Source organism: Zosterops lateralis (genome assembly GCF_965231275.1).
Source record: "Zosterops lateralis genome assembly, chromosome: 5".
NCBI lineage: Eukaryota > Metazoa > Chordata > Aves > Passeriformes > Zosteropidae > Zosterops > Zosterops lateralis.
Window position 1 is genome coordinate 18,023,883 of NC_139766.1, and position 144,179 is coordinate 18,168,061.

General features: G+C 40.0%; 1 protein-coding gene across 2 annotated transcripts; it reads right to left on the reverse strand.

Annotated features, from left to right (window-relative positions):
• Positions 1 to 28,578: 28,578 nt before the first annotated feature.
• Positions 28,579 to 99,768, reverse strand: PPARGC1A (PPARG coactivator 1 alpha). Of its 2 annotated transcripts, XM_083861640.1 has the most exons (14): positions 99,661 to 99,768; positions 98,842 to 98,982; positions 93,563 to 93,742; positions 62,494 to 62,688; positions 61,406 to 61,528; positions 60,335 to 60,539; positions 56,219 to 56,264; positions 56,037 to 56,110; positions 47,335 to 48,247; positions 46,662 to 46,766; positions 46,138 to 46,258; positions 35,221 to 35,342; positions 34,718 to 34,869; positions 28,579 to 31,877 (listed from the first exon to the last, which is right to left on the reverse strand). In XM_083861640.1, the coding sequence occupies exons 2-14, from the start codon at positions 98,887 to 98,889 to the stop codon at positions 31,774 to 31,776; spliced, it is 2,388 nt and encodes a 795-aa protein (XP_083717766.1). In that variant the 5' UTR covers positions 98,890 to 98,982; positions 99,661 to 99,768; the 3' UTR covers positions 28,579 to 31,773. The 2 variants fall into 2 exon arrangements, with proteins under 2 accessions (XP_083717766.1, XP_083717765.1); XM_083861639.1 differs by lacking the exon at positions 99,661 to 99,768 and having other exon boundaries at positions 98,842 to 99,183.
• Between the last annotated feature and the right edge of the window lie 44,411 nt (positions 99,769 to 144,179).

The following is a 144,179-nucleotide window of genomic DNA, read 5'->3' on the forward strand; positions in this document are numbered from 1 at the left end:
GCTCTTCAGTGGAACTTTTTCTTTCTAGGAAAAGAACCCCAAACAATCAATGTCGTTGGCCTGGGCTCCAGTAAAAGAACAGTGACTTAGCTTGTGGAGTTTAGGCAGGGAAAGGGCAGAGAGAGTTAGCATAACTTCATGCCAGTTAAAAATAACTGTTGGGACTGAGAGTGACTGCTTGGTTGAGTGATGCCATTTACCACAGCTTTAAATTACTGTGGAATTGTTTAGGCATTAGTTATATGTCTGCCATGAATCCTATGATGGATCTCTTAAGTCAGGGTTAAGGAATGGCTTACCATAGCCTGGTTAATGGTTATACAAGCTGTTCTTCATGTCTGATTAGTTTTTATCTTTCCATTATTGTAATCATATGGTAATTAACTTAATTTCTTTACTGCCTTTTAAATTTATTTTTTTTTTACTTTATATATTTTGTGATTTTAGGACTAGCAGTTTTTTTCCTGGGAAAAGCTCTTCTATTACAGAGCATTTCACCATGTCAATCAATTGACTGCTTCTGTAGAGCTTATATTCTCAATTTTTCAACCCAAAAATAATGCATACCTAAACTTTTCCACTGGAATGAAGTACAATGACAGAACAGAGACGGTGCTTGATTGATTGGATTTACCAACCAGCAATGAACAATTAAAACAGTATAGCACTGAATGTTAACTTAAAAGAGAAGACCCTAACTCCTTGAAAGACAATAATATTTACTGAGACATTGAGCTTTAAAGAAGATTGTATGAAACAGCTATAAATAGTTGTCAACAGAAATGCTGATAAACACAAAATAAACAACTGCTTCGGTGTAAAAGGTAAGGCATTAAAGGTGCTAAAGACACTGTTTGGTATTTTTTGGCAATGTTTTGCACTGTCAAGCCCGTAAGAAACCACCAGGACCTTCTATCATGCTGATGCACTTTTAATCACTTTCTTAGGAAGTGGCAGAACATGACATCCCCACTGCGAAATATGAACACAGAAATCACAGACCAGCAGAAATCACAAACTACCACTGATCTGTGTTTTACTGCATGAACCCATGCACAAACTCCAGCTTTGTTGCTTGGAAAAAGAAGACACAAAACATGGAAAAATTATTGTGTCCAAGTTGTTGAATATGTATCTTCACAAACTGAGATGTATTTCAGAACTGATGCCTAAAAATGAGTTCCTATTACATAAACAAAGATATGATGTCAGAAATAGGAAAGTTTTCATGGTTTAAAGTTGTTTCCTTATTTTATGCAAACTGTAATTCTGGGAAACTGTCATCCAGAAAGTGAGGTTCATTTCAAGACATCCATGGCCAATAAAATAAGGTCATATAGCAACAGGTGCAGAAAAGGGTCACTGACATGATAAGGGGACTGGGATATGACTGGGGTGATTCATTCTCAACAGTGTACCAAAGTGAGGGCTTTATTTATTTGTTTGTGGTAATGCAACAACATGTAGTAAAAAATCACATAGCATTATGAATTAAAAAGGTAAATTAAACTTCCACCATATGTATACACCAAGGGTGCATCAATCCATCAAAAAAGTAGTAAAAAGATTTTAAGCCATCTTTTTCCATGAAAAGAAGTTTCACCTTCTGTGAGTAGGCAGCAGATTTACTATCATGGGAAAACAGAAAGAGCAAGTCTGTGAACATGAGCTAATACTCTTATTAATTTGGGGATTTTTAGTGCAAAATTCAGATTAAAAAATAAATTAATAAACACAAATTTCACCCAGTATGCATTTATCCACAGGTAAAATTTCATGGATAAGCCCCTTCCCTCTTCTGCCCACTGAAAAAAATTCCAACAGTGAATCTTTACTCTGAAAGGTCTAATGTGCTCCTTCAGCTCTAGGATTTGAGCAGCCATTTGAGCGTTTTGTAACAAGCTTCCTATAAGTGTTCCTAGCATATGATGCTAAGCTGTGTGAGTCCAGGAACAGCACCAGCTGTATCATCCAGCTTGCACAGCGTAGTGATAATCCGACAGCCCCAGTGCTCCCCTGGGAAGCAATACCAACAGGCCACTTCCACAAGCAGGCTATGAACTTGAACTATGATGTTGAGCAAGAAAATATTTCAAATAATTGTCACAGAAAATCACTGAACCTCAATTCTGCTGCAGCATGTAGGGTAAATTGCAGGAGCTATGCTTTTGCTATATTGAAAATTACACAGGGTACAGCTCATTGGAATAGTTTTAGACAGACTCACAGTGTAGCAGAAAGGGGAGATCCTCCCTAGACACACAATCCCTACACTTCTTCTGTCTTGAGGCTCCTGGCTGTGCGTGGCCACCATTTACTAACAGAGTTTGTCTGAACAGACTCAGCTCACTGGCTCAAGAAAAAGACTAAGTAATGGAGTTATCTGCCTTTTTAGTCAGTGAATGAATCCACCCACAAGAAAGGCCAAAACCCACCTGACCTAGTGGAAGGGAGAGATCAGGATGGATGCAGCTGTGTACAGAAGAGTGACAAGGTGATAGAGGAGAGAATGAGTGAGAGCTCTCATGTAGCCCTACATGGTTAGGTTCACATCTGTAGGCATCACTGTAAGCTAAAATCATAATAATTTACCTCAGACTACTAATACCAATATTGAAAGAAATGCCTGGTTATATGAAATTCTACCATGGTATTAGGTGAAATTCAAGAAATCTCTTGGTCATTGGTTGAACTTTCAAAACTATTTTAAGAGAGCCTGTGAGGTCTGTAAATGTCAAGAGCTCTGGACTTCAAAACTCAGCAGATCTGAAAGCTGGACATCTGCAATACAGTTTGTTGCCTTATACTACCAAGGGAGAAACAAGTTCTATTTTTAGTTCACCTTGTGCAAGAAGTGAAGCCATTACAAAGATGAAAGAATTGGTCTGTACTAAAAATAGTATGCAAATGAGGCAATGCTTCCTACAAGCTTATCTTTTCTTTTCACACTCGTAGCTATGGTCAGTAGCAAACACTTTTCCTGAAAATAGCCATGGTATAGACACAAGTATTGTTAGTGTTCTCTGCACTCATGAGGAGGAAAAAGGGAAAAAAATCCAAAACCACAAGGTAGTGTGCAACGGAAAATACAAATTACATACACATTTATTTACATGAAAGATAAAATATATCTGCAGCTCCAAATAGTCTCTTACTTTGTAGACCAAGGTCAAATAAACATTCTGAAGAAAAATCTTTCTTTCAGCCTCGAGAAAGGGTTCCTTGACTTCCAGCATATTGTGTCAAAACACAAGTTAAATACTTACATGGTCTCTTATGCCCTTTCTTGTCCCTTTCTACCTGAGGAGGAATAACCAGCAATATGGAATTTTCAACTCAGCAATTTTTTACTGACTGATTGTCCATCTTTTAAAAGTGATTGAGAGAAAAAAAAGTGTATTTTTAGAGAAAATTAGTGTCAGGATGGAGAGTAAATGTATGTAGCTTCATCTTGATTATACAAATTAGAATGGTCTTGTTACAAACATCTACTAATAAAACAGTGTTTGACATAGAAATATTGACACACGCTTGACTATAGTTCTGCTGGCAGTGCCATTACAATAAGACACAAGGATACAATGCAAAAATGGAAAAGAACATTCAGCATAGGCGATTTCTGTTGTGTTGGTTGGCTGCTGAATAGCTGCTTTAGAGATTGACAGAACAAGATGGGGTTTTTAAATGGGACAAAGACTTAATTCAATAGAGAAGCAATACAATACAAAACAAAAAATGGAATTCTGTTCATTTATATGCAAGCTAGTGAGTAGATGAAAAATTATTCTTTTTTTCCCTTAATTTACAGAGAAATTTTAGGTTTGCAATGTTTTTTCAAGTTGCTATCATATTCTACGTTTTCTTTGAGATTCAGAATTTTGCCCACTTAATTTAGAGACCAAACAAACTGCCCAAATGGTGAGCTGTTTCATGCCCAAGCTTTATCAGACCTCCTCCATTACTCTTTCTGAACTCAGCTGAGTCAAGAAATGAGTCATGGTTGTGTCATATGGCTCAGCTACTTCTGAGGACATCTCTGTTCCAGAAGGAAATGCAAACTGCCCTTGACATTCACAAGCCTAAGAGAATATTGAAATATGGAGAAACTCTTCATCCCGCCAGTGTTTCACTGAGAACATTTCCTGGGAAATCAGGATCTAGTTACACTGCAGAACTTCAGTTTTCTCCATAGTTTTCTGTTCCTCTTGGGACCCCTTTTTAGATTTGTGATCTGGCATGTTGAATTATTTCTTCCAAAAGTTCGGCCATTCCTGTTGTCTGTATTCTGACTTCGGTTATTTAGCAGATTCTGTGTACTAATGAAATAATTGAATTTTGTCTCTGATACCAAGAGCAAAGGAGTCAGGCCTTCAGTGAAGTGAACCACCCTAAATTCACTTGCTTGAGTTGTCACCAGTTCTGATACATGTAATGCTGAGTTAGATTAGAAGAAGATATTGAGATAAGTAAGGGGAAGAAATGTACAGAAAATTATGTATTTCTAGGACTAGGAAGCAGGCAATTTTCATTTTCAGTGAGAGCATCAGGAAAGAAATACGTGTTGTCACTGGAATAAAGTAGCGCAGAGCCCCTCACAAGGTTTCAGGCCTTTGTGAGACAGATCTGCATGATCAAATAGAGTACCTCAGTGATTTTCCAGGTATAAACCCATGCCCTTCACACTTGCATTCAAGCTTACATCATTATCAAAAGAGATAAGGCAGCAGCAAAGGAAACAGGATTAACCATGAAAGTCATTATGTTTTAAATTACTGAAGTAAATAAACTTCCCGCACTGTGACCCAGAATATTTAACTTTTCCTTAAAAACTGTTAACACAGAAAACTTATCAGTCATTTTAATACTTTCTCCCATCAGACCTAGAGTAAATACAAGCACAACAGCCTGGTGCCTACTGCTCTGATTCAGAGACTCATTCATATATATATATATATATATATATATATATATATATATATATATATGTATGTATCTATGTATGTATATAAATTTGCACAGTTGTCACTGTGTCATTGCATTCAGTCAGGAGGAGAAGAGCAGTAGTCCATTCCATGGAAAAAAGGAGGAACAGCATGCTGCTGTCAGTGACCAGAATGATCCTGGACGAATCTGCATCCTTGTACTTGTGCGTTTCTCACCAACACTCCTACCCACCACCAGTCCCTCATTGTGTGACAAGACACACAAGGACTCACATCCAAAATACAAAGAACACACGGGGCCCTTCTAACCCCCTCATGTCACATAGCCTGGTACATCCAAGTTGTTTTGTGTTATTAAATAGCCTCATGTCCTGAGGTTCTGGTTCAGAGCTATAAGAAGGCATGGCGAGTGTGTCCAGCCTTTTCCTTCATGACCAGCATGTACTTGCAGGTGCTCTCTGGTTTCTGATTTCAGATGAGTCAATCTTTTCCTGCATAAGCATTCCTGGAGCTCAAGACCATAACATTCATTCTCTCACAACCACTGCTATATTAGTACAATGCTGCTATATTTCCATTTTTATTTCTATCCCCTTTGGGCTTTCAGTTCCCTGCAAGCATATGAAAACATTAAGAATGATAAAGCTTAGTTCTTATATATCATTTTCCATGTTTAAGCATAGAAACTAATGATGCTGTAAGTCCCTACAACAGTGCTTTTTAGAGAGTAGTAAGGCAAGAACACCTTATTGGAGAACCAAGAAGGTGTGAAATGACATTTAGTTAAGAGACTGTAGCGTAGATTAAAGAGACATTAAAGTGCTGGTTTTCAGCTAAGAGCAGAATCTAAATTAAAATCCCAAGTTTGCAGGGGAGAAAACAGCACTAATTTGATATATATAAGTGTAACTATAAAACCAATCTACTAGGTACTTAGAGCAACACTGCAGTCTAGCCAGTAGTTGGAACATGGCAGAAGGCATAAAACACCTAGCACTTATATTGTGAACTCGGTTAAGAAATGAACTCAAATTTTTTTTATGAAGCTCATCCAATCACTTCATTGGATTCTACTGATCTGCTGTGTTGTACCTACAAGTTGGGTCTCTGAAACTGTAAGCTTTCCTTTTTGCCTGGATTGCCTCCAGCCATCATTTCTGGGTCTAATTCAATCTATTAAATAGAACATTACGGATTTTTTGCTTTGCTTTTAAATAAGAGACAGTCTTACAAAAGAGAACTCCTAAACTGATTAAAAACACCCCTTCCCATACCTTTGTTCTTGAGGGCCATTTCACTTTTAGTCAAATGACTTCAAGTTACTGGAAGCAAATAGACAGTACTCACCACATGATTTTTATGTATTTCACATTGACAGGAGATACACAGTTTTATGCAAAACATACGTCTCCATCTCCACCCTCTTCCTCAGAATCCCAAAAATCTTCCTGACCTTTGAATTCCAGGTTGCTCCTGCTGGAATGCATTACCCAGATCAAGTCCTTTAAATGCTGTGCTTTATCTCTTTCACTTTCTGCAATGTTTCTGTTATCTTGGAAGTCCTTAACTAAATATATTCCTATGTGACTCCCTGCTTCTTAAACGCCTTTTTTTTTTTCTTAGCCCTGCCTTCATATGTTCTCTTTTTTTGTTTCAAGTGTTTCTTAGTCCTTAAAATTCTAGATTGTCATCTGCAGACAACAAGAGAAAACCTGTTTTGTTGTGATGAACCCATTGCATTGTTTTGGTTGGAGAAGAGTAATTTTTAATAACAGTTTTAATGCTCATATTCAAACCCACTATCCTGTCTCTTTGAACCCAAGGAGCAAGTAGAAAGGGTATCTAAAACAATGGTATAAATATGTAGCAAGACCATGCAGAGACAAATTCCCAAATGAAAGTAACATTATTAATCAGTGTGGTCATTCTGAAACAGGAACTCCTCTGTAGTACTAGGTATTCAATTGTTTTCTTTCACTGGATTTTTGTTCATTGACAACAATGATGATTAATAACAGTCTGGCCAATGGTGTACTTACATTCCAGAAGATTAAGTGCTACAACATCTAGCAAAAGAGAACAAAACAAAAACACAGACATATGGGTTGTTAAAATGGTATTTTATTCAACACTTCTGATACTTTAATAAGAAATACATCTACTGATTGTAATGGATAGTCAGATGGTTGAAACAATTAATCTGGGTTCCCTGTATAAAAATGAAAGAGCCTGATGCACCAGAAATCATTAAGATTTAAAGTAAGTAGAACCTTCTCTGTTTCAGAATTCAAAGGACAAGGGTGTTTTTCAAGCTGCTAAAATAGCATGGTTGTTAATACTGCTAAAGACAGTCATCAGCCTTCTTGTTCCCTCTAAGCTAAAAGACACATTTCCCGCTTAGTTTCAGACAAAGTTTCATGAGTTTCTATTTTTCTGGGAACTTAAGATAACTCTTCTGGAACTCAATTTAATTTTGACATCCTATTCATCTTCCTGCTTATTTCCCATCACTGACCCTGATCTTATTAAAAAAAACTCAGAGAATGTCAGCAACTGCAGGGTGGGGTTTTTTGACAAGTTACTCTGGAATGTGTTTAATGCCTTAAAATTGTCATTGATTGAAACTAGCAATTCTAAATGAGCAATTGAAAACTAATTTCCCTCCATTATTTATTTTTGTTTCTCCCCAGGCATACCTTTGGCACTCCTGGGATGATTTCAAGATGGACAGCCCAATGTCCATTAGGGACACATCTTGCTTTATCCTAGAGCCTGATTTAACCTCTTTCAGGTTATAAGATCAGTGGATTCTTCTATGGCACAATGGACCAATTGGGCCAGCTGAAAAGACTGAGCACAGCTCCTGTTCCATGGAATAAAGGCACCACAAAGAAACACAGAGCTGATGATACTCTCTGCTTATGTGTGTGCCCTGGGTTTAATACATAATATAAAACCTACTGAGGAGTGTCAGAACAGGATAAGCTAAATGCAAATATCTAGACAGTGATGTTTCCCTGTGGTAAAGTCATTCACGTTCTAGTGACCTACAGCTTGGACTTTTCAAGACTACTCTTGAGTTAAAAATCCTGGATGATTTCATCCCATGAGTTTCTCAGGTGTTTTCTGAACATATGCAAAACTTGGCAGTAACCATATGAACATTCTTTGACAATGAGATCCACAATTTGACTGTTCACAGCATCCCAGAATTTTCTCTTTTTGTGTCTGAGACATCCTAGACAGTTAGATTTGATGTCCTTTATTTTGGTATTATATTACTCAGTGAATAATAATTTTTTACCTGTCTCCTTTTTCAATTTATTTTTTCTTCATATCTCTCACATCTGTCCTCATTAGGTCTCCAGGCTGAACTGTTATTGCCCATTTTAGTCATTTTTCATACAGAAGTTGGTTGTCTCATAATCTTTTCTTTTTCCATCCTTTTTAATGCTGTGATATACTTTTCAAAACTGAGGACAGAGAACTGTGTGTAATATTAAAGTTTAAACAATAGTTTAAACAATGATGTAAAGAAGTTTGCCGCTACTGTCTTCCTTTTAGTGCTTCCTGCCATCCATCTTATTTGTTCAACCCGTACAGAGAATTGAGTTAACATTATGAATATAATGTCTAGATATTTTTTTGAAACACATGTCAAATTGCACTTATAAACTTCAAATATGTCTGCAATTTTATTGCTGGGTGGAATTGACTCTGTAGAATCCCTCAGCAACAGTCTGTCGTTATTCTGGTCTTCCTTAAACTGAATAGATTAAAATCCTCAGCAAATTTAAGTTAATTACTAGAGCTTTTTATGCATATGCTATGAATCATAGGCAATTTTCCCTTTTTGCAACAGATTCACTTGTGAACTCCGCTTGTTTCTTATTTTTCTCTGTTTCTCAGTCTATGGAAGGACTATGAAATGCCTGTGAATGTAAGGATGGTCTTAGGAAAGTCAAAGCTCACATGGAAAGGATGAGTAGAAAGGATATCATAGGCAAGAGGAGTTCCTAATGCTGCATTCATAGTCAAAATAGTAAAAGGATAAATAAGAAAAATGTAAGGTTTCCATCTTTTAAATATCCACTTTTAATTTTCACTTTCTGTTGGGTTTTGTGAGGTTTTTGAATATAGGTACATCATAGGCTTCTCTGCTGGTTTACCGGTAGCAAAATTTTGAACCGGAGCTTCTGGTAGCACAGAGCTGCTTCTCTCCTCTGGGATGTCTTGCTTTCTCTCCACTAAACAATCATTCATTACATCAAAAAACTTAACCTTGACATCATATTGTGTCTGTGACATCTTAATTTACATCCTAATTTAGTACTGAAGTATCCTATCATAATAGCCTCTTGGATCTTGCTGTTTGTCACAATGAGGTATTGTAACTAACCTGAACAGGTGGCTGATGTCAACAGGCATTTTTCTGTATAAGTTCAGAATCCATACTATCTGTTGATATACTTAAATTAATCAGAAAATTTAACTCTCTGAACGCAGTGACATTCTGTATCACTACTTGCTCTCCAGGACATGCTTTATCTTTCCTGCAGACTTTGACAATACATAGTTAGAGCACAAGTCTTATGAGGAGCAGCTGAGGGATTTGGGTTTGTTTAGGCTGGAGAAAAGAAGGCTCAGTGGAGACCTTATCACTCTCTACAATAACCTGAAAGGAGGTTTTAGCCAGGTGGGGGTTGACCTCTGCTCCCAGGTAACAGCATGAGAAGAAATGGCCTCAGATTGCACCAGGGGAGGTTTAGGTTGGACATCAGGCAAAATTGTTTCATGGAAAGGGTCACCAATCATTGGAACAGGCTGCCCAGGGAAGAGGTTGAGTCACCATTGCTGGAGTTATTTAAAAGACATGTAGGTGTAGCACTTGGGGAAACATCTAGCAGTGGGTTTGGCAGTGTTGGGTTTACAACTGGACTCAGTGCTAAAGTCTATGATGCTAAAATTCTAATTATCATGCTTCCATAAAGTTTATGATATGCCAAATTTATACTTGAAGCCACAGACACTTCTTTTTTAGGCTTCTAGCATTTGTAAAGCAGTGACAGTACTTAGTTCTGTTGCCACTTTCCTGGCATCTATTTAAATAGGAAATTATTTGGTCAGCTGACCTTAGTATTAGCTGGTTTAATTTTTTGAGCTTCTGATATATTCTAGCTTTGAGATTACAGATCTCTATGATTTCAGCTGGAAGAATATATTCAGAAAACTGTGATTTTCTACAACTTTTACAATTTTTTTGTCTTTATTTTAAAAATTCCCCAGTCATCTTTCTAATTTTAAATGCCATTTGACTGTTTACATTTTGTTTTTAATGAAGACATTATTCCTTCCAAAATCTTAGTTATTCAGTGTATTTGTGCAGAATGATAATTTTTTTCACCAAAGGGGAGCCCATATGCTAGCATGGTTCCCAATTAGAAAATAAAGAGCAGCTAACTTAGAAACACAGCTGGAGAGGAGTAGCCATGTAGTATCTGCTTTCCCTCATTCAAAGAATGACATGCTGCCAAAAGCAGACTGAGGATAAAACATTCAAAATAATGGAGAGACAAATAAAAATAGCAAATAGGCAGTACTTACCTGTAAATTTCATGCTGATTCCTTGTGGCTTTTAGGTAGTCAAAATCCTCAAAAAGACTTCTCTCTTTCAATAGCTATTGAGTTACAGGGCAGGAGTGTCTCATCTGAAGTGCTGGTAGAAATGTGAGTTCTACTATGACAGCTTTATGGTTCTTTTGCCTTACAGAAACCCAACCAAAATTGAGTCTAAATCATTCCTGAACTTTAATAAAGATTTGCTTCCATTTTCTTTCTTACAATGTGCAAGAAATGCTTTTGTCTGGACTGCTTTTTCTATCCTGGATTTTCACTATACCTACCGTGGAACAGAATATTTTGGATCTGCATAAATTCCTACATTCTCTTCATAGTTTGTACAGACCTTTCTCATGGTATTAGGTAGCAAATGCAAAAGCATCAGAGAGAACATCTTATTAAGAGCTAAACTTTAATCCTTTGTAAATAGTTAAATGCAGAGCTGTGTGTATTATTTTGACAGATACATATACTATGCCACAAAGCCACCGTTACTTGAAAAATAGCAACATTAATCCACCCCTCTGAATTCTTCTCATATTATTTACAGCTTAATACAATACCCAAATGCATTTTGTGAAGTAGGTCCATGCTGTAGCTAAGGTTTATTATTACAGATATACCACACAGGCATAACCCAGCTATCTTTCAGGTAGGGAAGCTTCAGCAAAAAATATGTGTGCAGAGGTTCAAGGAAACAAGTATCTGAGGAGGTATTTTGACAGTGAAATGGCATTGATGCAGCTAGACTGTTAGGCAGACTCTTTAGTTAAAGGTAGACTGGATGGGTCACATCTTAATGTCAGTGCAAATAAACACTAAGAAATTAAAATAAAAGGGAGGAGAAAGAAGGATTAAGTAGTCTGGTTGCTTTTAATTTTTTTTTCCCATCAGAGATGCACTGATTTTCAGAAATACCTGAGGACTGGCTTACAGGCTGCTAATGGCACCTGCCAACAAGCAATGACAAGAATTGCTTGTAAGGACCACCAAGAGCTTACAGACCAGTAGTTAAACAGAAGTGCACATGTGCTGAATCAGGAATTAATCCCAGGTCTGGAGCTTCATCTTGAGCCAAGGCTTTCTATTCTTCATGTTTATACCTCCTTCAAAGCTTTTAAAGGAAGCTTTTCCCACTCTTTTGTTTCTTCTTTTTCCTCTTGCAATGAAAATATTGGTGCTTTCAGCATGGGCAGCAGATTCTGTGTTCCTAAAGTGACTCGTTTCATCAGAAGCTCCCTCAGTAATGCCGCAGGATGCCAAAAAGGAATCATTATCAAAGGCAAATAAAACATGTCACTAAACAAGAAAAGGAGAGGCTGTGAAAGGGCTGAAATTTCACATAATCTGAAATACATTAAAGCATGTGTGTACATAGGTGTTAAGAGGAAAAAAGGGGCCTCCTCAGCTATCCTGTACCAGTCATTCCAATGATCCAATTTTTGGACCTCTCCTTCAAACATTTATGTATTAACAGCTTAGTCCTTTGGCTGGTTTTTTGGGTTTTTGGATATTTTTCTGTGGGCAGACCCTAAATGTTGCAGCAAAAAAAGAGTTGCTTTATACAAACACAGCTGAGAGCAAGCTAGAGCAAAGCTGAAAGTACTGGGAAGTTCAAAGGAAGTAATAAAATGGAATATTTCTCCTTTTTTTAATATTCGCTGGGGGTCAAATAGAATGATATTCCACACACATAAGTTCATTGTTGAGTCAATGCCTTGATAAAACAAAACCACCTAATGCTTTTATCTCTTCACAAGCTTGGTATATACCATACTGTCACTTGAAATGTTGACATCAAGGACTTTAAAGGTAGATTGATAGTCAAGGCAGGGACTTCTCTAATAATTAGTGACCTCTCCTCCAAACACTCGCTTTCCCAATATGACCTAGAGTACTCATAAGAGCAGAACTCTGTTTTGTGCATGAAGATTTTATGAATCAAATCTAAACTAAATCCTAAATTCATTTGGAAGTAGCCACATAGCCAGTGCTATATGGCTAAGTCCAAGACTGAAATCCATGGATGGGAAATGGCATTGGTCAACAGCAAAATTCCTTAAAGGTCAGTTGAAATGTTATTATGTGATGCAGACTTGTAACAGAAGTTAGATGCTGTGATTTTGCAAGATTTTTCCAAATATGAATATTTATAACTAAAAGTTCCATTCTGAGCCCATAAGGTCTCCTAGGTCAGAAGCTGTGGCTTTCCCTTTGGCAGGAGGGAAGAGAAAGGAGAAAAAAAAATGCCTGAAATGCATTATAGGAACATTTCAAGATGTATTTATGAGTTATCATTAATAATTACTATTTTGAGTGTTGGGAGTAAACATTCCTTTAAATGCCACTAAGCCCACATTTGCAGGATGTAATTCTGGTCTGATTTACACTATTCAACTCTCATTTAACAGAACAAAGTTATTGTCATGTACACAAGAGCAAAAGTGCAGCTACCTCTTTATTCCCTAAAAAATCCTCCCTGCAGGGAGATACTTTGATAATAAAGCAAATTGGTATGTCCATTTGCGTATGTATCATAGGTGATCTGTTTATCAAGAAATGAAAGAACATTTCCTTCCAATTTCTGTTTTCCTTGTGATTGATATTAATTAGGTTTTCTGCAAAGCACGGCTTATCTTGAGCTGAACCCAAGACACATGAATATGTTTCTGTGTGGTGAGATTTTCTTTTCTTGAAATGAAGAATGGGATGAAGATGCTTATCTGAGATCAAATAGGCTTCAGGTAGAGTTTACATCAGCAGCACTTTGAAATTCATTGTTAGAGTATAGTTGGTATCAATAAGGAATGAGAATGGTACCCTGGATTGTGACTGCATTTATTAACTTATTTCCAGCAACTAAAAAGGGAAAGCTGTCACATACCTCCAGTCATAGTCTTTTTTCCCTGAGATGAAAGAGGCAAGTATAGTTCATAGTGAAAATTAATGGAATCCCTGAGAAAAAAAAAATCTCTGTTAAAAATAAAAGCTTGTGAATTTGAGGTCTGATATTAGTAACACAAGTGAACAGAAGTTTGCAGTGTAAGGGCTGAGAGTTTACTCCACTGCCCTCTTTGCCTCCTGTCTGTATGCCATGGAGAACTGACCTGTAGGTATCCTCTGACCAGCCAAGGCTCAGGAGATCATCCTGGCTGCACCAGCTCAGGTGCTGAACGCCACACCTGTGCATCCCACTGCCAAGATATCATGTCCCATTTCTCAAAGTGAAGCACCACACAAAGACTTTTCTAGTACTTGATAGAGCCTGTTTATACTTAATATTATAGTAGAGTCTATTCTGAGCCTTATGTTTTAGGAAGGTTCTAGATAAAAATACTAAATCTCTCTTTTCTGTAGTACAAGCCAATATCCTCTGATGGAGTATTATGAAATAGATCCAGTGACTTCATTTAATTCTCTCTTTACACCACACTGATGTAGGCTCTTTTTCCCCTTCAGCTTCCCTCTAATCCCCTGCTTAGTGGTTCTGCAGCTCCCTTCACCCCTCACTGACTTTGTTGTGCTCACACAGCCCACCCAGCTATCCCCCTCTTCTTCCCGTGCTCCTGTGCAAGCCTTGGCATTCTCAAATCACCTCTCTGCTAGAGCTTCACCACTCCACTACTGGCAAAATAGTTTACACTACTCTGTTGTGTACAAGTGCAGCTTATCCCAGTAGTGACATGTTTAAATCCCAGGACAGTTAAACCCGTCAATAGTGTGGTCATGTATGACATGTAACTAGATAGATGTATTACCCAGCAAGCATTTCTCCTGCTCCAGGATTCAGAGAGAAAAGCTTTTGCCAGCTTCCAACATCATTGCTTTTCTTCTTCAGCATCTTTTTCCTCCCCTTCTCTTTTTAGCAGCATCCATTTGTTCCATGTACCAGTATTTTCACCATCACTCTGCCAGTTATGGTAGTTACTAATTTCTTAATAAAAGAGAATAGCTGCAAATTAGGGCTGCCATATGGCTTTTATTACTAGAGAATGAGCCTTTTCCTGTCCCTTATTTTTATTGTACTGAAGAAATGCTGAAAAAAAGAAACAATATGGTTTGTGTAAATTTTTTGGTCACAAAGCCCCAGAAAGGGGCACTCCACTCTACAGCTGAAAGAAGTGATTTAGTTTCCAGGCTAAATCACTCTTCAACTTCTCCTAAGCATAGACAGCCAATTGTGCCTAATCGTGTGTGGTAGTTCAGTGATATGGACTACTGTTCATTGGGGATTGAGCTGCTCATTTTAGTTAGGACCACAAATTGAACTCAAACCTAGGTCCCAAAGAATAAAGCATGTGTTTTATACATTAAGTCATTCCTCCTTTCTTACTTGGCCCGTGAAATGAATCAGGGAAAGATTATTTTCTGGGTAAATTGGTAGTAAAACCCTGATGCAGACAGTTCCACAATTTGATTGCAGCCTGACTTCCACTTATTGAATATCACATCAGGCAGTGGTTCAAGGGTTTCATATGACAGCTTTAAAATCTGCAAAGTTTTCAGAGGTACTTACTGCATTGTGATCAGGTCACAGATCTAAATGTCAGTATTGTATGCCTGATTTGCACATTTCAAAACGATTTAGTAATTTTTTCATTTTATCTGCATGCATGAAGTGATTTGGAATACAGAAACAATTTAGAATCATATTTAGTTTGTAACAGTTCAATTAACGTAAGTGCTGAAACATGCTTCTTTCTTAGCAACTAGTTTAATTGGTTACTATTGCAAGAATAGATTTTGAAAGAATGCCTAAAAGGCCAGGGGCAAAGTAAAGCCCTCTCTGGAGAATCCATGTTCCTGCATAGGCATGTGTGAAAAAGAAATAGCAAACAGTCTTTGGGGTCACAGTGTAGTGTACAATTGCCAGTGCGAAAAGGACATCTAGCCTGAGCAAGAAATGGACCTCACAGCAACTGCCTCTTTGACATAGTTACTAGCACAACCTCAGTTCCCTTTGGCTAATTTTATTACTGTTTAATAAGCAAGAATGGTACAGCACAACAAGGTTACAAAATCTTTATGGTTCATTATGTAAATCATATATTTAAACCTTGATCCAAGCAATAAGTACAAAGTTAAGGTAAAATAATATAGCAGTGTGATTTATAGGACATTACCATGTGCCAATGTCAGGAAGTGTTTGTCTAACTAATTTAGGGAAACATCTGCTTTTCTTTTGAAAGTCTGACTTTTATTTTGCTAGAGCCAGAGACCTATTTTTTTTTTAAGGATTTGCACTTTGAAGCTTTTTTTTTGCTTAGGTTTAAAAATAAAAAGGACATGACTCTTCAGAGATAGTAAATCACCACGAACATTAATTCTCCTCTGTTACAGATGAATAAGGAAAAAAACTGCATGGATTTTGGTACCTCTGTATCAGTGCAAAGGAGTGCCTGGGATTTTGGTGAGATTTTAAAACTTTATTTCTTTCTCTCACAAATCTTCATCATAGCTGAGTGCAATGAAATGATGAATGTCTATGCTGTATTCTGGACAGAAGAGAGGACTTGAGGCTGCATTTCTGTATTTCAAACTTTTTCAGCCACAAGCTTTTTGCTGCAGTACTCCAGCTGCAGTTTGCTCAGAGCACTGACTGTGTCCACATTGGTACAAGGAAGAAGTGACATCATTCATCTCTGAGATACTGGGATGGAGGAAGAAGAGTAACGTCCTTCTCTTCAGGGTAGAGACTCTACATAGCAAAACTTCCTTTGCTTCTTTATGAATGGGCAAGTTATTGAGTGCTATTTATTCAGCACAGAGGACTCATGCTTATTAAATAAATGAGCTTGTGTTCTCCACTTTAGGTAATGACAAACATAGCTACTGCCAGGGGCTAAGGTAAGGTACACCACAAGAGCAGGTGTCATTACATCTGATTTCATCCATCCAAATTTTAAGTCTCTAAATCTAAATCTAGATCAGTCCCTGTCTTTCCTACATAATTAAAGAAGAGAAATCAGTACCTCAAGTGACAACCATTCCCTCCTAACCACTGTAAAAGCTGATGGGCTATGAGAGTTGGGAAATGGCAAAGAAAGTCCCTGAGTGGAAGCAAGTCTTGGAACCTGACTAAACTAGTTCTTATACAGCCAAGACTAGGTGAACTACAGCCAGTGTACAGGCTATACGCTCTGGAAGTGTATAAGCTATACATTCTGCAAATATATAGCCAGTCATTCCTTTAATTGAAAGTATATCTTGACCAGAAAAGGAACCAATATTGTTACCATAATCAAAAGTTAGGTATACTCTAGGCTTTCAGGTAGTATGTTAATAGATTACAATGATGAAATGTTGTAAAGATGGGGTATAATAAATGATGCCAGACAACCTCAAATTTCTACTAAATAGGATTGGAAAATGAGGATTATATAGCATGTATCCTTAATTCACTACCAAGACTGTTAAATTCAATATATGGGAATTACAGTTTCTTAATTCAAGAAAATGAATTAAGAAACTTTATTGTGAATAGGTATTAGCTGTATGTTGTATCTTGATGGATTTAACTGAAATAGCAGTAACATAATTTTAGATATTGTTTTAAAGATTATTTCTCTTTTCATTCATTAAAGAAAAATTTGAGCTGACTCCCAAGGAAGAAAAAAAGAAAAAAAAAAAAAAAAAAAAAAAAAAAAAAAAAAAAAAAAAAAAAAAAAAAAAAAAAGCTTTTTTTAAAAGTGAAGGTTTCCTTTCTTTAAATTTTTCTTTTGTAGTAAGAGACAGGTTCAAGAAGTCTGTCGATGGGCTGCCTTTGGGTGATGGTTTTGACCATGAGACTGAGAGAAGTGGGGCTAATGATAACTGGAGCTGCAGGGCTGGGGGGGAGCAGAGATGGGCCCATGGGTCCATCAGCAACGGTGGGAGCTGCTTCTTCTTCTTCTTCTTCTTCTTCTTCTTCTTCTTCTTCTTCTTCTTTTTCTTCTTCTTCTTCTTCTCCTTCTTCTTCTTCTTCTTCCTCTTCTTCTTCTTCTTCTTCTTGGGGAGACTTTGCAGAACTGTCAACACAGATATACCCAAATGCACAAGCTCACACCAAAACCTTTTATCTATCAATAGTATCAGTTCAGCTCCAGGCTCAAGGCACAAAATGAATCCAGAAGTCAACTGATCCAGGAGCAGAGACCTAAATTGGACCAGACTGAAAAATCTGTCCATTCTTCAAGAGAAATAACCCCACCTGTTCCATCAGGGACTGCATTATGAGATGGGTCAAAAGAGAAGCATAAGATAAGAGCCTGTAGATAAATCTAGGCAAATACCTGATGAATAAGAAGCTCTTGTGACCCCAAAGACAGAAATGTATGTCATACTGGAAACAAAAGGAGAAAGTGAGGATGAAATGAGCAGAGAGAGCACTGCAGGTTTTCTCAGCCTGTGGTCCAGGTACCTCTCAAGTTGCTTTCACCAAAACTCTGGAGAATAATTAAGGAAATGCATGTAGTGGGTTACATTTTGTGACAGAGATGCCGGCACCTCCACTGGAAAATTCTTAGGGACTGAAAGTTGGCAAAAGCTAAAAAAACTGGTTTTAGTGAATTATGTTCCAGCAGCCTGCTTTCTCCCATAGCTGAACGCAAGTTTTGATTGTGCTCCTTGGCCTAATATTTGGCCTTTGTTTTCTTATGCAAATCAGGATGTTTAGCACAAATTAGCATTATTGAAAAACAATTGCCATCCAAATTAAAATTCTGCCTTTCATTTTACACCAAACCTGCTGGGCTGTTTTTAGATAAATCCTGCATAAACTTAGCTATAGTGTTTATGACTAAATGGATCCATTTTTTTTTTGGCAGAGTAGCCCTGTTTCTCCAATTGCGTAATGCCAGTAGCAATTCATATCTATCAGACCATCCTCAAGGGTCATCTGGGGTTGTTCCTGTGAAAGGTATTAAGCAGCTCCTTCCAGAATTTGTTCTCCTTATTCAAGCTGGGAATGTTTTCAGTATACAGATACATGTACATACAAGCACACATATGCATGTGTTATACATACCTATGTGTGTGTATATATATTTATATACTCTTAGTATGTGCCACTAGACACTACTAGTTTTATTTTTATTTACTTCGTTAGTTGCCTCCATTTATATATCTGCAATTTACCTAGATATTATTGGAAGGGAGCACTGCATCATAAGAAAAGTACAAAGAGAGGGAAAGTAAAACAATATATAACTGCAAAAGGATGTAAAAAAAAAAAAAAATCCAGACGAGGTTTTTAATTTTAGATATCCAGCCAAATGGGCTGCCTGGTGATTGTGTTTTGTCCCAGTACATAATTGCTATGAAGTTCAATGAGGAGGCAGGAAAAGTCCTTTGTTACATATGCCCTAGAAAAGTATGTTTAAAAAAATTACATAAATTATGTCTTTTCAAAGTAATATGATGAAAACTACAATATTGTAACTCTGAAGACTTCTGATGAACATTTTATCCTCAAAGAGCACTTAATTCACAAAGGAACATCTCTCTAGCAAAGTAACCCAAAGCCTTGAAAAACAATATGAGCATTTGCAAAGATTTTGTAGTATCACCAGAGAGGTCTAAATATGTAGACTGCAAAGCATGAACATCTTTGGAACAAACTTGTCTTTGGGATCTCAGATAAAGCACTTTCTCAGAGCCTGCTTTTTTGGTGATTTCATCAAGGAGGTGATTTCATCAAAAGCTGAAGGAAAGCTAGTGCAATGCTCAAGAGATAAAAACACAAGGAAGAAATTGTAGAGCTATTGAAGAGTGCAGCAGGGGTATCTTCAAATCTTTAAATACTTTTTTCCTTAATAATAGACAATCAGTAGAACCAAGCAATTATCTCCCTTTACAGATCTGAATAAAAATATTTCTTAAATGGAAGTAGATATATCTTATAAAATAAATAGTATAGTGTCACATACTGTAAATGTGAAGTTAGACATCAACAGAAATGACATATGCTACTTACCCCTGAAGGGCCATGGTACTACCCCCCAAAAATAGACTGGGAATTTTCACTGCTGAGCCTGTATGCAACACAGTTCAAAACTTGGACTTTGCAGGAACTGTTATTTAGTGTTAGTGTGGGTGTCCTGGGCACTCCTGCAGGACTCAACATGCTCCCACCATTTTCTTCGAAGCTGTAGTGATTTAAGGTGACCTAGGAAGGCTGTGGTAAGAACCCACCTGGTGTTGCTACATGTAACACAAACTATTTCAGTTTAGAGACACTATTGAAAAGTATCAAAGTGTGCTGTAATAAACAAACAATCAAACAAATAAATACATTCTTAAATACAGGAGCTGAAACAAATTCTTAAAACGTCATCACTGTTAACTGAAGGAGTTGAAGGAGAATGTTTACTAGTTTATGACCAGTGATTGGAAATGGCATTTAAAATACTGCAGCCAGCTAAAAATTTAATCATAAACTGAACATATGAAAATGGGGGTGGGTGGGAATCAACCCCTTTTTCAGTTGTTGGACCTGGCCCTTTATAAATGGAGAAATGAGTTCATAGCAGTTTCTTAGGTAAAAGTACCTCTTACCAGTTAACACATCTTGGACTGGCTGATGCACCATCCCAGATTTAAGGAAATTACAATTTCCTTCATGTTGAAGTGGTCCCTGATTATACCAGCATCATGCCAAGCCTGAGACTTGTTGGATCCCCATACCAGTTTCCATTCCTGAGAAGCCAAGATGGTGTGGAAGTGCTTTGGACTCCACAGTCTTGGGGATTAAGGATACCTAGAGAACAACTTCAGTGGATGCTAGTTCAGTGTGAGCAAAAAACAGGCACTGCTGCTTTCCATCTTTTAGCTGGTCATGGGCTCATTGGGTTAATCTCTGAGGGTCTCATTCTGCCCATTACTAATAGTTCACAGAACACACAAATCTGTTTCTAAATAACATCTTAAGGAAGAATTATTTCTTTTTCAGGCAGCCCTGTATTCAGTTACTGTAACTGCAAAGCTATAGAAAACTGGTTTGAAACAAATGATTAAAAATACTCAAATTACCACAAGTTAAGCTGGTACTGTGTATTTCCTACCAGTTTATGAACAGCAGTGTGGACACCAGTGAGCTGCCATGACCACAGAGCCCGAGGCATTTCCTTTGACTCTACTCATGATGGTTGCCCAGTCAGGAAGGCTTTTTGCAATACTCTCAGCCAGAGCACAAATGAAATCAGAACTTCTTGCTGGCCTGCAAGACAATTCTTCTGCAACATAAGGATGTAGGTATAGCCTATGGCCTTGTTTGGAGAGAAAACTCTTATTGCCGTCTATGCAGTCTGTTTCATTGTTTGTAGGTGACAAGTCCTGGATGAGGGGTCTACATGCACATACATGTTTTATATATCTGGGTAATGATATGTACATGGGTGTATATATATAATCTTGCTTATCTGGTATGTATGCAGGCATGTGCATATGTTGGCTGAAGAGCAGGCATGACAGACATTTCTGAAGATTAAACACCTTAAAAGATTAAACGTTAAACAAGTCTTACTGCCCTTGTAAAGGAACCAAAGATCCGTATGATTTTCAGTTTGACCAAAGGAATATTTTCCTTGGCATTACCCGACCCTGTGTGAGCAAAATGGAACAATGAAAACATTGCTCAATGTTTCTCTCTGCACACAAGAAATAAATAGTTCCAAGGACCAGATACTGCCCTTGGCAGTATAATATAATAAAGACAGATATAACCAGGAGAGAGAGAAAAAACATCTTCTGTTCCTCCAAGAAGAGCCACTTTAACAGGACTTGACAATACATTTTCCCACATTCAGAGGTGTTTCAATTTACAATATTATCTTTCTGTGCAAAGGACATAAACTCTGACACTGATCATACTCCTCCTGCACTATGACCTCATTATCATCAAAAGATGTGACTGATCCTCTAGGTACTTGACTGACCAGCATAATAACAGATGCATTTCCGTGTTCTCCATTACTCTCCATCTTTCAAAGAAATTCAGGTTATTGCCTTGACCAGTTAAACCCAACTTTTTTTCTCTATCTTAAGCATTTTGTAGTGTTGAACATACTGATTTGTCTTGTAGAACTGTCCCATGCACACTGTGGCAGAGGAAAAAACCAAACCCTTAATCTAAATAAGAATAATGAAATCCTTTAATTAGCATTACTATTAGAGAATAAGAATAGCATCTGTGTGTTAGATACAATAAACACAAATAAGTCAGAAAAATCTCCAGTCTTATATTAAGATGTAAATCATCTATTTATTACTTTGCATATAAATGTTGCATTGCTATTTGCACAATGATTAAGAGTAGTTTTCAGAAAATAAATCTTTTTCTTAATAGTGCAAAGAATGAGGAGGATGGAGAATAAATGGGAGTTTAAGGGGATGCTAAAGTTCTCCCATGAGCTTGGATGAGATTTATGTGCAATGTGAATAAAAAATGTATAGGACAGCACAGGATTCACTTTGTCGTTGCTTCCTATTCCATTTGTCTAGTCTAACTCTATTCTTTGCCTCCCAGAAATAGAGTGAGTCTGGCATTGTTGAGCAAGTGAGGGAATAAACTGCCAGTCAGCAGCTATTTGAGGCAGCTTAACCTCATCCAATCTCATCAGACCCAACACTGTATAGCAAGACCAGTGCCATGAGATTAAAAGCACAAATGCTACCTGCAAAGCTGCTTCTGCTAGGAAGAGGCATTCCTAGGAGTCTCACTACAAAGCACCTTTTATTGCTATGTGTTTTCCATTTCTCAATGAGTACGTAATTTCTTCAATTATATATCAATTATTCCACACAATGTCAACAGCTAAGTAACAGGACAAGCAAGAGCTGGTGGGATTGTGATGTATGTCTGGTAGGGCTCTTCATGCAGCTTCAGAGCTGTGAGGCTTATGCTTGATGCTTGATGTCCATTCTCTATCTACTCTCATTAAAGTTTCCACATAAACCTCTCTACAGCTGCCCAGTTGCAAATATGCAAAGGTCCAAATCTGAAACTACTGACACCATATTTGTTAGATGGACAATATATGTAGGCTAGGAAATAATACCAATTACTATTAACCCATTGCAGTGGAGGATTCCACTGGGGCTTTTGTTCCCCTCGTTTCCTGAGAGGATTGAGATTCAGGTGCTTCTGCTGCCTGCCTGTGTTGTTTCCTCCTGGCCCCCATTCTCCAGTATTGTCTGACTGTGTTAACCCATTTAAGCAAAGTTTGGTGGCAGGGTAGAAGCCTTCAGCATAAAGTGATATAGCACACCAAATTTTATTTCAGGAAATCAAAGTAAGAGGCAGAGGCAGAAACACTCTCCATTATTGCTGCCACAGAGCCACTTCAGATTATTACTGATCAGAGGATCCACATAGGAAAGTGCTATAGTAAATGAGCCTGCATATGATCTACCTCTCAAGGAACTACCTGTGGAAGAAAAATCATATTTTTTAGCCACTGAATTATTCCAGCTGCTGACTGGGTGTAGAACAGCCATTCCATGGTGTTCACCATGGTTGTATGGCCACCCTCCTGCCAGGGTGCTGGCACACTCCACTAGGCCCCTGGAAACCCACAAGTGCCTCATGGTTGTCTTGTGCTCCATGAAAAGAAAAATGTCCTGGGCTGCTGCAGCCAGCTTTGCCATGTTGTCATGGCACATAAATGCAAATCCAGGACTTTCCATCCTGTCCAGAGCAGGGATAGCCTACCAAACCCCACGTTACCCTAATCCTAAGCCTAACCCCAACCCTCCAGCAACTCCAATTTCCATAGCTTAGCTGACAAGCTTTATCAGCAGGGCCTTAGTACCACACACAGACAAAAATAGTAGAGATCCCACCTGGACAGTCAAATTACTCTGGCTGAGACCAGGAAAGACTAGATGTCACTGCTCTGCCAGTTGTGCTGCCAGCTATGGTCTCAAGAATCCTGGGACAGCTGTGGCCAAGCACTTCTTGTTTTCCAGACAGCAGGAGCTGAGAACAACTAGATTTTTTCCCCCCCTAGGGTACAGAAGAGCTGTGGCTCTAGGGTTTAGAACAGTACTTCTGAATGTTCTTCTTCCTTAGACCACATGAAGTACAATATATGGCAAAACTTTGATTCCCTGCTCAGCCTTCCTAAATCAGACAGGTACAAACACAGGCAGGGATGCTCACCCCATACAGCAAGTGAACTCCTCACCTTGCAGGGAGGAACTGTATTCCAGCTTCCCACCAAGCGGCTGGACAGGTGTCAGCAAACAATCCCACTCATACAGCCTGCATACAGTAGGAGCCAAGTTCCTCTCAGGGTTTGCCAGCAGGTTGTCACAGGACAATTCTGAAGTTGAGGCTGGAGATTCCTGAAGAAGTCATCACACTGTTTTCATCCAAAATGTCAGCATTGCAGAAGAGCAATGGCAGCACTTCAGCAATGCAGTGATGTTTCGTACCCTCTGGCACACAAGGTATGTAAATAAATGGGTTTCTGTCTAAATCCCATTGTGTGCAGATTTGTACCAAAGAATTGTTGTGATGTGCATCATTATGTCTCATTATGTGATTGCAAGTAACCTTTTGTATAGCAGACACAATCCACGTAACATGCTGTGTGACCAGTTTACAAAGCAGGCCTCCTTCAGAAGGGCGAGTAATTAATCATTATTCAGCAACAGCACTCACCACTCCATACTTGCTGGCAGGAGTGTATAACCCAGGGCATGCTTAGCTACAACAATAAATTATTCATGCAATAGAAAACTAGTTAGCTATGGTGCTGTTCCAGTAAATGGTTAAAACAAGAAAGCACCATTAGTTTTCAAGTGTGAGGCTGATTTTTAGGCTTTTTTAAAATAAATTCAATGCTAACACATTCCATAAACAAGCACGGGCCTGAGTTGCAAATGCAGTAGGAGAGAATTAGTATAAGCCACCAATGTGTGTTTTTCATAATGCCAAAGTCAATAATCTGAGGATGAGATCTCTTGAAGGTATAGTGCAGTAACTTTATGACTGTAATAATTTTATTACTTTATCAAGTACTAATTTAATAAAGAATGAAACACAGATTGTCAAAAATAAACTGCAGCAAATATTTTATTTGATGAAATGTCCCAGGAGAAATTTGCATATTCTGCTCTTTAGGACATGTTTTATTTCATACTTAGCTTTGGCTTTCATTTACATTACACCTGGCAGACAATCTATCATGACGCAAATAAGGCACATGAGATTATTTACATTTGATCATTGTCCACTATTTATACAAGCCAGGGTTAATGCAAAAGGCTGATGAGGGTTAGAGTTTCATCACTGATTTTGGAGAGGCTGGAATAGTACCTATTTTCTCTTCTTTCTGCCTTTTCTCAGGGCAGCTCAGTTCCTCTCTACTACAAAATAGCAGAAGAAAAGTCAGTATGGAAGCACAAATTTATCATCTTGCACTTCGCCATGAATGCCTACCAAAGGTATATTTTATCTCAGATCTCACTGTTTACCAAACCTGTGAGTATAATTTTTTCAACTTAGCCCATAAGTATTTTTTTTAAACATTTCTCTTTATATGAGAGTACTTTTCTCCCCATTAATTCCATTTGAATTAGGAAGAGCTTAATTAAAGAGGTCCAGTCACATCATAAGGATTATAGAATTTTTTATAAAAGAGAATCAGAAATGCCTTTGCAAAACTATTATTCCACAAGACTGTTGAAAGGAAGCTGCTATAATTCAAAGGAGTCTCCAAAGCTAAACATGTTTTGAGGGATATGTTTCCAGCTACAGAATAAATGTTTGTAACTTCACCAAAATTTGTCACTGAAAAAAACCACCTTTTACTTCGCTTTGGGTTCACAGACTTGCTAAGATTTTGGGTTGAGGTTGTTTGACAATAAAAGCAGTATTTGAGGAATGAACACCAATCAAGTGCAACATTTAAGATTCATACATGCATACCAGCTGGTTTCCATAATTGTATTGCACAGACACCAGCTGTCCAGCAGAGAACATCATGTAGCAAAGGATGAGTTGGATTTCTCTTTTTCCCAGCAGAGCAGTGTAAGGAGAGCACAGCGACAGGAATCAGAAGACATACTCACTTCCTCTCATGGAGGATTTCATTTTCTTCTTTGCTGAGAAGACTAGTCTCCTTTGCCCTGAAGTATTAACAAATATACCAGCTCACAATGAAGACAGGCTGCCCTATATCTATCAATAGAATCTATATAGAATCTTTTCCCTTAGGGATTAATTCAACTTTTGATTCAATCTTTCTGAGTTTTAAATTATGATGTTACAAACCTCCAAGGAACTACTGTACTATTTGTGACCTTCTTTATTACTTTCTGCTGTTTGATAAAGTAGAGAAAATTGATTTATAGATTAGTTTGCTTGTGAACATTGAATATCAATGGTAAGAATGTGATTCGCTGAAAAGCAGGAGAAGTTGGCATTGGTTAAAGTTTAATATAGCAGTTTATTAATTAATGGTGAAGGACAATAGAATAACTAACTGCGTATTAATCTTCAATGAGATTCTGGAAGTGCAATGTGAAATAACAGCAATGAATCAAGGCATCTTGCAAGAGTTGGATTTAAAGTTTTCAGAACACTTTCCACAAAGAATAATTCTGTTCATCACTTCCACTTCTCTCCCCTAAATCTCTCTCTCTTCCCCTTAAGATCTGATAGCCATTTTTGTGTTTTCTGTAAGCATTAAAGGTTAAAGGTGGTAGGAGAGGCAGTTTTCCAAATGGAGCCTAAAATTAGGTGTTGGTTTCTGTATTTGGAATCTTAGGCCCCAATCCAGGAGTCTATTTTTATTCAAAGCAGCCGAGCACTTGACTTCAATGGATCTAAAAACACTCATGCTTAAGTGCTTTGCTGAATCAGGACAGACTTAAGCACAAATGTAAATGCTGTGCTGAATTTGGGCTCTAAATATGTGGCTTGATTTTTGAAAGTGCTGAGAGACAGCAGGTCTAATTGAAGTTGATGGGAGCTGCGAGATGCTCAGCGTTTCTGAAAATCAGGCCACTCATTGAGGTGCCTGAATCTGATTTCAGGTGCTCAGCTTGCAGTATTCACCATGGGGAAAAATGGTGACCCAGGATAACAGGCAATGGAAAGCCCTGATTTTACGCAAGAAACCTTAATAATGCAAAAGGAGGAGATGGGAGGCAATAGTTTCCAGGAAATTTAACGTGCAGTGCTTTTTTCAGCAAGCATCAGAAGTGCTATGCAAAAGTATGACATGAATAAACAAATGAAATTAGAAAGCCTAGTGACTGAAGAAGTATTGGACTAAATTCATGCCTTGTGGAACAGCAGCAAGGCTGATGAAATACATCAGGAATGATTTGGCCTACTACGTTTTGAGCATTAGTTTGATCAGGAGCAGTGAGTCAACAATGCAGATTCCACAGAGTGAGGAACTTCACTCTACCACCCTTGTGAGAGCCAAGCAGATCAGTTTGGATTAGTAAATGGTAAAAATGCAAAAGCTAAACATTTTTGCAAGTTATGGAACATAAATTAAACAGCAATGTTAGGAACAGAGACGAGGTGGAGTCTGGTTGTTTTGAGAAAAGCAATTTTTTCAAGAGAATTCAGTAGTCCTTTCCTTAAAAAGCACAGCCAGGCTGTCCAGCAGCTGCCCTGTGCTGCTCCTCAAACCGCAGCAGGGTCCCTGCCGAGGCGACGTCTGATGAGAAGACTCAGTCACACAGTGCTGTGCTGTGAATCCCCAGAGAAGGCTGCTGTCACAGCAGCTCAGGCCTGCAGCCCTAAAATGGCTACCTGCGAATGAACCTGGGCAAACCAAAGGCAATTCTTCCCCTATTTGTGTACATGCAAAGGAGAGGGGTGTGAATATCCCCTGCCATCCCCAAGCCTACCTGTTGCCTGCCCAGTGGCTGCATTGCTGTGGAAGCCCAAATGCTGCACACTGTATCATCCTCAAAGGAGTCAGGAAAGCCACCTTGTCCAGCCACCTACCTGTCTGGTCCTCCTCATCTGAGACAGGCTGGTGAAGGACTCTCATGGACTCTCAGGCTTACTCCTAGTACAGGTGTTTAGAATCTCACGATGGAAGATACCAACCATTTTGCACTTCTCAGTCCCTACTACCTGCACTGAGATCCAGCACAGCCAGATAGAAAAGTCCTTACATTCCCCACCCCCTTCTAATTCAAACCAGCAACTTTTAAACTCCACCAAGAATTTTTTGAAAGTTTTCTTACATGGTTTATAGCATAGCTCTTCAACAGACTTGGGTACTCATGGCAGGAAGGTACACAGCACCTTTCTACCATTAAATATATTAAAACTGGTGATGCTATGCCCTGTACAAAGTGCAGCAATGCACTGGCTGGTAATCTAAAATAAATTACAACCACTAGGAAGAATAAGAGAAAACCCACTACACAACCAATTGTGGGAAAAAAAACCCTGTCACTTTTAATAAAAATGAGAAACAGAAATGGATTTGAAACATTCGTTTCCCTTTATTTTCTCAGTGAGGCTGATGTGTACTGCACATTAAAAAAAAGAAAAAAATCACAGGAATTTTCATACAATGAATTAAACCACAAAAGTACATGTAGAATTGGCAGGTGGAAAATAGCCCAGCTTGGGCTTAACTACTATCTCACTTCCCCTGTTCAGCATAGTTCAACCTACAACTTTACATGTTCACCTACTGTACAAATCTTACAGTAGCTCCATCAGGTGAGTGGTTAACATTATTGAAAATGTCTGTCACATAAGTACAAATTTAGAATCATCACATTATATTACATGGCTATTCTAGGTAATTCATAGATCAGATCTTATACTACAGTGATTGAAGTTCTCATTACAGCCATTAAAAAGGACACATAATCATTACCTACTGTAGGCTTACATCTAAAGGGATGGAAGGAGGTGTGGTTGTTTTGTGTTTGTTGGTTGTTTTTTTTTAACCGACCCAAGTATTATTACCCCAGAGGCACAAACTTTCCTTTCAGTGCTGCTCTTGGTGACAGCAGCCCAACTGCTTTTCAGAGTAGTTTAGCACAGATATTTTTCTTCAACTTTAGGCTCCCCCTGTTTGAATTAGTATTTAGATAATTTTCCATTCTGTAGGAATTACTCAGTTACAGCTCTAGGAAAGACCACAGTTCCTAAGTACCAGTTCTGTTACCTGTATTGCGGATGTGGTACTTACCACAGCATGAAAACAACAGTACAATCTTCATATAAAAGACACAGAGAGCTATGCTGCAATTTGCCTCTGGTGACAACGTGGTACATGTGCTAATTTGCGATGTTCTTGGGGAAGAAAAAAAGAAAAGTAAACACTGAGTTTATATTTTGATGGATTTCCTACTACAGTGTCTATGAAAAATCCAAATAGCTTTATTCAGCAATCCTAGCTCTATTAATTTCATATGTAATTTGTAAATCCACAGAGGAAAGCCATCTTCAAGATGAGAATGTTTGCCAGGCCAGTGAAAAAAAAAAATGACTTCTGTCATTATGCCTGCTCAGTGAAAAATAAATAATGCCCCCACACAAGCCCCACACCAATTTATTAATGTCAGCAATCTAGGGCAAAAGAGAACATTTTAAAATTTAATTACAGAAATGTAAAGGCAAAATAGGTAATGCATCTGGTCCTTGAACACATAATATGATATACTAAATATTGATTTCTTAAAAATAATTTATTGCTTTTAATATTTTTCTTTACAACAGAAGATACTCAAAATCCAGAAAGGAAAATTGTAAACTTTTAGTTTGGCATTCACACAAAGTTAAAATACCTGCATTTTTAACCTACAGAGCAACAACAAGAATTATGCAGAGTAAAGGATGTTACATTTGTAACACAGAACCTCCAGAAAAGTTCTTCTCTTTTTTTTTGTTTTATTGCTATCTATCTACTGAGAAATAAGAAGCCAAAAAATCAAGCAAGCATCCGACAGGACAGACAGTGGAATCTCTCAGAACACAATATGCTGGTGATAAAATGAATGCAGCCATCAAAATCAACTGCACTGGTATGGCGGTAGAATCAGTTTTCTAAGATTTGGAGTGGGAAGGTAGATTAAATAGTTAGGTGCGCCATACCTTTAAGAGGAGTCATGAATGCCAAAGAGTAATAGAGTAACAAATCTATACATTCACAAGCAAATTCCAAACTTTGCTGATTCAGTAGAGACTCTGAGTTCAGGTGAAATTCTGATGCTCAGAATAGCAGTAGTTTATACTCTTGTGGTTTTTTTCCTTCCTGAAAGTTCTATTTAATTTAACAGAAGCAATGTCATCAGCAACAATGTCATGGGCACATCTGAGGCCATGCTAGTGCATAGTAAAAAAATGGAAAAAACTCAAAACCAACCCACTGCTTCTGCAAAAGCGGAATTTCCAAACAAAGCACTTACTTACTCCAAACTGACAACCATCATGCATTCTAGGTATAAAATTTCCACTGGCCTTTTTATTCTTTTAGTCATCTCATAATTTATAATAAATAGGATAATTATAACTGATAAATATGTCTTTTTAGTAAACAAAGGAATGAAGGATTGGTATTTATACAGGATGCATAACTGTAAAAAATATAGATAAATACCATCATTAAACTCTGCCAATGAAAAGATTACTGGCTTCAAGAACAGTGTTTAGACACAGAATTACTGTAAAAATCATACTGTACTTAGTACCTCAGCATATTTTTATCAAACTAAAATCACAAAAATTAAAACAAAATAGCATTTTAAAAAGATTTTTGACCTCTAGTTCCAAAACTACTGTTGATACATAAAATAAAAACATTTCTTAATGATTACCCATTGGAGAGACTTTACATAAAATTATGATATTTTCTAGAAAAATTTAGATGAGAAAATTTCATTCCCCTAACAAATTCAGTGTATAAAACTGCAAAAGAAAATCAAGCAATGAGAAAAATGTGGAAAAATACTGCAGAAGGTGGTTAATATCTTTTGGGCTAGAATAATTCTTGACAAAATTCTTATATAAGCTCACTAAAGAAGGGATGAATGTGTATAATGCATTTTTGCACTCAGACACACACACACACATACGTATGCACACTCACACCCTCAACCACACGCTTTTCTCTTTTTTTTTTACAATCAAATATATATAGGCCTAAGTTCAGCTTTCTACATATGTTAGTGTACAATAATTGTTTCACCTCATATAATTACATTTGAGTATTCTTGATTAAGAAAAATTCAGCGGTTTTTGAAAAGAAGGCTGCATTTACAGTGCATAGCTGTAACAAAAAAAAAAAACCATCGTCATACAGTATGTACATAAATAAAAATACTCCATTTAACATTTGTAAATACTCAACTACTTTAGAGAATGTAGCAAATAAACTATCTGTGCACACACCCAGATAGTTATATCCAACTCTCATTAATAATGTAACACCACGTCCGCTCATTAGAATAAATCGCTGAACAAGCTGCACATTTGACCATTAACAAGGCTTTGAAAATTCTGCTGTGGAAGATCAATGTTGTAGACATTTACATGGGTGTCAGAATTAAAAGATGAAACTTCAAAATGTTAGGGAAGCTTGAGCCTTTTAATTTTCTTTTTTGAAAAAACAAAAAAAAACCCAAAAAAACCCAAAAACAACAACAACAACAAAAAAAAACAAACCACAAAAAACCCAGAAAACAAACCAACCAAAAAAAGAACAATCTTAAAACAAAGCTAAGACAGATTGCAGGCTTCTGGGACCTGTGGTTTCTTCTGGATTGTCATATTATCACCATGTTGTGAGAAGAAGCTTCTTTAAAAAAAAAATGCAGTGTCTGATCCCCAGACATCAGCAGCCATAGTTCTCACACTGGGGTTTTTTTTCTGGTTTTTTTTTTTTTGTTCTTTTTGTTAAAATGCAATATGTACAGATTTTGCAGTCCATTGTTGTACGTGTATCTCTGTGGAACTGCTGCCATGTCTCGTGATTTGCATTGAACTCGCAAGGAAAGCCCGGCTCCCCCGCCACCGCTCACCCGCATAAGCGCAGCTGACACCCATGGACATGCATGTGCTTACTGGACAGCATCCTGCCCCTCCACTCCTCGAGCAGCTGTGTTCATGTAAACCATGGTTTTGAACAGAGTGTAAAGTAGGAGAAATTCCTAAGTACGACTTTTTAGTTGTCCATTATTGAAGGACGTGATGTCCGTGAGGTATTTGCCATCCCTCTGTTTTCCTCGGATGACATGCTTGTTACCTACGCAGGCTCCGCTGTGCCTCTTTAAGTAAACTATCAAAATCCATGGAGTCATACTTGCTTTTAGTGGAAGCAGGATCAAAATCATCTGAGTTTGAATCTGAAAACCCAAAGGACGCATATTTAGTTAAGAGGCAAGAACGACTTGTTTTCTCTGTACATCGGCACAAACAAGGCACTGAAGAAACAATCCACTTACAACCACAACTTTATGGGACAAAAAAAGCATAGAAATAACCATCACAGAAGCAGTACTTAACTAAAGTGGTACACATCATCAGCAATGGGAAAGAATCATTAATTGCACATACATTTAGAGTAGGTTAAGTCAAAACAGTTTCCTCAAGGACTTGAGCACCAATACACTTGTGTATAGATCTCAAAGTAGTCCAGATAATCTTGACAGATGCCTTAACCAAAATCCACCTTTGTCTTCCAACTGGTATTTCATAACATGCCCAAGACTTGATTCTCCTGAGAAAGGTTCTGAAGAAAGCCACGGCAGAGCCTGTGAGCAGAACACTGAGGAAACAGCTGATTCTCACTGCCTTGCCTTGGCGTCTTGTGGAAGTGCCTACACCTGCCAGAATCTCTGGTTTTGTTTCAATTAATCTTATTGGGTTTGCTTGTTTAGAGTGTGAACAATTCTGGGCAGGGCCTCTGCATGGCTGCATGAGCAGTCTCAGGTGGGCTCCTCAGCTTTCTGCATCACATGTGATAAGCCACAGCAGCAACAACAGCCCAGCTCCTGCAGCCTGGGATACCTGTTCCAGCTTTGTCAGTTGCTCAGACACGGATGTCAGTCTGTTCCCACCACAGAGGAGGGATTGTATGTTTGTGGCCACAGAGCTCCAGTACAATTATTGACATGGCTGCAAGCAATGAATTTCCTTTTGGAGTCAACCCTGCTTAACACTGACTCCCACCAGTTCCTGTATCACAGCTCTTTTATGAGAGTGCCCTTTTCTTGCCATTTCTTGTGTTGAATTAATCAGAACTCCCCGTCTACCACTATAAGACACACTGCGCATTAAATGTTCATTACAAGTTCTGTTAAGACAATATCTTCTCACAGAGGAGAGGTGTTAAACTTCTGACTACTATTTTCAAGTGTTTTCTTTCTTCTGTACTCAACCCAAAGCTGATTAATTCTCTCTGTCCTGGTACCAGCTCATGAATTTTAAAGTTCATCCTGCCATTTCCTTATGTTGCTCTATCAGATACTCTGCAAAATACAGGGAATGCAGTCTGAAGTACAGAAGCTCAAGCTGTCAGCAGGACGAAGTGAAAACAGTCTGCTCACAGATACTCTGGGAATCCCACTCACAATGGAGAGAGCTGACAGGGAATACTCCCAGTGATGAATAATGTTCAAAAGGGTTCCCTTCAGACAACTTATTTTAAACCCCAGATTTTCTGAGATACAGAGATGACCTTGGCTTCCATTGCTGAAGATAAGTCAAATCAAGGCAAGACTTCAATCTGGTTTTTATCAGCCTACATTTCAACAAATGCCTTGCTACCTTTTATATTTTCTACATCAACCCTGTCTCTTCAGTAGTCAATTGCCTTTTCTTAGCTTTACATTATCTGTTTAGCCACTGAAGTGAATTATAGCATATTCATTGTGAACAATGCGTATCATCTTTATAATTTATTTTGAAAAGACATCAATTGGTTAGAAAAAATATATCTGTATTCACTTCCTGCATCGTACAAAGCCAAGGGCAGCATATACAAGATTTCATTAGCAGTGTGTTACAGGGTTATGAGAGATTTTAATGACTGTGGTCATTTATTCATAAAAAAATCCACAATATCTGATTAATATAGATCCAACAGCGAAATGTGCGCTGCTATGTTATTCAGAAAAGAGTATTTTCCATGCCTTTAGTCTATTTATACAGGTATTAGGAAAGGTTTAACATTTAATGAATACTTTACATTTTAAAAGGTAATTAAATAAGAGGTGAGTTTGTCATATATTGTAATATTAGAGGCTGTTTTGGTAGTCTGCATAGTCTCTTTATGCATATACTTAACATCAGTATTCCTGCTGTAAGACTTTGAACACCTCCAAAAACCCTCACAAGGGGAAGCACCACACCCTGACTCAGAGCATAGAACAGAACCATACATTTTTGCCCAGGCAAGACTCAGACAGACCCAGGTGTGTTGTCACAGCCAGCAAGCACACTTGGGACTGGAGTTACCACAGCATACCAGGGGCTGGAGACTGGTATGCATAAACCCCCATATCATTGTAACTGCAAACACCAAGAAATTTGCTAAGCTCTCCACAGCCTCTTACATGAAGACTGGAAGGCCCTGCAAGGAGACACCTTCATACACAGATGCTTATGCACAATTTTAGAATCACCAGCTGAGATCGGTGGCTTTTTCCACACTTAGGGTCAGATTTGGCCACAAGCTCTTCTAGCTTTCTAACTTGAGCAACCATGAATTGTCTTTAATGAGTGCCCCTGGCAAATTCTGCCCATCTAAAACAGAACTCATGGCAAACTAAGAATCATAATGAAGTATTTGGGTTGAGGCATCTACTTTGTCCTCTGTTTACCACTCATATACATAAATGAAGTATTGGAATCAAACAGTTACAGCAATAAATAGTAAAGCATGTGGGAGGTTTCTGTGGTGCTATCTTTTCAACTTACAAATGCATTATTGAATACTGGGCATCTATTTTTGACAATGATGGAAATGAGCTTTAAAAGAATTCACAGTTTGAAATATTTGAAAGAAGCCAGCTCAGATTAGTAGACTTCTAAACTTCTTACAGCAAGTGAAAACCACTTTCTTCACCACCCTTCCAATCATTTAAATGGTATCAGCAGTAAAAAAGAAGAAGCAAACCCTAAATTCTCATAAGTTACGAGATTCTAGTTATGTACTTTAATTCACATAGAGCAAAATACCTACCTAGGTCTGCATAGTTAGACTTGCAAATCTGCTTGCGTCCACAGAAGTACAGCTCAAAATCAGGTTCATTTGACCTGCGTAAAGTGTATCCATTTTCAAGAGCAGCGAAGGCGTCACAAGTATAGCGGTAGGTGATGAAACCATAGCTGTCTCTGCCATTGAAAAATACAGTTGTGAACAAAAGCTGAGAAGGGTTAACACACATTTGTGTAACACCTTCCTGGAATCAAGAACTTGCTGGAGACCCAGCAGTAGAAATGCCAGAAGTACATCCATTTATCAGCATGATTGTCCTGTCATGCAGCTAAATACTTATTTCTGGGACAGGAAATTTCAACTAGCAAGATTAATAAATAAGGATGAAAGAAAATAAGTAAGGTTTTGAACTCAGTATGTCATCTGTCACAGGACTTATACTGGTAACTCTCATACCAGTAATCTTACCGCCATAATTTTTTACATATGGTAGCTGTCAAACAAGAAATAATCTCAAAAGTTCCTACCCATCATCCCGCAAATTTACTGTGCACTCCTCAATTTCACCAAAAACTTCAAACCGGTCCCTCAGTTCTGTTCGGGTTGTGTCAGGTTTGATTTTACCCAGATAAATCACACGACGTTCTTCCTGTTGATAAAGAGCAATGGGGAAGGCATTTTTTAAATAAATGTGTAATAGAGATTAACCTGTACATACATGCATGCAAATACACGCAGAGATGTGCAGAGGGTGCGTAATTATAGGAACAGTCTTTTGTGGAAGACCTACTGCATCTTGAAAATACATAAAATAGTTCCCTCCTGGAAAATATCTAAGGTATTTAAGTGAGACTACATTTGTCAGGTGGTGTGCTCCTGAAAGGGTTCACTGATTGCTGTTCCTGTTCTGCACAGTGACAGATGCTTCCCTTTGTATCCTACTGAACCTTCTTCCCTCTCACCCTTTCTACCACTTCCCCTCTAGGACTGCAAACTCTTCCAAACTAGGGATTCCTTTCTCTTACCACATATACAATACTGAGCAAAATTCATCTTAGTTGCAGAGTAGCATAAAGTTACACAATAATTGCATAAGAGTACCATAGACATAACAAAACATATTACAAGCATAACATTATAAGCTCATATGACTCAATAGCTGATTCATCCTGCAATCCTGTTTCACCATAATCCATACCTTAAAACAGAGGAAAAACTGTTTAAGGTTGCCACCCCAGCCAATAACTAAGTACCACACAGCCCCTAGCTCATTTCCTGCTCACTGGTTGGATGGGGAGAAAAATCAGAAAAAGGTGAAATGGCTGTATTAAGATCAGTCTAATAAATGAAATAAAGTAAGATATAAGTAGTAATTATAAGTAATAATTATAATGACAGTAATTGTAATGAAAAGGGAGGAGAGAGGAATAAAACCCAAGAGAAACAAGTGCTGCACACTACAATTGCTCAGCACCTGCTGACCAACACCCAGACTGTCCCTGAGCAGTGGTCTGCCTCTCCCAGACAACTCCCTCTGGTTTATATACTGGGCATGATGCCGTATGGTATAGAATATCCCTTTGGCCACCTCAGGTCAGCTGTCCTGGCCATGCTCCCTCCAAGCATCTTATGCACCTGCTCCCTGGCAGAGAACGGGAAACCAGAAAGTCCTTCATTTAGAGTAAGCACTACCTAAAAACAATTAAAATATTAGTGTCTTATCCATAAAATATTAGTGTCTTATCCACAATAATATTAAATCCAAAACACTGTCCTGTACCAGTTACTAAGAAGAAAATTAACTCTATGTCAGTAGAAACCAGGACTGGGTCCAAAAGATTTCTTTTATGAAAATAAGTACTTTGGGGGAATGACAGGAAGTAAAATATATCCCACAGTCACCACCTTTTGGTTCATTCAGAATAAAAACCACGTGACTGAAGTCACTAGGCTAGGGTCCCTTCTGCATGTTCCTTCAACACTTGGAACAAACCACCAGATATTTTTCTAACAATTGAGTCATGGTCATATTATTTCCTTAGTGCAAATACTCAGCAGAATAAGGGAAGGAGTAGAAAATCCTTTAAGGGTCACTTCATGAATTTTAGGATAAACACTTTTCTGAGGGCAGAAGGATTTAGTGAGCTGTTAGAAAAGAAAATGGGAAAAGGAGATCTTTAAAACACTGACCTTAAGGTAACCAGGGCAAAGAAGCACCAGCTATACATGGCTTGGGTGCTCAGCCTTCCTGTCTCTGATTGCCTCTGGCCTGGCACTACTGGCCCTACTGTTCATGCCTTACACACCCACACAGTAGTCCCATAAACTGAACCACCACCACATTCTCAGCTGGTGTAAACCTGTCTGTCAGTGGAGCAATGTCAGTTTAAACCATCAACTCTGGCACCTGAGACTTGTGCAGAATTTAGGTGCCGAATGCCAAAGGACCTATACTGACTGCTGAGAATTCATGACTATCGTAACCTGGAGGTGCCTAAAGGCTAATGGCACCTCAACTGTGCAATGCAAAAGGCACTAGGGACCTAAATATAGACTTGCATTCCTACTTACAAACATTCTAGCCTGAAGAGACAGGTAGTTTATAGTGTTACAATTCAGATATAGCACAAAATGTATCTTTTCCATGAGTCCCCACAGAGGCACAAAGCACTAGTCATTCTTGGACCATGGACAACACAATTGATATCAGACCAAAACACAGGTAAAGCCAGAAATTATATTGATGTTGCTTCTTTACTTGCTTGAGTATTCATTTGAGATAAAGAGACCATCAGAACTCTCAGTTAGAAGTGCTGAAAATCTTGTTTTCCTGTTCTCAGGAGAGCACTTTGCTCTCAGGAACTATTTAATGCAAAATAAATAAACAATTCCTGCACCAGGAAGCCAACACTAAAATATCTATCTCCCAACAGAAACTCCTTCTTACTAGCACATTCAGTAAACTGTTTTCACTGACTCTTTTCCTGGCCTCACAAATCTCAGGGGCTCAGATCCAGAATCTAAGCTCCTCAGAAATGAAAGTTTAAAACTTCAGAAAACAGAGATGAAAGAATCAAACATTCCTACCCAAAAGCTCTACCCACTAAGGAATGGCACAGGAATTACCTATGTCCTTTATAGGTCCCTGGTCAACCCAGTGGAGTCCTTGGTTGCTCTACCAAAGCATTTATCAGCTCTCCTTAAGCAGGGGGATAAGGTAAGGATCTCACTTAGATACTTGCAACTACTGCCTCTTGATTATGTAAGGAACCAAGGTGAGTGCCTTGAAAGTCCTCTGTAAACATGCTGGGACAGCATGTTGTATCCACTTTTAAATGTGTATCCACTTTTAAATATTACACCTTCCAAAATGCAGGGTCCAAAAGTTGCCCTTGTTCTCTGCCACAGCAGTGTAGTTTGGAGAAGCTAGCATGGCTAAAAGAAGGACTTGTGCTCAAGGGGTAGCCATGTATTTAGGGCACAAGGGTACTTTCCAGACAGCTGCTGCTTTTTATCTCTGTCTCCACTGCGTTCCAGTCCACAGCCCTGACCTTCCTGACAGACGAGTTTGGGTAGGGCTTCTGTGAACCAGGGACTGTAGAGTGCAAGCTACAGAAATCTGCATTTCTTCCATTTTCCCCATTCTAATTCTGCTTACTTTCACTATGGTTGGGTGCCATAAACTTCAAAACCAGGAAAATCTGCATATGCACAGTAATTACTTTTTCAGACTGTTTTACCAAATCAAGGATTTAACCGCACTGAAACACTTGATAAGAAACAATTCCATTGATACTTGCTATTGAACCTAAATGACTGACCAGATGGAGCAGAACATAACACAGCAGACTGCCTAATATACTTTAGCTGAGATAATACATCTCGACTGAAAAAAACATAATGTTTTATTCACTGACATGGAGATTGTTATATTACAGTGTGATAGAAATATCTATTGCACACTCTTCCATAAGTCCATCTGCATGCCTGTGCAATTTTTCCTTCTTCTATCCCTCTAATAACTTTTATAGCTCTAATATCCCTTTAAGACAACTGTAATAAACCAAAACTGAACAATTAAAAAAAAAGCCTGTTAAAGTACCGTTAAGGGAATAAGTTAAACCTGCAAAATTAACGAAATTCAAATTTGAAGCTGAAATGCACCATATGTCCTCCAGTGTGCACATATGAGGAGATAGGTTCAAGTAGATTTTTAAGCAGAGGGCCATAATGGAATAAGATACTGAAGAACACAGGATTCACACAGCATTGTCTTTGCCTTAGTTAACTTTGGCTTATTTAAAGCAACTATAAATATTAATATTCACAGAGATGCCTTCCTTTTATTCCCACGAATAATAAGAGCTATAGAAGCCTAACAAGATTGCAATACACCTCTAAATGTTAAGTATATTTTTTTGATAATAAGTTGCATGTGTAAGTCTATATGGGCATAGTAAGTGTTTACTGCAGTTTTAGAAGATATGATAGATGACTTGGAAACCTAGAGAAGGTCAGAGAAAAGTTTTTGCTTTCAATTTCATATGGGTAGAGGGAACCTGCAGGAAACTCCAGAAGCTGCTTGTTCGTATTTCCCTCCCAAAAGTGCACGATTCATTTTGCATCATAAGCGTTAAATGTGGCTCCTTGCCCTGCCAGAACTCCCTCAGGCCTAACATGTCTTCCTTCATAATCCTGTTCATTCTTCATTGCAGTAAAAACATTTGAATAGGAAAATGTGACAGAAAATCTCAGACTGACAAGCTGTATTTTTAGTCTCAAATGAAAATACTAAAGAATAACAAAATATGAGAAAACAAGACTGGGATATACCTTACACACCCAAGGGTCAAAAAAGAGATCACTCATCCTCCTAATACTGACTGATACTAAGGATCTTTTTGTCCTGCAAAGGACTCCTCCAAAACTTTATTTTCTTTGTGCTTCCTTATTCCTAAGTCTTTATTTCATAATTATTTAACTAAACACAGACAAGTAGGTGTACTAATTTTCCCTTGGGTTTTTTTTCTTCTTTCCCCAACAGTTGTTAGCTTTGCCTGCCCATGGTGCTGCTAAGCAAGGCCCCTGGGAACTGATGGCAGCCACTCCGAAGGTGCTGCTGCTCCCATTTTTCTTACCACTTTTTGCCTGCATGTCTGTGGTGCACACCTAGCTCCCCAGGTAGTGCTTTATGTGAGGGGTAATGCTTTATGTGAAGATGAGAGAAGAAATCCAGGAGTATTTTGAAGCTGGGTTCTGTTATGGGCTTGTAAAGGCTCTGCTGCTCACTCCAGCACAAGTGTCTGGCTGGGTGCACACCCCACGTCTGTATCGCCTTCCATGCCAAGTGACTTCCCTGCCACTAGAGACTTGAAGTCATGAAGACTTTTATCCTTAGAACTGAAGGCCAAATACCATTTTGAAAATGCAATGGGATTGGTTGGACAGAGTTGCAAAAACTGAAATGCAGTGAAATGGTGGAAAAAATGCCATTAAAGCTTAAGCTTCTGATGTAATAGTAATGAGAAAAGAATTCTTTAGATTGAGTGAAGAAAAATTAGTATGGCCTGTGAGTAAGTATGAATAGCAAAAGTAAAAATCACAGGAAAAAAAATAAAACAACAAGATTATTATCAGATGCTGCTGTGTGGGTAACCAAAGGCTGAACAGTTCAGACACACTACATGGTGACTGCTAGAAAAATAATGATTGACCAGTAAAACTCAAAATTTAGGTAGAAACATACACAGTAAAATTAGAGTACCTGGGATCTAGGCCATCAAATGAGCAACAACAAAAAAATCCAAACTAACATACACTGAATCCTTCATAAGTGGAAATGCACTCTATTAAAGGCTGACTCTGGTGTTAGACTTTAGAGAAGGCAAACACTCTTTTATGAAACCACCTTTCTCCTGCCTTCCTGTTTTAGAGCAATTTATTTTCTTTGATACCATGTGCTTTTTTCCACTGCAGTGGCCTCATTCCACATTTATCTTCTTGTGTCTCTGGGCTGGGACTCTTGATACTTGTCTCTGAGAGGCTGTCAGCAATTTAAGAATGAAAAGTAGTAATGCTAATTGTAATTTTCTACTTGAGTATAACCTGGTTTTGTTATACCTCTTGGCAGTAGCCAGTGCACACAGTAAATGAGCATGAAGGATGTGACGGTAAGTCAGTATCATGGCCAGAGTGGCAGAGAGCCACAACACCAAGCTGCTCATCACACAGCCTAACCTCCAGCTCTGGTGCACCATATCAATGAGGAATCACCAACTAGTGACTCCAGAATTGGAATGTGGTAACTATTTCTGGTGCCATGCTTCGAAAAGTATTTGCCACATGGTCTAATGAACTGCTGGAATAAAAGTCCACACAACTCAGAAATTTCCTGGAGTGGATCAGAAGAAAAAGGTTCCTCAGGCCTCTCAGTAAATCACTATGGTCTGCCTTGGTTGGGGGTTGGATCCCAGTTTATACAAAGCACTAAGCAGACTGTGCTGTCCTGCAGTGCTCAAGTTTCATAGTCCATGTGTCTCCACTATGATCTGGCTTACATGGTTAAGCAAGTCTTGGTGGCAGACCATTCTTATGTTCAGTGAGGATCCATCCTAAGAAAAAAAAATTGTGGCATGGTGAAATAAAACAAGATCAAACTAAACTATGCTAACATTTTGTCAGTTAGGAAAGGAATCACAATCAAAAATATAAATAAATGAATGAATTAATGAATGAATGACAAAATTAATTTTTAAAATTATTTAAGTACCTTGTAGGCTCAGTTTGTATTTTTCAGTTGCATCTGCTCAAAATTAAGACCTCAATGCACAAAAAAGGCACTGAATCTCCAGTAACTGGAGAGGGGAAAAGAAGAAAATGAAGACGAGAAGAATATCACAGTACCTTTTGAAGTCAAATCACTTGTATACAGCTGTAAGTCTAGTGTGCTGGGTTTGCATTGATTGACATTAGTGAGTAAAGGAGCTACCCACAGAAGCGATTCTTCTAAGAAAAGCTATGGCAAAGCCAATCAGTGACTAGTTTTGAATACTGACATCTTGTTAAACCACTAGAAAGTTGGAGACACCTCTGTGACTACACATGTTAAAAACCAGAAAACCCCGGGAAAAGTTCTCTTTCCTTCCAGCCTGGGAAGAGGTGACCGGGTGCTGGCGGGGCTGGCCCCACTCTGCCACATGGCCCCAGGCCTGGCAGGGACCCTGCCCCTCCTGCAGCCCTCCAGGGCCGGGCTGGTGGCTGCTGGGCAGGGAGAGGGGAGGAGAGAAGGCCCCAACCCGGCCAGATCAGGCCCCAGCAGCTGTTAAAATCCTGCTGCTAAGGCACAGCTTTCCAAAGAATCCTTCACCGAGAACAGCTCTGGCCACTGCTACCAAGTCATCCTGCCAAGAGGGGGACTCCAGCCACGCTAGGGATGTGCAGCTGAGACCAGGGTGGCTGTGCAGCCATGCAGGGGGGCCCTGCAGCTGACATGGAATGCAGCTGGAGCCCCCATGATCCCGGCACAGCCCCCATGAGACCTTCCGCCGCTGCCCAGCAGGAACCAGCGTGACCCTCTGCACGCCCTGGGCAAGATCTTTACTCTTTTCTTGCACAGATGAAACTGGCAAAACATTGAATCCTCTCTGAGTGAGAGAAAAGCACAGAGTGAAAAACACGTAGAAAGACAATACGAAGACATTAAAGTCAGTGAAGGAGAAGTCACATCTTAGATGGGAAGAGAAGAAGGAGATGCCTTGGCTTGAGGCTGAAACTCTTTGTAAAGCCATGGTGATGGACTGTGATATATCAGAATATCCCTTTAAGTTGTGGAAAGCATGTATGGGGAGAAGAAGAGTTCAAATTGCAGATATGAGCAAACGTATTTGTGTTAAAGCAAATAAATGTTGAAGTAGCTGTGATCTTATGAGAAGCTTGAACAAAGAGAGAGAGAGAGAGAGAGAGAGAGAGAGAGAGATGAGATGAAGACCTGCCCCCAGGAAGAGAAGAAGAATACCTCTGTTCCCGGAGATAAAAATTATCTCAGAGACAGAGATGAAGAGAACCTTTGCTTTTGAACTGCTCATCCTTAAAATGGTACATGAGTTTACATGGCCCATAATACAGCTGTGGGAAGACTGCGTGATACGGAAGGGACTTCACAAATACAGATTCCCAGGCAGCAGCTATTTGTGAGAATTGAAGCAATAGGAGAAATGTTTTTCTTGTGGAGAAGTTTCCATGGCAGACCAAAAGAGACCTCTCTCTAAAAGAACTGATGAAAGACTATTTTAGAGGTGGTAAACTGATCTAAGTTTTGTCTCTGCATGTTGTCAGTGAGAAAGAAAAGGAGCTTGTGGGGGACAGGAAAAAAGTGTTTTGAAGGTTTTATTCTGATTCTTATTAAATTTTTTTTCTCTCTTCTAGTTTTGTTAGTGAAGCTTTTCTTTATACCCTTTAAAGTTTGAGCCTGCTTTGCTTTTTCTTGTAATCCTATCTCACAGCAGAAAAAAAAAAAGTAAATAATTCTAGTGGGCACTCAACCCACTACATCTAGACAGAAATTCACCAATCTATAGAGGAAAATACTATCCCTGGCTTCTAGCTCTGAATCTTTTATGGCAAAGATTGTGGTGGTGTGTGTGTGCAAGACTGAAGGGGCAGCATTCAAACATGCCTGTGCCACACAGCATCAGCACAGACTTCCAGAACAAGCCTCCTCAGCATTCCATCAATACATCATCACATCTGCCAAATTGCAAGCTGCCTGCACAATCAGAGGGCACTGCTTCACATATGGTTTTGACAGATTAAAATACTATTTTTTCTCATTTGTTTTTCCTCGTTTTCCCATGCCTGTTGTCCCACAGAGACTAATTTTAGATACTGCTTCCATAATACCTAATGACTTTTGTCTCTGTCATAACTTCCGTTCCTTTTTTACTGTGCATCCTTTGTACAACTAACTCTTGAGATCTCAGCATGGTGCTTCTAATGAAGAAAGTCACCTGCCCTGTGTAATAACTGAGGCATTAGTACTGCCCAATCTTTGGGCCACTCTTCTAACAGGACCTGGAAATATGTGGCCATAAATCAGTTCTGGCAGCATGAGAATGGGCTAGAAAGAAAATAAAAAATTCCCCAATACAGAGAGCAAAGAAATCTAAATTTATGGGACTGTAGAAAGAGCTCAAGGAAAGAGAGAGAGGACATTCTTGTGGCTGAACGATAAATGAGTTGAATTCCTCAAGAATGAAAAGAGTAACACAAAAGAGACCCATAAACCAAAAGGCATAAGAAAAAGAGCAGACAATGCTAGAAATTATACAATTTTTATCACTGAATTAATGATTTCAGAGATTCCCTTTCTCTGCTGCCTCCTAATCCTTACCTGTTTTCACAGGGTATAAAATAGAACAATTCAATACAGTTTTTTAAAGTAAAAGTGCAGGTAGACTTTGGATAAAGGGGTTAATAGGACTTAATCTACATTTCTTGCAGAACTCACACAGATGACTGGATTTTAGATTTTTTGCTATGTTCTGTTTATTGATATTTATTTATAGTTTTGATTTATTTATGTCTATTAATAAATAATTCCATTAATTAAGTTAATCATAATCAAAATGCTCACTTTAAAAAGAAAATAAATTCAGTCTTGGTTTTGAATTGTCTAGAATTTTTAATGCAGTGTGATGCAGCATATCTGGAGTTTTTTAAGTTTCTTTTCTTTCCTTTTTCCTTTTCTCTTGATTAGCTACTTGCCAAGTATTTGTTTGTTTTAAACTAAATCAAATTTTCTACCTCCTCAGCAGGATTCATGTTTATTTATATGGGTAAGGTACAGTAATTGAGAAGTAGCAAGATACACCCATGACAGAGGTCTACTTGAATCTCTAATCTGTGGTAGCTCTGAGAGAGCAGCCAGTGTAAGTTACGATTGCTGGAAGGTAGTGTTCATCTCTAAGCAGATGGAAGCCAGATATTTTAAAAGTAACTGCAAAAATTGACTTAAATATGGCCCTGTTTGAAGCCAAACAAAATTATTCCATTGCCTTCACTGCATTTCAGAGCAGCACAACAGAGCATGTTATAGCTTTAAATCTTGTGCTTTACAAAATACACTTATCACCCACACTTTGTAGCTAGGACACCTGAAATGGAGACAACAGAAATGATTTGCTGAAGCTCACTAAGAACAACAGAGACAGAGACAAAACCAGACCATAAAGTTGTCTGTTCACTCCCAAAAACTCCTCATTGCTGTAGACTATGCCAGTCTCTGTCAATCTCTACACACTCCTAGTTCTGTAGGTGCATTAGGAGAAACGCTGCCAAGTGTGTGACAAATCACCTTTTGCTACAAAGTCCATTAATGGCATTGGGAACAAGACCTATTAATTTTGGTGACCTCTGGACAGAGTACTAATGGAAAACCTGGGAATGAAGATGAAGTATCCTGGTCTATACCAGTTCATGCAAGAGCCAGAGCACAGCCAGAACAGCCGCGTAGGTACAATCAAACGAAAAGAGTAGGACACAGAAAATCAAAATGTTAAAGTGAGCCACCAAATAAATGGACTTAGCAACTTTTGCAGCAATATATTTACAGCAGCTCCCAGTTTAATTTATCAAAATGCAGTTGCCGATGGGGAACTCAAAAGGGGCAAAAGCCACCTGTCCATTTAACAGACATTCGTCCTTCTGTCCTACTGCTACAACAGCCAAGAGAGTTGCTTATCCCCACATGGGTTATCTCCTTTGCTTTAGGTATTTCAGTTGCTTCATAGAGAACACTGATGAACAAAATAAGTAACATATATTCATTACGAGAGGGCCAGTGTTAAGTGACATTTTCAAATTGCATTGTGTCTTCAGACTATTTTGCTAAAAATAACTTCAAAATTAACCAAATCACAGACACTGAAAAATTATAATTCAAGTCTTTGAATCCCAGTTTCAGCTCTGTTGTCTGCATCCTCTGCATAGACAGTTACAGCCACTCTGAGAGTTCAGCAACTGGTGTATCACCTGACTCCTAATTTTGCATATGTCTAGTAGGTGAAATACAGTATAAAAGGCAGGTTCACTCATAGATCTGTATATGAAACAGACTAGTTCTCTCCTACTAGTGTATTGTCTGGGATGACCCCCTTTTCTAATAAGTTCTTTTATCTGTTCATCATCATCTCACCATGTTTTCATCTGAAAAACTCAAGAGAGTTGCTATTTATAGAAGCTGAAAAAATTAGTAGTGTGACAACCAAAACAGAAATTATTATGAAAACACATATTTGCTTAAAATGACAAATACTAAGAAATACATGTAAGCAAATTTTTGTATTTTTATAAAAAAGAAAGAAAATGAAGTCTGAATTCCAGCGTTACAAACAATGAAAAGAAACAGAGACCCATTTCAATATGAAAGTTATCTTTACAGTGCTTACAATTGCTTTCTGCCTCTGCCTCTCCCTTTGCTTGGCCCTTTCAGATTCCCGTTTTTCATATTCTTTGCGGTATTCTTCCCTCTTCAGCCTTTCATGCTGATATTCCTCATAGCTGTCATATCTAGGAAACACAACTTAGTCATCAAATCAATCACCTGCATTTGTGAATGTAAAATTAGAAATACAATTTCTGGAATTGTTATCCTGGGCAATTAGAAAAAGGACAAGAGGAAATGGCCTCAAACTCCACCAGAGGTTCAGGTTGGAAACCAGTTAGAATTTCTTCACTGGAAGGGTTGTTAGACACTGGAATGGGCTGCCAAGGGAAGCAGTGGAGTCACCATCCCTGAAAGTGTTCAAGAAATGAGTGGATGTGCTATCATTTAGGTGACATGGTGGTGTTTAGCCAAAGGCTAGACTCAATGAACTCAGAGGTCTTTTCCAGCCTTAATGATTCTATGGTTCTAAAATTATCTCCTAAGGAATAGCTGCAAAGCAAACCAAATGCAGGCCAAAGGCACTACCTGGGTCTGCGACTGTACGGTGATCTGGACCGCGATCTTCCACCTAAGGGAGAACTTCTGTGTGCTCGGTGTCTACAGTGGCTGGACTCACAATAGCAACAAGATCTGCAGGAAGAAACACATTCACCTCTGTCATTCCATTTGAGTCTATTGACACCATTTTCTACCTCTTCCCTGAACTTACAATTTCTTCTAAGCTACCAGTGGGATTTTCCAGTGACAGTTCGCAATCTCCTAGTCAACTAAGGGGCCTCAAGTGATTTCCCCACTCCTGGCCTTTCAGTAATGTTACTTATTGAGGCTAACACAGAGCAGACAGTCAGCCACTGTCAACTCCATCTGACAGAGGCTGCAGCAAGATTGGCACTAGGCAGCTCACAGATAATGGGGAAGGTTAGTTGTGTACATCTCTCACCAATTGCTCTGCCTCTGACCTGACTGCCTCCACTCAGAAAGTGTAAACCTGGCAAATTTAAAGGATATTGGAAACAAGTGTTTCTGTAGCAAACGCGTAACCTTCAGAGTCAATCAGCTCAGGAGCAATAGAATGAGTTTCACTGGATTAAGTTATTTCTTGCTTTTTTTTCTTTCTTTCTTTCCCTTAAATTTCTTTATGTTTTTGCTGTTTGTCTTATTAACTACAATGATCATACATGAATTTGCTGTACCATACCTTGAAGAGGATCTACTACAGGGCGACCTTGATCTCGATCGGGAATATGGAGAACGGGAACAAGACCTGCGTTGAGGAAAGGACCTTGATCTAGAGCGTGACCTTTGGGATCTTTGAGAAAATAAGGATTTGGGTGGAGACACTGAATCTCTGCATGGAGAGTTAAAAGAAGAGCAAGAAGGTGATACATCAAATAATGAATAGGCTTGTGTCCCATCCCAAGGGTAGCATAGTTTATCACTTTCATCTTCACTGTCATCAAACAGACCATCCATTGCTAGTCCTGAATTTATAAACATAGGTAGTTTGGAGAATTGTTCATTATTGTAATCACTGTCCCTTAGTTCTCTGGTCTTATCTGCTTCTTCATCAAAGACAGCTTGGCTGGGGTGACCAAAATGCTTATTCAGTTCAGCCCGAATTTCCTGGTCTTGGAGCTGTTTTCTGTTATTACCATGGGATCCCTGCTTATTTGTCTGTAAAGTCTCTTTCTTGAAATACTGGTCTTGTTCTAAAGAAGAACAAATCTGACACTGCCACCCAGGTGAAGAATCCTTAAATTCTGCTTGTCTGGAGTCCTGAAGTTCCTGGGATATTTTAATGTGTATTTCCGATTTTGAATTCACAGATTGACAGTAGTCATGGTCACCAAACAGCCGCAAACTGGGCCGTTTTGTCTTTCTCTCCTCATGTCCACTGGACAGTACTGTAGTCTTGTTAAGCTGTACGTACAGCTCAGTCTGTTCTGGACCCTTCTTGATTGGGTTATTTCCTTGAGAACTGGAAGACTCACTATAGCGGGGCTTTTTTGAAGGTGGTACAACAGTCTTGCATGATGACTTCAGTTTAGGTGAAGTCCTAAAAGGATTATCTTGGTTGGCTTTATGAGGAGGGGTCGTAGGTGGAGTTAGGCCTACAGGGAGTAAAAGGAGGTACAGAATGCTTTTAAGCACACATACAATGTTTATAAAGGTGGCTCATATGCTTCTTAAAATAGATAAAAAGCATGACCCATTCTATGTCACTTCAACACTGCTAATACTGAGAATAAAACTACCAAAGGTCTGGTAACAACAATAGCAACAATACTAATGCATCGCTATCAATCTCCAGCATAATTTCTGCCCCTCCCTTTCCTCCATGACATCCGCCCCTCTCTCTGTAGATTTTGATAGAAAAGATCAAGAGATAAAAGCCCAAAGATGTTTTTGTTAAATATAAAATGGATTTTGATGTAAAAAAGAAAAGTCAAAAGACTGGCACCATCAAAAACATAAAGAACCTAGCAGAGAAGAACCTGGATAAAAGCAAGACCAAGCGAAATAAATGAGTGGTACCAAAGGACGCAGAATTTAAGTAATGAAATAGAGCCACCCTAACTCACTGGCAATGACTCCTTATTTCCAGAGTTCATTAACTTAGAAAACCATTGAGAATGTATGTCTAATACACTCTATAAACGTAACTAATACATTTTTGCCTGAAATGTGGTTCTGTAACTGAAACCCAAATGAACAATAAGATAACCATGACTGTAATGAACCATTGTATTTAGAACTAAATCTTGGTGAGAATCATGCAGTAGAGAGTCAAAATGAAATAGGTAAGTATTAGCATTAGTTATTAGGTTAATATTAGTATTAGGTTAGTAATCAATGGCTAAATATACTGCTAACTAACAGGATTATTTACGTAACTGTAATAGACTATATCACTGTGATGAGACAAAATTGCAGGATGGACTACAGCACATTCTAGTGAAGCCTGAGAACTGAAGCAGCATCTTCCCATTATTTTTATAAGGGTAGAATATAACTTTCAATGTTTTCTACAGAAATCATAGAATTTCTTCAGACTTTACAGAAGGATAACCCCAGACATCGGGGCAGAGTAACAGCAAACAGCAGAGACTGTTCAGGACATAATTTCTCTTTAGAAAGGTACTTAGTATGTTAAGTTTGAAAAATTTGCTTCTGTCCAATTGACACTAATATAATACAGTAATATATGCTTAAAATTTAACAAAATAGACAGAGATTAGGGAGGTCACCAAGGTAATCCAGACCATCCCTAAGCAATCCAGAGGCTTATGCTGTCCAAGAATACTTCTAGCCCAAGCAATGAACTTTCCATCAGTTCCTTAGCAAGAATGAAAAGAGAGGGCAGACAAGAGTTACAGGAAATGTGTGTTTCAAACATGGCTATAGAGCTCTGGTTTGTATTTTTAAATATGCAACACAGCTCAGCAGATCAATGCAAATGGAACATGTTTTATAGTGTTTTGCTGTAAAGAAGGAAAAGCGTCCGTCAATGCACAGTGCTCCCCAAGGAGCAAAAATGGAGACTGGGAGTCCCATTGCATTATCTGCAATGAATTTCTTTCAGAAAATAGAAGTACCAAGGCACAAATACTTGATGTGAGAGACATGCTTGATTTTGTCTGAATGTTTAGAAAAAATGGTTATGAGCAACCCATGGCTGTGCAAAGACTTTGCCTAATGCCACAAAATTCAAGGAAACTGAGGCAAAGATTATGGCACCTAAAACTCTAGTTACCCCAAATTTGAATTTAATACTGAAAAATTTTGTGCAGTCATCACTGTCAAATTATTTCCTCAAAGTCCTCAATTTTTTCTTTCTTCTTCCCAAGAAATACATTTGAGACAGTCCTATTTTCATACTTTATGCAACTCCTCACTGACAAATATTTTTGACTACCAAGTGAATTTTTGCTAAAATGAACAGTCTTATTCATAAATCTGCAATAATGCCTTCAAAGTTAAAACTTCAGGCTCAGATTGAAAAAATACTTCAGTAAACAACTTTCTAGAAAAAAAATAGAAATTATACTTTTACTGAAATTATATAGCCCATGAGAAATTCTGGGGTTAGTGGGGTTTTGGATGTAGTTTTAAAGAAAGAATGAAGTAAAATACAACCACTCCACAATGAACATGTATATTTAAGACTTTCAGGCAAAGAGACCCCAGAGAAAATCCAATATTCAAAATAAAATCTTATTTCAAATTCCATTTCTTTAAAGCTGGAAGGAAGCAAGTAAAACATACAGTGTAACATTTCCAGAAACCTGACAAGGAGCCCAATAATCGTCAGAAGGGGGGGGGCGGGGGGCGGAAGTACCAAAAAACCCCTGACAAAAGTACAGACTGAGCTAAATTTACTGGCACTTCCCTTGCTGGCAGAACAGGGCTAGGACAGCCTAAGAAAGGGCTTCCTCGTGGCATTCTGGCTTTTTTCCTGGTTTTCAGCAGAAGCAGGAAGTGCACAGGCAAGTAAAAACAGATAAAAGTTGGAAAATGTTCATTTAACTTTTGAACAAACCTACACTGGGGGATGGAAGAGGAAGTGAAGTTTTGAATTCATGTCACCACTACGGAGTCCACCTCCAGAGTGTCCCATGACCAATCTCCAAGCTGTGAATTCTGAGAAAACCAGTTGGCTGCACATTTGTTCATGTTCACTCTAATCCCTGATAATCTTCACCGAGGGCCATGATCCCACATCAATGGCATTACAATATTCTATAACCATTGGATTATTTCACACACACCGATTTCTCCCCAATGTGTACATTTAGGCATTGACAGTACAAGGTATATTCTGTACTCTCTCTTGAACTTAGCAGGTTTTGACAGATTTATGGAAGGACAGATGGCCATTACAGGCTGAAGGCTGACAAGAGGCAGTTCAGAGCATTGTTAACACACTTGCACAAACTCTCAGCAGTGCAGTGCTGTGCAGAATGTAATTCAGACTATAGCTTTTTTATTGCTGCCTATTTTCTTTTGTCAAAAGAGCCTGCTGTGCACAGCAACAAATGGCTGCCATTACCCAGAATGTAATGGGTGTCAGACAAATCACGTAACACAAACAATCAAGAGTATGTAGGTCATATTTCAACAGAGCACAACCTTAGCAATATTTATGATTACTGCATTGAAATGTGCTCTATAATAAACAAGTACCTCTACATCACTCACACTTATGTACTTCTGCACAGCAAATCTGTTAGAAGTGGTACATACTCTACAATCATCCCCCTTAAACAGTCTTTTTTCTTTTTAAAGTAAAAGGCAAGTATTTTTTCATGACATGCTATAAAACCATTTTCTTTGTAGGGACTTTTCCTTAATTGAATAGCTTTGGTAAACGGTACGTTTGCACTTTGCCTTGCTCTGTCTATATACTACGAACTCACTCAGTGATCTTGTGCTAGAAAACAGCATACATCAAATTGCCAGCACTGCTGCCAAAGCAGCACCATCCTGCCTGGGTCTGTGCAACAAAAGGTGTTCTCGTATGTGCCAACTCTGCCACCTCAGCCAAGCAACTTCTTTCCAGAAAGTCTCTGGGAGGGTGAAACTGCTTTCAATACATTCCAAAACTCCATTTTCAAAAAAAAACAAACAAACCCTCGTCATGTAACTCACTAGGCTGATAAGCAGAAATTAGGAATGCCTTTGCATTAAAAGTGACATCTGGACTTCTTAGGACTGATTTTCAATGCTGTTTTACGTAGACACAGGTATTTTTAAATCTCTACAGTAACTCAGCATTCAAAAGTTTGATGATATTTGCTGTGTTTTGAGGGGCTTGATAATTAGTGTCTTTTGGGGAATGCAGCCCTGGAACCTTTCTACATGTGCACTGGGCTTTTGAGAGGCATTGAAAATGAATTCTTTCATACATTTTGAGTTTGGAAATGTATTGTCATGGGAAAAATTATTTAAGGCCACTTTAAACACTGACCACAAGATAACAGCTCAATTCAGTAGAAGAGTGCTTGTATGGCACTAGACTGCAGAAGCTGGGAAAATATAGTGAAATTAAATAGTCATCAGATAATAAAAAACTACATGCTTGTTGAATATTCAGTTTAATCCTGTTGTCAGTGCTGGAGAGAATAAACACAAATGCCTAAAAACATCCAATAATTCACTAGATTTTATTCCCTCAGGACTACTCTCTCCATCTCACATCTCGTTTTATCAGAAATCATTCTGAGGTCAAAGAAGTTCTTAGATGACAAATTTTAAGTGTTTGTTCTGACAAGTAAGAAGTAATACAAATCTAGAAGTGGACAAATAGCAGGGTACCAGTATCCTCAATGATGGTCACAAACTCCAAATCACTCCTCAAGCTGATTGTGGACATCAGCTTTTCTGATGGCAAAAAATAGAGCTTTTTCTGCCATCTTTTCAGAAAAATCAAAATTTTCTGCCAAGACTAGTGAGGATTTTTACACTACATTAAATAGCAGGGATCTATATCAAATGAGAGACTTTTAACCAAGAGGGTGGAAATAGTTTTCTAGTTTCTTATTGAGTCTTAAAAGCATGTAAACTGACTTCATGTACTTAAATGGTGGCTTTGAGTATTTAGGTGTGAAGGTTTAAGAAGACACAGAGAACAGAGACAGATTAATTAGATGCCACACTATCTAACATCTGGCATTGAGAAGTTTGTCTAAGACAATCAAAAGTCTAAAACCATCACTGAGGAGCCCTTGACTGCCAAGAAAAACACTTCCGCCTCCAGAAGGTGAGTCATCCTCCTATAGTCCCTGTGTTTGCACAGTTCCGTCTGTCCTCCCCCATTCTGACTGGTAACAAAGAGGAAAGAGGTAACACAGAACTATCCCAGATTTCTGGAAGACACTGGAGAGGTTCAAGCCCATGGCCTCTTAGCAAGGCACTGGGAATGCAGCTGGCTGTGGAAACAAAGAGAAATGGACCTTTTCTGAGCCTCTTATTCAGAAGACTCATCTGACACAGGAATTTCATTCACTACATTATCATCACCTAGGACTCCCTCCATATCATGATGTTCTGGTCCAGCTTCCTTAGAATAACACTAGAATAATCAGCTTCAAGAGATAGGACTTTAGATAGCAATGGACTTAGGACACTTATTTAAAGTGTATTGAAAGAATTCTTATGTATGGCATGAAAAGACTTCAAAGAATATTTGTTCCTTGTAATTTGACAAATCTATGTTTTGACAGTTTTAGGGAGTACAAAGTTACACTCATGACTACTAACAAATCTGTTGTAAAGCAAGATATAGCATTGGCAAGAGAACGGTTTCAGTTTGACTTTAGAATACGTGAATCCAAAATGTGTGTGTGACGAAGATTGATGGCTCATGTGGGAAATGTTTTTATTTATTTATTTTTCTGCTCTATAGTTAATTCATCAGTGAAGGAAGCAATGTTGTTTTCAGCAGAGAGATCAAGGGAGTTGCTATTTATATTAAAATACTTTGTGCTTCGATAGTGCAAGCAGCACTGTTAATGGTCTTTTCAATTCAGTAGTAAGATCAAGGTAACTCCTATTTAAATTATAATAAATAGCGCTTGTACAGTGCAAGCTGCCCTATATAAGGACAATGAGCAATGCAGTTATTTGGATATAATTTGGAGTTGCCAGGGTCTCACTAAAAAACTTTGAGGGATTATTAATCACCACTGCCACTATCTTTTTTCCTTATTTTATTTTTTCTTGTTTTTTAAACTGAAGTGGGTCCCACTTCTGCCATGACTTACACACACATACATACGCTGTAACCTCTTCAGTACTGCACTCTGTGTCTATTATGTACTTTGCTTCCAGCACAAGCAGGCTCAGGATACAATACTACTGGAGTACAAACGACTTAAAAAGTAAGACATGCATCTTTTTATAGATTTACATGCATACATGAATGTAAAAATAAAAACTATGTATATATGCAGGCAGAGATTAATAGAGTTACTGCATGATCTCCTGAAACCTCCTCACCAGGCTCCTCACCAGAGCAAGTGCAACATGAAGTCCAAGGGCGACCATTATGTACATTGCTTGGTAACACTACCCAGCTCCCTGGCCACACAACACTCCAATTCTTATTCTTCTTGAATATCATCAGTTTACTTCCTAGCTAACTTCTCTTTACTTCCAGAGTGGAAAAGAAATCATAGAATCATAGTACGGCATTTCTGTTTACATATGTGCCCAGTTGTGCTGTTTCCCAGCTTCTGTTGCCTTTTTTAATTCACCAGTTCTCCTGGTTATGTTTTCCAAGTAACTACAGAGCTGTTTTGTTTCCTCCTCTGTGCACAGCTGATGGAGCGGAATGAATTTGGTAATACCAAGGCCATTCCTGTTGCCCTTATGGACGCAATACTAGAGGACTATCCAGGGGTCAGACTGACTCCCAACTTCTGTCTAGTCAGCTGATGGGAAAAGCAGGCTGCTTTTGGCTGGGAGAAAACACTGCTTCCTTCAGTGATTTCAACAGCTACTTGTACCACTCTCCTGTAGTCACCTCATCTGCCCCTTTCTGTTGGCAGCAGTAAGCACTGACTTATCCATGTGCTTACAAATGGGCACCCTTGTGCAGACCTGCAGTCCAGTAGTGATGGAAGAGACTTCTCCATGCTTCACTTCACTTATTGGCACTGAAGAGGATTATCCTCCTGCATACAGTGAATTTTGCCGTGTTCATGTTGCTCTTGCAAAATGAAGATGTACAGGAAGAATGCTTCCTTTTGCCGTGAGAGGAATGATTAAGACTGCAGGCTTCCAGGAGATGGCAGGGAAAAGTGTTCATGTTTTAATGCTGAATTAATGAAAAAGTTTCTGAGAGAGTAAAATGATGGTTGTAGGAAGGTGAAAGCCCAATGTACCTACCCAAACCCAGCTTGGGCCTGCTGCCACTGAATTCAGGAGCGCCAAGCTAATTTGTGGCACCTGAAGACATATTTTGCAATATACCCCCCCCCCCAATGCTAGAAATCACATATTTTACTATCTATTGCTATCCTGAGAGAAATGCATGCCAAGTACATCTCTTATTTTTCAATATTACACAACTGAGAAGGAAAATGCTCTTGGCAATAGCTCAGGTGGAGCTCAATGTGTTCTTTTGTGCTCGGCTCTGGACGCTTCAAGAAAACAGAGGCAAAACAGAGTTCAGAGGAAAGCCATAAAACAGATCTGAGTCTGAAGGAATTGACTTCAGCATAAAGAAGAGCAGACGAATTAAATGAATGATTAAATGGGTGATGCATGAACTAAACCACTGCATGATAAAAACTCCTACAAATCTTCAAAAGGTACAAATCCAGGGATCAGAAAGGAGGAGGAAGATAAAGGGAGGTTGTGTGAAGTGTGTTAATAGAAGAAAAAGAAAAAGCAGGAATACAAAATGAATTCCACTTTTAAAAATTACCTCTAAGCTATGGAACAGTTGTTTAGTGGTAGAAGAGAAAGCTGTTATTTGTGACATATTAATCTAGAATTGACAAAGCACTGAAACATGCAGTCATGTACAGCCCTAGACTGGCCTGGAGACAGACTGAATGACATAACTTTTACATCTGTAACATCCATTACACTGTGCTGTGGGGTTTGTCTTTGAAAGATGATGCACAGCAGTACACAAATCTATGGGGAAATGGAGAAATATAACAGATAGATGGTTTCATTCATATTTTCTCAGAAATTATGCTCTCCTGTGTAGGTTTGGAGCCATATTTTCAAGCACATTTCTTCTCAGGTAGCTGGATAAAAAGTAATGCTAAACTGCACTGAAGTGAATGTACAGGAGACTTCTGTGAGAACTCAGCATACCTGTGATATATTAAAGTAAACACACACAAGCCATGCTTAAAGGAAGAGCCATCATTTTGCATTTCTCACCTGCAGTTCCAGAGAGTTCCACACTTAAGGTTTGTTCAATAGTCTTGTTCTCAAATGGGGAACCCTTGGGATCACTGGAAGACAGGGCACATTTATAAAAACAAGCTGAAATGGAGTTGCTGTAGCCAAAATCTACTGAACCCCCCTCCCTTTTATAAATGTTTGCACTTTTTAGTACTTACTTTGGTGACTCGGGTGTCAATGGAAGTGATAAACTTGTTGGTTTGGCTAAAGGAAAAAAGAAAACAATTATGCAATATTTAAACACTCTGCAAAGTATACTGTAAACACTTCTTTATATTTTGGCAATAGTCCTATGATAGTCAGTTAGGGCCAAGCTCTGATAGTTCAATTACCATTTCAGTGTATCTCAGCTAGATAAATAAAGAGACTCATCCTGATTCCTTATCTGCTAGTACCAAAAGGGCACCTAAATTTTAACAATTATTTATATCAATTACTGTACCTCTGAAATACAGTACACACCCCAAATGACAAGAACATTTCAGAAGAAGAGTGGTACCTGTTAAAAATCAATGAAGAACTCTACAGGATACACTTAGAAAATATTATTTCTCTCACTGTTAATTTAGACTACAGTTCACATTTTATTTGGAAACACGAGCAGCAGAATAACTACAAAGTAACAGAACGTTATGAATATTCAGTTAATTTTACTTCTACAAGATACAATTTTTTATATAGCACTGAGAATAGGTTGTTTCTATGAGGCCAGAGTCCAACCAGTTATAGTCCAAAATTTTGCAAATTATCTTGCAAACTATGACAAACCACGGACAAAGTCACAGATGGTTAAAAATGGGGTTGAAGCTCTCAGCATTACAATCTGAACATAGGCAAAAAAAACAAAGCTCTGGCTGCAAAAATGTATGTCTTTGCAGCTTTTACTCATGCAAAATTGTATTTTCTCAGAGCAAGCCAAGAACCAGGATATTGTAATACAACTAATATTCTTTTAAAATTAAAAATTATAGTACTTGCAAATTTTACTTTTCAGAAGTTAGATTGATGTTTTAAACACAGAGAGCATTGTAGCAAGAACAACAGCAGGGGATCTCTTCTGCAGATTAATTACTTAAGACAAAATGTTCCCCTTGAACACTCCTGCACTGCAGATCTTTTGTCCAGAGTGTCACTACTGCATATTTCATATTCATTACAGGCTTGGAGCTCCCATCAACATTAAGGGATTTTATATGCAAATTGATTACTTTTATATGCTCTAGAGCATTCCTGAAGTAATATAACAGTTTTTAAAAATTAACTCAATTATCAAGAGCTGCATATTGTTTCTTCTCCTCCCCATATGGAAATTAGAAATGGAAGCTCAGGTGTTCACCTCAGGTTCACCTTCCTCCCATGTCACTGCTGGAGTGAGGAGATGCACCTCAGTGAGTTATTTGTCTGGTCCAGCATAGCCACTGATTTGTGCATTACACCAGGTGCAGTAAAACTGAATGTAACCTGACACATCTTTGTGTGTAATTTATATACATCTAGGAATACTAATGTTTGCCTGTGGCTAGCTAGAGGTAAAACTGGCTTTAAAAAATCAGATCTTGCAGTAAGGCCCTGGAATAAAGTTTTATACAAAGGATTCCTTTTTTTTTTTTTTTTTTTTTTTTTTTAATTAAAAATCTGCACACTCTTAACCAATTTAGGCTAAGGAAGCTGAATGTGTAAGAGCTATTTACGTCTCTAAAAAGTCTCTTTCTACCTCTCATTAGTCCCGTAGAATAGTCCCAAATCAGAATATACACGTATTGAATTCTGAAGCACTGAGGCACAGTGCAGATCTGCCAGACATGGGCAGAGAACCAAGGCATTATCTCACACTCCTGTGTATTAATTTTAGGCAGATATCACTGAGCTCTCCCACTGAGAAGTTCGCATACCAAAACACCCATCAGTTTTCTTATTGTTAGGCAAGAGCTTGACCAAACACTCTTTCTGCAAAGGATTCATACTCACATACAGCTATTGATAGTGTAAATATTTAGCCAAGACACTGTCATTTTCCATGGTGCCTGTTTATTAGAGTTTCAAGGTCTACTGTGGTGTGGGTTTTTTCTTATTAAAAAGAGTTCACATCAAGTTGCTTGTCCCTGTAAATTGAAAACATTCAGGTTCAAAAGAACTACGTTTCCTCATGGGCAAATTTCATTGCAAAACCACAGATGATCTTTGGCATGAATGCGTTTGTAGACATTCCCGTGGGTTTGCAATATGTTTGCAACAGTAACCCTAAAGGAAAATAGCATTTGACTTATCCTTTATGAGTCTTCCCTAACTTTGAAAGAAAATCTCAGACTGTGATACTTTTTTAAAACAGAAGGAGCCAATTTTCTTGTACTTTTGATTAAATGTATGAACCAATGACTGCAGGTCTGCAAATATCAGTTAAATTTGCAAGGTCGATTCTGCATGAATTGACTGTCCAAGCTGAAAGCATTATTTTTGCATTTGTATTATACGCAAATCCATTGATATTGAAGTTATATATTGGTGTATGAGGCAAATTTGCTGTAAAAACATTTCAGAAGCCCATAAATTAAAGCAAAGGAAAATTAAATAAGAAGGTAATTTCTCTGTGCCTGCAAATTCACCTGCAAGACTACTAAAATCACAGTCATCTGTTAAGCACAGTTGTTAGCTATATGTCCCTTTGGACTTTTGTAACCTCTCCTCAGTGCTGTTTCCACAACCCAGTGTGCTCTGACTCTTTGAACTGGATCTACACAATTCCTCAGCTGGGGAAAAAAAGCAGCCCTGATTTGAATAGGAAGACTTTATAATCTGTATGTATGTTTGTGTGCACATACATCTATGTATGGGTGTAAAATACATGTGCATATAGCACGTTATACACGATACACCTAATCACCTACCACCTTAACATCCAAGAGTGTTGTTAATAAGGCCCTCTGTAACTTCAAGCAGTTCCGTTTTGCAGTACCAGACTGCAGTAACAGACCCAGGTTTCACATGTAGGGTTCAGTCTGGATTCTGCTGTGAAAGCAAACTGCCGAAGCCATCCAGAAGGAGTGGCAGCTGGCATAAGGAAGCTTTAGGGGCAGTTGGATTTCCTTCCTATGAGAAATATTGTTTGGATAATTCGAGACCATAATGGAGAAAACTCATACTTAGGATGTCAGAATGTGCAGCTGCAAGAACAATATTAAGTGACAGAAGGGAAGATTATTTTTCTTAAATTTGCTTATACTTCCTAGTGCAGAATGAGAAAACAGATTTGATGGAGACTGAAATGCAAGAAAGAGGGAGAGGAAGAGAAGAACATACAGTTTACAACTGTTGCTTTGAAAATACCCAACAACACATTTAGGGTCACATCCTGATCTCTGTTGCAGATAGGTAACTCTCACTGACTTTAGTGGAGTCATCCAGAATTTGCACTGATGTATCTGAGATAGGCACATAGCCTTCCAGATGCCAGCCCAACATAAATACATAGATGTATTTTAAAGTAGCAATAACTTTAAAAAGCTCCCTTTGGGTTCATAAGCTTTTACAACTTTCCTTTATCTTGGGAAAACAGGCAGGGGAAGAGAGGGAGAGAAAGTGAGAGAGGCTTTAAGTTCTTGCATCTCTGTCACACAAGCTACTTGTGATATAAGACCAGTCTTTTACACATCAAGGGATCCTAAAAGTCAACACAAGTGTTTAGTTTTGACCATAAAGAATCCAAAAACGAGAGAGAAAGATCAGGATGGCATCTAAACTTTCCACTATTTACAAAATAAAATTACAAACCGGCATTCCAGCTTTAACAGGAATTTAAACGTTTATTGTTTTCTCTGTAGCAGTGAGAGCACTATTTATTGTCTCTTAAGGGCCATGTGGCAGGTTAACAATGCCTTCAGTTTTACTCCAGCAAGAGAGAAAGAAGCTCACTAATGAACTGGCCTGCCGAGCTTGTTTAGGAGTATAATGATTTCTTAGTGGTACAGTTCTCTGTGAATAAGTATCTCCAGCTAGTTTGGTGTATTACCATGTCATATTTGTTAAACTTTTCCTGAGATTCTTTTCTGAGGCTTGGGGCAATAAATAAAAGGATCAAATATGTCTAAAAGCTAGGCTACATCTAGCTAATTCTAATGTCATTACACTGTTTTAAAATTCTCTTTACACAGAAGAGATGCTGGATTTCCTATACTAATCCAAAGAACAGAAGCATTGAGGGTATTCCCAACCATGGTACTTCAGCTTCCCAGCGTTACTGCTGGTACCAAAGCTGTATTCTGCAGTCCCACACCTACCCTGCAGATGATTTGTCTGAGACTGCAGATGGGGCTTCCTTTTGGAGGTGCATTTCTCTTTGCTGATGTTCCTGTTCTCTGCTGGTTTGGTCTGAGGAGGATCATCATTCGTAGTCAGATATTTGAGAAGTTCAGAGCAGGGACGTCTTTGAGGCTTTTGCTGTTGACAAATGCTCTTCGCTTTATTGCTCCATGAATTCTCAGTCTTAAAACAGGGTAAAATAAAATAAAAGAAAATAATAAAAGAAAATAAAGCTAAAATTAGTGAGCTGAACCTTATCAGAATGGATATAGGTTTTCTGAAGAGATGAGATTTTCAATGAAGTGTTCAGTCTAAGTATACTAGATCTATGAGCTGTGAATAACTGTTTGCAGAACAAGGAAAGAAAATTACATTTAAAATTCCTAAATGACATTTATGCAGCTTTTTATTTCATTTCTCCTACATTGCAATGTTCCTACTCAGCAACATGTAACTAACAAGACCCTACAGCGCCTTTACTGTGAACAAAAAAATAAGCTGGTTTAAACCTTAATTTGCTGCTGATTGCTTGGGCCCAGTATTCACAACTCTCTTAAGTACCCCTAAATGGCCTGTTTTCAGTTACACTGAATGGCAAGACAAACATTGTTTAATACTGCCTGCTAACAGAATTATGTCTAAGCCCCCCCCATTCCATCCAATCAATGTCTAATATACATTTTTCGCCAAGAAACCAGTGTCATTTGTCTTAGCTCAGACAGCTGGGAAAATGGCAGTCCCACATCCTGGAGTCACTCATTAACACCACCAGACCATCAGCAAATTTTATCACACCCCGTCCTACTCTGTGTATCAGTAAACTAGGTAAGAGTAACAGACGGTGTGACTACAACTGAACTCTGTCAAGAGAAAAGGCATAAATGAAATATTCAGAGCATAAAAGAGCTCAGATGATTTTCTGCAACCCAGTGTATAAATCACATTTTTTTTAAATTGGTTTCAAGATAGTAAGCATATTAATCGCTAAAAGCATAAAAGACCTTGTTACACTTTCTTTTTTTCCCTTATTATAAAGATTAAGTTTGTACCTTAACAACCACAGGGCTTGTTCTGATCCTGTGATTAGTGTTTGCATGGTTTTGTGTGCTGAGACCACTGCATTCATTGTAATTTAGCTGAGTGTTGGCTGGAGCCAGCAAGAGTTTCTTAAGCTACAAACACATCAGGAAAAGGGAAGTGGAAGGAAAAGAGTAAAGTTATACATCTGTATGAATTAAAATGATTTTTCTACATTTTTTAATAGTTACTAAAAGTTAGTTAGATCAATTTCAGCAAGCAAAATACAATAAAACAAAAAGCAGGACTTTATATTCATCAGAATAAACAGATTTAATTTTCTTCTGGCTTGGCAGCACATTTCTGCTTTCTTTACTGCAGTATACTGCAGGGCAAGCAGAAAGGACAGGGATCTTCGATTTCTGATTCCATGGCAAAATGAAATTCTTGGTGATCTGTTTGACATGAAGAGGCCTCTGATCTACACAGAGACATTAACTTTAACAGACTAATGGAAACAGTGTCAATATTCAGGTATCTGGCTCTGTTTCCACTGAAGCCAGTGATAAGAGGCTTTCAGCAGAAACAGAATCACATCACAAACTAGATTTACTGAGCAAAATGCATATAATGTTTCACCCACATCCTCATCCAAGGTTCAGTTTTGCCCTGGTTAGCACTAAGCTGGTGCTTACAGGTCAAATCGATGTTAAAGACACAAAATCAGCCCTGCACCCCAACAGACTCATTGGGCCTTTCTTCACAGATCACCAAAAATGATGTCTAAACATACACAACAAAAAGAGCCTCAAGAAATGAAATATGAGTTAAGAACCATTATCCCGACTTATCTGAACAGAATGATAAGCAAAAGTGTCAGCCCCATTAGCGTAAGAGCTTAAAAAACAACCTTTTCAACAACTTTTTAATAGACTGCCATATTAATCATTCTATGGCTATTTGGTGGGGGGTTTTTCCCAGTTTAATTTTCACTTCTTTACTTGATTTTGCTCTCCAGTCTAAATGAAAAGTCCACACCTTACTGTGACTACATCATACCCATGCAGCGGGTAGCCAGAGGCACATCCAATTCCTGATAAACAGTAGGAAGGGTTCTTACTAGAGACGGCTCTTCTGCCTCCTGAGTTGGAGGGGCGCCGTCGGGCATCGGGGAGGGGCTAGCGGCATTTTCGTTGGTCACATCTCCATCTGTCAGAGCATCAAACGAAGGCAATCCATCCTCATCCACAGGGATGCTGTCCAGTGTTTCAGTGAGAACAGCTAGCAAGTTTGCCTCGCTCTCTTCATCTATCTTCTGTGGGAGAGGACAAAACAAAAAGAGGAACCAGGTGAGAAAAGGAAGAAGACGACGCCTCTGTATGTGAACAAGCAGACAACACGCAGTGAAACCGGCCCCTGAAACAGCAACTGGCAACAGAATCTCAGACCATGTCATTAGGCACAATAAAATGATCCAGCTCTGTTCAAAGAAAATCTCTTTGCACTCGTGGTGTATTGCTAGTTTACTTTTCTTCCACAATTCTTTTTTTTAATCAGGTGTTAACAATGGTAAACAATCACCCAGGGATTGTATTACAGGATGAGCTTAAAATGCTGACACCTAATGATGGTGTCAGCTCAAGCTGTCTCTTTCTTTTGCTCTTCAACACTAACACCAGCTAATTGACCTGACAAAATTACAAGAATCAGACAGCTAATCAAGACACCAAAAGGAATCACCAATAAAATACAGAAAACCTTATTCACATATATGGTCCAGTAAGGAAGAAAGGGTTTCCCTTCCACACTTCTGCAAATTCTTGCTCCAAAACCAAACAAACAGCTTCTCATTCCTGAGTATTCTGGCATAAGAATAGCCAGCAGCACTCATACGGTAAATGACAAGTTGTTTTGGTTTCTTTTAAAGAAAAATTAAAATTAGGCAGGTTGCCTTTGAAGTTGTCCTTTCGAGTTATGTCATTTGAGTGCTCAATGCACTATTGTATGCATTTATCAAATTCCGACAGCAATTATAAAACGTAGATTAATTTCTAATCAGATGTGGCTGTAATGTTAATTTATATCTTATTTCAGCAACAAGAGTTCTTTTTATCAAATTGAGTAAATCTAAGTGCCTCCTGATTTTTAATGACATATAGTCCCTACTGTACATTAAGATACAGATTTTTTGAGTGCTGAGAGTTAGAAGTCAGAAATAGAACTGTGTAAAAATCATTATATTTATTTTTCAGAAAGATTGGAAATTCATCTTGACAGATCAATTATCTAGGACTCCTAGGCTGATCCTACTGCTATTGAAGTAAATGAAAAGCCTTTCACTGATTCAAGTGATATCAAATTGGGAGTTTTTCCACCAGCTTCAGAGTAGCTCATCATGTTCTATGTTCCCACTACGAAAAAATTTCAGCTAAGTTAAAATCTCAAAGTATAAAAGTGAACTAGCAAGACAAATAATATCAGCAAGACAAACAAACAAGCAAAAAAAAAAAAGAAGTTATAAAAGGCAACAGCAAAACATCGTCAAGTTACACTTCCGAAAAAAAAATAATCAAGTGAATCTGGGTATCCCCTTAGCATGACTTTTTTCAGTAATACTTTTATCTAGCAGACTCTGAACAGAGATGATCATAAACCACGCAGATAATTGCTCCTGCTAGGCTTCGCTGTCAAATCACACCTCTCGGCTTTTAACACAAAAGCTGTCTTTGAGCTAGAAAACTAAGGCAGAGCACAAACTGTTCTGGTGCTTACCACATCATCTCCAAGAAACTAATAAATACTCAGGCAAGCTAATGCTATGGAGAAGCATTTATTTAAAAGACCAAAAGGCACTTGGCCACTGAGAAAAAGTATCCAAATTTCAGTATCAGGTGATTTCCACCATACTAAGCAGACATATGCAGACAGCTGTGATAATTCTGTATGTAGAGGATGGAAATGGCAGAAGGGAGCTGAATAAAACCACGCTCTGAACCCAGCTTTTCACAGCCACTTTCTGAGAGGAAAAGAGGAAAATTATGGTGTCACTTCTAGAACAGTAACAATAGGCATTATTGGGCAAGAAAGTGTGTACCAGTGTTTTTTCCCAATGGCATTTTAAGTCCCTCACAGGTGGTGGGATGCATGTGTGAGAGCCAGCCCTCAAGTCTAGGGTGTCCATGAGCTGGTTTGGCTGCCTGACCCCCAGCCCTACACCAGGAACTTTTTCAGCAAGTCCAGCTGGTAGGGCACACTGCTGAGCCTTGCAGCTTATAAAGCTGACAACAAAGCTGAAAGTGTTGCTATTTCTTACAGGGTATGCCTTCTTTAATAATACCATGCCAGAAAAAAACCTGATATTTGCTGTTAGCTGCTCAACTCTCATGCTTTAAACAGACATTCAAGTGCGCTGACATTCAAGAACAGAAAGTTGAGCGGACACCAGTCCTCATCACGGCAATTTCAATTAGTTTTGTACAAGTTTCAACATTCAAACACCCCAGAGAAAGCAGAGGATGTGACAAAGAGGACTCTGTTAAACAATTAATGTCACTTTCCATTATTGCTTCAGTCCCAATTTACAGAGCAAATAAATCAAAGTCACCACAGATGAAGCACACTAGCTGGCTAACACATGTCTATTCACAAACGACATGGCAGCAGGAACACATTAGTCAGGAAAATGACATTGCTAGATAACCTTTTAAAGGTTTAACTATGCTATTGCTCCTAATTGTCCTAAATTACTGTTTATAAAAAACCACAATTATTAGATACAGCAGAAATGGTGCTGAGGAGAGAGGCAGAGGGAGAGATGGCTGGCTACATCAACGTCTGAGCAATAATCACTGAAGCAGCAGCTTTCTCCTTTGCTATTGCAGCCTGAGTCTTGGTGTTGACAGCACTGCGGAGAAGCAATGCCACGGCCAAATGCAGGCTTTCAGCACTGTCACTGCAGAAGTTCACATTTCAGACTGGCATCCAACCTGCTCATCACACAGGCTCGGTGGAACAGGAGGAGCCAAGCACCTTCCACCTCTGCTGAGGCTAGAAGATGCGTTGTGTGTTCTCTGGAACTGACTCTACCCTGTCCTTAAGTTCAAGCAGGCTCTTACAAGAAGGATTTGCTTCTTATTTTAGGAGCAGACCCTAGGTATCTAGACTATCTAAATGAACTACAGTGTGTAAGAAAAAGGACCAGAGGATAATCTCAAATGTAAAGCTGCATGGCAAATATATGCAATTATTAAACTTTTATTAAAAGAATTCATAATGACTGCATGTTGCTAACATGCCTTTTAATGCAGAAGCAGTTATACATCACTTCCAAATCACACTGTTATGTTAGTATAAAGACATAGATGCCAGAGATGTTCTGATCCCTGTAAATTTTCACCCAGATGAAGGCGGCACAGAACGCAAGTATGCCAATGAATGCATGTGCTTCTGTGTTTCTGACAACAGAAATTTACAGCATATCCAGAATGCCATTAGCTCTGAAAGGAAATAAAATTTGGCAATTGTGTCACTCTTTATGGGTGAATGCAACAGAGGTAAACTGCCAGAACATCAACCAATCTTCAAGCATGAGTAATCTAGGAGTCCAAAGACCATGGAAAGTTTCTAACTGTGCTCTTCTCTGCTTTTACATGCTTTGTTCTAATACTTAATATTTCTACAGCACTAAAAATAATTTTCTGTCTGAAAACACAGTAGTAGTTGTGTAATAATCTAATTGCATTTCTGCCTTCAGTAAAATGTCTCCAGAGATATTCTCTCTTTGGCCAGTGAAATGAGTTGATAATTTACCCACGCAAAGGTATTTAAATCCTCTACCCCTGATGATTCCTTCTCTTTTGCTTATTCTGACTATTGATAGGACTGGGTTTACCCTGTGGTTAGCGTTTTATGTCTGTAATATCTGTTACTGGTTGGCAATCCACAGAGGCCACAGAGGCCAAAGATTGAGCTGTAACAGAGACTTGCCCATGTTGTCATTCACAGGCAGCCCTTGAGGGTGCATGTAGGGAGCAATGCTGTAACTTATCCTTAAATTTTCTTCCTAAAAAAAAATTGCACCATTTTAAAATATCTGTCATTACCATCAGACTGGGTTAGAGAAAACCTAGGAAAACTTGAAATCCTCAAGTCCATGGGCCCTGACAGAATGCATTTATGAATGCTGGAGAGAACTGGCAGACACCATAGTGAGGCTGCTTCATGGTCATCTCTGAAAGGCCATGGAGATCAAGAGAGGTATCTGAGGACTGCAAGAAAGCAAATGTCACCCTAGTCTTCAAAACTGGCAAGGAGTCATGAGTGGTATCCCACAAGGTTCAATACTGGACCCAGTATTGGCCTGCTCATGGGCCTGCTCAGTCTCGCCTCGATCCTCGAAATAGAGCACCTCATTCTGGAGGCCATCTATATCCACGTGGATGACACAAAGAGGTAGTCAGGCATGGTTTCACTAAAGATAAATCATGCTCAACCAACCTGATTGCCTTCTATGATGAAACAACTACCTAGAGAAAGCAGTGAATATTGTCTGCCTCGACTTCAGCAAGGCTTTTGACACTGTCTCTCACAATATCCTCATAGGCAAACTCAGGAAGTGGGGGTTGGATGAGTGGACACCGAGGTGGATTGAAGTGGCTGAACAGAGGGTCATAATCAGTGGCATAGGGTCTAGTTGGAGGCCTGTCATGAGTGGTGTCCCCAAAGGTTCAATACTGGGCCCAGTATTGTTTAACTTATTCATCAATGACTTGGATGAAGGTCCAGATGCCTCCTCAGCAAGTTCATAGATGACACAAAGCTGGGAGAAACTTTGGGCTGATCCTCCTGAGTGATGTGCAGCCCTTCAGAAGGACCTGGACAGGTTGGAGAGCTGGGCAGAAAGGGACCATTTGAAATTCAACAAAGGCAAATGCAGGATCCTGCACCTGGGGGAGAATAACCCCAGGGACCCGCACAGGCTTGGGGCCAAATTGCTGGAAAGCTCAGCTCTGCAAACAAGGACCTGGTGGACACCAAGTGTCCATGAGCCAGCAGTGCCTTTGTGGCCAAGAGGGCCAATGGTTCCCTGGGGTGCACTGGGGAGAACACTGACTGCAGATTGAGAGAGGTCATCCTGCCCTTCTACTCAGCCCTAGTGAAGCTCATCTGGAGTGCTGTGTCGAGTTCTGGGCTCCTCAGTACAAGAGAGACATGGAGCCACTGGAGCAGGTCCAGAGGAGGGTGACAAAGGTGATAAAGGGACTGGAGCATCCCTGTTACAAGGACAGGCTGAGGGAGCTGGGCCTGTTCAGCCTCAAGAAGACACAACTGGGAGGGGAGCTCATCAATGTCTGTCAGTATCTGAAGGGAGGGTGCCAGGAGGATGGAGCCAGGCTCTGCTCAGTGGTGCCAAGCAACAGGACAAGAGGCAATGGGCAGAAACTGATGCCCAGAAAGTTCTACCTGAACATGAGAAAGAACTTCTCTACTCTGTGAATGACAAGAGTACTGGAACAGGTTGCCCACAGAGGCTGTATAGTTTCTCTCACTGGAGATATTCAAGAACTATCTGGATGCAGTCCTGTGCCACATGCTCTAGGATGGCCCTGCTTGAGCAGGGAGGTTTGTCCTGCTGACCCACTGTGGTCCCTTCCAACCAAACCATCTGTGTTTCTGTGATCCCTTCTTGAAAACCCTGAAGCCAGTGTGCAGGTGTCCTGATTCAGGATTATCCTGTAGCTCTTGTCATCAGCATAGGTACGCTGATCCATTCCAGAAGAGGGTCAAAGCCCATGTTTTAGAAAATATTTTCAAAATATTAATAGTACCTCCAACATCTTCCCTTTGGGTGACTTCTCCTCTCCCTTTCAATTGTGATTAGTACATGCACAACTTTTGCTGATTGTATCTCAAGAAGTGAAATCAGCTAATGAATGACGATGCTCTGAAGTTTCTTGAATTTCAGACAATTTGAATAGTGCATGGGCTCATCGTGATTCATACTAAAAGATCAGGGTCCAAACTGCATTATTAATCCGCAGCCCCAAGGAGCTGGGAGCAGTGGCAGCTCATCACATCTTCGTAAAAAGCCCAGGAAACCTTGGGACAGATCCACAGCTGGTAGAAGCTGTCACCACTCCAGCAGCCCAGCTTGGTAAGCAATTCAGAGCAGCCAGGTGTACACCAGAACTCACAAGGGATCACCATTTCAACATATCGACTCGTTTCTCCTCATCAGCCTAAGATCTATTCATAGCACAATTAACAAAGAAAATAAAATATTTTCCTCCAGCTGAAAATATCTGAGTGATCTAAAAATACTAATACATTATGGCACTACTTTCAAACAAATAAAATTGATTTGTGAGCACATCAGGGATTTCCAACAAAACTTAATTCCTTAATGACAAATTTTGGAGTAAGGATGTCCTTAAGATTGTCTTTTCCTTCAGAAACAAGGGGTACAGATTCACCCCTTTTTGCACATAAGGATGCAGAGGCGCTGAAAAGCTCATTAACACCACTCAGGCCCTGAGCACCTCCTGTCAACAAGCATGCAGGAGTAGGGGCAGATGGTGTCTCAGCCCTGGCCCCACAAACCAAGCTTTGCCACAGGAGGATATGGAGCCACAGGCTGTATAGAAGTACTGGGAGGGCAGGAGGTGTACAGGGATTAGGATGCAGGCTGGCTGGTATTCCCATTCCTGACAGAAAAAAAAAATGAGAACTTAAGTCAAGGACGATGAAAGGGAAGAACTACAGCCCAAGTTTTCCCTCTTCTGGTACAGAAGGAGCCAATCTGCCTGTGGCATGGCACACACAGAGCTGTCCTGTTGATTTTGCTGCCCTTCCCATGCACTCCCCAAGGCAAGTGCCTCCTTCTCCTCAACTTAAGAGAGCTGGCTGTACGCAGGGCCGAAGATGAATTAGTGGTCCAAGTGGTCAACCACTTGTTCCACCTTGCCTGCTCACAATCAATCCCATGCCCTTATACATCTGAAGAAGTTTTCTCAGCTTTTATTTTACTGTTCAACTGATTCGCAAATCCTTAGGCATCCTGCATTGTCTTACAGTAAAAATCCACATGATGCATTTGCATTAGAACATCTTTCCAAGGTCTGTTAGTCTGGTCCCCAAGAGACACTCCCATAATTGAAATGCTTAAGTCCAGAGCTATCAATTATCTTTAAAAACAAAATGGAGTCCCACTAGGAGAAAATTACAGCCAGATTTCTTTATATGAAATAGAAATATGGGGATTAATTATCACCACCCCTGTGCAAATGCCTTTAGGGTATGGAAAGGAAACAAGATATTTTCTTTTCTTGAAGGAGACAGCTATATTCATATTCCTCACATGCACCTGCAGGCAAAGACCACTTGAATCTACAGCCTGCCTTCTGATTTCATCAGCCCACTGGCCTTCATGTGGAATGTGGATATATCTCAATTGTAGAACCAACCACTTGTACACATTATGTAAAAGCTTCACTCAAGTTGGATTTCTCCAGATATAGACTGGAAGCAATGTGCTCTACCATCCCAAAATTCTCTCCCCCAAAAATGATGTCAAATAAATATTGTGATTCTACACAATGCAGGTCCTGCAATGCCTAATTTCCAGAGCTAGGTCCCAGAGGGGCATAAACCCCCAGCATTGCTCCCAGGAACATTATGGCACACTGGAAGCACCTGCTAAACGTCCACAGGCTGAAGGAGATGGCAACACTGGCAGCATCCATTTTCCCCCTCCCTGCTTCAGGGTATAACAATATTAAAATTTAAAAAAAAAAAAAAAAAAAATTTCATCATCATCATCATCATCATCATCATCATCATCATCATGTTGCTTATTTCTCAGAAAGTTCTTATGTGTAATCTTGGTAAATGAACTCAGATTGCTTTCTCTCTGCAAGATGCTGTCCTGACACTGTAAAAACTTCTGTCTAGTACTTGGTATTAAAGCATCACAATTCAAAACCACAGTACAGGCCCCCTGCAAACAGGCTTTTCTTTAAGATCATGACTTTGGATCACTGGAAGTAATGCTGCCATAGCTCCTGTGAGGTGGACTACTTTTTCAAGTGAAAGATCTAACCTGTCTGCTCTAAGCTAAACATGTCAGTTTAAAAAAGCCTACTGAATATTCTTCTACCACAAAGTAATTTTTCTTACTTGTTCTAATGAGTTGTTGCAGTTCAGAAGTTTCCATTACAGCCTGGAAGTTAAGTATAATAAACTGTAGAGCGACTAATTGACAGTCATCTCACAAACTTGAGGATCTAGCTAGCAACCCATGCTTTACATCCTTTGACCAAAATTCATGCACATTTTGCAAGCCATTGCAATTTGATTTGTGTAAACTGTATCCTTCCCCTCTATCATAGTCATCTTCGATTCTGGAGAAAAGATAAAACAAAAAAAACAATCTGCAAGCAAGCTATTGTGCTATCGACTGTATTAAGCGGACCAATGATAAGATGCTGTGCTGGATTCATTTCACCAGTGGTAGACCAAATATCAAAAATTTATAGTAAGTGAAACCACAGAATCTTTGCAAATGCAGTTAATTTGACTCAGTATCAAAAGGTCACTCTATTCAATTTATACTTGATCCTGAGCACAAAATTGAGAAAAGACTTGAAAACAAATCGTCATCAGTTTGGACCTCAACATTTGCTGACTATATAGACTAATTTGCTGATTACTAAATAAATACTCTACTCATGTTTTTTATGGGTTAGCTCACCAGGGGGGGTTTTTAACTTCCAGCGGACTTGACGCTGTAAAGGAACTCCATGTCTGTAATACCGAGACACACCATGGACTTACTATTGTGCTGCCTTGTCCAGGGCTAGCAAAGGCCACCTGGTCTTCAGGGTGGGGAACTGCAGCGGGAGAAGATCTGGCATGTCTTGTCCAGCCCACAATGGGCTAGGTTTGGGCTGAGCTCCACAGTGAAGCACAAAACTCTCTCTGTGTTTCTGGTGGGTAAAACCAAGAGCAGGGAAAGCGCAGAAGTGCAAAGGAAAGAAAGCACCTGATGAAGAGCCACAATAAAAAGAAAAGCTGCAAGTTTTTCTTCACTGTTCAAGAATGAAGCCAGAGAAGCTAGGGTCGAGGCGAAGTTTCCTGTCTGCCAGAACTGCTGGGGAGGCACAGGTGAGCAGAGGAGGGAGTGAGCTGGGGAAGAGGATGCAGGACAGGTAGCCCATCCTGCATGAGCAGCTCAGTGCCCAGGGTGCGAGAGGTTAGGCAGGCTGCCTCTGAGCTCACCACACAGGAGCTTTGCCACTTGGAGCAGCAAATGGCTCCTCTTACCCATCCTCCTTTTCTACACAGAGACAGTCGCTCATGCGACTGGTCCTGAGCAACAACTCAGACAGGGATTTATTATTATTATTATTATTATTATTATTATTATGCACCTAAATAAGATACAGGAGGGTAGAGAGTAAAAGATCCTGGGGACCCTGTCTGGACAAGGTCTAAAATGGAGTGGGTACTGTAGAAAGAAGGATGAAGGGAAAGGCAGGGTACAGCATAAGGTAGAGAAGACATTTGGGACTCTCCTGTTGCAGAGCTTTCAACAACAACGTCAGCAGTATTTCAGTCCAAATAGTCAAGCACTGCTTGCTCAGATTTATTTATTTACTTGATTTATGGTCCATGCCCACACTAATCTCTCTATGCACTGACATAAGATTTTTCAACATTCATACACCTTTGTAAGGCTGCATAGAACATCCTGGAGGAAAAAAAAAAGCTACATATATTTTTTGCAGTGATGATTTCACACGTGTAATTGATGTAAAAACTTATTTGTCCTCTTTATCATGACAAATATCTCTAAAAACTGCACTTCAGTGACAGTATGGACTCTTCCTTTGCCAACAAGAAGCATTATCTTGTCACTTTTGTTCATTCTCTATTTCAGTGTTGCATTTCCTTTAGTTTTAATTATATTGGATATGTCAGGATGTCTATAATCATCCCTACTTCTATCTTGAGATTTACGACTCTAAAGAAATACAAATTTAAAGGTAAAATATACACAATATAGCAGAGAAGAGTTTACATAGATTTTTAAATTTCATTAATTTACAGGGAGACTGTTTTTGTACAAATGAAACACACGCTCAAAAATTCCTTTTTAAGCTACAAAATAAGACACTTCTATTTGGTGCTTTTACTGTTAGAAAATTGGAATTTAATTTGACCAGGAAATTAGCATTTGTAAAGTATCAACTTCATTAAATGCTTTTTATGATGTTTTAATTTCTCAGCATGTACAGCTTCATCAAGCCTAACACATGCCCATTGAACAGGTATTACAAACACAAGTCATGTCTCACAGGAATACAAGCACTGGTTTTCCTTACAGCTGAAGCATGAGTGGATCAGTACATCATTAATACATCTGGACTTCTCATCATTTTTTATTGTAATTTAACTGGATAGCAGCTATCTGGTTTGAGTTGGTTAAAAGAGTTTACTCAGAAATAACACAAAATACAACACAAAAAACTCGTTTACAAGACTAAAGATGCATTTCCTCTGTATATTTTACCTGTGCAGCTGTGCATTATTTTTAGGTGGCACAGCAACGTCCTTCAGTGTCCTCCTTGTTTGTATGTACTAGCAGGCATGCTGACTAACACACATACCATTTAGAGAGGTGGTTTAGATAGATAAAATAAACCTCAGGTACCTGTACTCTGAGTGTCCTAGGCTGAAAGCAATAAAGGCTCCCTTGTAATGAACCACCAAATGAGAACGTGGAGATTCCACAGTAAGGAATGCCACAGTAGGTATAAGGTTTAACAGCAGAGATCCCAGGTGAATTTTGCCAGGCTTTTCAGAACGCCTTCACAGTCCCATGGAAACAAAATGAAAGCCTCTCCCAGCAGGCAAGTAAGTCCTTCCCTCAAAAGGCAGTGATTGAACAGTGCAACCTGGTAAACCCCTATAACCACCAAGAATACTCTTCAGGAGGAGGAGATATGTCTGAATTTTCCACTGGTTAAACACTTAGCTATGTACATGTCTGATCATATCCTCAGTTACATATCTCCTTGATTTGTCATTCAGTGCTAAGAGTTTACTGTTCTTTTAATCCAATTTTGTGCATGCAAATAGAATTGTAAAGTAGAGGTGGTGATTTTAAAACAGGAAAAAAAAATAAAATCACAGAAGAGCTCTCTGTTGCAACCTCCTCTAGGGCATGCCCGCTGTTGGCTTGTTTCTAGGTTTCCTGGAATCCACTAGTCTTCACAGATAATATTAATAAAATGGAGTTGACAATAAAATGTAAAACTAATTTGCTAGTTTACATTACCATGTCCATTTCCCCTCAACCAGTCTGGCGGAGTTACATAGTGCATGCATACTGTGATACACACTACTATTCTCACTGCAGTTGCCTCTCCTCTATTTACTCCTTAGTCAAGACTGAATTTATCGCTCATTCTCTGCTAGTCTTTTAGAAGTCTGCATGTTCCTGATCATGAGCCCTCCATCTGTGTGATGTAAAAGACTGCACTTTTTTTAGTGAGACACTCATGTTAACCAGACCCTTTTTCACCAGAAATCGCAAAAATCAAACTATCAAACAGATTTTTTCTTTATCCTCTTAAAAACTGACACAGAACAGGCAGTCAAGTCCAGATGTACTTACCAATGCGCTAAATGACATTATTAATTAGGCCGTAAGTTCATTTAGACAGAGACTGTATTTTTGTTATGTGTTCACACAACCCCTTTCACAACCTTGTCCTGTTTTACCATTGGGCTTTGAGATGCTGCCACAGCACCTACAATAAATAATTTGGGGTACTTCTATTTAATCCTGCTGGTTACCAAAAGAAAAAAAAAACTTAGACCCAGATGTTCAGCTGCAGTAAATTAGAGCCTCTCCCCAGGTTTTAACAGAGCTATGCAGATTTACATTGGCTAGGGACCTGGTCCTCTGCTCTTTGCGTATGTTGATGCTTAAGCTGAGAACAGCAGCTCATACATAGTGTGTCTGTACCACCCTGTCCCAGGACTAACAGCAGCCCAGCCACAAGCCAGCAAGGGATAATTCTTCCTCCTTACCAAGTTAGTTTTGCAGCTGAGCTCTACATTGCTATGACTAAGACACTGAGTTTAAAAGTGGCTTGGGCTCATCTTGCCTACAATGTGGTACACGTGCTTGCATTCCCTACTGGAAATACACTGATATTATTTGTTCAAGTAAGTGCATTTTCAGTTTAAAAGTTATCCCCGCTGAAGTTAACACAAGTTATAATTTGAGTCTGTGTAGTTGCTAGATGCACAGCCAAAACCCCATGGGATAACCCCAAGAACATAAGAAAGTTGAAACTATTTGAATATTAAACCAGAGATAGGACCCTGCAGATCACTGGGTTCAACACAGACTACATTTTCCTGCCTAAGATAGCCTTGCTTTGTACTGAGGTATTTTTCCCTGCTCTTTCAGCATCCAAATTAGGGAGAAGAAAGAGGGGAAGGGAGCTATAGATTGGAAAGAGCCCAACATGAGAGTGTCCAAGCCTTGCTCAGCTGGCTGAGAGGAGCGGGTGGGACTATTCATGTTTAGGAAGCAATAAAATCCTGTTTTGTAAACCTACATGAGGATTGCACACAACACCAGGGGAGGGGAAAGGTGGGGACACAGGAAAAGAAAGGAGGGAGACAAGAAAGTAAACATGGTTGCGCTTGATTCCCCTACTTGAGGGAGTAGGGGAAAGGACACCCAACCACAGAGTATTCCAAGTAAAAAAGAGCTAACTACCTGTAAGTGAGCAATATTGCAAAGTCTTATCTACCTGAAGCACCAAAACACCAGAGTGCAATGAGCATCACAGTGTTTTACAACTGCATCTGGTCTTGCTCCATTTTGATGGCAAATGTGCTGTAAATCCGAGTGCTGGTGGCACAGAGAGCACAATGCCAACTCCAGCTTGGCTTCTCTTGGATTAGAGCAGCACAAACCAAGCATCACCTGGCAAAACCAATGAAGTTAAACAAGGACAGATTAAGTGTAAGTGAGAAGGAAATCAGGCCCTTTATGTCTGCTCTTCCTTCCCTGAGAAAAATGAAATACATTGCTTTCTCCTCAGACGCATCAATAGCAACAGCTTAAACTGCCCTGATCAGGTTTCACCATTGGCAATGCGGAAATGTTTATTTTCATTAGGCTGAGTCTATAAAATCTTCCTTTCATTCCTGCACTTCTGCCACTTCCAAACACCAAAGCCTGACAATTTAGTCTCTGACAAGCAAGCTTAATACTGAGACATTTGAAAAAAAAAAAAAAATCCATACAAAGAAAGCTCTTAAGACAAGATAGGCTGAGCGTTTGCACTACAAATGGTTTGTTTCAGCTATCTCTTTGCCTCCTGTAAGACGGAAATCAGACAGCTTACTGGCTTAGCTTGTTAGGCCAGGTTAAAGGGATGCAACACTGAAAGGCTCTTACAGAAGCTTACCCTTGGACTAAAAATAGCAGGCACTAGAGAATTATCTTAAATACTACCAAACTTGTTCTGCACTGTGAATGCAGATAACTGTAATATGTTTCCATTTTTGGTAGTTTTAGAGCTTTTTTAAGTTATGCTCACTTTAGCTGACTATTTAATTAGTTTCTGATTCTATTTGCCACTTTTTCTCTCAGAGATATAGCCTGAGGGGTACTTTGCCTAGGAATCCTTTGTATTTAGCAGTGTTGCTATTGTTAACATCTAATGAGCTGTTGGATTTGCCAAACATTCAGTATAGGTACAAACGTTTCTTTGAAATATAAATGTTTGACACATAGCAAATAGCAAATCAAAAGATACTCTAACGCAGCATCCTCACTCTCTCATTGCATGTCTCATCAAAAGAGAATAAAAATAAAAAATCTCCTTTATTACATTTAATTCTGAAATTCAAAAATACGTATTTGAGTGAGACAATTTTAGCTCCTTGTCTGTGACTTTAGAAAAAAAACTGAATGATTTTTAGTACCATAAGAAGACTTGAGCATATAACTAAAGCTCCACGGTCTGACACAGATCCCTGCCAGCTGAACTGTGGAGCTAGCAGTGTTTTCTTTGGAGTAAAACTGCAAGACCCTACAATCTTTAATGAAGTCACCTCATCTTTAAAACACATAAATTGAGATTTTGGTGGGTTTTTTAGGCTACCAGTAGTTAAGCTCTTTTAAGCAGGACACCTGTACATCTGCTCCTCACTGAAAACCATGACAAGATAACGAAAAAAAGAAACTCTAAAGCAAAGCACAAATGTGCTCTGCCCTTACATACATTTCACTCACACTACAGCCGGTCTGAAAGGCATCAGCACAGAAACCAGCCATGTGGTGTAACACCCCTGCTGCTGTTGTTGCCTCAACTTCGCACTTCTGCAGATAACACCACTGTGGGTACTCACTGTACAAGCTCAGATCAGAACATCACAGGATTCAAGCTGCAAGGGCCTCTGCACACTGATTCCTGCCCACTGCCCTCCACATGATGCCCCTGGTACTACTTCAGTCTTGACATCCAGATGATTGCCATAACAAGAGCACCAAATGGAAACTGATTCTGACACACATTTTAGTATGTTTCCAATACTTCTTCCTTCCCTGTAACTCTTTAGTATGAGTAATTTTTAACATAATTTAAAAATCTCACCTTGAAGGAGGGCAACTTCTAGACAGAAACATTGCGCAAGGTCAAGCTAAAAGCCATCCATGCAGCTGAACAGATCTTCTCTCACTGGGCAGACATGACATCCAACTGCCTTGGAGCTGGTAGAGCCTGTCCCCCTAGACACGTCTTTTCTGAGTGAAGAATTTTTTTACTCTTAAATAGTGGTGGAATTCACCACTCACCAGATATACATACACCCTGTGTCTTTATAAGCTCACACACAGTAGCATACCCAGCCACATGTCTTGCAATTGCCATTAAAACTCTCCATATGTCTTCATTTGGGAAGGAAGTTCTCTTTTTGAGTCAAGAGTTAAGTTCACAGCCTCTCTATCAAATAAACAAAATGTCTGTTGTCACCTGGGTGCTGAGCAAGTCCTGTCTTTGTAAGTACGCACTCAGTGATTTTAGATATCTATCTCTCAGCCCTTTCCTTCTGCTGCCATGCAGCAAAAATCATGTTTCATCTTCATTATGATGATTAAAAGTACTATCCATCTCCTGCAACTTGAATTTTTAAGTAATATTCTAGAACTACCTAGGAAACACCCCTATTACACTGCATGATCTCCAGTCACATCTCAAGGGAAAGTATCTGCAGAAAGTACTCACAGTTCAAACAGACAAGATCAAGAAAGAAGGATTATAATCCTCACTTTATAGAAGGGGATTTGATGCTCACAAATTAGTTAACTTCTCCAGGCCAGAGTGCCTGTAGGCCACAATCATGGTGGGAGGGCAGAGCAACACCACCACTCCCTTCCAAGCAGGGGACATTTCAGCAACACCAGCAGCGCACTCACTCCCCATCCCCTAACTACTTTAACCTGAACTTCTCTAGTTGCCAGAAAAAGACTGAAAAAACAGTCATCAAGAGTGTTGGAGTCACAGCCCACAGCTAAGAAGAAGCTCATATTGTGCATTCATGAAACTTGTTGATTTTGCCTTTTTTGGTACAGAAAATGTCACCATAGTATTTACTCACTTAATACTTGTGGAGGCCTAGGGGCTTATCCCCAAGGTAGCTATGCCTCAACCCTGAAGGGACCAAGGAAAATGGGGAAATATACCCTTTTAAGTCATGGTGAGGAAAACCTCCCTTCCATGGGCCTTTGCAGCCACACGTTAATCTTTCTTGGGTTTCACTGTTTCATTGGTTTGTTAAGTTTATGTCACCCTGTTCAGCCTCGTTCACCATATATACACACCTCACAGAATGTTCTTCCTTCCCTTGGACCCCACTGGGCTATTTTTGCCACAGCACCACACCTCTGTGATCCTATTAGTGTCCCTGGTTTTTGGCCACTCCTCTGCACCATTTTTCCCCATCCCTATTGGACCCTGACCCTCAAGGACCACCTCTTTATCTGGTATATAACCCTAGATCCTTGGCCTCATTTTTGGCTCTTGTCCCTGGAACACATTTGAGGCTGTACCCACGATGCATGCACTGACAATAAACAGCACTGGGATTTCCTCGCCGTCATCATCAGCCCTTTATTAGCAGAGTGCTCCGGGCCCGAGGTGCAGGTTGCTCTCAGGGACACACTGTGGCACAATGCTACAAATACCAGCATTCCAGAATGGCATTTTCCAGAGCAAGTTGGAACAGAGAGAGTAGTGAACAGATACACAAAACAAGGATGGTGTGTAAGACAGAACTCCGTTATTAGAAAGACAAAAGTATCTCTATGATGTAGTGGATGGTAGGGAGGACATTAAGGCTACAGTAAAAGAGACAAGTTTGGACTGCTGGAAAGGAACACAGTCGTGACTTAGTTCAGAAATTATCATGGAGACTATCCATTTTAACATTGAAAGCCCAGCCAATGCTCCAAAACACAGGAGGAAGAGGCCATAATAGAACAGCAACTCAGTAAGTGTCTTGGAAAAACAAAGTTTCCACACAAAACATATTGTTTGAGTGGGGCCTTCTCTTTGCCTAACCTAATGTGGGAATATAAAAAACAGAAAACATCCAAAGTCTGTAAGGTAAGTCTTTACCTGTACAGATAATTACACAGACTTGTTTGTCCCAAGGAAAGATATGAAGGAGAAAGTGAACTGAGGGTTCAGCAGAGCTTTCATCTTGGAAGATTCTGAAATTATTATAAAGCTAAGTAGGAAAATATTTTACTTCAGACTTTGGATGGCCCTTGAAATCAAAAATAATCACAAAAGCAATCCCTGTTGATCCCCGTCAGGCTGCCATGATGGCAGCTGTACTGAATAAGGGTCCCAAGGAGCAGAGAGGAGGGCAGAGAGCATGGGGTGTCTGCCATGTGTGACCACTTGCCAAACAGAAAAAGAAAGAAAGAAAAAAGCTGTTGTGTTACTGCCTTGTTTTTTTACTGTATACTCTCTCCATTCTTTTCTCTGCTAGTGAAGAGATTACACTTTCTTGCTATAGTATTAGCTCAAGATCAGGGATCTACTTTAGAGCCAAAGTGACAGCCTGGAATGTGGCATTCGTTTGCAGACTTTCATATGTAAGAATGTGTCATCTACCACAGCCTGCAAAAGGTCATCACGAAGTCCATAGAAAGTCAAACAGCAGTGACGAAGGAAGAAAGTGTCTTTGGCACAGTATCAGGAATAAAATGCCTTTCTCAAAGGCATTTGTGGGATATCAGGCAGAGTGAATTGGAATTAGGATGAGGAATTGTGCCATTAACACCAGCAACAGATTAAGCACTGATGATTTTCCTTGTGTATAAGGTGGAAGAAGACAAGTTAGATATTGTGTGTTTATTGAAGCAAGAAGGTTAAAGATAAGATATAATCTAACCAAATCATGGAATGCAATATGGGAAGATAGTCAAGAGTTACCGAGTCTGAATCAGTGGGTTTGTCTAATATCCCTAGGTACAATTACCCCTGATGCAAAACAATAACTGGATTTCAGAGAAGGAGAAAACCAGGTGAAGTGGCCCTGATCCTTCATTAGTTGAGTAGCTTTAAAAACCAGGAAGGACACCTGCACATATCCAAAGCACTCAAGAAACAGAAGTCATCTCCAGGAATTCTGGAGTGTACGAACTGGGCACCAGGAATTGCATTTTCTTTGCACAGAAACAATTCAGATGGATTCAAACATTGAAATATTTTCTAGGTTTCCATTCCAAGTCTATGAGCATTTTCACTCCTTTGCTATTGAAAAAATGGCACATTATACTACAGTACTGTCTGTGTGAAATGCCAAAGTTTGTAATTAAATCTGTTTTTCTTTTTTGAGGTCAGTCACACTCAACTCTTAAGAGCTGACTCTCTAGGGTCAACAGTGATGAAGACAAATGTGGACTATTCCAAATCCATACAACTCTGATTTTCACAAAGGTTTTGATTTTTTTTACTTATTTACTTTTTTATTTGGAATACACCAGCTTTGTTGAGGGGGATTCTAAAGAAATAACAGCAGATTATGACCCTGAATTACTAGATAATATAATGGAGTTCTGCACAATACATTTGAGAGATGTCTTTATAAGAGTTCTTTTAAAGACAGATCTTGGGGAGGAATTGGGAAAACCTAGCCACTCTGTTGAAAGGGATAGAAGGGCAATGAATTCTACTGTAGGATCTCTTCTTTTGCTGACTCAGTGAAGACACATTTGTCATTCAAAGACAAATTAGAAAAGGGCATGGATCGTGCTACATAGATGCTTCGTCTCAGTTATCAGCCATGTACAGGCAGCTTCCAACACATCTACCTCCAAGTGCATCTGAAAAAAAAAGCAATCTCTTCTGGTGGATGTGGACAGAACGCCTTTGTCAAAATTTGAGTTTGAGCAAATACAGCAAAGCGGTTTAGCACAGGGAGGATTTGTCCCTGCAGAAATTGACACAAATTCCTTTAGGACAGGGGCAGCCACCCCAACCACATAGCTAGGATTGCCAGCAGATAGAATTAGGGAAACTGGAAGGTAACACTGTGGCCTAATGTAAACTCCTAAATCTGCTGTAAACAGAGTAGTAACATTGGCACACAATAAAACTGGTATCTGCCACTGCACTCCCAGAAGCAGGTGTAGGGAAGGACAAGACACATGAGTGGATTTTTGTCATCTCTGTGAATTTGGTTTGAGGAAAAATCCACACGGACAAAAACTGTGGCAAATTGGTAGCATTCTACTGATGGAGGGTAGCTGGAGTGATGATGCAGGAGAGAATAATGGGAGATCAAGTGGAAGGGTCCAGTTTGAAGTTCCTGCTATGCACAAGTGTAACTTGGAGTAGCAGTCTTCTCCTGGATATTTCAAGCTGGAAAGACCAATACCCACAAAAGCAATTTATTAGGAAGTTTCTGACATGCATATCTTTAAGAACATAGACCCATCATTTTCAAAGACATGGTTTAGGAAATAGCAACTATTACAGCCTTAAGTTTAGGGGCACGTCTTTCCTTCTTTAGCTTTGGGTTTAAAAATCAAAATTTCACAAGTCTAATCTTGTGAGAGATCCTGAAAGAGAAAAACCTCTGCACATCATGGGGCTGCCCATAACAAGCCCTCTTGGGTCCAGATGGAGTCCACAGAGAAGCAGCTCAAGTACATCTGGACAGTGTTTGCAGAGCTGCACATGCCAGGAGCAGTTCTGTAAAGTGATGCTGATGGTCCAGCAGAGAATTAGCCCCCCGTGGTCTATTGGCTCTGACCATACTGGACTTGAACTGACCCTGTGGAGACTCCAATTGCAGTGGAGTATAGATTCCTGAAAATCATTTGTGTCTGTACAGGACATAGCTAAATAGTCTTTCCCAGCACAGATCTGAAAACACAATACAGAGATGCTAATTAACTCTGCAGGAACTTCTTTGATACATTACGGTCATCTTTAGCCAGAGCTCATAGCCCACTAGGATCCCAACTCACTCTTCCAGATCTACCCCAGTATCCCTTCAGCACTTTCTCTGTGTCCCTGTGTTCCTCTGAGACAGAAATTTGCTCTCTCTCAGAAGAGAGCCTGGGAAGAACATCAGTATTGAATGAAAGCTAATAAATTCCTCCACAGCAGCTATGCAGAGGCATATGTATGGCCTTGCAAGAACTTGCCCTGATCTGGCTGAAGAGCACTGTATCTAAGCTAACACACCTTCTCTGACTAGTTACAAAGGAACCAGAGCATCTTCCAAATTATAGCATTTCTAAGCTTCCTAGTCTTCTGTGGGTTTTTGTCCAGTTGAGTTTTTAATTTTTTTTTTTAAATTTAATTTTCTTCTTCATCTCAGGTTTGGAGATAAGTAAGTCTCCATGTGGGGATATACTACTTAAGGAAGCTTCTCCTCGGGCTTAGTAGTCCCACATCACATTGACACAACTGCAGCTCTGACTTGTATTGTTTCCCAGACTGGGCAAGCTCAGCATGCTGTAACTGCCTCCAGCTGCCTGGGAGGAAGAGGAGTCTGGTTAAAGAGCAGTGCTCACAGGCCTCTGAAGGAAAAATAAGTTGAGTTTACCTTCACTTGCAAACCCCAAGGATTAGCTCTTTTATTCTTTCACTACCTTTGCTCCTTCCAAGGACTTCAAACTGCACACCATAAAACTAGGATGGGCTAGTCACTAGTATATACAGACTCACCCCCTACCACAGGGTTTTTAGGCATTATCAAAAACAAGTAAATAAAGACAGTGTTTAATAACTGAAGGCGGAAGAAAAAAAAAATTATGGCCCAGCATCACAGCCAAAGATCTTCATATAGCAACTACTAAAAGGCCACATGAAAGTACTAAAATTAACCTTAATTCATGGGATGAGATTTTCAGGAGGGTTAGGTATCCAGTGACAATGTTTAAAAAGTAAATGCACAAAGAAGTAATATGCCTCCAGAGCTATAACAAAAAGATTGCACAGAAAGTTATGCATTATGGATGATTTAGCAATATCATAGATAGCAAAGGCTCCAGCAAAGAGAGTGAAATCATCCCTATCTTTCCATTTGTTGGCAGAATTTTACCAAGAGCTCCTGGGAGCTCTTGGGGGCTCCTCCATGGCTCAACAGACAAATTAACTCATCAAAGGGAAGGTAGGGATGATTAACTAACAAGAGCCCCCTCCAGCCCATCACTGGTACATGGTTATTTCACCCAGATGGTGTTCACCTACCTGAAACTGGTAATGACAGTCTCAGCTCGGATCTACAGAAAAACATAGATAATAAGGTGCCGCAAGAGTGACACGATAGGAGTTATTGGTCTGTGATGCTCCAGACTGCGCCAGAGGCAGCAGAGCTGTTTTGTAATGTTAGCCTCTGTTTTGCAACATTATCCTCTCCACCCGAGAGATTTCCTGCTGCAAATGGGAGACTTGGTCTACGGAGAAGCATTTGACTTGACCCTTCCTGTAGGAGAGTGGGATCAACAGCAAAGAAAATGACGAGACACGGCAACACTCCCATCACACACAAGGAGAAGCACTTTGACACACTCTTTCACTGGAAATGGATGAATGTTTCTGCAGTGTTAAGGAAAAAAATCCACAAGGTTTTTTGGCTTTTTCCCAGATGCAATTGATGTGACAGTTGCCAATGTTTTGCCTGATGTCTTCATACTTATGTGAAGAGTGATTGTTGGGCTTTTAAGGACAGTCAATACAGCCAAGAAAATCCACACCAGTCCTGGTGAGAGAAAAAACAGCAACGCAAACACAAAACCAGAAGAAGAATTTCAAAAATGCATGTTTCCCCAGACAAGTAAAAATAAAAGCCTACTGCTCCTTTGTGTATGCCTGGAGGGTCAAATGCCTAACAGAGCACATCCAACCAGAGGTCAGGACAAACAAAACTTATGTTTTGTTTAAGAAAATAATTTCATATGCATCCATTTTAACCGGACAACTTTACAGTTTCACTAGTCCAACAAGAAGCCCATGAAAATGGGCAAGCTCAGTACCAGTGGAAGCTAAGATCAGCCCAAGAAGTAGGTTTCCTTATATGAAAATTTGTCATGAAAACCAAGGCCAGATTGCAAACCCTTGACTGCAACCCATCTTCTTCTGAAAACTCGGACTTGGCAACAATAGCCTTCTAGCTATATACAAGCATGTCTCAAAGAAACTCCATAGTTACTTAGGACTATGGGCTAAGATTTTCCAAATGGGATCAGAAACTCGTTACCAGTACAAAATAAAGTAATTTCAAAGAGGGAAGAAGCAGCAGCAGAGGAACACAGAAATATTTCCTCAACTTCTTGTTCCATGTAGTCCTTCCTGAACAGGCTGCATTGGGCCAAATGGCCTCCTGAGATCCCTTCCTACTTCAACCACTCCACGATTCTGCAAAGCCCTCCCCTGCTCCAAGTTCATTCTTCATCCTTTACCACCCACACTGTTACCTGCACTACCTGGCTGCCTACACTTCACCCAGAAGCCCTCTTAAAGTAGGTACCAATAGGCCAAAGATCCTGTTCACTCAGTCTCAACACACAGGGCCTGGCAGAATGGAGAACATTACTGCTACATCTACCTAGCCAAGTAATACATATTTACAAGCAAAAAAAACCCCAACCAATCCCTAATACTAGAAGAGTTCTAAAACTCTCCTAATACCTGCTTTTCACTTCTGGTCACTGACTGCTCTGAGGAAATATGCAAGCCTGCAGCATTCTCACCAAAGTAAAAATTCCAGTGAGATGTCTCACTTCCATAACACTTAATACCTAAGGTCTCTGATGCACTTCCTGAGTCATTATGTCACTGCTTATACAGCAACATGGGAGAAGAAAAACTTGATGTTTTGCAAAGGTTTTGGAGTACTTTCAGAACAAATTTTTTGTCCTCCAGGAAAAAATACCATTCCAGAAGCAAACTCCTATTGTCTCTTTTGGCAGCTTATGTGGAAATTCCTCTGACCAAACCAGCCATCCAGAAAACCATCATCACCAGCTCCTTGACAAGAGGTGAGAAACTTTTCTACCCAATTTCTCTATTTTTATTTAAGTATATCTCCTGTAGAAGAGATCTGCAGTCCCTCCCACCATTTGATGTTGGCCCCTCCAAATCCTGATGAATTGAGCCTTCAAGAAGCAGCTATGGCAGCAGCCAGAAGTAGAAGTTCTCCCTGCCCATTTGACACCTCCAGCCCGTAATATGCTTGGAAGGGATGATCCTCCTAAACTTTATGTGATAAGCTGGATGGCTCTGAGGAGTTCAGGCAACTCAAACCTGTCATAAATCAACAAGGCAACAACACTTGCCTGAGGCTGCCACTGTGGCTCCTCACAGAAAATACTCTGTTCTTCTGATTATCGTCTTAGTGATTAGAAGTACCCATTATGGACCAGCACCCCATTGTGTTACTCACAGTAAAGCACAAAAGCACAGATGTGTGCGAGGAAATGGAAGTATTATTCTAGTGCATCACACGGCTCACGCTTCATGACAACACCAAAATCTCAATAGGTTTTGGGTTTGTGCTTTCATAAACAAAAACCAGTGATTACTGCATGTGGTAAAAAGCAAACTCCAATCATGGCCCTTCAGACTCATCACCGCCACAAAGTGCTAATTAATTTCTCAATCATTACGAAGTAAGACTGTTGCTCCGTTGTGTCAGAACGGAAGACTCAGCCAAAGCAACCAGCTATGCATTGCAAAGGGGATGATTTCCACCGAGACCTGAACCCAGCCTCCACGGCTGAGTGTGCCTGCACACACAGTCAGAGCTCCGTGCCTGCCAAGGCTGCGGCCCATTGCTTGCAAAGGCATTAGGATCCTGCATGCACCTGGACAAAGCTACCAAAATAAAAATCAGACACTGGAGAAAAAAAGGCCGATAAAGCTGACAGGGGGCACTCCTCCAGAAAGACTACAAATTTCCAGTGCATCTGAGGATTACCCACAGTAGTACAACAAAAGCCACAAGTAGGTAAGTTTTCACAGACACATATAAACTCTTCTTTGTATTTTTTCTCTGTTCATGGGGAAAAAACAGTTCACCATGATTCAATACCAAAACTTTCTCCTCTCTCCCTGCAACAAATATGCTCTGCGCAATTTCTTCCTCCTGACCTACACATGCAAAATAGGTTAGTGGCCCTAAGGAAAAACAATTCATAAATGAAGACTCATGATAATTTTATTCTTCTGTAATGGCATGGACCAGAGTTAATGCTAAGTGGGATGGGGCAGCAGGGAAAGAGCATACCAGGGTTAAGATGGACTGTTTAGTAGCAATTAGCAATGATGCATTGAACAAAAATAGCAACAATAAAAAAAGAAAAGAGGTTACGCTAGAAACAAAACAATTAACAGAAATAAATTTAATTTAACCAACTAGCATTTGTCTAAGGAAGGTAAACTTTCTGTTGCTGTAAGCCAATGGGGAATTAAAAAACCAGAAGAATCTTATCAGAAATATTTACTTCCCACTAGCAATAAGTCTGGGATTGTTTTTCTAACAAAAACTACTGTCCCACATTTTCGTGACCCTCTCTGCAGTTCCAGGGAGAAAATATTTAGTTCAACATTATCGTAAGCTAGAATATGGCTCTATTTATGTGACAAGTTGACAACATACAATTTCATGCTTGTTGAACTGATCTGTGTTATATATTCACTGTGAATTTTATGAAGCCTCACCATTATAAATATGAAACAGTATACACTTATTCAAAATAACTCCAGCAGTAGCAATTTATAGCTCGGTTGTTTGTGTGCTTATGAAGTCCAAACGCCACCTTAAGAAGCTGCATCTCACTAAAACAGATGTGGAGTGTGACTGTGACCAAAGTGGATTTAAGATGACCTCTGTGAAAGGAGGCTATTACATTTTTGTTTGTATGGCAGCTGACACCAGTTCGTATTTAGCTACATAGCCAGTGGGAACACAGTGTAACACAGTGTCCTCAAGGGCTGGTTTTAACACGGGCCAAGACATCCCTCTAATGACCTAATTAGCTTACTACTGTTCTGGTGAGTGCTAGTCTTCCCTCTTTGAAAAACGACAGGTGCTCTACAGAGCAGCAGCACAATGAGCATCTCAAGCCATGGCTGCTCCAGGTGAAATGTCTCCTTAATGGGACCGTGAAGTGGATCAGTCTTGATTTTCTTGATTGCGTGCCTGGGGAACGGTTTTGGTGGCCGCATACATCAAACAATAAACTCTCAAAGCAATTGTTTTTTGCTCACTTGGGACTTCTCTCCTGCCTGAAGGTTTCAACCAACATGCCAGGTGGTTCTTGCATTAAAGTATTGTAGTTTGTCCAAGTGGGAAAGAAAAAAGGAGCAGCAGCACACCTTGGTAACACTAGATACAGAACATTTGCATAAACTCTTTCCAATTACATAGCAGCTGGTTCGAGTAAAATAAATTCCACTTACTGCTTGAGCCTTTTTAAATGTCAGCATAGCTAATCATAGATTATCGTTTACATACATCATCCCACATAGACAGGATGTTATTGTACTGGTCTCCTATTTAGCAGATGTAGAGTCCTGAGTCAGGCCACAGACAGTGGTAAAGGTAATGCATTCAAACACACAAGACATGTGACGTTGCTCCATTAGGAATATAAAAGTCCGGCACTTTTGTAAAGTGTCTATTTTCTTTCCCTGGAAATGAGGGTCTTTTCCTCCTTTCACAAGTAGGCTTTATGATACATTGTTACCTTTTATCATTCTTATAAAGTTTCCCATTCCAAATCTGCATCTTTTGCCTTTTACGTTTATTGTTGTATTAAACCTATGACGTTGTCTACTAAATCTACTCCATAACCACATACAGTACATTCATTTCTCTAGGACCTCAGTACCTCTTATCTGTTTGCTTTTATGATCTCTTATGAACTGTGAGGAATAACAACTTGCAGAAATGTTTGTAAAGTAGTCTCAGACTGAACTCAGCCTTCCCCTTTTTTACCATACAGTGATACACTCTGCAGTGAAATCCCATTTGCCATAGAAGCAGTTCATTACAGGATGCATTTTAGAAGGACACAAGTTCCCAAATACCCAAATACATGTGCTTATCATGTAAAACATTAAATCTGCATGAATCTGAATTTCAAAAAAGCCTACTTATTAGAGCAGGAAGGTACATGTTGATAGGACTTGGTCTTGTGTTGCTTCCAGATTCACCAGAGTGCTCTACGCTACTGCCCAGAGCTATTTTGCTCATGCCCTCCGGGGCCTCAGACAGGCTGCTATGTGGTGCACACAATCACAGTCCTTTCAAGCACTTTGATAAGCTTTATTCTGCCATTATGCCATCTAGAACATTAAACACAATGTTTAAGTTCTATGTTAAATCACGATCAGCTCCTATTAACTGTTCCAAGCTCCTCATTTTTATCAACAGCTACTTTATTAAATCCTTAATAATATAGATGGAATAGTTAGTTAATTTGTGTGTTGAGCCATGGATGTTAATTTGTAAACATAATAACATACTGCAATCATTTGCATAATAGCATTTTAATCTTTTTAGTAAAAGCTGTAATTCCCTACAAAGTACGCTGCAGTAGAAACTAAGTGACTATTGGTAATAATAAAAAAGGCCTTAAAATTCTGATCCTATTATAGTGTTGGAACATACCCAAACTGCTACCATAATCTCTGAAATGTTACTGTTCTCTGATTTAGGTGTCTGTGTCAAGAATAAAAATGAAGTATAACTGGTAGCAGTAGACTATTTCCTAAATGTAATTTAGTATTCACTAAGCACCAGCACTTTGCAAATAGCTCTGAGGCTTTCCTTCAAAGTTCAGAGCTCTAGTTATGCATATTGTGTGAGGTACACCATGCAGCTCACCTCCAGCCTCTGTTGTGCTGAATAGATGGCTATGATAAATCATGCTGATTTGGCACTGAAGGGCATCAGCCATCAAGGATTTGACTACTATGTCTTTTTTTTTTTTCCTGAGATTGTATCTCCTTGAACTGCCTGCCCTGGGCTACTAGTTTTGGAGAAAATTAAAAAGTGGAAAAAACGCTAGGGAAAGCCACTACAGAAAGTCTATATAGGCTCAGTTCTCTGGAACCCATTAACACCAGTCACAAGACTGGCAAAGAAAACATTGGTGGTTGTTTAAAAGTCAGGCCAAGTCATTTTACGCAAGATCTTAGTAATTCATTAATCAATCTGGCTGCAAACCTTGAATGAATAACCTGCAATGGTGAAAGACACTGGCAGCACCACAGAACATGAGGGATTTTATAATCTGAACCTATGCAAATTACCCTGGTGATGTTTAAGGCTTCCCTCAACACTCATCATCTCCCTGATACAACCCCTTCCAAATAAATAAGAAATCATTTATCTCCATGCATTCCTCTGCTGCCAGGGGAAAGACAGTCTGCATTTCATTGTGTATTTCTTTCTCTCCTCACATTCTCATTGCCTGTAATACAGCCCTTTTTGGCAGTCTACAATAAAACATAGTTATCTTTTTAGGCTTTCTAAATACGTGGCACATAGAATGGCCTTGAGAAGTAACGTGGGAAACACCTATAAAAACAATTAAAAACGAAGTCATCAAATATTGTGAGCATTGCTTTGGAATATAGAATTATGTAATATATTAAATCTGCAGAAGGGCAGGCAATGTGGGTTTTCTGAAGTCTTTTTAAAGGTTAAAAAAGTGTTTTGCCAAGTACAAGATTTATGATTTTACACAGGTTCACTGTAGTTTAACAGGTTATTGCCTATCTACATGCTGAATTTTCTCTTGCCATCAGCTGAGTTATTTGCAAAAAATGCCAACAAAGAGCAACACCCACTGTAGATAACTTCCCTCTCCATAACACTACGCACGGATCATAAATAATTTTAAATATGACTAATCTTACATGATATGGTACAGTATATTTCAAGAAGCCTCGAGGGACAACAGCTTTCATGAACAAAAAGCCTTCTCACTCACGGCACATCAAGTTGTATGTTTGTTCACAATTTCACAGAGCATTGGCTTTCAGAATGAAAATTTAACCATTTTGATTTTCTGAAAGTAGCCAAATTAAATTTTTTGGAAATACAATTTTTAAAGTCTACTTTTTCACAAAAACAAATCATAAAAGTGAATGGTGCAGTGAACCATCTAAGTAACTGGTCTTGGGTGACTTGTTAACTATTTACTTGCATGAACTTGTGTCAATAGACAGTGCCCTGAGGGGCAAGAATTCCTTCATTTTCAAACAACAGGCAAAGAAAATTAGGTGAAAAACAGAAGTGATCAAGCTGTGAATAGAAAGAAATTACCTAATTCATAATGTATGTAAGTACAAACATCAGTAAGAAGAACCTCTGTGCTGGGGCAGTACAGGCTTGATTTGGGACTCGTATAGGTTACACTGGCATGTGAGCAGAATGATGCAGTGATTAATTAGGTGAGTGCAAAATACTGGTGTGTTTTAATCCTAGAGTGAAGGCCAGTATCTCATCACACCTAAGCAGATGAGAGCAGGGATTTATATTTAACACTTACATACTATCTAGACTAATTGGACCTTTATCTCACTTGGCTCCTGGTTGCTACCATAACTATTAATCATTTCTAGTCTGTGAGATTCCCAGTGCCACTGGAAGTGCCTAAGGTTGTGGATGCTCAGCTCAAGGGAGTTTTCAGGAACATGATTTGCAGAAAGACTGAAAATTCACTTTATGAAATACAAACATTTCTTTAAAAAAGTACACTTTCTTTAAAAAAAAGACACTCAGGAACTTTGTAAAGGGCTTTTGAACACTGTCCCTCACGTAGACAATGCCACATGGACTGCATTAATACCTCAAACGAGAGTGTGTTTCATTCAAGGCTTGATTGGATGATTAACACTGTACAGCTTGAACAAGTAATGCTTCTCATGTACTTCCCATCATTTGCTTGTCATTCTGGTTCCTTCCTCTCCACCCCAAATAGGCTGTATTTCTATTTTTGTATGACAATGCCTCATCTGGAAGCTTAAGTTAGATAAAACATTCTTCTCTCAAAATAAAAAGAGAGAGAAAAAAAAAAGTAAGAAAAAGGTATAAAAAGACATGATTTAATTTTCAAAAAGCCATTGAGGATCAATATGGAAAAATCTAGTGATTACCAAATGAGAAACTGCACAAAACTTCCATTCTCTCAGCTAAAACAAATAGTTCCTCACAGAGTATGTGAGATAGTCTCTGGAGGAAGAAGACATCTTCTTCTGATCTTGAGCACCCCCAGTCGTCACATTACCGAGCGGCAGAGGCAAGAAATAGTGCAAAGTATCCAGCTGCACAGTGGAGAATGGGGACAGGGTTAATGTATGGGAGGAGAAAATAACTGTTTCATTCCCATCTTCCTAGGCCAAGCAACCAAGAAATGTAAATGCAACACTCTAAGAAGCTGAAAATAGTCTAATTTTGCACTGCGGTATTATAAAATACCATTAGGCCACAATTTGTCCCTACAGGTAAGTATGGGCCAAGCTATGATGAGACAGCAATGCAGCCTGCAGCTGAAGTGAATGAGTGTGAGGAAAGAAAACAACAGAATTTGTGTGTTAGGAAAGAAGCAGCGTATTTCATTTCCAAAGTATTATTTCTGACCTATTACTTGCTGCGTAGATTCATTCCCCCAGCTGCATTGCCCCTGTTTCTCCACACATATCCCCCTGTTTCTGCACACCGGGGCAGCTCATCCTCAAACAGACCCAAACAAGTCCATGAGATGTTGCCCCTGTCACCATCTCCCAGTGAAGTAACTACCAGCCTATGTGGTTGTCCTGCTGTTTGCAACATACTTGGATTTTCAGAGCAGGAACTGTTTCCTATACAAGCTGTGCAGGGAATGGTCAGTACCTATCTGAGACAACTTAATACCCAGCAGCTGTGGCCATCAGAGTAGACAGGCAGTAACACACAGGACAAACAATGTGGTAGTCAAATTCTGCTGGTTTTACTGGAATAATTTGTACGCTTAAATTCGGGAAATACGTAATTGTATTACGTATTTGGAACTTACACTTTGAAAGTCTGCATCTTCAACTGATTTTTCCTACAGGAAAATGCTTCTGCATTTGGCTTTGGATGAATGTGAAAAAAATGTGTGTCCTCATTCCTTTTATAAAAAAAGCAGAACAAGTCTCCACCACAGTCACTGCAAATGTGGACCCTGCCCCCCTGCTGCTACCAACATACCCTACCCTGCCTGAGGCAGTACAACTGCAATTCAAGAACCAGACGGGATTTGGAAACTTTGTAAAACAAAGTGTGGAACATTATACAGCTAAAGAAAAAAAGAGGGCCTAAGCACAAGGCTTTGCAGGGCTATTTTGATTCAAATAAAATTAATTCCAAGCTACTTGGATGTAAATGACAGAAACTAAACAGAGAAGACCGGTTTCTGCTATCAGTTACACTGGTTTAAATCCAGAGCAATTAATCTGCATCAGGGAGATCACTGTGGGCTTAGAGCTGTATACAAAGAAAAGAGAATTTTATTCAGGACATCACATCCTAGGTAAGCATTTTACGATACCATTTCGGTTAATTTTTTCCAGCCTTTAAAATTCTACCATGACAATCTGGGGCTTTCTGGAACCAGCGGGCTAGCTGTACTTCCTGGAGCTGCAGTACCTGGTGTGTGAGAAACAGCACCCATAGCTTGCTTTTTTACAGTGTCTCCTGCCAGCTAATCAATTTATTGTCCAATTTCCCAGTCAGTGAACGATCTATGGCCTCTCCTATCAACAAGGAGGGAAGGAGGTTAGAGTTTAGGAAGGGCACGCCGCCTGAAACCACAAGGTGGAGAATTATGAAGGCTTTACACAACAAAAGAAAGAAGACCGAGACAGATAAAGAGACAGTAACCCTCCTCTTGTACACCCTGATCCTCTCATACACCCTAACCCTCAATGCACAACTGGAAAGAAAACAATTAAATCTCTCCTATCACGCTTTGACTTTTACTTTTAGATTGCTCTCCACCAGGAGATCCATGAAACCTAGGAACACTGAGATGGTCCCTGAGCTACTGACAGCCCTCACTGCCTTCTCTGCCACCTTCTTCTCCTCTATACATAAACAATTTGCAGACCTCTCAATTTGTGTGCAAGTAACTTGCACAGTAAGGCTCTGAGTGGTAAAAATCTTTACCAGAAATGTTCCAGCTACTCATCAGCTAGCTGCTGTGCAGCGCTCTGCTTCTTGCACAGGAATTCAAGTGGAAGACAACAAACAAGTTTCAACTTCTGTTTTGCTCTGTAGCTGACAACAGTGCAACTCCTGATTGTGACGCCACAGGGCAGTGTGCTCTAGGCACTCTTCAGCTGTTTCCTCTCAAAAATCATAAGTTCCATTTGAATCCTTTTAAGGCTTTCCTCCCCACACCCCTCAGATCGCAGGTCTGGTTTTGATCATGAGGATTAAAGGAACCAGTCAGAACCCGTAATACACCAGTAGTTTTCTTGTCTCTTAATAGCAGAAAAATAGTAAACTGTTGTCCACCAGGCTAATTAAAAAAAAAAAAATCTGAAAACAAAAAAGCAAGCAAGGACTTTGCAACATGCACTTGCATCATCTTGCCTTACCTCGAATATATTGGCGGGTTCATTGCTGTACTGATTGGAGATGATCTCTGACTGGTCACTGTACCACTTGAGTCCCCCCAGAAAGCTGTCTGCATCCAGGTCATTCACATCTAGTTCAGAGAGGTCAAGTTCTGGGAGATCTGGGCAAAGAGGCTGGTCTTCGCCAACCAGAGCAGCACACTGCAGGATACAGCAACACAGAAATAGTTTCATTAATTACCAGGAATCTATTAACTAATATCATGTGATAAGAATTAAGCCTCAATTAAGCTATGGCACAGGGTCACTAGGATTGACTTTGTTTTCTGAAAAAAGAAACACGTAGTATTCGGTCATTGTTAGCTCTATATATGTACATAAAGGGGCAGGGAAAACAGCAGGGCATAAGCTGCCTTCTCTACCACATCTCTGTCCAGCGATGATGACATTCCTTCTCCCTATACCATTTGATAATGATCATATATATTCAAAGGTTTAAATCCAACAGCAGAGGCCAAAGCATGGCCTTATCCTCCTTTCAGAGTGAACCAGTGCAGGTAGAAGTTACAGATGAATACCTCTGGGCAAGGTCTGTCACGCATTTCCTGATACATTCAGGTTAAAGAGGCACAGCCTGTTTCAGCCTTCTGCCCCGGAGGCTAGCTCAAGCTGGAGACAGTCACACTTTCACTTCTACAGAACCTTACTGTAATCCTTACAGCCACTCATGATGGTGGCTACTATATGGGCATAAAGAAGTATGGGTTGGTGACGTTGCTGGGCTCTTTTCCTAATGCACAAACCACAGCCAGCCAGTTCTGCATAAGAGTCCTGGCAACTGAACTGTGGCTTGAAATATCCCTATATACTCATCTCAGGGATGGGCATAGTTAGTTCACGTAGCCTTTCACCTGCTTGGTGTGAAGGCTTCTGTCATCCTAGCCAGTTTCCTAAATATCCCAAGAGAGAAGCTGTACTCAGAGAACCAAATGGATTTTCCTCTTCTGGCAGCCTCTGATCCAGTAATCCTAAAAGAGGGTCTGTGAAACGTTTTGGTTGAGGCAGTAAACAAAGTCTAGTCTGCAGGAATCCTCTTCAGCAGTGCAGAATGTTTCTGTCTGCACAACTTAGGAAGAGAGTAAGGATAAATAAAAACAAACGTGGACTAAGTGTCCTTTTATATGCCAGTATGAAGCTAGATAGGGTATTGACTGACCTACTAAGGAAGAAAAAATTAATAACATACATCCACTTCAACACAGCAATTCAAATGTTTGAGTACCCACCAAAACCATTTCCTAATTATAGAAAACACATAGTAACAGTTTGGCAAATAGCTGAGTCCCATATGTCAATGCTGCTCAATTAAGCAATTCCTACTGCACTGTACTGTGTATCCTTGTAACTCATCTCTGAACACCTACGTCAATACGGGCACACGGCAAAGCACAGGCGGAAATGCAGAGTCACCAGGCACTGAATGGTTAAAAGCCATCTAAAGTCAACTGAGCCTAAAGCCATCCACTGTGAGTATTCCTAGCACTGTGTTAAGGATGGCCAACCGCAGGACCTCCCCAACTCCTGTCAGTTGACCAGGTGGTTTGAATGATTTCCCAACCTCTATTTGGACTGAAGTCAATGGAGAAAGTGCCACTTTCTGAAGGCAGATGTCTGAAGGCACTAACAGTGTCCATGGATGTGAATTGCTCAATACTGGTTATGTCACTCTCGCAAGGACTACCTTTTACAACAATGAGAGCGAGAGCTGCTGAAGGTGCATTTCATTGAGGTTTTTGTCCCTGGAATCTCGGTGTGTCTGCAGTGCACGGGCTGGATGCAGCAGTGCAGCCGTGAGCGAAGATTTTGTCTGTTGGCACAAAGACTCGGTGCAGCTGGTGTGAGCTATAATTTACCAGACAACTTCTACGTCTACCAGGACACTACAAGATAATCATAGAGTAGGCCAAGGGGCAAGGAAGCTGAGAGGCTGCAAAACGAGGCTCTGAAATAGCAGTTGTTTTTCTTCCTATTATTTAAGGGGCCACAAAACTATAAGAAATCAAAATCCTACTTAAGTAATCTGAACTTTTTTTTTTAAATCTGAATATTTTTACCATTATTTTGAGTGTAAGACAAAAAAAAAAAAAAGAAAAAAAATTAGATACTTTCCTCTTCTTTAGTGCAAGACACAATCTTCTGGCAGCAATCTTATAACAGAGAGATGACCTTTTTTGATGCTTGGCCGAAATCTCTGATCTCATTAAAGGATAATCTAGTTTTTGACTGAAAAGGTAGATTCTCAGCATCACTCTCAGGTTTGTGTTCTGGAGGTCAGTAGCTTATAACTGATGCCACAGACTTCTAAAGTATCCTGCTGATCTGTTACTGCTTTCATTTATAAAAATAGCTTCACCCTGTGAACCACCTACTTAAACATGTTTACTTTTAGTAATCTGCATTTTTAAGTTCCTACAGTGGGCTTTTGAAGCAACATAAACAGTGGTATTAAAAAAAATCCTGCTTATCACAGCTTTCATTTACCTATAGTGACTGCAATGTCACCTAAAAATGTAACTGCTGAAATGAAGTATATATGCCTTGCCAATGTTGACATGATAATAAAATCAATGTTTCTGAATATGACATTATGCTTCTGAGCACACAGAGCACATTAATCTGAGACACATTAGCAGCAAGTGTTCCTGTTATTAATTTATATTTGGCCTTTGCATGATGCCAGATTTAACACTCCAAGTCCTAAAACTGTCCTCATCTGACACGCTGATATTTGCTGTTTGCCTATACATCTGTAACAGGTGCACCTGCATTGCTAGCACACATTTTACTGTCTTCCCACTGTTATTTGATACGATAGTTATTCCATAACTATAACCCTAATTTTACAGTAATATTTAGGAGGATAAAGCAGTCACTAAACACAAAAGGCTAATTACTGTGGGTTATTTCACTCCAACAGACCTTTTTTCTCTTAGTTCAGGCGCAAACAGTAAATTAGCTTAACTGCACTGATGGTAATGAATCATTATAATTAAGTATAATTCTCCATTAACCTTTTGGCTGTTTTTGTGCCTTTGAAGGTAAATTAAAAAAAAAAAAAAAAAAAAAAAAAAAAAAAAAAAAAAAAAAAAAAAAAAAGAAGAAGACTGGACTTGGGCCATGTTAATTATATTAATGAAAATATAATCTTTGTTTTATTTTTAACAAGTTTTTCAAAGTGCCAAGGGGATGAACTCAAGAAAGAAAGAGAGACTTGACAAAATGTGTGTCATGTGGATTCTCTCTATCAATCTTCACAACCTTACTGTACATCACCTTCATTAAGCTGTGAAGCACTGGGGACGCTGATCAGCTACAGTAATGCAGGCCTTTATTAAACAACACGCCGTCCTGTCATTATGTGAGCGAGAATATAATACATTTTACATTGACAGCAAATATTAATGATTCAAAAAGTGAAAGCTGCCTCCAGTACTTGCTGCCTGCATTATTTTAGCTCAGTAAAGGTGATCCCCTGAGCCAACGCAGCATGCAGACGCTAGTGTTGCTACAGGAAGTGCAATGCAGGAGCACATTGGCAAAATCCTACCCACAGTTAATCCATCCACCACACAATTAATATTAAGATCAAACTCTTTGTTGTTTTTTCTTTTTCTCACTGCACTATGAAAAAGTCATTGACATAAATTATCTATTCTGTTACTAGCTTGAAATTACTGCAGGAACTCTAGTGATTAAAATAAATCTTCAGTATTTCCATATAAGCTGGTTCCTCAATCAGTTCCTAGCAGCATTAAGAATAATACATGACAGAAAAATGAAGCTACGGCAGTTGAGACCCATGCTACAAGCCAGGCAACGACCCACACGATACTCCAGCTACTCAGAAACAATTAGGACTTTGGAGCCAGAAAGTCATCCACTTACTGCCTTGACTCATAATAGCTACAGGACATATGAATTATCCATATCTATTCCACTTTACCAAGAAATCAAAACAAGATAAGACCAATTACAATATACAAACAGAAATCTGCGGATAACAATGGCAAGCTGCAAATATTTAAAACATGACAAAATGACTTGAGAATCCACACATATGCTCTGCCAGATAGGAAAAAAAATACTGGAGAACATGGAAACAGTTCACTTTAGATGGGTAGCTTTCTACAGCATGAACATCTTATTTAAAAAGCATTGCCTGTAACCTGTTTTTCCCTCCCCCATTGCCCAAGGGGAGCATTTTAAGCACTTATTCCAAGCCCGAAGCCAGAGGATTAGTTCCTTTGAGCAGGTCTGTATTCGGGATTCCTCTCCATGGGGTCCAAAGAAAGTTTGCCTCGCTTTGCAAGTTGCCCAAACTTTCAGGTAATGCTCCATTTTGCTGAATGCAAACATGCAGAAATCCTCAAACCTCACATTATACTCCAAAGATTACCATGGGGCTGCTTGCCTTTTTTTATTTTTTCCTTTATGAATTGTAGCCAGCAGAAGCTGTGGATTTGATGTATTGCCGTCTATTTTTACACAAGCAGCAGCAGCAGCGGCAGCAGTTCACACAGTCCTGCATAAACTCTATTCTCATGGTTCATCCTGTTGTCTGTGCTGTGCAGTGGGATTTAACCATTTCTTGGACTACTCAGATTGCCTGCAAACCCTGCTCTACGGGGCATTAGCTACAGTCAGTATTCCAACACCACAAGTAGCAGGGAAACGTCTCCTTCCAGAAATCTCTTTTTAAAAGCATCTAAAGCCAAACAACAGGGTATTCATTCCTGTGTGCGTGTTTGTATTCTGCAGCTGACAAATAAGGAAAAAAACCTTCGACAGAGCACAGTGAAACAAGGAATTAAAATAAGAAGCCATGAGTTAATTATAACTTTTTTTTAAAAGAAATATTAGTCTTATTCTAAATAAACATGGCATTTCTCCAACCAGGCCACTAAACGCCACTGGAAACGCCACTTCAAACACCGATTTCTATCAGTATCTTAAAGCATAAATATTGCATATGACGGGAAAGCGAGCCAGAGGCACATGAAAATAGTTTCCAACTGCAGGAGATAGTATACTGATGACAGGAGCTCAGCTTTGATTTGCTCAAGGCATCGCAGAGTAACCTTAAAATAGCAAACTTAGTGGAGTTGAGATAAGACAGGGACTTGTTTGCAGAGCAGGCAGCCCGGCCGTGCAGCCGGGGTCCAGCCGGTGTCCAGCCGGTGTCCAGCCGGGGTCCACCCCGAGCCCGCGCCCCCCCGGCCGCCCCCGCCCGCGCCCCTCACCTCCAGATCGCTCCACACAGAGTCCTGGTTGCACATGTCCCACGCCATCCAGCTGCGGAGCGACGGCAGGAAAGCTGGCAAACTACAGTCCAGAGGCAGGCAGGCAAGCAGCAGACACTCATGCAGGCAACGAGACCCTCTCTGAGAGTGAACCGAAGGCACCTGTCTTACTACTGTTCCCCGTCACATGACAAAGCTATTAAAAAGTAGGCTGGGCTGTCACTCACCCAGCCTTCTGGAGCCGCCGCTCCAGCCTGTGACGTCACCAGGGGCAGACCCAGCCTGAAGTGAAGTGAATCTTCGCAAAGCGCTCAGCCCCGGGCGGCCGCGGCACACGCCGCGATTCCCAGCGCATTTCCCCGCCACACCCCCGAGCGCTGCTCGGCTGGAGCGCCGCTCCTGGCCCTCCCCATCTTTTTTAATTTCTTGGCTTGCTTTCTTTGACTTCCCCCCCCAGCCCGGCGCACAATAGGCAGAGCTGTGCCCGTAATAACGAGGAAAAGTGAAGCGGCTCCCGGCCGAGGCACAGCGGCGGGCCCGGGGCAGCCCCGGCGCCTTTCCCGCCGCGGTTCTCTGAGGGGCGAGCCCCGACTCCGGCAAAAGTTACACCTCCTCCCAGCCTTTGGGGTTTTTTTGCACTCGGGGGTTTTGCACCTCCCCAGGTATTCTGCTTAGGTTACGGTTTCTCACAGACAATTGCAACTCAAGTTAGTTTTTCCACGGTAAATACACCGGCAGCCCCGCCCCCCACACACCCCCGCCCTGGCCTTTCCGAAATGGACTCGGCGTCTATAAAAAACCTTCCTACAGTTATCTCACCTGCTCCGAGGGGGAAGCCTGATCCCCTTCCCAGATGGATTACAGTACTCGGAGCTGCTCTTTAGTCACTCCCCAGTCTCGGTGCATTCCCCAAGAAACCTCGGCTGTCCAGGGAGCTGCCCCCGTCCTGCCCGCGGCCGCCGTGACCCGCCCGCCTCCATCGCTGCCCCGGGGCACTGCTGCACCCTCCGGCCCGCCTCCATCGCTGCCCCAGGACACTGCTGCATCCTCCGGCCCGCCCGCCTCCATCGCTGCCCCGGGGCACTGCTGCACCCTCCGGACCTGCCTCCATCGCTGCCCCAGGGCACTGCTGCATCCTCCGGCCCGCCCGCCTCCATCGCTGCCCCGGGGCACTGCTGCACCCTCTGGCCCGCCTCCATCGCTGCCCCAGGGGCACTGCTGCATCCTCCTACCCGCCTCCATCGCTGCCCCAGGGGCACTGCTGCATCCTCCGGCCCGCCTCCATCGCTGCCCCGGGGCACTGCTGCACCCTCCGGACCCGCCTCCATCGCTGCCCCGGGGCACTGCTGCATCCTCCGGACCCGAAACCAGTGTTTGCCCATCGAAAATAAATTAATTAAAACACCTCTTGTCGTGTGAGAATCCAGACGCGCTGTTAACACCTCTCTCCCCGTCAAAGCCTTTCCCAGACAATAGGGGCTGCTGCAGGTGCAACTGGTTTGTGATGCCCCTTAGCACCGCGGACACGACAAATTCCATGCACTGAACTGAGAATTGCTGTCCAGAACAGCGAAAGAAATCTCAAAAATAAAGGTCTTGTTTAACTGTCCCCACCTGCCTGCTTATTGTCTTAAGATGCAGTTCTTTTAATTTTCTGGGTGCAGAAATTCTCATGAAATGTAAAATGCTGGCTCCCTTGTGCTGGGCTACCAGTCAAAGTTACAAAACTATAGCTTATCATCCTCCGTGTCATGAAATATTCATTTTCATTGTTATTTGCAAACTGGAGTATTCTAAAGACTAAATGAATTCAATTATTATACAAGGCTATGGCAATTTTGCTAAGAGGAAAAAAATAAATAATAAGTACAATTCTTGAAATAGCTTTTTTTCCCACAGACACTGGAACCTTCAGAAATGGTAGGAGGTCTCAGATATATTCTTAGCTTATTTGTGTTTCCCTGTAATTCATTATTGCCAGTCCTGATAAAATGTACATTTTTCCGAGCTTGTGCTTAAGGTGCAAATCACATCACTCTGTCATATTTTCACCAAGCACTGATGACAAAAATGGCATTGTTTTTACTTTATTTAATTAAAAAAAAAACACAGCAAAATACTGAATAACTTCAGAAAGCCTTTCCTACAAATAATTAAATTAACGATATTGCTTTTCTCTCACAACAACAAAAAAACCCTAATTTCCTTCCCAATTATATGCTGATTTAATGATAAAACTGCAGTAAATTATTAAGATCTGTGGCAAAGGTGAGTACCTCTACCCCCTGAACAGTCAACTGTGAAATAATACTGGGCACCTGCCTGCCTGGAGTGGAGTCAGTTCTTATTAATTATCATCTGTGGATCCATGGTTGGTGGAATATTCTCCTTCAATACCTACTTATAATTGTGTTCATTGACTGTGCCGAATCCATCATCTGGTTTTTTTTGAAGTTTCATTCACACCTTTTATAGAAATGTATTTACACTGGAACATTTCATATTGCTGTTTTGGATATTTTGACCTGCTCATGTTGTTTCTATTTTCTACATTTCCACTTCAATGCTTTCCCTTCAAATTAGCAAGTTAACTGATAAATATAAACTGTGACCTTAGTGGTGCTCTCACCATACAAGCTTTAGAGATTGAAGAACTTTTCTAGTGTACTATAGATGGAGCAACCAAGAGTAATAATTACAGAAGCCCTAGAGCTTTTCTATGGCCCTGTCCAGATTATAGCTTGAACTTTGCTGATAGTTCTAGTGTTACCTGGAAGAAATGCCAAGCAAAACTCCAACTACAAAATACTGTGAGATTTCAACAAGGGTTCCACATTGCTTGGGAAGAATTTTATTTCTTTTTAACTGAAGTGTCTAACCCCAGCGTTAGTATAAATTTACCCACTAGGATCTTTTTTCCCCCATGTTTTAATGTGGGTTTTGAGCATAGTGCCCCAAGGAGGAGAAAAGCAAGGAAGACAGCTGCAGTGGTGGTGTAGTTTGGAAATGATGCAGCCTCCACATCTGCAAATGAAGCCTGTGAAACCCAGCCAGCACCTAAGCTGCTTTCTCAAAGGAAACCTTGCCTTCTGAACATTCCCTAGAAGCTTTAGCAATGCTCTTCCCTCTGTTTTGACAACACTATAGAATTGCACAAACATCTTTCGTGGGGCAATATCTGAGCACATATACACATGATATTTGGTTCCATAACAAACACATACAAAGAAAACCCTCCTTCAGCTGACAAAGTCTGTGGGTCCCTTTTACAGAGTCTGCCCTGTTGAAATGTCCTTTATCAGACCACCTTTTCAATCACCACATTTCCCCTGTTTTCAGGTTAGTCTGTACCACGTCTCAGCAATTCTCATATTTTGACTTTTCTTCTTTAAGGGCCATGATTAAAGAAAGTTCTGGTAAACCTTCCAACAGTATTTGGGCACTAATTCCCAAATCCTGACACATTTCTAACAGGATGGAAGTTATGGCTGCCTGCAACAACAGGAAATACAAATCAAGACCAAAGCCCTCTGTCCTTGACTTTTTTCTGGATTCAGCAATCATTTTATCTCTTTTTCCTCCTCTTTCACCCACATTTTCTAGCTATGGGTCAGGTTTTTATTCCCTGTAATTTAGGTTTCTCAAAGAAGCTACTGATTTTGGAGACCTCATGACCAAAACTTAGCCCCATCATTATGGCACTGAGGAAAAAATATTTTCTTTCCTTGCCCCCAAGATTTTGGTACTTGCTGATTTTCAGCAAAGTCTGCTACTTTCCAGTGGAATAAGGACAACCAAACTTGTACATAACAACAGTGCTGGAGTTTCAGACGGATTTGCAAATCAGTTCTCACATTGATTCAACCCTTTCTGTTCAACCCTCCAAGAGTGAATGGCCTTACAGCAAAAGATCAGCCAATGCTGTATATAAAAGAGCAAACTGCACTCCAAAGGTGTCTTAGCGTGAATGGTGTTCTATATAAAGTATATGTACCCTATTAATTTTTTATTAAATATCTTCTTTCTGTGCATCTTTACTCTTATTTTTTTGCACAGTCCTGTATTTGTTCTCCAGTCCATTCTCTCTGTTCCACTTCTATCCTATTTGTTTGCTCTTTTTTTTTCCCCTTTCTCATCTTCTTTTCCTTATTGATCCAGTCCATCCTACCTAGAATACACCCTCAATGGCATAATCCAGTGAATCAAACTCCTTGAATTTCTGTGTTCATTGGTGCAGTAATTCTACAATGGAATAAAGTCATCTGCTCTCTCTGGTTTTGTTAGGGTAGTTATGATCGGAGATTTTTTTTTTTAACAGAGAAACCCAGGATAGTGCTCTGTACCAGCTCTCTGAAAAACTCAAGGGCCAAGTTAATTCCTGGCCCAGCCCTGGGTCACAGGCTGCTGTCTGAGGAGCTGTATATTTGAGAGTCCAAAATAACTTTCTCCAAACAGCAATGCGTTACTGACATTACTGACACCAGACTGAATTTTGCCACATCTGCCTCCACAGACTGAGGGCTCAAGTAAACAGCACTGAATGCCAGGGCAAATCACTTGCTTGTTCATGTGCAACCTGACTATGACTATTTACTACCAGCGCAGATTACCTGACTACCAGGCTTGCAGACATGTGACTCTGTAATTGGGTGCTTGTAGTAACCTTCCAGGAGTGTTCAAGTGAAGCAGGAGGATCACAGGTACCCACTACAAAAATTCTTATAATTCTTCTTATACCTCCCTGAACATCACCCTCTTTATAAGCACATTTCACTTACTCATTATTATAAACAAGAAAAACTAACCCATTCCAGCTGATTGTGTAAAAAAAATATATTTGTCACTTGTTTCCCTCCAACATTTGGAGCGTTCTCCAGAACCCTCATTTGCTATGATTTGCAGGAAAATCCAGCTTGTCAGGCTTGCTAAAAGAAATATGAACAATGTCTTTCACATGGGTGTTACTGTTTTATCGAAGGGCTGATCTGTAAAAGAGTTTCTACCTTTAAATTTATGACCTCTCTATGTTTGAGAAACAAAGCCATGTAAACACATCCGTTTCCTGAAGAGGCTGTGGTGCTGTCTGAGCACAGACACCCAGGCAAGCCAAGGAGACAGATTCCAGTTTTGCACTGTCTTGCAGGTTGGCAGAGCAGACAGGACCACATCAAAATCGCCGACCGTTGCAGATCTTCATCATCTCTCCTTTACTCACCTCACTGCTGATATTTCCTTGGAACAAAAGAAGTCATAAAGTTCTTATTATCCCCTTATCCTTCCACACATTCAGGTCCCTGGGTAGAGACCAAAACCTGCTTTTATCTGATATTATCAGACCCAAAGAACTGGTTTCTGACATTCTAGTTCAGGGGCCTGGAACATCTGCCCTTACTCAGAAGTTGAGCCCTTTCTCTCTCACTCCTAGCCTTGCTGGGATGCTCATGCCCTTCCAGTGACAAGCAATAAATAGTCTTCTCCAGCTGCAGCCACACAGGGCAGAACATAGGGAAGCTTCAGGAACACACCTTGTATTTGGAACACTGCAGAGCTCTGGAAGACCCTGAGAAGGATCTGAAGAGGATGATTCCATGAACAACCACCATGGATTTGATATCTTAGGGTACAGAAAAGATTCCCTGGTGCAACCACAAGCAAGTTTGTGGGAGGTACCAGCCTTCAAAACTACCAGCCTTTACTGAGGTGGCCACCCAGCTGTCACATTGCATTTGGGGTTTGCTTGGCCATCTGGCCATTTAGTCACCCAGACAGGGCCTCCCAGCCTGAAGGGGAGCTGTGATGCCCAGGCTGCTGCAGCAGTGCAGGAGAGAACACTCCCTTACCAGATCCATGCCGAGACTCACAGTAGCTGGTGGAAGAAAAACCTCTCTCATTTCCATAACACAGGCCATCTCCCCTCTAAAATGGCTGGTAAGGCAACTGCAGTGGAGCATGCACAAGGCTGCAGCACAGCACTGGAGAGAACAGTAACCTTTAAATACCCTAAAATCAAATCTTGTTTTACACAAAACCGCTATGGTAAAGTCAATGTGAATGAAGCACCTTTGAGTGAAGGAACAGAGGGAAAGGCAGTGGACAGTTTTAGTGCCTCCTAGCAATTCTTTTTAATAAACTAGAGATGACAGACAGCCTTACCAACACATCCCTCAACTTCAGATATGACTTTCTTCAGACAGAGCTCAGTGGAACTGAGTCAGCCTTTTTTCTTGGGCCTAGCTCTTGGCATTTTTCATATTAAAACAAAGTATAATGTGGAAATAATTCTGGACTGTAGTAATCTGATGGGATTTTAGTAACACAGGCCACAGTTTTGCTCTGTAACAAATTTAGGCAAACAAAATAAAATGAAGATATCACACAAAACACCTAGTGTGGGGGTTTTTTTTAAATACACTTACGGATTAAGTTACCCTTTCTAGGGTTATGCCTGCCTGTAGAAGTGTGCAAGCTTTTGTGAGACCTCCTGTCAGTGGAGAACATAACTCCAGTCATGCAGCAGCCAGCACTCACTGCTCTGAAGCTCCCAGGCTGCAGCACAGGTCCCCTTCCTCAGCTCTTCACAGCCCCTGCACCCCATTTTCCTGAATCAGCCAAGGACAAGCCAAGCAGAGATGGGATCACCTCATTGCAACACCCAACAGTTCATGCAGACAAGGCTTCTGAAGGATCAGCTTTGCCTGACCTCCTAACTAGTAGTTCCTGCCAGCCAAAATTGAGCCCTGGAGTTATTTTTAGTCAGAACCCTTCATGAATTGCAGTTAACTCGCAATATGCAAACTAGTGACTAGTGCTAGAGGAATCCCTATGGGTTTCGTGGTTCCACTCCCTGCTCAAAAGTCCAATTATTCATTTTTCTTGGAGCTGCAATATTAATCTAAAAAAGTTGCACAAATGGCAAGAGATGTCATCCTCCCTCCATCCCCAGTTCAGATAACTGAAATAAAGGAAGATAAGCATTCAGCCCAGGGCTTATTAGCTATACAAAGTGCAGCTGTAAACCTTTGGAGGCTGACCCTCCTCCAGCGATGCTTTTGACGAGAAATTTGTCACTGCTTTCACCTCTGACTCAGGGCCAAACACACTAGTGCAGAGATGGAATGGGAAAACTAGCCACAGAAAGGTATAGGTGAGTTACTATTTAATTTAAATTTAATTTTATTCTATCCAAATCACTTGCCTTGATAGTTGTATGAGAAAATGCAGTAAAGTACAAGGGGGGGGTTAAAGTAGCTGGAAGGGGTGACTGCTCTAAATCCTTTGGAAGGGAATGGAAATCTTTAAATGGATTTAGGCAGGCTTTGAATCAGACCTTATCACAGAAGGAGGGACCAAGACAGTTCAAAGCAGAAACTCCTCCACCTTTTTTTTTTCTTTTAATTTTTTTTTTTAAATTTTCATACAATTCAAGATTCCCCAGCTTTCCCCTGTGAATACAACAGGAATAAAACACCTAGATTGCATCAGCTATCACCCTTTTAGACATCTTTGTTCCCAAGAAATTTAGTATTTGCTGAACATCTTTGCCCTAGGACAATGATTATATATTATTTTGTAAGTGGGTACCAGGAAGATTCATGCTTTCTCCCTGAAAGAGCTATAACTGTACTTTCATTACTTCATGTCTATCAACAAATAAGGCAAGTTTGCTGCTTCTGTGTTTGTCCCCTAATGGATCTCTACCATTGTAAAATTCCCCAACAGTCTGGCTCAATTAAACACTATTTGTTGTTTCTGCTCTTTTGAACTCCACACGTGGAAGTGCAAGTCAGGGCAATGCATTTAACCAAAAGCATTGAAAGGACTGTGTAGGATTCACACTGAAACAGAGACTTCATCAGAGTGCACCTTTCCCTTTTGCCTATTTCAGCCTCCCCCCTTCTTTCTGAGGAACAAAGAACCAAGTCAAAATAGGAAACTGTCAGAATGGAAGATTATTTTAATTTCTGTTGCAAGTTGCTATATATTAAAAAAAACCCAACTCTGAAAAAACAGCAAACCAACACCAAAGAGCACTTCATCATAATATTATTACCAATTTATTAAACCAAGATTGCATAGACTGGAGAAATGAGTGTGACACATCCCTGGGGGTTTTCTGGAGGTAGACCTCCAGCTGTTTCATTCTCACATGCACTCCTGTTTACAGGGGCACGGAAAAATATTTGCACTTCAGTTCAGTGCAACATAATTTTAAATTGTTTACTGGTTTTCTTTAAGGAAGGGTAGAGGCATGCACAGCAAGCTGGAGATGTACACTTTGAGAGACAGGGCTACCATCTTCCAGGGAGAGTGGGGGAAAACACATGGTGGTTGTTAATTTATATCCTGGACAATGCTATAAATTGAAGCATCGCTGACAATTCCTGCCCAGTAAACATGTTCAATTTCATCTCCCGTAAAAAGGCGAGCAGGCACTAAATAGCAACACATTTTGATTTTCATTTAGCCACTTTAATGATAGGTGATGTTAGTGGAAAATATCATTTATCTTCAGATTTATTTTATATGAGATAAAAGGCCTTGCCAATTTTTTAAAATTCATTTACACAAGTGAATAAATCTTCCCAAACAATAAGTACGAAAGTCATATTTCTTTAAGTTTGCTAAAATCTGAAAATGCTGATCTTAGAGTGAAATAGACAGCACTGGCATTTTAATCAGGAACATAAAGACTCCTAAATAAGAAGTGCAGCTATACTTCAGAAAAAAAACACAAATCTCTGATTCAGAGATGCCTTTTTTAATGCATTTAGTCAAAAAATCTCTGATAAATCAGGAGAGACACGTGCAATTTTTATGTCCCCTTCATTTTTAGATCAGTTCCAATGTGAAGGCTACCTAAAAATAGACAGAACCTAGCCTTTCAAATATCTATACTGCTGCATACCACGAAGGCAAGCTTTCAGTGCCTCTCATGGCTTTCAAGAGCCTTGTGCTGTGCCTGTCTTCTCCTCTAGCATATTATTCCATGATGCCTATTGCACCCAGTCATGAGACAAGCTGCAAGTTGCAATGTGCAGTGCACTGCAATATGTGATATGCGTCCATTCAAGACGCACAAGCGGAAAGATCATGAAAACCAGCCTTCCCTTTTGGCTGCTTGATTTTTGCCACAAAAAAGGACACTGACAACATTGAACCTAGTAAGTGGGGATGTGAAAATGAAGCTGTACCGGCTGCCCCGGCAGCTCCGTTCAGAAAGCACAGGCTTTCTATTTGCAGCACACCACTTTTACAAATATGAAGGGGAACAATAAGCTCTTTTATTGTTTTCTACAGTGCTTGCAGACACAGTTCTACCCATCCAAAGAAGAGATTTTGCAACAGTGCACTGAACTGAGTGACTGGTGTAGAATTACAAGACAGCAGAATACTTGGTAACTATTTCTTTGCATTACACTTTCAAAACTGTGATTCTGCTTGGCCTTAATGGTATAGGTCAAATTCATCCCAAGCACAATCCCAGCAATTTCAGGTCAGTGGTACCTGAAAAATCAATAGCATTTAAGTTGATGAAGTTACCAAAAGGGGGATTTTGGCCCACACTGTACAAATACTTACTTTTATTGTATATATTCTTCACTTGGTATTATGCTGTATTTCATTGTTCTCTAATGCTAAACATGTAACTTAGCAGGTCCTAAAGCCACACTAGGAGCTGGAATAGGAGAAATCTGTACTAAAATCCAGTTGTGGGGCTGCCCTGGAGGCTTTGAGTGACTGTGACTTTTGCTTACACGAAATAGAAAATCGCCCTTGTACCAGTTGCTAGCTAGCTAGTCTGAGCAGGAACAAGCTCGTAAGGACTTGCTTCTCTTTGTTTACTGTCATGCTCTGCTCTGACAGAGTCAGAAGTTTGTCAAGGCATTTTACTCTGTTGAAAAATGAATAAAATAATTTACACTGATAAAATAATGAAACAAAGCAGAATCAGACTAAGTGAATTCCTTCAAAGAATTTTGGATGGAAAATGTCTTACCTGCTGACAGGAAGGCAAGAATAGCAAACAAAGGCATAGGAATAAAAGCTATTCAATAAAATATCGATTTCATTATCACCACCTATTCAACTTAATTTTCTTGGCATCCATATCCCTAATGCAGGTTTGTGATAGATCGTACAATCACTTTTTAATTAAGCCCTACTGTGCCTTGTATTAAGAACAAGACAGTATACATTATGGCACAATATATCTACCAAAATATTTAATGCTTATCCTTTTCATTTTGGTATTTAAAAGTTGTTCTCTTAGGAGGTGGTATCAGTATTTAACAACATTCTTGACAGCAAGTATAAAAACATTCATACTTAATCTAGCTATGTCAAAACTGAAATTCCTTAAAATAATTGCTTTCTGTATAAATAGTATTTATATTGCATTATTTTATTATTAATCAGCTTTCAAGATCTTAAGATGCAGAACTTGTTCCTTCTCCCACATACTGATGAGATAGAAGTGGCACAAGGATAGAAAACTCACATTTGACCAGCTGAATGGTACATGAAACAGATGTTATCAAGTTACAAGAGATTTTTGATGAGAAGACTGGCAGCTTCCTGAGTCAGTAGTATTTTTTAGTTCAGGTCTCTTCTGGTGTATTGCAGTTCTGCTGCTTGTGATGGGGCAGATCCTATACAAGAACAGCACTCATCTTCCACTGTACTACTGGCACTTTTCAGAGGGCAACATTCACTCCAATTACTAAAATGTACCCACCTTCTTCCAACTAAGAAAAGGCTGTTGTTGCATGTATAATGTGGTTTTAGTTTTTAATGCCAGGAATGAATCAGTAAACATAGATACATTATGGTATACTATTTCTTATTCTGTACCCATAGTAACCAAATTAATCTCAAGGCACTGCTGGCATTAATTCAATCTGAAGCTCACACTTTGGATTTCACATAGGTGCCTTCATCCTATTCTTCTTCTCAACTAATAAAATGTTAATATATGGCAATATATTTATTTCTGGTTCACTTCAAGTTGAGGTGAGCAGTACTTTGCAAAAACCTAATTAATATGAATCATACATTAGAACACTCAGTTTAGTATACAAAAAAATGATGCTAGCACATGAGGATGAAACAGAAGACCCAAGAATTCATTTCTAGCTGTAACTTCTCTGTCTCTAGCATAGGGAAGCCCAGTTTTCCTTATCCTTCAATCTCCATTTAAAAAAAATAATCTCTAGCATACAGTGTAGTTCTTCACTGAAGAGCTACACTAAACAAATCACAAATAATTGAAAAAAACAATAAGACTAAGGAGATCTTGGAAGATGAGATACTGACATCTCCCCCTGTACCACCATGAGTTTGGTGCACACCAGCAATGAACTAGCTTCCAGAGTGATTCAGAAGTACTGTCTTCAGCAACACCCACTGATACGAGTTTTTCCACTGGAATGGCCTTCAGCCAAAAATACCCATCCAGCTGATAGTGAAAAACCCCAGGAATTGTGCCTGTACTGCTCAGGAGACATAAAGCAGCTCAACAAACTGTGGTATTGACTAGATCTGTAGACCTCATCAAGAAGAAAACCAGTTCTTTTGTCAGAACTTAATTTGGGCAATCTGATACCCCAGACATGCTACTATCCCCAAATCTGCTCTTTTACTTTAGAGAGGTTTTGCAGCAACAGTTCACATTTCTTGGAGCCCTTTTTACCTAACTGTTCCCAGTCCCATGGATTCCCAGGAGCACTAGAGTTCCCAAGTATTTTGGGGCTTTCAAAATGGCCAGCTGAGAGAAATTCCTGCACTAAATGGTGCCCAACTTGATCCAGCCACTGACAGAGTAACAGGGCCAGATTCTGCCACCCTTACTCACCACATACAACAAGCAGTCCCATCAAAAGGATGAGCTGATGTGAAGAGCAAAGGCAATGCTTACGGACAAGCAGAGGGAGGGTATGTGATCTGCGGCTCACCAAGTAAAGATGATCCCCACTCTGAAAAGAATCACCATCATTCCAGTGCTGCTCTGCATGGAAGCTCAGGCCCCAACCTGTACCTGGGTCATAGACCTGCAGCAAAGCTTGTATTTGGCTTACAAAGATCCCATGTTCTGGCAAAAGCCACAGGGATGTTTGAGCAAGCCCACAAACAGGCAGCCCCATGCCCACCACTGCAGGACACAGAAGACTCAGTGGATCTCTCCATCAGGCACATCACTCAAGGCTGTATGAAGAGATGATCAAGCCCAGCCTTTGCAGAAGGATCCACCTCAAACCTCCACAATGCAGGACTGCATCAAACAGCTGGAGTTCCCCTTGTTATTTCAGGCTCTTGCCTTGGTAACCAAGCAGCAAAACACTCAGGGAGGCCCTGGTGTGCCCCTGGGCACTCCCAAAGGGCTTCCACTGGCCTTGAGCCCTGCCTGCATACTGCATCCAAGGGCACAATACAGTCCTTCACATTTACCAACTGCTACAGAGTAAGAATTCCTAGAATGGCTCAAACACATACCAGTTCAAATATGGGTACTTTCAGGCTTCCTTTTTATTCCAAATTATGTGTTTTGCCAGCTTCAAAAAAAGGATGGAAAATACATCCCTAAATGTGCACCCTTGTGATCATTCCAAAAGGAAAGCAGCACCAAGTAGCTTAAAACATTTGCTAGAAAAAATCTTTTCCATATCATGCAAATAGCAGACAAAAATAACTGCTAGGCAATTGATATACATACAAATATTGGTTATTTTAAACAGTAATTTGTTATTGAGGACATCTCACTGAAATATTATAATATTCAATTTCCTCTGCATTTGCATGGAAAAGGAGCTGGAGCGCACATGATCATTCATTTAACTATTACATAAATACGTCTATCATAAGATCACACGGTTTTCAAGCCAGAGTTCAAATACATGTTTAATGCATGAGAGTATGATGAAGAAACTTGTGAACTCACAGGTCTCGTAGCACAATCTCAATCAGATACAAGCTTGGTGTAAATATGTACAGTGTCGTGTGCTTTCCAATAGCACCATGTCTCCAGGCAGCAGTCTGACATCAGCAAAGGAGACAGGTGGTTCCCTTTCCAACCCCAGAGGGGTGAAAAAAAGGAGTTAAGACAATGTGTAAATATAGCAGTGTTTTTTCCTCAGTGTTTTGCTACAGTTTTCAACCCTTAATGAAACTGCAGTGCATGAACAATTCTCATAAATGTCTTTGCTACAAATCAGTGAGTGGATGTCATGTCCTAGGATATTTATAACCTTAAAGGTAGTGGTAAGTGATACTGTTTGGCAGCCTTGGTTTAGAAGTGCTGAAGTTATTTGCCTTTTGGTTTCGTAAGAAAGGAGCTCGAAAAAGCCACAAAAACCCAGTTTCCTTGCTCTAAATGTATCCCTTTCCTATAGCATATCACTGTTACTAATAATGCCTGTAAGAATGACAAGTAACAGTCAATCACAGGCACACGGCAGGTCACAACTGCTTTTAGCTAGTTCAACTTTGTAAACTCTAACAGTGTGAGATATGCTAAACCCTGCACAATCCACAGTAGTTTGATTTTGTATCTTATGTTACAAGAGTTCACATGTATGCTAACCTGCATATGGAATAACCCAATTTGGCCCTTTTTTCCTATCTGTACATAAATAGGTACTTTTTTTTTTTTTTTTTTTTTTTTTTACACAGTGACAGCCACTGCCTCTTAAACCATTTTCTTTTGTTGCATTTCCTTAGAAACACAAATCTTGTTCCTTGGCAGCAGTTGCTGTAAGTGCTGTACCACATGCCCAAACTAGTTCTCACTCACAGCTTTAATTCACAGTAAGTGGCATGAAAGGAGGTCAACACTTCTCAGAAACCACTTTCAGTTCTTTGCTGCTTCAGTATCTATTCTATAAAGCCATCCGCCCTAACAGAAAGAGAGTTGTTTCTTATATTGTGTCCCTTGCTTTTTTATTATTGTCATCTTTATGGAATGGGCTGCAGAATATATCTGATGGAATAAAAGAAGATTATTCCTGAAACCACATTCCCTGTCTCCCTTTTGCAAGATCCTAAAAATATAAGTAAAAAGAAAATAAAAATTAATACTTTCTGCAACAAAACCAAAACGGCCCTTTCTTTTTCTGTGCAGAAAGACTTTAAATAAATGGTATCTTGCAACTCACTGTCAATCACTGGGTCTTACTTTCAGTTCAATTTTCTTGCTTACAGAATGATTTTTTTTTTTTTTATCAATCCAACCAAGACATCATGGAGGTTGAAAATCAAACAGCCTTCTTTTTTTTGCCATGATGCATCACTGGCAAGAGGAATGGCCTTGCTGACAATATTTTGCTGTCACATTTGCGTCTACAGCTTCACTGCCTTCTCTGTGATCAATGAAAACAGATTTTGACCTCATCTATTTCATTTCAGACCATATTCTGCCCTGAGGCACACGAGTACAACCTATCATAGTTATAGTGGCAATTGGGGCAGAATTTGTTCCTTTCCTGACAATTCAATATGTGATTCATGAAGCAGAATTGAATCCAGTTCTCCTTTCCTAGAGCTCCTCTGGCTTTTGGCATCAGTAAAAAAATCAGCAAAGATGAATTTATGTTGGTCATATCAGCAGAACTGGCTGGGTAGTCAATAATCAGGCTGCTCAGCAAGATGCTACCTGACCAAAAGTTAGTTACTGTATTTTATTTACACAGATTATTCTGTAGTCTGCTTGCTTGTTTCACTTCTCCTTCTGTTGTTTAACTAATGGGATCATAAGACTTGGAAAAACACCTCCTAGTCTTGAACATTTCTAATTGGCTTAATAAAGCAAACTTAAAAAATTATAATCCTTTCCACAACCATCACCTTAAAAAACACACCCCTGCTACTAGACATGGAGTACACAGTGTATTCACAGGGTATGCACTGCAGGCAATAACCGGATGATCAAGTTTCTCATTAATCCCCAAGACAATGGACCACTTTTGAAAATACAGGCTCCATTTATATTCACACATGACTCCGTGTGCCAATACCTGCATGCTCTCATTCATGCAACTCGCTGCAGAGCTGAGGCAAGCACACTTCAGCATGCACCGTCTCCCGGACACACAGCAATGCCATCTCAGATCTGCAGCACTCTAGCACACCTATGCTATGGGGCACTCCCTCTGCACCACCTACAGAAGTAGGAGAGTCTGTTCTAGACCACCCTGCAAGCACTGGCACCCCAGAGGCAACACCAGGAGCTCTTTTTGAACCCTGGAAGTCCCCAGTGTCTCAGTGCCTCACTCAGGATGACAGACTTTGCATGCATAGATTGTAACGTGACTTTCTGCAGGACTCACTTCTCAAGCAGAGGCAAGGTTGCCATCACTTTGAAAACCACATCCAAAACATCTAATGAATTGCATACAGGAGCTTAATCTGTAGTAAATTTGATGTACGGTAAAAAAAACCTCCTTAATATTACAAAAGCACTAATCAACATATTGCATATTAGGCCTGTAAAGCACCAATTATCTGATGAAGAGGAGTAATACTAGATGGTTCCAGTTTTCTCAGTTATTTAACTATTTATGTCAATGGAAATCAAGGAAAACAATGCCTATGAAACCATACATGAAAACACACATGAAGGATTTCAGCCAACATTTCAGTTGAGATTTGAATGTAAGGAGAAAAAAAAACATTTAAGAATAAACAACAAAAATACAGCTCAGGACCTTCAAGTCCTGCTCCATATTGCTGTTGTACTGGTTATGAGAAAACAATTTTTGGAAGCAAATTATTTTAATTTTCCTCATCATTTAAGAAAAATGCATTCAAAGCAAAATACAGAGCCTGATCCTGCCCTTCTGCAACCCCATCAATAGCAGCCTTACCACAAACTCCAGTGAAGCAAGATTTATCCTTTCCCGTGGGCCATGCTCTGAGTCCTTAATTCAACACCTTATTCACTAACTTGTTCCATGAGATTAGCTGTGGTTTCAAGTGTTATTCATTCAAAGCAATGGGTCTACAAACACCCTCTTTCTCTGTATTGCCAGACTGAACAAGATATGAATAATTTGGGGAACGTTACCAAAAGCTCAGAGAGAACCTCAGTATCTTCTATGAGATTTTCTTTGGAGTGAGAGCTTCCTGAGTTTGAAAATCAGGCTTGTACTGAAATAAATAGAACTCCCTTCTCCTCCTTTTTTTTTTAGGTAACATGACCTAAAAAATGATTTGCAAATACACTTGGAGAGGAGAGAGCAATCTTGTGTTTATTGGATTTTTTGTTTATTTTCTGCAGTTATTTCAGAGTTTCTCAAAATTTTCTCTCTGTCAATCTTATAAGATGTGCAATGTGTCTTACTTAATTTTCTTTTATTTCTTAGTATATTTGTAACACTTACTAATAATTACCTAAATGCCCACACAATGCTTTAAATGGGGCTGCAAATATCCCCTTGATCACCATCAGCAAAAAGCTTTTCCTCCTAAAGGGAAATAAAACCCAGCACAACTTTTTGATCTACTATTTGCTGTTTTTCCAAGCTGCAGGAAAACCTGTGCCTGAAGGGCTGAGCCCTGTGGGTTGGGCAGCCCAGGAAGGGTCTGTGCGCCGCACCGGAGTCACGCTTGGAGGCAGAGCACGGGAGCCACAGCCTGCCAGAAGTGCTGATTCACTGCAGCCGCTGAAGAGCCTGCTTAGTAGCTAAGCTGGGGGGGAGGAAAGATGGCACAGAGCAGGGAGGCACCTTCACTGGTACAAATAAATAAACAGGAGGGAATGCCAAAGCTGTTGCAGAGACCGGATTCCCCGAGATCTCTGCTTAATACGTGTGTGTTGGTTCATGTGTTGGAACAAAACCTGTTAATACAGTTCTAGCCATAGGGGGAAAAAATACTTGCAAATGCACAGAAGTCATGTAAATCAGAACTGCTGCTCTATTTTACAAGAAATTTTCTCCATTAATTAATTTCATGACTTAGAGCAAATGAGCATGGTTGGAAACAGGGGACCCTGCTGATACCAATCTCACAGCATAGGACACTTTCGTTTCCCTCTCTCAGATATATAGCAGATGTATTCCCTGGCTCAAATCCAGGTGTGTACTAGGTACTTCTGTGGCTAAAACACCACCTTCTAACCTGGTTAAATCTACTGGTAACTTTTTCTGGTTTGCAGTTAGAAAATACCCCATAAACCCCCCAGGATTTTAAAATCCAAATTCTCAGAGTTGTCACGTTTATAATTAGAACAATCTGATACGACTGGCATTAGTGTGAGGTAGGAACATATCACAGAGGGCCAAGCAGACAAACTAAAATATTTCTCACTGTTAAAAAGGGAATTCTTCCAAGTAGAAATGTCAGTTGAGTCACAAGGGCTCTGTGCAAAAGTAGCACCTCTTCATCCTCATACCTACTCTTAGAAAGCCCTGTGCTGCTGCCTAACTTAGCCCAACAGACCATACCACCTACCAAAGCCCTGTAAACAGCTCTGGCTCCCTGTGCTGAACCCAGATCTTCCTCCAAGAAAAAAAATTACTTTTCTGTAAGTGCAGGTTGTTTCAGAGCTACCTGTAGCACCCCCAAACTCTACATAAAGACAGCACCTCTGATGATACCACACACAAGAAGATGTGCCTCCACACTGAAAAAAAATTATGTTTGATAAAACACTTTGTCACAGTATTCCTGGATGCAGAACTTTTTTTGCAAGAGTAACCTTCCTATGTGCTGATGAAAGTACTTTTCAAGTTATTTACCCCCATACTGGAGAAAGAGAAAAAGAAAGTAAGAAAGAAAGGAAGAAAGGAGGGAAGGAGGAAAGGATGGAGGATACACTATTGTAGTTACTGAACCAGCAAACAAGCCAGCAACAGACAAAATGAGAACAGATGTAAGGAACCTGGCAGCACCAGCATGTTGAGGGAAATAATAAAAAGGAGCCCGGAAGACAAGAGAAACCCTGGATGCAGATACTAACTTTTTCTTTTTTTTTCCTGGAAGAGGATTTATGATGCTAGATTTTGGTTGACTCTTAATACCCACACCTGGATAAATACAAACGAAATTAATTTTACAGCTGTAATCTTTCCAATTTTGAACATGGTGATTTGCAGTAAGAAACCCTATCACAACATGTCAAAAAGGAACATAAAACATAACATGCTATATTTTTTGAGAGACATCAGTTGTAATTAGATGAAACCTAAGCAGGCTGCTCCAGGGAGAGGTGGATGGAGTCGCACAGCAGAGTGCCTGGCCTGCGGTGCAGATGGCAAAGCTCAATCCAGGCAAATACAGTGGGAAGGCCACAGGAGCTCACATGTATCAAATAATAACAGTAATGTGTCTCTTCCTTCTGCCATCCGGTCACTGAAATCAGTGGGAAAGCAGCATGGAGATGAAAATGCTATGGTCAGGTATTAGGTTAGAACTTCCTACATGACCTGAGATTACAGCCATCATCCCTCATCCCTCTTACTTCCACATGACAACTCTCATCCCTCTTACATCTTAAACTAAGTAACTGGTCTCAAAAGTTTTAGTAGCACAGTATGGCCAGTCTTCATTCTAATGTATTTGATTTTTCTTGAAAATCAGTAGTAGCTGATCTGTAACATAGACTTGGTATTAAAACACGTCACTGATGTGTGAAGAGATGGGGATACTCCTCAAAGAAAATATGAAAAATTTCAGAATACTATGTCTGAGAAAAAAGGTTTGATACTTATTTCAGAATTAGGGCAGGAGCCGTTTATCTGCTCACAGTCCTTCCTCTCTTACCCCATGACCAGACTGGCAAATTTTTCTATTTCAGTGCTTGGGAGAACCAAAAAGGGTGCTGTCCTTTAGTATCTGTACCACACCTACAAAATAATCTCCAGAAATGTAATATTTTCCTTGTTGGCTTCTTCTGGTGAGGGTCATATTAATAATGTATTTGGCTCACCTTCCTGCAGCCAGACATTCCTACAAGAGGTGTGGAGACCTACAAACTGGTCACATTTGTACCAAAAAAGCATCAGGTCCTTTACAGCATGAAATCCATGATTTCATAAACTGGGTCAGCACTGAAGAAAAGTCTCTTTTCTGGGAATTAAAATAGGTGATTTGCTTTCTGGTATTTCACCTGCCTGCCATATTATCACAAGCATGACAAATTAATGGTTATAGCTATATTATAACACCACTATACCCTACACTGCCATGAACACTCGGAAGGATATTGCCCCTGTGAGAAGGCAAACAACTACACCAGCTTTCCTGGATAAACTAAGGGTAAACAAATGCCTTTCAAACTATGAAGAATGACAACAAATTTTTTATAAATACACTGAAGAAAACTCTTTGTAAGGTTTGGGGTTTTTCTTGCCTTGGTTTTCAGTATTACCACTTTGGGCACCTGATATTAATCCCTCCCATATTTCTCAGCTCTCATGTAGAAAAGAGCACAGTCCTACAGCTGCGGCATTTCGAAGTCTGCACAACATGCTGTACATGCCACTGTTTGACATTTTATTGACAACAAAGGCCCGCAGCACAGCAGCGCTTTTAGAGATGGGATTAACATAATGAACTCCATCTTCATGGCTTTTTCATGGCATTTCTTTATAAGAAAGAGTGAAAAAAGATCCAAACCAGAAACAAAAACAATTTTTTTAGTCTTTTAGGACACAGTCTCCTCTGAAATAACAGTATAGTCCTAAAGGACAGAAAAGTCTGCAAGTAAAGGAGCACATTTGTACTTGTAAGTAGAATATAACTGCTGAAGAACTAGAATGAAAAAAAGATACTGACCTTTCTGTGGATCAAGAAGAGCTCAAGTGTGGGGCCTAGACTAGTACAACATTATAGCTAATAGAGTAAGCTCCATCAGGAGATACTAACATGAAAAATACTGAGCCTTCCACATGGGACCTTCTACTACTCAGGGACAGGTGGAAAGGGTCTTGCAGCAATGCAAACACCAAGATACCAAAACCCCTAAAAATGCATGTACAAACTCCAGCAGACATTGTTTATTTCAGTCCCAAGTCAAATGGTCCTCATGCATGAGTAGTCCAGACAAACAGAGCCACTGAACCCAGCCTACATTTGCCAGATGTCCAGCCCATATTTGCAAGGTGGCCCTAAATGCAGGAACGAGAGTAGCACTCTGAGCAGGAATCAACAAGTTTGTCTACAAAGCTCTGATCTTCCCCTCTTAAAGCTTCAAGAAAACTCTTCAATGAAAAAGTGCTTGGCAGAGTTTCCATCTGTTCTTGGCTGGACTCACTAGCCAAGTCTGAAGCACACAGAGCTTTGCTTTATTTTTTTCCTGGTATGTAAGTAAAACTCCACAATATTACTGCTGTTTACAGAATGAAGTGGAGCAATCACACAGCCATCAGTCCAGCCTAACTCTAGTTGATTAAAAAAAAAATTAATTTAGATAATTAGGAATCATGGTTTCTGATTTTTGCAAATTTTCTCTCTTTCTTTCCTTTTGATCTGGCTTTTTTTGAAGTCCTGTATCCCAGCCTTCCTTTTTGTAGCTTCCTACAAACACATAAAAAAACTACTGAAGTATCTACATGAGTAACTTATTCAGAACCTTTTCTGGGCAACAACAAAAGAACACATCAATTTGGTATGACCTCAAACAACAATTTAATCAAATAATGTTGCAAAGCTGCCTTAGTAAGAGATCAAAGAAAAAAGATCACAATAGTCACCAATTGCAGCAATAACCTGTCTGCAACTGAATTCTTGGCTTTAAGCAAACAAATTAATCCACTTAGAAATTAAAAGCTGCAACCTCAACATGTGAACTCCTTGCAAAAATGGGGCAAATTACTCTGGTCACAGTCAAAATAACAGGTATTCAGCACCTGTCCTAAAAGTTCTGTAAACTTGCAGAATCATAACTCATTTTCTCTAGGAAGTTCTGAGATGCTTTCTGAAAACCAAACCTCCACCCTGGTTCACAACCTTTGTTTAAGGAAGACAAGAAACCTACATTGTGAGAGGCTGTGCTCATTTTCCTGATGTACTTTTCTGTGACCTGAACCCTCAGTTATATAAGAGTGGAAAGCATGGACAATTCATTCTTAATGCTAGCTCAGTCCTGGCCTCTCCTGGGCACTGGCTGAAAATAATACTAAACCATGCTGAATCATTTACAGTAGCTTTATGATGTGGATTATCATTCAGCAAGGACTGACCTGACCCCATCACACTCATTTCATGCAGCAACACAGACTGGACTCCAGAATCTAACAAATGCCACCCACACTGGCTCAAGCACAAGTCATGCATTCATGCAGAAGGCTCACTCCAGAACAAAGTTGCTTTAAATTTATCCTGGTACTAAACCTTCAGTAATTGTCATATACGTGGCCTCTTTTATCAGCATAGGCAGTGCTTTAAAACCATAAGCTGCCAAACACATATGCAATTTTTTATTTCAAGCAGCTTCCTCACTCTTACTTTCAAAGGCTACTAGCCATTTTGAGAAAATATTTTGTTAATCAATGTTTCCAGCAGTTACACAGATTTCTAATGCCTCTGCTAAAATAATGGTCCTTTATGCTGCTTCTTCCTCCAGACAGAGATTCTGGTCACAAGGCATGGGAACAATTCACCTCCTCTTGGACACACGAGATACTGTGCTACAGCGCAATGCAAAAATGTGAGCTCCTCAGTCATGCAGGACCTGGTCATATGGCTGCCCACTGAATTCCTTCTCTTTCCACCATCATAAAAGGGAGTACAAGATTCTGTTGCCATTTATATTCCACTGATTACACAAGCTATTTTCATGGCAGGACTCTGCTACTGCATTCCATCTCACAGGCTGAACAGATTGAGATTTTTTAGTGGATTCTATTAAAATAGATGTTCATTCCGATAGGACAAATTCATCAGGTAGGGAGCTTTTACAATGAGTCATTTTAAGGTAGTCTTTGTACACATCCTTTTCAAATAGCCTGAACTCTTTGAATGATAAAAGTGCACAAAAACAATAGTAGCTGTGAGTGGAGAAGAAACATTTTAAAAGCTGGGTTTGTTAAATGTTAACCCAGAAAACAAAACTCTGTCTGATTTTAGATTGGATCTTTCTATGTGTATTCCCATCCCAACTGTTTTCTTTCTACTTTTAAACTAAGGGAAACAAAGGTTTTAATTGCATTTTTACTCATGAACTGTCATTATCAATCATTTATGTTTTCTAGTGAACTCTTACTCTAAATAAAAAGAGAATATAAGAATAAATCTTTTAAAAGGAATCAATTTGCTACACATCAATCCCTGCAGGCCATGTGCTCATAAGTCAATAGTTTAAAATGAAAACATCTGATCAAGGTAATACACCTGTTAAAGGAGCATAAAATTCCAAACCCAGTGGTAAAATATAAAGATTATGAAGCCTCTTAAAGGAGCCATCAAAGTAAACTATTACACAGATACATCTGCTTCATACCAGCACTCGTTCCATCAGTGCCAGTCACGATAAATGAGCATTAGGACAAACATTTCATAGAGCATCTGCAGAAAATAGTTTTTTTCCAAAAGTGAGGAATTCAGCTTAAGGAAAGAAACAAGTAATGATTTAGCCTTGCATGCACTGTCTAATAGAGGATCTCCAAGCAATGCAAACTACTAATGATCTGAGCTCACCATAAATCTGCACATTAGCAATTTATCAATCATTTTACAGACAAAGCAACTCCCATGCGCAATAGGCAGGGTGAAGTGACCAGCATGCCTTGACTGTATTGAGAGATGGGCTCAAGCACTGACTAAAGCTCACAGGCAATCAGTACTGTCACGGCCACTATGATTATTACTATTACACAGTTCAACCACTTGTTCTCTTGTTTCCTACTCCAGTGGCTCTGTCTTTTGCAGCTTTGCTGGAGGAGGGAACAAAGCCCCTCACCAGCACAGGCATTCCTGCACTTTCACAGTGTGTCATTCTCCCTACCTCTCAAGCAATAAAAATCCCACATGGATGTTCTCTGCCAATATACTCACTTGTGCATGTGCTGTTGGTAGAGCTAAGGGGATTTTTATTTCTCTTTTGTTTGCCTTTTTTTTCCCCCCCCCTTTCTTTTCATTTTTAATTTAAACACAGTGTGCTCAGGGCCCCATCTAAGGGATTTTTAACCCTTTTCCAAAAAGCTTATAGGCCTTTTGAGTCTCAGTTTTAATTAGTCTCAACCATGTTTTGTAGTGCTTGTGATCACACTTTTAGTTTAAAATTGAGGGAATGGTTGCTACCTTGGTGTTCCTGCTCCAGACTTTCTCCACCTTTCTCTCTTTTTTCTTCCTGAGGTTTTCCAGACATGAGATGAAGAAAAATACTGTTTCATACAGAGGGCCAAGGGAGTAGCATGATTTCTTTCTTCACACAATACCTTTCTTTTGGCCTTCCTCCTGGCTCCCAAGCAAACCAGCAGCCAACCTCCTCTGGCTTCACAGGCCCAGGAAAGGCTTTCTCAATGCTGAAATCACACACAGATTTCATAATACTCCACCTTCCCTTTTTGCAAAAGAAAGCTTATAAAGCTAATTTATACCACCCTGCTCATGGATGGTGCTGGAGGGGCAGAGGGTGGCTGCAGGCATTCCCCAAAGGGAGACAGTGAGTGTCTCCTGCCCAGCAGCACATGGGCCCACGTGAGCAGGTTGCTGTGAACCCATCCCACCAGTGTTTCCCTTTTTACTCCAGAAGCTGCTGGTGTAATGTTACCCTCTCTGTTACCACATAAGTAATGCCACTCATGTGACCAGGATTTCCAGGTGTGGAATTTAAATTCTCCGCACCTTTGACATTACTTCCTGAGGGGGAGACACCATGGCCCCAGTCCCCACTAGAAGCCCAAGCTTTTTCGTCCAAGATCCTCATGACACAGCTTTCAACACATCTGCAAAGTGGCTGAATAGTCAGGGGTACAGTCATGCTTTATATAACGCCGCAGTTTTTGCATTGTTTTTGAAATGCCTGGTGCAGGTGTCAGCCTGTTTAAAGGGTACAGTCTGTGTGCACACCTCGCCTTCCCCGTGAGCACACAAATTGTTACCTCTCGGAATGCATTGCCTTGGCTCTGCTGACATTTATGTAGAACAGTGAGGTCTATTTTGCCAGCTATGACTTCAGCGTCATTCTCAGTAACTTTAAAGATCAACCATAACAAAATAAAAAGGCTTCTGAATTTTATTGGCACGTGCTGACACAGGAAATGTGAAATAGGGGTACCTGTCATAACTGATCCCTCATATTCTGGGAAAAAAAAAAAATAGGAGAAAAAACCCCACCAACCAATCAAAAAATAGTAATAAAAGAGCAACTATAGAGAACTGCCCTGAACTGTAAGGCCACATTGAAAGAGGAATGACTCAAAAATAACCTTGTCTGAAACAGAGCACCCAAGGTAAGTGTGGCAAGGGAGTGCTCCCAGGTAGGGCAGGGCAGGTGCCTGCTGCAAGCGTCGCTCACAGGGTGAGAGAGCTGCTCTGGAAGGAAGGGGTTAATATTAGCTCCGTGTTATACTCAGCGATGCCTTAAATAATCATCACATGGCTCCTGTAATCTGTTCCATGCTGTCAGCACTGGGTTAGTCATAATAATATCAGATAAGAGCTGTTCAAAGTGACATACTAACCAACATGAGAGCCACATGACTTTCTGGCTACATGGCTGCCCTTCACCTGAACTTTGGCTTAGATAGTTTTATACCAGCACAAGGTGTGCTGGCGTCAGAGCCCCTTCCCTGCACAGGCAGTGGGAAACCACCTGCCCTCCCCAAGCACCCCACAGCCATCTTCTGCAGAGGGGATGTTCTCCTGCTGGGACACCCTCTGGACATCCCCCTTCATTTTTTCAAGCTGGCTGCAGGGTAAGAGAAACACTTCTGGCACGGGGCATGCAGGGTGACTTTTCCTTTTTTTGACAGTACTTCCTGCCTCCTTTGTTGCAGGCAGCCAAGCAGAGGAGCAGAGAGGCACAGCAGCAGGAGGAACCCTAGCTGGGGAGCAGAAGGAGGCAAGAGCAGAGGAGAGGAACATGGAGGGATGCAGGTGCCACAAGGAAAAGCAGCAAGGCTGTGAGGATCTGCAGCAGGGAGGGCAAAAGTGGACAAACTGCAGCCGTCAAAAGAGGGAAAGGAAATACTAGAAGCACAGAAATTAGTGTGAGAAATTGAGTTAAAAAAAAAAAAAACCACCAACACCACTGGTTGTTGTATGCTTTTAAAGACAGACACACACACACACACAAAAAAAAAAAAAAAGGAAAATGCAAGAGCTCCAGCACTTCAAAGGTGCCCACGGCCAGCCCTAGAGACAGGGAACAACTTCCTCTGTACCTTATGAACCAGCTCCTACTCATCACTTAGCTGCCACATCAGCCCAGGGGGAGTTAATGTGATCTCCCCAAATAGCTGTCTGCTGTTTTCTTTTTCAGGCAAGAGAGCTGCCTATTTTTTTGTGAGTGTAAAGTTTCCTGCACCATCATGCCTTGGTATTCCAGGAGGGTAAATAAGTACAAATAATTAATAACAGCAAGCCCAATCCAGCAGCAGGCTACAAACTGGTGCTGAACAAACCAGGGAATTGGTACAAATACCCTATTTATAGAAGAGATGAAAATAAATCTATTGCATTGTTACAAGAGATGTGAAGACATCTTTCTTGACAAGTATCATGTTATCCTGCCAGAGCTCCAGTGGCACAAGACTGCTCATGTCCTGTGGCTCCACTCTCAGGCTCTACTAGGCTGCATCTCAGTAAACAGCAAAGCTCCAGCACCTCCAACAGCTGCCAGCCTGGCCACACGGTGTGGAGCAGCTCTCTGGAGAAGGCAAGGGGGACAGCTGCACCACCAAGAAATGAGAAGAGCTGAGCAGGGCTCATGCAGAGGATCATCCTGGGGAAAGGGCAAGGGGAGGAAAAAAAATGTAGAAAGGAACTGCTGTTTGAAGGAAAGGAATTCAAGGGGGAAAAAAGGTAAAATGAGTGAAAAAAACTGGGAAAAGAAAAAAAGATAGCAAAGCACAGCATTAGAGAGAGGTTAAAAGAAAATGAAAAACAGTGCCAAAATGTATTTTGCTTTATTTTCCTGAATTATCTCTTCCCTTATAAACTGCAACACACTCCATCTGTACACCCTAAACCAGCAAGTTTTGCCCCCTGAGGAGGAGATGGATTTTGAATCTTACTGCCAAGTGTCCAGTAAGTGTTCATCTCTATAACATTAAACTGCCATGGGCACCTAACACACTCCCATATAAGACCTCTCTAAGCCAAAAAAGGATGGTGTCAAACAAGCTTGGTGAAGCTAGGGCATTCCAAACAGAAGGGAGAAAAAGGCAAGTGTTCCATATCCATCTGCCAACAGTCAGCTCAGGCCAGCTGCAGAGGCTGCTCATACAGATCTTGTCCTGAAGACAAGGGGTGGCTGGATTAGGCCCTGGCTTGCCAAGAATGATGATCATTCTCTCACTCTTCAGCAAGGCTCCTTCAGCAGAGAGAAAAACTGCATAACAGAAAGACATTCCTTCCCTGGCATTTGCAAGTCTCTTGAGTATTATGTAAATACCTGCTCTCATGGGCATTGGAGTTAAGGAAAAGGGCCACTCACATTAAGACTTAGGTACAGAGGCTGGGTCGCCTAGAGACAGTGGACATAAACTGGCACCTCTTGGCACGGTTGAAACATGAATCACTTTATGAACCTATCTGTCTTGTTTTCTTCACTGCACAAGGAACCAAAACCAACTGTGCTCTTAAGTCTTTAAATTGAATAGAACAAATTTAGGGCCATAAATTTGTTTTCTAAGATTAGGTGGCCTCAGTTCCTGCACTGTTTTTGTGAACAAACTCCTCTAGGATACAGTCTGGATACCATGGGGAGTCTTGCTGGTTTCATCTCTGAAAGCCAGCACTCTTTTTTTCCTACCTGACTGAAACCCATGTGTGTTTTCTCTTCTGCTAATGCAGGTCAAACCCATTGTTACACAACAGTGAAATAGCTGGAAACAGCTCCCTGCTTTTTTTTAAGACCTCTAACACTAGGCAGGGTGCTAGGATGTACTCACATCACCCTCCATGAGAGGCAGAAGATATGTTTGCCCACTTCTCTTTACTGAGCTGTGCAGATTTTCTTCCAAACTATGCCATTTATTATTCATTATTATTTAATGGGACCAAAGAATGCAGTATGTGTAACCAAGAAATGTGCCAAGTAATGTTCTTTCTTTTAATGGCTAGATCAAAAAGAAGTTTATGAGGGTGGTGCTGTCTAAGACAGTAATTGCGTTTCCCCTAGTCCTCTGCAGCACACCTTACTCAACCACATGTTTTAAAATCTTTAAAATCAGGTACCAAAAGGCATGTGCTAGACATCTTAAGTTCACTCACCTTTGTGAGCTTTTTTCCCTTTTCAAATAAATGCTTTTGGAAGACATTTCTCTAAGCCAACTTGCAGTTGAGTGCTTAACATAGCATCTCGAGTACTCAAACAGTCCTTGGAGAACACTCTTCCTACTCTCAGTCTAAATGCATGCAGTGGGTGATGGAAAGGCTCTTAAACATGCCAGAAAAGGGATGGTTTTCTGATTTTTCTCTTTTCTCCTTGAGTTACCAGCTGCTTTGTCAACAACCAGATATCCCTCGCTCCCCTCCCTGCCTTGCCCCCCCCCCCATAAGATTTGTAAATGTCTCTAGAAAAGTTGTAAAACTAGCTCTAGCAGGATATGCATTCACACTAATGTTGAAGAGTCTCAACTGTGATAATTTAGCAGATCATTAATCCCACTCTCTAAAGGAGGCTGTAAAGCAGAACTAAATATGCAAATCCTCTTGTGCTTTAAACTTGCATCTGTCTGTCCGTCCATCCAACTATCTATCTATTGTAGTGGAATTCTCCAAAGATCATGCTGTATTCTAATCCATTAATGTAGCTCAACTGGAGCATACAAGATTAAATAATAATTTAAAAAAATATAAAAATAACACAGAGGCCTCTGTACAGTGGGCAATCTCTCAGACTTTATGATCTCCACTGCACATGCAGAAAGGGGGTGCCCCCAGCACTGGAGGGGGGAGTAAATTAGCCTTTCATCACCACCCACTGACATTCAAGCACCTATTACTGTAAGGCACAAGTGCAAATGAGGTGGGTGGCCTCTTTCTAGTCCACTTCACTGCACTGCAACGCAATCTGGCATGACCTCCAATTCCTATTCAGGACAGCGAACACTGTGGTATCAGGGGGTTTGGGTATTCTGGCATGACTGCAGGTGGTATGCTTGCTCAGTAACTACCTGCACAGTGCCTGGGGCTAGACATTTTGCTCACATGAGCAATAAACTCTCTCAATCAAACGTAACTAAGTGTATAATTTACTATTTGCAGCTATTCCAGCATGGAACTATTCCTGCTTTAACTTAGATTCTTTTAGGTTTTTCTTCTGGCTTTAAATCAGAATCCTAAATGAACATTTAAAAATGTAATGATCTTGGTCCTTAAAAAATGCAGTATCAATGTCTATGGGGCACCTTCACAGTGAGCACTGCAGTGACTTTTAAGATTCAGCACAAATAAGACTGCTAACAAATGCGAAGTAACACTGCAGGTGAGAACTCAACAAGCAGCCCTGGACCCTACCACACGTATGCAATGTCCAGGTGGTGAGGATGTCCCCCATCTCCTGAGCAGGTCTGCAGAGCAAAATACAGGGAAAAGAATATGCAAAGCTCACAGAACCTAACCCAGTGGAAAATACCAGTTCCTGCTTGAACCACAGGAGCTCTGGAAGGCAAGAGATGCCTTATTTGTGTTCAGGGGAAAAAGGGGCACTGTGCAGATGGGGAAGACCCAGCTTCAGCAGTTTGTGTCAGAGAATAACAGATTTATTCTTGGTTGGAAAGCCCTGTGGGGAGTTGCAGTAATCTTAAGGCTGGAACTAACACTATCTCTCCAACAGCCACAGGACTCCACTCCTGTCTGGAAGTGCAGCTGATGCTCCCATATGGGATTTAGCTGCTGGCAGAGAAACTCTCTGATTTGGTACAGAAATCTCCGCTCTCCTCCCTCAGCCACTTCAGTGTAGTGTGAGGAGAGCTACTCATCTAGGGAGACCTAATGGACTGTGTCTGCCTCTTACACCTTTATAACCCTCCTAATTCCCTCACTGAAAAGCTCATGTCTAGAATATTCCTCTGAGAGGTTTTGGTATAAGGAACTACTTGGGCTTACAGAAGGTCCACGTCTGGCTCCCCACTGCTCCAGCAGAATCTGGCATGGTGCTATAGGGAGCTTGCCACTGGACTTGGGACAACAGAATCCAACAGAATGATGGTTGAGAACTGTGGATATACATGGTGTCTTGAACACAGAAGAAATTACCTACACATGCTGTGGGGCATTTGTGTGCATGTGTGGGCAGATGAGAACTTTTGTATTTTCTTATATATACAATAAACCTGCACGCATCCCAGAAAACAAGCAACATAATCTGAAATATCATCTAGACCTTTTTTCTTCTCTCTAGCCTGCTACAGGCAATTTCCTCTTCCCATTGTTCATGCCAAGATCACCTGGGTTTAGCTCAGCTATTTGAGCTAGATCAGGAGCATGATTTGCTGGGTCCACTGGATGGTCCAGTGACCACCAGGCAATGGAAGTAATGCAATACTTGAATCATTTCTCATCAGACATACAGGACAACAGAAACAATTGTTTATAGTGTCCTATAAAGGTACTCCAACAAATATAGATGGCTATTGTTTTTGCTGCTGAAACCACAGATTAAAGTAATACACAAATATGGGCCTTTGGCATATTGACACTTCTAGCTAATGAAGCAGGACATGGCTTTTGTTGGAGGTGTTTGTTAAGACAGGAGAAGAAAAAATGCATGTATAAATGCATATATATATATATAATTTAAAAGTACACAAGATGCAGCCAGATTCACAAGTAAGAAAATGAATAGTAGAGCAAGCACTATAATTAGTTTTGAAATTAATTTCAATATAGAATGACAATAATGCTAAACCAGCTCCTTAACATCTGCTCCAAACAATGTGGCCATTGTCTTCTGGTAATCCCATGGCTCAGGTCAAGAAGCACTGGGCTTTGTCAGTCAGCACTGATGTATGAACTCACATGGAGTTTTGTATCTTTACACCTTTTATCTACATACACACAAAGAAAATAATAAAATTTATTTACTGAATACTTTGTACTGCAGGAGAGATTGGTAATAGAGAGGGAGATAGAGAGGCAGAGGGAGGGAGGGAGGGAGGAAGGGAGGAAGGGAGGAATCTGATACCTATATGTGCATATATCTCCTAACAGCTAAAATGGTGACAGAAATCCAACCAAAGTTGCAAATATTCAATGCCTAAATATTGTTGTTGGTTCCCATTGTGCCTGGGTCTATTCCAATATGAAACAGCTCAAAAATTAAAAACAAGAACAATAGGGACTTTAAAAAAATAAATCCTCACTCACACAAACACATTAAGCTATTATTTGTAAGATATGTGTCAGCTCTGCATTGAGATAATTTCACAAATAACTCTGAATGTGTCCCATGCTCTATTTCATGCATGGGATATTCAGAAGAACAAGACTTTACTAACCAGACACCATTAAAACCCCAAGAAATTAAAACAGGTTGGTTTTTTTCTGTAATAGTTTAACATGATTTTAATTATATACGAAGTAAAATTTGAATAATTAGCTTTATAAAAAGCTGCCATTTACTTCAGTAAGTGTTTAGCTCTTTTCCTCAGAAAATGAATCACATCCATCCAAATTTCAGATTCACAACAATGAGCTGCTCAAGAATACAACACAACCTATTCCGAAAGCATCTTCTCATTGCTGAAGACAAGGAGTTTACAAAGGGGACAGGAAAACTAAGCAAGCAGTCTTACTCAGTCTGCTGTCTAAAGGATCATCCCCAAATCATCTACTTGGTGTTTGTGCGCCACAAGCCTTATATTGAGGGGGCAGTTTATAGATTACTACAACATACTGCAGAATTCTGCATGCAGTATGGCTGAAAGCACAGTAGAAGAGCTAATAATTCTGCTCTTATACCACCAGCATAAAATGTACCCCTGCAAAGGGAAAGATTAGCATTAATTGCCTGTTGTCAAATTCATCATTTCCCACAATTTATTAGAAGTTTTGTGCATTGCAGCACCACCAGAACAAGTTTGTGAGTACTGCAATACACCAATCTTTATTCTCCCTTTGGCAAATTAATGCAGATATTTTCCCTTATGATAATTCCTAATTAATAAGAGGTTTAGGAAAAAGTCCCACTCATTTGGAACTCCAGTGCTACTCTCATTCATTTGAAATTCAACTCTTAAGTTAAAAAAAAATAAAAATGCAGCTCTCTTTACCACATACCATTTATTGCAAGAATACTTAATATTAGTAAATTGGTCCCTTTGGGAATCTAAATGTAGGCACATATAATAATACAAGTTGAAAACCATAATTCTATCGTAATCACTTCTCATTCTGCGTTGTTGGTTTTAGGTTTGGGGGGGAGGTTCTTTTGGAGGGGAGGAGTTGTTAATTCAAAAAGGAGACTTCTGCAATGAGGATGTAGGGTAAGATTTGCCTATTTACATAAACAGTTTAAGTTTGAAGTGCAAACTCATTCATGCACAAATAGCCCTTTCACATATGAAATTCTTACATGTAAAGCTAGAGAGCTAAAAGAACGTCTGCACTACAGATTCAATTCAGGTAGCCTGTAAAATTTTCTGCATAGAAGACCTTTAGGTCAGCCTGAAGACCAGTTGTGAATGATTTAAAATATAGGAAAAAATAATACAAGCCTGTAGATCAAAGCCCGGGGCTATGTTTTCAAAAGGTGTTTAGCGTAGGTGACTCATGTGCACAGTATGTTCTTACATATTCCAGGGTTTTGAACAGTGGTAAGAACAGGCAATTTTAACTCATTCTGAGTTAATAGTTCTCTGCAACTTTAATAAGTGAGAAGAATTGTGAGGTAGACTCCACAGTCAGCTAAAGCTTCTCCCACGTAGCACACTCCAGCGAGCAGGAAAGAAGGGTATGCGCCGGGGAACGACAACCGTGAAGAGGCTTAACCTGATTTCCTAGTTTGTATTTCCAGCCCTGCTGACGCACGCCCGGGAAGGCGGCTCTGCTGGCACCAGACCTGCCCAGACACCGCCGCAGGGATCTCGGCCCCGGCCACCCGCACCCTGCGCGGCTCAGGAGCATCTTCAGCATCCCATGGCCATCCACGGGGGCTGCAAAGCACCAGAGCAGGAGTGCAGGGGCAGCACCTGGCCTGACGCTCCTGCTCCTCCGAGGCACTCGGCACTCACATTTTAAAATAGGCAGGTTTTCCTCAAGAGAAAAGGAGGAGAGAAGAGAGTATTGTCTTTCTTTAAAAGGATAGTACATTAGTGACGATGTTTTTTTGTTAGATCCTGGTTTGTCTAGTTGGGGAATTTATGGACTTTTAAAAATAGATTTTGCCAAACAATTGTGTGGGCAACTGCTGACTTGCAGTCTGCAAGATATCTTTCCGTCAGCCTCAGGAAGATTAAAGCAGGTTCTATTTTCATCACAAGGGAGCTAAGGATGTAGGCACAAAGGAGAAATTCACTTTTTGTCCACATCAAGCTGAGCCTCTTGCCAGACGATGCAGCATTCACTGCAACAATTGCCAACATAATGTGTTGCCTTCTATAGCTCCTTCAGGTTGAAGAATAGCCTTGTACTGCTACATGTAGAGAGAAGGAGAATTTCCCAGTCCCTGAGTCTATAGTTTAACACCAGGACAATTTCTTTCCTAATTCTGCATGCCAAAAAGCTGACAGAAAAGTAACACTGGCATACAAAGGAGTAACATCTCCCTGCATCACATGTGTGTGAGAAAGGAAATAGAGATGAAAATAAAACATTCTCTGAAAGATCACAGCGTTATGTATTCTTGTATCTTCATTTAAGTCCTGATTCTAATCTCAGCAGTATGATGCTCAGAGAGAAAAGCAAGTCATAGCCTGGTATCTTCCCCTCTTAGATGGAAGAGGGGGAAAGGAGCCCTGCCAGCATATCTGTACAAGACAAACCTTGCACTAAATAGGGCAACAGGGATTCAGGAATGAAAATTATCTTCTCAGTCATCAAATCCAGGCCCCTGGTGTCAGAGGCTACAGTGTGATGCATTCCCTCTTGGAAAGCAATCACCAGCTTCCATAAGAAAAATCCCCTGCTACCATCAGCAGCAGGCTTTTCCAGAACTTCACTGTTCATTGTCTGAACTTTCTCCAATTTTCAACCTGCCTTCACTTGTGGCTAGTTTATACCCTTTTATTCTTGTGGCAACATTGTTTTGTAGCTTGAACAGTCCTTTCCCTCCTTGGTGTTTATCCTTCTGAAGTATTTATGGTAAGCAATCAGATCCTCTCTCTGCCTTTGTTTTGCTAGGCTATCTGAGCCAAGCTCTTTAAGTCTTCTCTCACAAGAGAGGCTCTCCATTCCTCTGATCTTCTTGGTACCCATTCTAAACTGAATTTATCATTTGTGCACACAAACGACTTGAATTGTACAAAGTATTTTTGATGGGGTCACATCACTAAATAAGCCATGGAAATACCATAAGCAGAAGAGATATGGGACCGATCTCTGGGATGTTCCTGTTATTCTTGAATACATAGACTCATAAATGTATTTGGCATTTACTGCCTGAAAATAAAGACATAAATATATTAAAACACAAGTATTTAGACAAACAAAGACAGGAAGCTTTTCCTTTGCTTAGCAAGGAAAAAACCCCATAATTTTACCCTGAACCTAAATGAAATTTCAGAGAAAAAGTTTACTGTGCAATCTACTAAACTTAAACCACAGCTGTGCTCCCATGAAATATCATCCCCCTGTTTATAACAAAGTAAGGGCTCTGTGCCACAGTTCCTATTTCAAGCCCTGATATATTTTGCATGAAGTGCAAAATGTAAAAGTAAACTTGGGGAGAAGACCAGCATCTCTGTGTTAGCAGCTGTATGTTTTTCAGTTTAATCTGACCTGTTCTGCTGCTGCAAGAAGGGCAAACACAGGGACCAAAAAGCAGAGCAGCTCACCAACTTCCTGATGAGGCAACTGAACCTCCCTCACTTGCAAACACATGAGAAACAAATAAATTTAAGAGCCTATTACTAAGGGCCCCAAGCACAAAACCAAAGTAAACCAAAACCAGGCAGTGCCATACAGGTAGGAATTGTATCAAGGTATGCCAAAAGTCAGCATGATTTCAGCAACATCCCACAAACGGCTGCAGACACTCGTGCCAGTTAATTAGCAGTGGCATTAAACGAGAAAACGGACACTGAGCAGGACACTGAGGTTAACTTTACTCTATGTGATCTGTGCCATATGATCTTTTATTCCATCTGTTATCAACATACTTCAAGAGATTAATCCAATACTCATAATTTTGAATGAGCAGATACCATTTTGTTACTCTGTATCATACTTCACAAGTCTCAAATATTCAGTGTCTGATTGACAGCTTGAAGAGGTGCCACAAGGTTAAATGACAGCCTATCAATTTTTCAAGGGCAAGAAACCCTTTATGAGATATTCAGAGGTTTTTCCTTCTAGCGTTTTTCTGTTGTTTGCCTAACCTAAACCTCAAGCATGCACCAGAGTTTGAGGACATGCCGCTGTAACAGAAACCATCAGTCAACAATGAAAAAAACATCTCAGAAAGATGTACCATATGTCCATCCTGAAAACACACATCAATTATGGTAGTCATACAAGATCTCATCAGCTCTGTTTCTATGGCAGAGCCACTGCCCTTAGTTACACCATGCCTAGTGTTGGCACCCACTCCTGACCTCAAGCATAGCCCTCCCAGCAGTTCTAGAGGGGGCTTCTGTGGGCATCACTTACCACAAAGGCACCTTGCTGCTGTAACTCTGATAAAAATCTTTACACCACACCAAGGACAGCACAAGAAAACTGATGGCTTTACTAGCCACAACAATGGGAAGATGAAGCTATGACAACCTCTGTGCTCAAGGAGCCGCTCTACTGGACTGTGAGTGAGGGGAGCAAGACAGAATCACACAGCCAGGCACAAGCAATGCTACTTTTCTTTACAGGAGGAGACAAGTGATTTCCTGGCATATGTGCAAGTGCCTTGGAAAGTACCAGCAGAAACATATGAACATTGCTTGGTAGCTGGCAATGCCTGTGAGCGTGGGACCTCCACTGGAAGGGAAGCTGGAGGGTGCCCTTTGTCCACCCAAGTGAGAGTCACTTCTGGCACGTATGTTGGGCACTGCTTCCTGCCTCGTCCTGCCTGGCACCCAGAACCTACAGGACAGGAGCTGGACAAACATCAACAGCAGCTTTTTATCAGCTGCTGGAAACAGGGCCAGTTAGTATCAGCAAGTCATTAATCTGGTGTTACGTTGTAGGTCAAAATGTCCTTCTGTTTAGACCTTATTGTCAAAGTCTTCTGCTTCTTCAGCATCATGATTTAGTGTTTGGAGAGATGTAACTTCATGTCACTGTCACTTTTGCTGCATGTGTTCTGCTCTTTGCCTCTGAGACATCTTGACACATTGATATACAAACCAGAGATGCAAAGATGGTTGTAAATACTGCACTAGGATCCATTCCTAAAAAGTTGAAGAGAATCTAACACAACTAATTGCACACGTACAAGGAAGAGATTGATGTGAGAAATTCATAAAGAAAAAATATTGCATTAATAAATTAAGAGTTGCAACTTGTCTAAAGTTCAGCTGTATCGACTGCTAGAACATCTGAATCATTGCTATAATTACTGTAGATACCAGTGCCACTTTGCAATATGGCCTCTTGTGTGTGCATTGTCTTTCCATCTCTGCAGCAGCATTACAGCTTCAAATGCAACTGTTGCTGAATTTAAGCCGGAGTGCCTGGAAGGCAAGTGCCGTATTTTATACTGCTATGCTTCTGGTGCTTAATTGGGTCCTAAACTATATATGCTGAATATATACTTAATTAAATGTGCTAAAGAAATATTCTAGGTGCATTTAGAAAAGATTTGTTTGGTCAACTAAGATGTTTTGCAACTGTAATTGCATTATTGTTATTGGCATTTCTAAATCACTCTCTGCATTTCCTTTGGAATAAATGTCTTAGTAGCTCAACAGTATAATGTATTGCTATGCTACAAAACTGGAGGAACACATTATATATTCATGTACACTTGGCTTTAACCACTTACAGTGTAACAATGAAGTAAGGATTATTATGCAGTAAGTTTGCTGAACCATCATCCTTTTAAACCATAAATATACTTGGCATATACCACAACATCCACCCAGTAAGAAATTGGGTAAACAGAACTCACTTATATTTTGAAATTGAATGGACAGTTAAAACTGAATTAACTGGGCAAATAATAGCATTTCAAAAATATAAAGTATAGTTCACAAACTATGGCATAACACAGCCTATTTCTCCTGCATTTCAGGCAAGAGAGAGTTAGTATCACGCATGTTTCTGACACCTATACATTGATTCAAAACCAGTTTTGATAGTGGTCTTAAATAGCTAAAATTATAAAAAGATAAAAAGTCCCTTTATATTAAATTTTCTGAAACATCATCAACAGTGCAGCAAAGCAAGGGAAATAGAAATCCGTTTTATCAGCTTCTAAATGTAACGTATGTTATCTCTGCGATAATATCTTCCGTCAAACCGTATCCAGGACATATACTTTCTCAAAAACTACAATCAAAAATAAAACCAAGGAACACAGCATATTAAAACAGAAAAGGGATGGCCTTTAGAACAAACTGATTATACTGAATGTAAGGGGGGGGGGGAAGAAAAAAGGAATATTTAAATTTGGCACTCTAGCAACTTTGTAATGTCCAGGGATTTTTCACTGTTTCTGTGTATTGCAGTTTTGGTAATAGGCAAATCCCAGGCATATGCTTGCATAACACAAAACATATTTGGTTTTAGCATTAATAATTTCTTTAATTACTTTTTTCTCACTTGTGTCATATTTGAAATTTTCCCTTACATCATTCACATTTATATTTTTTAATCTCTTCAGAACCTTCTCTTCAATATTTTGGGGTATTTCACATGGCATGAAATACTAATAGCTACAGTATAAATTAGCTGACAAGATTCAAGTTCAGAAGGCATGGGAAGAAATCCTACTAGATGTGCAGGATCTCTTGACAATAGATCTGATTTTATATGGTGTCTGAGGGAGGGGACAGGCCATACCCCAGCCTAGCAAAGCTTTTAAGCACACACCTAATGTTGGGCATACGATTACTTTAAATTACTTCAATAGGATTATTCACATACTTAAGCACTCTTCTAGATTTCAGACCTTATGTATGGCACACAGTCTGTCTCTGCAGGGGCTCCCAAAATGCAGAGGGCACCTGGGAGAGGAGGATGAGGCACCTGTAGGTATTTTCAGGACCTCAGAGAGCACCCAGGTGAGACAAGGCAAAGATGTCTTTTAACATCAGTTGGAAGCTGCAGCTGCTTTCCAGTGCCATGATGAGTGCCTCTAGGGTGTTTTTTTTAAAGCCTATTAAAAATGTATTCATAGAAAGTCATCCTTTTGTAGAAGTAGAGTTATTGATCAGAAATTTCTCTTTTCAACTCACATTTCATCCAGACAAAACCCATTCTTCCTATGAAGCTACTCACTTCATTGTTTGGTACTGGATGCTTTTCAATAATTTTGCAATGGGGAGGTGGTACTTTGCCAAGGAAAGACAAAAAAAAAAGCCCATCTGCTGTTAAGAAGAAAACCTTGCCTGTGTTCTGATTTTCAGGACTTAGGAGTATTAAAAAACAAATAAAACTTTTTTTTTTTCTCTTGCTTAAGACAGAATATCAACTCTATACTATTTCATGCCCATCTTTTGATTCCTGATTGTCCACAGCAGCTCTGTCACCCACTGGTGCAGACCTTGGCAGACCAAAGGCTGGATGGAGCTGGGAAAGTGAGCTGCCCTTTAAATAGACAGCACAACTGCACACAGGTTGGTTGGGGATTTACATGGAACCCCCTGTAATTATATCAATGGACTTTAAGGTGTAAAGAGATACCAACAATCCAAAGGGCGGGGAGGGGGGATCTTTGATGTTTCTTTCTTCAGCATCAAGATCAACACAGAACAACAGCATATACGTGGTAGCTTTCAGAGGTAGAATGAAATATAAACCCCTTTTATCTTAAATTAATACACTTAATGTCTCCCAATAAGAACTGCTATGTTGAAGATGGTTCTAAAAAACAAAGGCATGTAGCCATTGCTGCTCAGGGTGGTTTAAAATCAGGCCTTATTTGTCTGTGTCAACATTTTAAAGTGGAGAGTATGAAGGCATTTGTTAATTGTGTACTACTGAAGATCCCAGAAACCTGCAAGGATCTGTAAGCTCCTTCAGTCTTCACAGAATGTGCCAAAAGACCATGCTGTATTCCCAACACCGAGACAGAATCACAGAGTTTTGCTGCAGTCTTGGTACTTTCACTATGTGTCACTGTGCATCAGCATTAGCTGAAGAACTGAGAGCAAGGCTAACGGCAGAGAGAAACGTAGAATCAGGGATTTTTTTCTGAAACATCACATCTCTTTTCCATATATTAAGAAAAGGTTATGCTCCTTTTGCTCGTAATTATAAAACAAGAATGTTAATACTACAAAGGTTCAGCATAAATCAATTTCAAACTGCTAAATTTATTAGGCAGTGCTTGTAATGAATTATATGAAATGGGTAACAAATCCCAGGCTACGATTTTTTGCTGATACTTTCTAATTGTATCAAAAACACTAGATAACATTTATGTTTCTGTTAAGAACTGCTAATTTTTTTGCACCTTACAACCTTTGGAAATACATTTCCTTATCTGCAGTGAAAATTAAACAAAACTGATTTATACAACTAGAATTGTGTTTCAAATGAATAAAAATTACTTATGATGGCATAAAAATTTCAAACTAAATTATATTTAGATTTTTTAAATGTGCAGGGGAGCTATTTTAAAGGCTATCCTAGATTAATAGTTGTTACTACTCCTGTTCTTGTAATTACTGTTACTATTAGTATTAGTAGCATCATCATAATAATATACAAAGAAGGACTAAAAAAAACCCCAAAATAAAACAACCCAGAAAAAAAACCAAACCAAACCAAACCAAAACATATATATATAAAACAAAACAAAACAAAACAAAACAAAACAAAAAAAAAAAAAAAAAAAAACACCAACCAAACAAACAAACAAAAAAAAACCCACCACAACCAGCAGCACAACCACCCACCACAACCAGCAGCACAACCAGAAGTCCTTGAAGTTGCCTTGTTTAGCGTCTGAACCAATGCCTACTGAAGAGGTCTCAACAAATATTTCAGATATACTATTAACAATTAATCAAAAGTCATGGTGATTTATTTTCAATTTTATAATGGTATTTTAAGGAGTACTGATACATTTCTAGTATACAAATATATATATATATTTTTTTTCTAGTTTAGAGTTAAAGCTTGAATGCAGCCGTTCACAAAAAATCTCTTTAATTAACAGACAGTCCAGCATGCTGGCTAGGCTTTCCCATCTAAAGCAGATGGGAAAGCAGTCCTTTATAAGAAAGAAAGAAAGGAGAGGGGAGGGAGAAAATTCTTCTGTCTGATGTCATGTTTTACTGCAATACTTTCATTCATATGTGGATATTTTAAAATATATTTTAAAAGATAGAGGATATTTCTGTTAAAATGCAAAGGTCTAGACATTTTTATTTTGATGCACATGAGTTGTGCAGAAATCCCAGGAGCTCTAATGAGAAGACATCTAACCAGTTTGTTGCAGGGATGTGTCCAAACCCCAAACTGCTGTAGCTCATGTCCCAGTATTTGCAGTTATCTCTTGGGCAGATGACAGGAAGAAAATGTACAGCATGAAGAAGTCTTCCTTCTCTGTCTGACCAGAGAAGACAGGTAAATAAATGGCATCATGGTGATTGAAGGGGAGGTATCACACACCACGTGGTCACAAAGAATGAACTCTGCAGAGAGTGAGAAGCTCCTCTTTTTGACAATGAACTAGGCAGGCAAGTGAGGGGACACCTGGTCATTTAACATGCAGCAGGACTGGAAATGTCAGGCCCATTCGCCAAATTGCTGCTGCAGTTTGGAGCCAGAAGAAGTAAAATGTGTTTCCCTTATGCATTTCAGCTGTTGAGCTGTATCAGAAGGCACTCTTGGCTGGAATGTGAAAACAAAGCATTGCACTGGAATGTTTTCCCACAGTTCCTACCAGCTTTCACACTGTAAAAACCCATCTGACAAATATTGCAATTAGTGCATTACCTTCAAATTAGGACTAATAAAGTCCTGTCCCAGCTTGATATAAAACAACACATACTTTTTTGTATTTGTGTAAAGCATAGTGTTAATTCCAGCAATTGCATAGGCAGATGACAGACTTGTGGGTATGGTAAGTACATCCAACCTGTAAATCCCAGCATGTACTGGTAATGAAGAAAAGCTTGCAGTTTTTCTTTGTCTGTCCCAACTCACATCAGCAGTATACATTACACATACAAGTCACTTCCTGCTTTTTTTTTCAGCAATTCTTTCAACTCCTCTGAAAGCTGATTATATGAACAGTGCCTGACAGAGACCACTAGCACCTCACGCAACCTTCTCATTACTCCTTATTCTCCCAGTCAGAACTACAGCACATGACATTTTGGTGCCCTTGGCATCTTCCACCCAATGGCTGCTCCCATCTCCTGCAGCACCGCTCACCTGGCCCTGTGGCATCATTCTGTGTACTCCTGGTGCCCCACTCAGCCTACACTTCATATGGCTCTGCCACTTCTCACCAACAGCTGGTCTCACTTAAGATCAGAAAGTCCCAGTTAAGCCTCTTTCCATACACAGACACTGCTTGCACACTTTTTGTACAGAAAACCTCTTCACTATTCAGCTGCATGTTCTACAAGCAAATATCCAAATGCAATGTCATTCATCAGAGGGAGTTACGGGAAACATTTACACTAATTATGCTTCTGTCTAAATTAGTTACTAGTCTTAGATTATAGTTAAACTACCAGAAGGATTTATAAAACAATAGATTTTTTTGCTACTTAGTGGTTTTTATCAGACAGATAATGGGAGACAAGAAATAAATAAATGCAGGGAGGTACAATTACATCATCTTACTCTTTCAGCATGATAAAGAAAATGGTATTCACTTCCCTCCCCAGAGTGCTATGAGGCTTATTCCATTAAGGTTTGTCAAGTGCTTGGTTGGAAGGCCTTGTAAGTGCATGGTGTTATTAGTAAATATTAAATAGAAAACCAGATTCTAATTATCAGGATAAACAGCCCAAGTTCTGCTTGGCTAAATGCACTTGGGAGAGGAACCCAAGACCACAGTGTGCTGTAGTACTGTGCATCCTTATCAGATCCAACTTCTCTTAGCCTCCAAAGGATCAGGTTTGCTCAGGTGCAAACCCACCAGAACCAAAATTCATCATCCCTATCTCTTCCCCAACACTGAAAAAAAATTTTACACCTACACTTTAGGATGTATTGTGTATTGTGCATAGTAGACTGGTGTAATTTATTTTTCGGGCATCCCCACACTTGTTCATCACACCTGTACAGCTGGGACAGAAACACAGCACACAGGTAAAGCACACAGGTCTGTGCTCCTTTGGGTAGTGGGGGTCTCTGCCCCTCTGAGTACAACATTCACAGTCTCGATCTGTCACTGGGCTTATGACTGCCTTGCCCCTTACATCCCAGCACCAGAAGGAAATTCCTGTTTCATGGTCTTTCTACCTTTTGTCACAACAGAGAGAGAAAAAAGTATCACCCTGTAAACATTTCACCACAGAAAAAAGAGACATATAAAGCATTTGTGATATACTCCATTAATGAAGCATAATTGGAGATAAAACTGCCCTTAATATCATGTGTAGGTAAAGGTCTAAAATATTTTTTGCACTGATTAATGCAAAACTCATTATTAAAATTAATGTTATCTGGTAGCTTTGGTGGTGGGGTTTTTTTTTGTTTTTTGGGGTTTTTTTTACCTTTGCTGTCAAGTCAAGCCTGTGCTGGGCACAGCCATCAGGGGCTTTACATCTTCCTGAGCATGCTATGCAGTCTGACGGCATCTCTTGCATAAAAGGCAAAGACTGACAGGGATTCAAAGGAGACACAATTGCTGCAGTAAAGAAGCTTCTTTCACATTGGGGAAAAAGGTGGGGATGGATAAAGTTCTGGAAAATAACAGTTTTGGTGGATAGAATAGGAATCCTAGAAAAGATAGAAGACCCTTCATAAACAGGGTCATCTGGTTTTTGGGGTGCGATAATTTTGACAGATTTAAATGACCTTTAAAGGGAGTCAGGCAACCTGTGCCTACAGAACTTCTCCCAAAGACTGAGCACAATGCAGAGCCCCCAGACTGCGGGTGAGGTGTATTAGCTACTTCCTAGCCATGTATTTTTTTTGAAAGGAAAACTGCCTTCACTGTGCTCAGCATTAAAAACTTGACCACTGCAAAGGTAGTAAGTTTTTTCCTACCAGGAGTAAGATCAAAAGTATTTTGAAAATACGAATTTTGGATTACAGTGGCCTCTCCCTAGTGGGGACTACTTATGGAAAAGCAGCATTTGCAAGACTGATAGTTTGGGCTTTTGTAGAAAAATCCTCTACTAGAAACAGAACTTGAAACACCAGCAAAAGAACTGGAAGCACAAACATCAAGTGTGATGATTTGCAATCTCTCTACCTCTCTTCCCCAAAATCCATAACAACAGGCTGAATTCAAACAAACAAACAAACAAACAAACCTCTGTGAAGACATAACATCAGACTCCATCAATAATCTGCACTGAGTGATTCTCAGAATGAAGACTTTCAGCCACATCCCTTCCCAACTGAGATGAAGGGAGACTGGGAAGCCTGTTTCAGGCACACCTCAGTAGCCAAAGTTGCATGGAGAGCTTGGTTTAAGAGAAGAATCACCACGGATGTCCATTTATTATGTTCTCTATTCATGTAGTAGCTACAGATTCACTACAGCCCTTGCAAGCAAGCCCTTGTTCTGCACCTATGACATGGTTAGGCACGAGCTGAGGCATCCTGAAATGGTGGCACCACTTGCTTTTCAGAAGCCACCTTCCAACACTGAGCAGCCTGAATCAGGAGTATGGACTGAATTGGAACCATGCAATTTTTAATGCATCTACTTATTGAATTTTTAATCTGCAGATTATTGACTGTATGGACTATAATGGCTTTGAACAACAGGGTGAGTGTGTATGCCAGACATCTGAAGTAATTCTATGTGAAAAGAGATGGCAAATTGCTGGAGCCTTTAATTACACAATTATTTAATAGTATTAAGGGCGGGCCTGAAAAAACAGAATTCTCTCCCCCTGCACATTTATCTACATCTCAATAAAATGAAATGTGATTTGTGTGAGGGGAAGGGAGAAGTGGCTCTGAATATATATATACTGGTATGCAATATCTCTGAATGGGTTGGTATGAAAAGATGGACCATAAAGAAGTGATGGCTTCAGTCCATGGGATTTTAACACTTTTTGCTTCTGTCATCCTATAAACCCTCACCATCAAGAAGCCATTCAATGAAAAGTGATTAGTTTTCTGACCTGCCTTTTTCTACACATATGAAGATCATAAAAAGAATCATGCTGTCACTGATCCCCACATCTGTCTGCATATTGCATGCTTTATAGATACAGGCCCAGCTGCCACCACAGGAATGGGGACTCCTAGGTTTTTTGGGGCAGGCTCTTGACAGCACATTCAGTACACAGATCAATTCTCAGTGAAGCAGCAGCAGCCATGGGCTGGCCTCTTCACCACAGCCAGCCCGTGTCATGCCAGGCACTTCTTCCCTCCCTGGCAGCAGGGTACTGCTCTACTTTCCTTTCCTCATGTTTTTATTTGGAAACAAAAAGAAACAACATCCTGTCATCAAACATCAGTAAGGCATAATTATTATAGCTATGTTTTACCTACCACAGTGGATTTTATTACTATGTGAGGATCACAAATACCAAGCCTCCAGGAATGTCACATGAGAATGTCATAAGTAAGCCTATGTCTAAAATAAACACTCAGAAAAACCCTTCTCAAAATCACTCTGTCTACCTACATGGAAATGCATGTTACTACTAAGGGCTGTTCTTTACAAGATTAGAGAAGTAACTTCTGGAAGAAGTCTGTTATTTCGGGGCAAAAACAAGCAACTGTGCAGAGCTAATATTTTACCATGACGTCTCTCAGACTGGTGCTGTTGGAAGAAGCCCTGAATACCAGTAGGCTACAGCTCAGCTGGAACACACTGCAGCTGCTCAGGACGTGCTGCCATCAGAAACAGGTCTGAGGCCTGGCTCTTCTCTCTTTCATGCCACCGACTACAAGCCTGACTCATATTTCTGCTGCCCTTTGCCAACAGCCACATCTCAGGCAGGGAGCTCAAAGCTCCGTGATAAAAAGCACCTTTGCTAAAATTTAAATAAACTGTGCCCAGCAAATGAATTTAAAATGAGTGAGTGTCAGTGCCTGCTTTAGATAGATACATTTTTACTCACTGCTGACCAGCTCATGCATTTAGGTCTAGCAGTGTTGAAAGAAGACACAGGAATATATACCTCACTGGAAATGGCACACAGCAGGACAGGGCTTGTCAGTGCTGGGATGAGCCAGGGAAGGGAATTTTACAAATTCCTTTCAATGTCAGGTCCTTAACTTTGCAGTGTCAGTTCTGTATGCTGAAGTTTTGTTTCATGCCCTATATATATTCCCCTTTCATAGAGAGAAGGCTGGTGACTGTGCTTACTATTCTTGGAGTGCTGTCGTGAATGGGTGGAATACTAAGAGAAAACCACATCTGAAAATGTACACTCACAACGTCTTATCAGTATTGGACATACATAATTTTTTCTTGCAAAGTTTTTGCTATGAAATTGGTTGTCACACAAATTCATGTGCTTCTCCTTGCTGGTTTCTTTTTTTTAAACCCGCTACATTACTATATTTTTTGATGTCCATTTTAATGTTCCTTACAGATAAAGCCAACCGTCTATACTAGAATTTCATGCACCCTTTTCTTTGGCTGAACGGAACTGCATTCTCACTACACAGTAGTATTTCACATACATTTCAATAACTGGGTACACTCCACAGGGTTGAAATATCCACCTGTAAGCATGCAATATTTCTAACTTAATTGAATGTAAATGCAACTTTTCCCAACACACCTTCTCTAGGCGAAAGGAAGTGCAAACTCCTTT

Coding starts and splice junctions, on each gene's coding strand:
- PPARGC1A (XM_083861640.1), bottom strand. CDS start 98,889: ATGGCGTGGGACATGTGCAACCAGGACTCTGTGTGGAGCGATCTGGAG. Junction 48,248..56,036: donor GGAACTCTCTGGAACTGCAG/GTGAGAAATGCA, acceptor TACTCCCTGTAG/GCCTAACTCCACCTACGACC. Junction 46,259..46,661: donor CCGTACAGTCGCAGACCCAG/GTAGTGCCTTTG, acceptor TGTGTTTCCTAG/ATATGACAGCTATGAGGAAT.